This window comes from Leptodactylus fuscus, chromosome 7, assembly GCF_031893055.1.
Source record: "Leptodactylus fuscus isolate aLepFus1 chromosome 7, aLepFus1.hap2, whole genome shotgun sequence".
Lineage (NCBI taxonomy): Eukaryota > Metazoa > Chordata > Amphibia > Anura > Leptodactylidae > Leptodactylus > Leptodactylus fuscus.
In genome coordinates, this window is record NC_134271.1 from 135075015 (window position 1) to 135219193 (window position 144179).

A 144179-nucleotide genomic window follows, 5' to 3' on the forward strand; every position below is an offset into this window, starting at 1 on the left:
GTGCACTAGAACCCCTGTGCAAACTCAGTTCACGCTAATAGAATGCATTGGCCAGCGCTGATTGGCCAATGCATTCTATTAGCCCGATGAAGTAGAGCTGAATGTGTGTGCTAAGCACACACATTCAGCACTGCTTCATCACGCCAATACAATGCATTAGCCAGTGCTGATTGGCCAGAGTACGGAATTCGGCCAATCAGCGCTGGCTCTGCTGGAGGAGGCGGAGTCTAAGATCGCTCCACACCAGTCTCCATTCAGGTCCGACCTTAGACTCCGCCTCCTCCAGCAGAGCCAGCGCTGATTGGCCGAATTCCGTACTCTGGCCAATCAGCACTGGCTAATGCATTGTATTGGCGTGATGAAGCAGTGCTGAATGTGTGTGCTTAGCACACACATTCAGCTCTAATTCATCGGGCTAATAGAATGCATTGGCCAGCGCTGATTGGCCAGAGTACGGAATTCGGCCAATCAGCGCTGGCTCTGCTGGAGGAGGCGGAGTCTAAGATCGCTCCACACCAGTCTCCATTCAGGTCCGACCTTAGACTCCGCCTCCTCCAGCAGAGCCAGCGCTGATTGGCCGAATTCCGTACTCTGGCCAATCAGCACTGGCTAATGCATTGTATTGGCGTGATGAAGCAGTGCTGAATGTGTGTGCTTAACACACACATTCAGCTCTACTTCATCGGGCTAATAGAATGCATTGGCCAATCAGCGCTGGCCAATGCATTCTATTAGCGTGAACTGAGTTTGCACAGGGGTTCTAGTGCACCCTCGGCTCTGCTACATCAGATTGCTACATCTGATGTAGCAGTGCCGAGTGTGCATCAGATGTGTAGTTGAGCAAAACTGACTCAGCACTGCTAAGTCTCTGCATTTGCATAGGAATGCATTGGCCAGCCTTCGGCCAATCAGCGCTGGCTCTGCCGGAGGAGGCGGAGTCTAAGGTCGGACCTGAATGGAGACTGGTGTGGAGCGATCTTAGACTCCGCCTCCTCCAGCAGAGCCAGCGCTGATTGGTCGAGTTCCGTACTCTGGCCAATCAGCGCTGGCCAATGCATTCTATTAGCTTGATGAAGCAGAGTGTGCACAAGGGTTCAAGCGCACCCTCGGCTCTCCTACATCAGAGCCGAGGGTGCGCTTGAACCCTTGTGCAGACTCGGCTCTGCTACATCAGAGCCGAGGGTGCGCTTGAACCCTTGTGCACACTCTGCTTCATCAAGCTAATAGAATGCATTGGCCAGCACTGATTGGCCAGAGTATGGAATTCGGCCAATCAGCGCTGGCCAATGCATCCCTATGGGAAAAAGTTTATCTCACAAAAATCACAATTACACACCCGATAGAGCCCCAAAAAGTTATTTTTAATAACATTCCCCCCTAAATAAAGGTTATCCCTAGCTATCCCTGCCTGTACAGCTATCCCTGTCTCATAGTCACAAAGTTCACATTCTCATATGACCCGGATTTGAAATCCACTATTCGTCTAAAATGGAGGTCACCTGATTTCGGCAGCCAATGACTTTTTCCAATTTTTTTCAATGCCCCCGGTGTCGTAGTTCCTGTCCCACCTCCCCTGCACTGTTATTGGTGCAAAAAAGGCGCCAGGGAAGGTGGGAGGGGAATCGAATTTTGGCGCACTTTACCACGCGGTGTTCGATTCGATTCGAACATGGCGAACACCCTGATATCCGATCGAACATGTGTTCGATAGAACACTGTTCGCTCATCTCTAGTTAGCACTGCATTCTTGTAGCGCTGGAGTCCTGGGTTTGAATCCCACCAGGAACAAGTTCTGCAAGGAGTTTGTATGTTCTCCCAGGCTGGTCACACGATTTGAGTATTTGGGTTCGTTTTACAATAATATTGATCTAAGTGTTCACAGGCTCCATGGAAAACCCCCATATTATCACTGAGATCCTCAGAGGTGGAGTCTAAAAGCAGCACATTACATCCGTTGTAACAAGAATTGGGCCATAGATGCTGCATAGATGAGTTTTATGTACAGGATTAGACTACATAGTGTTTGTTTGTAGTCTGTTACCATAGTAATACATGGGTCTGTAAACAAATAACAGTAAGATACTTTCAGTAGAGAATATTTGCAAAGAAGACAAAACATTCATTGGAATATGTAAGATTTATTATGTACTGTGTATTATTATTCAGGGTAAGTCTCACTTCCAGTCCACTCCAATATCTTGAGTTTAGTAGCACGGGGTTCTTTAGGATTTACCTTCATGTATCTACAACCAGAAAGAGAGGAGTGTTACAATCATTATACTGAATATATTTTTTCTTTATATAATTCTTAATATGTATTACTTTACTGATGAATCCTTAGGTGTCCGACACCCAGGAACCCTGTGGATCAGTTAGTAGCATAAATTGGTAGCCAAGCCCTCTGAGCACGGCTTCAGCCCCTCAAGCCATGTGATGTCTCATGCATTGGTCATATGGCTTGATCGCAGCTTAGCCCTGCTCATGTGAATGCGCTGAGCTGCCATACCAAGCACAGCTGCTGTAGAAACGTATGGCGCTATGGTTATTTTATTTTTTTTGCAGAAGCTGCAACGTCTTTACACAGCCGATTGGCCTGGAGCCCTGTGGTTGCTGATGTATAACTGATTACTTATTCTCTCTACTGTTACAAATGAACTCTGCCAGTCCTAACCTTGGCTTACCCATTGACCACTTTTCTACCTGTCCTTCAATGCCAAGCAGTGAGGTCTCTTGACCTGCTTGGGACAGAAGTCATTGAATGGGGACGACTGTTAGAGGTTCTTTACATCGGAGTCTAAATCTTGGGGGTTGACGTGTGGAAACCAGGGGATCACTTACATGACTTAAGTGTACTCCTGAGGAAGTCAAGTCCCTTCATTGGCACAGTCAGTCCACACCAGAGTTTGTTGCTAGAAATTTCCAGAACAGTCCATGTGATCGTACTAAATAGTATTGCTCTACTATTAATAGGGTTTAGCAGAGTATCACGGCTCCTTCTCCAGAAGACTTGCCGACTTTGCGCTATAAATCTAATTTTCTATGGCAAAGGATGGCATTTGCTGTAGCTCAAGTTATTGTAAGTAAATATTATAGGAAACCATAGAATAAATATTTGCCCACCTACCATTTTGACTAGTTTGGGGTAGAAGGAATTCCAGAATTTACATTTTTCACTGTTCCACTTTTGCTTAACATCAATGCGGTCCACTTTGAGAACAGCGTAACGTTGTTTTTGCGCCAAATACTGTGGCCAAATAATTTCATCATCACTTGGATTTCTACATAGTATAAAAAAACCATGAAGAAATAAGACAGTCTTAGAAATGACTCAAAGCTGCAGACTGTTTCTGAAGCAAAGATCATGATTTAAAGGGAGTCTTTCAGATCAAAATTGAACATAAAGATACCTTGTAGGACTTGTGTAGCCCTAATGTAGCCAAGTAGAAGCTGAATCAGTCCCATGCCTTATCACTTACATTGGGACTTCCACGAGTGTCCACTTGTAAGCAAAGACCATTAGAAGGCCATTGGAGCACTAGTGCTTACTTGCAAAGGAAATTAGTGGGTAGTCTTTAGATTTGTATCTCACCACAACACTTCAATCATGTACGTAGATAATAGTTGCCTTCTACAACTCAGACCCCAGGTACATGTCCTTAGTCATGCACTGGTCCATGAAAATGAAGGGTCTATGAAACCATGTTTTCTACAGATCCTAGCAATATAATAGATGAACTGAGCCTCACTAAAAACAAGAATGGGAGCTGCTCCATAATTTGTGGCTCAGCCCTACACATGGAGCCATAGAAAGGAATTGGGTGTGTATGCTACTTGTTGGCATTGGACTGTGGGCTTGGGTTCACATGGTGCTGTTTTAATTAATATCTGCATCCTTTGTTAATTGCGTGTCAGTGGAGCAGTACATTTAGACTGAGTTCACATGGAGTTTTATGGTCAGGAATCTGCCTCCAATAGAACTCTACTAGGAGGCTTTTTTTTGGAGACTGATTTTGAGGCAGATTCCTGACCAAAAAACTCCATCTGAACTTAGGCTGAGTTCAGACGGGGTTTTTGACGCGGAGGCCGCTTCAGATTCCAGACCAAAAACCAGCAGCCGCAACTGGATGCCAGCACTCCGCTCCGGATTAGGCCCAAATGAATGGGCCTAATCGGGAGGGAGCGTCTTCAGGCGGACGTCCGAGGCTGAACCAGTCGCAGCATCCGCCTAAAGAATGAGCATGTCGCTTCAATGGGAGTCGTTTTATTGGTCAGGATTTTGAGACTGATTCCGTGTTAAGTATGTGAACTATGCCAAAGGATTTCAATGTAATGGCCATTAGCTTTCAGGTGAAATGCATAACAAAATTTAGGCATATACAACAAACGTTTTGAATATATACATCACCCAAATCTTGGTTCTGGCCTTATCTCTAACACCACCTTTGTTATGACTATAAGACACTCCTGCATTGTCAGCCTTACTTAGATATTGTTTATTGAGTGTCCCCGCCATCCAATATGATCAACAAGAGCGATAAATTAACCTGTGGTGTTATGCACATACCTCTCATAATTCTCATAAAACCAAAATATAGTCAAGAGCTTACCCTTTTCCTGCAAAATTGGCCCAAAATTTCATAAGTCTTCTACTAAATACTTGTTCTTGGCTTGAGAATTGTTGAGGTGAAATAAGTGGTTTTCCAAATAATATTGGCAATTCTGCACCATGGGCAACCCCCATCCACTCCGGAAGTCCTTCATCTGATGGACGGTGATCATATTCATAGACATAGAGGTTATTTTTAGCAATTGCAGCAAAGTTTGACACAAAAAAATTATTGTCTCTCAGTATCTGCTCCATGGCTTTACGATTCTTCTTTGTGTTTTTTTCGTCATCCCAGTCTACATAAAGTAACATCATAGATTCTACAGAGAGATCATCTCCTGGTGGGAGGTAATCTCTCAAACCTTCTATAAGTTCCTCGGTGGTGATTAGACTTTGGTTTTTAACACTAAATCCTGGTGCACCAAACACTGGAAATGGGTTTCCATCATCTTTAGTTAGTCCTATCAAAATATCAGTATTTTTGATTGAATGTTTTACTAGGTTGTGCGGGATATTGGTTAGAAAATCATTATCCAAAACTGGAGCAAAATTAACTAGAGGAGATTCTAATAGACTTTGCTTATCTACTATGTCTTTGCCATCTACTTTTTGTAAACAGGCTATAGTGGCATCTTCATCTTCTGTAGGACAGTTGAGGAGTTTGGCTAATTGTACGGACAACATCTTTGACCATTCTTGAGAATTGAATGCCCAGTTTGCTGGTGGTGCTCCACTTTGTAGAATGGCTCTTTTAAAATAAGAATGGCTTCCTGGGCTCATCACATGATACCCTACGGAGACAGCTCCGGCACTATGTCCAAAAATTGTAATGCTGTCCGGATTTCCACCAAAAGCTGCAATATTGTCATGAACCCATTGAAGAGCCAGCCTTTGGTCAAACAAACCAGCATTTCCTGGGGCTTTTGGATTTCCTGGAAGAGCTAAGAAACCAAATGCTCCAAGTCTGTAGTTCATTGACACTACGATGACTTCCTCAGAAGCTGCCAGCACACTTCCATCATACATGTCTGAAGCTGAGCTGCCAAAGAAAAAACCTCCTCCATGGATGAACACCATGACATGTGCTGGTTTAGATATGGTTTGTGGAACCCATACATTCAGATTCAGACAGTCCTCACTCATTTCATTTTTGACATTCCACTTATCTGAATCGGTGATTTTTGCATAGCTATTGTCTTTACTCTGGTAACAAGAGTTTCCATAGGTGGTGGCTTTGTAAACTCCATGCCATGGTGCCCGGGGTTCTGGTTTTTGGAACCGTCTTTCTCCTGTTGGTGCTTCTCCATATGGAATTCCTAGATAGGCTGTGACAGTACGAGACATCACAGACTGTTTTATTCCACTCACTTTCCCCTGCCTTGTTTCTACAATTGTGTCATCTTCGGCCGTAATATATACAGTAAGTATAGTTAGTATCATGAAACAGGTTTTGTTGGTACAGAACCTCATCTTTGTGCTCCACATCTGCAGTTTTGAAAAAAACAAAAACAAAAAAAACCAATACATTAATCTTTATTACATTTTATGAGCAATATTCCTTTTTGATACATATAAATAATTTCTTCCAACTTTACTTGGCTGCTTCAATTTTTATTAAATATAGGAGCCCAGGCAGGTGGTGAATCTTCTCATTGGAGAGGTGCTGCTGTTTCACGGAGATTTTTTGTTCCGGGGTATACAAGCAGGATACCCTGCAGTCAGTTTGCCAAGTGGGAATACTTTTAATAAAAAATGACTGTGCAAAGCAGATAATGCTGTGCAAAAATAAAATTATATATTATATAATCATAATTTGCGAAGATATATTTGCTCAATATGTTACTCACTAGAGATGAGCGAGAAGTACTCGATCGAGTAGGTGTTCGATCGAATACTACGGTATTCAAAATACTCATACTCGATCGAATACTACTAGCTGTAGTAATACTACTAACTGTAAAAGTTCGATGCAGAACCAGCATTGATTGGCTGAATGCTATACAGTTGGCCAATCAACGCTGGTTCTTCTCCTACCTTTGGAAGTCTTCTCCGTGCAGCTTCCCCGCGGCGTCTTCCGGCTCTGAATTCACTTGTAGTGCGGGCATGCGCAGTTGGCTCTGCCCAGTCCCGATGCCTGGCAGAGTGAATGAAGAGCCAGAAGATGCTGCGGGGATGCTGCACGGAGAAGACTTCTCGGAGGATCCAGCCCGACCCTCACTCGTGGACTTGATAAGTATAATTTGATTGAACGTTGCCTACCCCTGAAACGAGCATTTTCCCCCCATAGACTATAATAGGGTTCAATATTCAATTTGAGTAGTCGAATATTGAGGGGCTACTCGAATGGAATATCAAACCTTTTACTGTTCGCTCATCTCTATTACGCACCCTTTTCTTGCCGGTCTATGTTATGTCTTTGATTTGACATTTCCAGAAAATTTATAAAGACTTTTAGACTCCACCTTTACTGAGACAACAAAACTTATCAAGTGCTCAAGTAAACTGAGACTGACTTTTTGAGACTACAAATTGCCATGAAATGGATCAAATATCAACAAAAATCAGTGAAGGCATCCTGCAAGCAGTGGCGTCACTACCAGGGTAGCAGTTGCCACAGGGCCCGTGACATTAGGGGGCCTGGTGGGTTCAGGGAGCCACACATCTTAAGACTTTGGAGACAATGTGGAGGATTTAACAAGATTCATTCAGTCTTAACCCCTTAGAGACCCTGGACATAATACTACATCCTGAGTTGCTTGGGGATGTTTGGAGAGAGTTCAGGAGCTGAGCTCTCAGTACAGGGCGGATGCCGGCTGTGTAATACAGCTAACACCCGCCCCTAACAGAAGATGTCGGTGCCCGCACCGATAGCTGTTAACCCTTTAGATGCTGCGGTCAAACGGCACCGCCATTTTGCTCTGATCGCCGCCCTCCTGAATGTCACCAGGAGGGTGGCAATTGGTTGCCATGACAGCCGGGAACCTATTGAAGGTTCCCAGGCTTGTCATAGCATTGGTTCTATTGCATGATGCCATAGGCATGGTCTAATAGAGCTGCTGTCATTTTGCTACTCACTGCAATACAGTAGTATTGCAGTGAGTAGTGTGAGTGATCAGACCCCCTAGATTTCAAGGGGGGGAGGGGAGGGGGGTTGATCATAAATGTAAGATAAGGGAAAAAACATTGAATAAAGAGTGATCAAACCATCAGACCTTTCCCCAAATGGAATTAATAAAAACACCATCTTGTCCTTCATAAAAAGACGCCGCCCCCAGCTCCATACATCTAGATATGAAAAAGTTACAGGAGTCACAATTTTTTCATTTTTAAAAAGGTATCAAAACATTACAAATACGATATAAATTTGGTATGGCCGTGTTCGTACTGAGCCGCAGAATACAGGTAACGTCATTTTTACCACGCGGTGTTCGATGTAGCAATCTGATGTAGCAGAGCCGAGGGTGCACTAGAACCCCTGTGCAAACTCAGTTCACGCTAATAGAATGCATTGGCCAGCGCTGATTGGCCAATGCATTCTATTAGCCCGATGAAGTAGAGCTGAATGTGTGTGCTAAGCACACTCATTCAGCACTGCTTCATCACGCCAATACAATGCATTAGCCAGTGCTGATTGGCCAGAGTACGGAATTCGGCCAATCAGCGCTGGCTCTGCTGGAGGAGGCGGAGTCTAAGGTCGGACCTGAATGGAGACTGGTGTGGAGCGATCTTAGACTCCGCCTCCTCCAGCAGAGCCAGCGCTGATTGGCCGAATTCTGTACTCTGGCCAATGCCTGAATGTGTGTGCTTAGCACACACATTCAGCTCTACTTCATCGGGCTAATAGAATGCATTGGCCAATCAGCGCTGGCCAATGAATTCTATTAGCTTGATGAAGCAGAGTGTGCACAAGGGTTCAAGCGCACCCTCGGCTCTGATGTAGCAGAGCCGAGGCTGCACAAGGGTTCAAGTGCACCCTCGGCTCTCCTACATCAGAGCCGAGGGTGCGCTTGAACCCTTGTGCAGCCTCGGCTCTGCTACATCAGAGCCGAGGGTGCGCTTGAACCCTTGTGCACACTCTGCTTCATCAAGCTAATAGAATGCATTGGCCAGCACTGATTGGCCAGAGTACAGAATTCGGCCAATCAGCGCTGGCCAATGCATCCCTATGGGAAAAAGTTTATCTCACAAAAATCACAATTACACACCCGATAGAGCCCCAAAAAGTTATTTTTAATAACATTCCCCCCTAAATAAAGGTTATCCCTAGCTATCCCTGCCTGTACAGCTATCCCTGTCTCATAGTCACAAAGTTCACATTCTCATATGACCCGGATTTGAAATCCACTATTCGTCTAAAATGGAGGTCACCTGATTTCGGCAGCCAATGACTTTTTCCAATTTTTTTCAATGCCCCCGTTGTCGTAGTTCCTGTCCCACCTCCCCTGCGCTGTTATTGGTGCAAAAAAGGCGCCAGGGAAGGTGGGAGGGGAATCGAGTAATGGCGCACTTTACCACGCGGTGTTCGATTCGATTCGAACATGGCGAACACCCTGATATCCGATCGAACATGTGTTCGATAGAACACTGTTCGCTCATCTCTAGTTATTATACATGTAGATGAATGCTAGAATTCAACAGACATAGATATGAGCGGTTGGTAGTGACTGGAGTCTGTGCTGCTGCATACACAGTTAACTCTTTAATTGGCAATACATATTCTTTAAACACAAGACAATCCTAAGGAGTTTCTTGGGCAAGTATTAACATTTTTCCTCCATTAAATACATACTGCTATTTTAATAGCAAAGTGCTGCTGATTTTGCCTGCACAAATCTTAAAAACAAAAAACAACCATAATACACTTATGGAGAAAAGCAGACCTGAACCGCACATCCCAATCTAATACACTGAACTAATACTTTTCAGAAAAATCTACAATACTGAACATGAGGTTGTTAGTATAGATATTGATCAAGATGTATAAGCCCACTGGCCACTTCCTAGCAACCTCTATATGGTGTGTCCCTGCTCTACAGGGTGTGGTGCCGCACAATGACGACCACCACCACCATAATACATCACCCTTGCCACCAAACCAAGCCCCCAGGCTCTGGGCCACATCATCCATACAGACACAGCAATACACCACTTGAACAGATCTCCAAAAATTCACCTTACCATGTTGCCCCAGTCAGAGGACTAAGAGCTAGTAGGTGCGTCCATTTTTGCAGTCTCCTGCTAATTAAAAACACTTTGGCCAAATGGGAGGAGTGCTGGTCCCAAGGCAAAAACAAAAAAACAAGGGGACAGATTTACCATAGTACGCTTGTGGAGAAAAAAAAGACATGGACCGAACATCCAAATCTTATGCAATGAATTAATACTTTTCAGCAAAATCTCCAAAAATAAACATAGGGGTGTTGCTGGACCACTGGATCATTCTCCCTGTGGGTGTTGTATTGCATTGCTGGTGCACCCACTAGAGTAGGGACCCACTATAAAGAGGTCATGGTAAAGTGCCTAGTGGGCTTATACACCTTGATCAATATGTATACTAAGAACCTCATGTTTATTTTTGGAGATTTTGCTGAGAAGGACTAGATCAATGTATAAGATTGGGATGTGCGGTCCATGTCTTTTTTCTCCATTGTATCTTTTAAAAAAAACAACTTATATACAAGAGTTTCCTTCGGTGGTGCGCTAAGGGAGAGACACCTAGTTAGCATACTCGCTTTATAGTACACTGTCACGTCTGGGAGTGATATTCCACCTTTGTCTTTCTGTTTAGATAACAGTCTAGGTGGTTTGTTTTTCCAGACAAATCTATTGAACATTGATCTTAAGAAATTCAGAAAAGCCCTTGGAAGGAATATAGGCAGCGTTTGAAACCTATAGAGAACCTTAGGAACAACGTCTGTCTGTTACAGATTTCTGCGTCCAAACCAGGATAAGAAAGGGAGGTGACAAACCTTTCAAGAAGGGACATGGATAGGAGAAAACATAAAAATAAAATACAGTGAAAACAGAGAAGATGAACATTTATTAGAATATTTTGGTTTTATTATATAAATGAAGATACAGTGTTGGCCAAAAGTATTGGCCCCCCTGCAGTTCTGTCAGATAATACTCAGTTTCTTCCACAAAATGATTGCAAGCACAAACTCTTTGGTAATATCTTCATTTATTTTGTTTGCAGTGAAAAAACACAAAAGAGAATGAAAAAAAGTCAAATCATTGATCATTTTACACAAAACTCCAAAAATGGTCTGGACAGAAGTATTGGCCCCCTCAGCCTAATACTTGGTAGCACAACCTTTAGACACAATAACTGCGCACAACCTCTTCCGGTAACCATCAATGAGTTTCTTACAAGGCTCTGCTGGAATTTTAGACCATTCTTCTTTAGCAAACTGCTCCAGGTCCCCCCTGAGATGTGAAGGGGGCCTTCTCCAAACTGCCACCAAGAGATCTCTCCACAGGTGTTCTATGGGATTCAGGTCTGGACTCATTGCTGCCACTTTACAAGTCTCCAGTGCTTTCTGTCAAACCACTTTTTGAAGTGTGTTTTGGGTCATTGTCCTGCTGGAAGACCCATGACCTCTGAGGGAGACCCAGCTTTCTCACACTGGACCCTACATTATGCTGCAAAATTTGTTGGTCGTCTTCAGACTTCATAATGCCATGCACGCGGTCAAGCAGTCCAGTGCCAGAGGCAGCAAAGCAACCCCAAAACATCAGGGAACTTCTGCCATGTTTGACTGTAGGGACCGTGTTCTTTTTTTTGAAGGCCTCTTTTTTTTTTTTTCCTGTAAACTCTAGGTTTTTGGCTTTCTAAGGTAAGTTTTGGCAAACTCCAGCCTGGGTCTCCTACCATACAGTCCCTTTTCATTCAGACGCCAATGGATAGTAGGGGTTGACACTGTTGTACCCTCAGACTGCAGGGCAGCTTGAACTTGTTTGGATGTTAGTCGAGGTTCTTTATCCACCCTCCGCACAATCTTGCGTTGAAATCTCTCGTCAATGTTTCTTTTCCGTCCACATCTAGGGAGGTTAGCCACAGTGCCAATGGCTTTACACTTCTTGATGACACTGCACACAGTAGACACAGGAACATTCAGGTCTTTGGAGATGGACTTGTAGCCTTGAGATTGCTCATACTTCCTCACAATTTTGCTTCTCAAGTCCTCAGACAGTTCTTTGGTCTTCTTTCTTTTCTCCATGCTCAATGTGGTACACACAAGGACACAGGACAGAGGTTGAGTCACCTTTAATCCATTTCAACTGGCTGCAAGTGTGATTTAGTTATTGCCACCACCTGTTAGGTGCCTCAGGTAAATAACAGGTGCTGATAATTACACAAATTAGAGAAGTATCACATGATTTTTCAAACAGTGCCAATACTTTTGTCAACCCCCTTTTTATGTTTGGTGTGGAATTATATCCAAGTTGGCTTTTTGACAATTATTTTTGTGGTTTTCCATTGAAGACAAATTAAATGAAGATAATACCAAAGAATTTGTGATTGCAATCATTTTCTGGAAGAAAGTGACTATTATCTGACAGAATTGCAGGGGTGCCAATACTTTTGGCCAACATTGTATACTGGAATTATTTGGGCGCCTTCCACTTTGTCTCCTCTTCGATACCACTGCATATTTTAGGATTTTCCTTCATGTATCTGAAAGATAGAAGTGTTACAATGAAAAGACATTCAAAGCCGTAATAAGTGTATAGGAGTTTTTCATTTATACATTTTTCATGCATAGGTTATAGTGAATATTCTTATAAAACAAGCTATTTGGGATTATTACAAAACCCAAAATCAAAGATCAATTAAATTTAAAGAGAACCGTGTATATTAGAAGCAGCGAGGGACATAACTATATTTGGTATAGATATAGCAGTAGGACCCAGACCCGGGTGTGTAAGAGGGCCCAAAGACTGTGTGGTTACTGAAGACACCTGCATTATGGAATATCATAGATAAAGGTCTCTGTTAAAGATTTTGCATTAGAGCCCAGTAGCTTTAAGATAAACCTTGGGTGATGGTCAATTTAACAATTATGGGTGTCTTAGATGTTACCCTTAACTTCTTATAGAGGCCACACATTACACTCACTGTCCTATGTTAGTGGAGAAATGACAGTATAGATGACGTCAGCCTTAGATTCTTATTAAAAATATAAATAGTTGGTCGGCCACATTCAGACCAAAGTTATTGTTTGTATAATAAAAAGTTTTCCAATTTTCCAATATACTTTTTGAATCAATTCCTCATAGTTATCTAGATCTCTGCTTGCTGTCATTCCTTCTGCTTCCTCCCAGTGGATGAAAATCAGTCCATGGTCATGTGATATACAGTCCATGGTCATGTGATATACAGTCCATGGTCATGTGATATACAGTCTATGGTCGTGTCGTGTGATATACAGTCCATGGTCATGTGATATACAGTCCATGGTCATGTGATATACCGTTCATGGTCATGTGATATACAGTCCATGGTCATGTGATATACAGTCTATGGTTGTGTCGTGTTATATACAGTCCATGGTCGTGTGCTATACAGTCCATGGTCGTGTGATATACAGTCCATGGTCGTGTGATATACAGTCCATGGTTGTGTGATATAGAGTCCATGGTCATGTGATATACAGTCTATGGTTGTGTCGTGTTATATACAGTCCATGGTCGTGTGACATACAGTCCATGGTCGTGTGATATACAGTCCATGGTCGTGTGCTATACAGTCCATGGTCATGTGATATACAGTCCATGGTTGTGTGATATACAGTCCATGGTCGTGTGATATACAGTCCATGGTCGTGTGATATACAGTCTATGGTTGTGTGATATGCAGTCCATGGTCGTGTGATATACAGTCTATGGTCGTGTGATATACAGTCCATGGTCATGTGATATACAGTCCATGGTGATATGATGGTGTTCACCTCCTTATTGTCACAGCACAGTAATCAGACAGATGCCTGATAACAAGCTGTGCACCTGTGTGACCATTACATGACCATGGACTGTATATCACATGACCATGTACTTTCATTAATGGTCTAAAAGTGGCCAACACCTCTAAGTAAGTTCAGCTCTTTAGTAGCTTTACTCCACTATAACGCTGACAATGTTGATATAGACAAGTTAGGAGATGATACTGGTTGGGGTTGATGAGTCAAGCCTCCCCAGTGCTGTGTAATGACCCCAACACCGGGATGGAAGAGTCTGTCAAATAGTCATAATTTTGGGCATGATTCAAGGGAATGGGGGACTTATTACTTATTGGGGCTTTAAACAATAGCTGATCAAAGAAAGTGAGATTTATTTGTAGAGTCTGTAGACTCTACAAATAAATGGTTGTGTGTCCAGATAACCCTACTTGATAAGTGTTTATATGTTGACGAGATGGGGCGGTGGACAATGAGGATTAGGTATTATGGAATTGTAGAAATAAGAGGTGAACACAGGGACAATAAATCCAAAGGCTAGACTGCACTTTAGAGTCCAAGGGCAGATGTAAATCTTCTCCATCTTTTGTTCCAACACAATCCTTGTGGTCGAGAGTTTGGTGGAGGATCTCTCCAGCACAGAACATGGCACAGAAAAATACTGAGCTCTATCTATCAACTCTGTGACACAAGTCATGTCACAGTGTTTGCCTAGTCAAAAAAAGCAATGGAGGAGATTCAACTGAGGACTCAATGTCTAAGAGATAATGTCACCTTCTATACGATATGGCAGAACATGAAATTAGCAAAACATAGAATAATATAATAGATGTCAACCCACCATGTTTATTAGTTTGGGGTAGAAGGAATTCCAGAAATGACATTTTTGACTGTTCCATTTTTGCTCAACATCAATGCGATCCACTTTCAGAACGGCATAATATTGTTCTTCAGCCGAATACTGCGGCCAATGAAATTCATCACCACTTGGATTTCTACAACGTATGGAAAACATAAAACAAACAGTAGTTCTTGATATTTCATGACATAAAGGTTTTGTTATATACTTCATCAGATCAATGGTTCTCTAAAAAGTATTATTACTGTCACAAGTAATAGTTTAATCGTCAGCGATAACTAGATCTGTGGTGTTAGGAACATCCCGCACTCGTACTATACCACTAAGAGTCAATGACTTACCCTGTTTTTACAAAGTTGGCCCAGATTTTCATAAGTCTTCTGCTAAATACTTGTTCTTGGTTTGAGAATTGTTGAGGAGAAATAAGTGGTTTTCCAAATAATATTGACAATTCCGCACCATGGGCAACCCCCATCCACTCCGGAAGGTCTTCATCTGATGGACGGTGATTGTATTCATAGACATAGAGGTTATTTTTAGTCTTTGAAACAAAGTTTGTAAAATACTTTGAAGGACACATAAAATAATAGTCTCTCAGTATCTGCACCATGGCTTCACGATTCTTCTCACTGTTTTCTTCGTCATCCCAGTCTACATACAGTAACATCATAGATTCTACAGAGAGATCATCTCCTGGTGGGAAGAAATATCTCAAACCTTGTTTTAGTTCCTCGGTGGTGATTAGACTTTGGTTTTTTACACAAAATCCTGGTGCACCGAACACTGGCAATGGGTTACCATCATCTTTAGTTATTCCTATCAGTATATCAGTATTCACAATTGACTGTTTTACTAGGTTTTGCGGGATGTCTTTTAGAAAATCATTATCCAAAACTGGAACTGTCGCCCTTAGAATTTGCTTATCTACTAGGTCTTTGGCATCTACTTTTTGTAAACAGGCTATAGTGGCATCTTCATCTTCTGTAGGACAGTTGAGAAGCTTGGCAAATTGTATGGATAACTTTCTTGACATTTCATGAGAATCAAAAGCCCAGTTTGCTGTCGGTGCTCCACTTTGTAGAATGGCTCTTTTAAAATAAGAATGGCTTCCTGGACTGATCACATGAAACCCTACAGAAGCAGCTCCGGCACTATGTCCAAAAATTGTAATACTCTCTGGATTTCCACCAAAAGCTGCAATATTTTCATGAACCCATTGAAGAGCCAGCCTTTGGTCAAACAAACCAGCATTTCCTGGAGCTTTAGTATTTCCTCGAAGAGCTAAGAAACCAAATGCTCCAACTCTGTAGTTCATTGACACTACGATGACTTCCTCAGAAGCTGCCAGCACACTTCCATCATACATGTCTGAAGCTGAGCTGCCAAAATAGAACCCTCCTCCATGGATGAACACCATGACGTGTGCCGGTTTAGACATGGTTTGTGGAACCCATACATTCAGATTCAGACAGTCCTCACTCATTTCATTTTTGACATTCCACTTATCTGACTCACTGAACTTTGCATAGCCGTTGTCTTTACTCTGGTAACAAGAGTTTCCATAGGTGGTGGCTTTGTAAATTCCATGCCATGGTGCCCGGGGTTCTGGTTTTTGGAACCTTTTTTCTCCTGTTGGTGCTTCTCCATATGGAATTCCTAGATAGGCTGTGACAGTACGAGACATCACAGACTGTTTTATTCCACTCACTTTCCCCTGCCTTGTTTCTACAATTGTGTCATCTTCTGCCATAATATATACAGCAAGTATAATTAGTATCACGAAACAGGTTTTGTCGATGTAGAACCTCATATTTGTGCCCCACGTCTGTAAATTTGAAAACATATTATAGTGATATTATTACATTTCATGAAGGACATATGACTTTATTTAGCACACGCTTGACCTATTACATTTCTGGAACTGCAAGAGCTCAGGTAGTTACTTCTCCAAAAAAATTGCAAACGATCTCTTCCTCGAAAGAAAGTCTCCATATAGAAGCTTCATCTGTAGTGAGAAGCAGAACCCACTTGAGTTGCACTTAAGGCAGCTCATCCAGCGAACCATTACCCAACATATTGGTCCCTCTTTTCTCAATGGGGTTTATGGATTGGCTAATATGAGCCAGGGTTAATTTTTTTGAAACTAGAGCAATTGTGCCGAATTCAGATATATATAAAACATCTTTGGTAAAAAAATATCCAGAGTAATATGTAGAATATACAACTCACCCTTCTCTTGTCTGTCTGTGTCATGTCTGTTATGTAACATTACCAGTAACCTCATACAAAGTTTCAGACTCCTCCTTTACAGAAGGTGAGTGAATGTAGCGTAGAGTTCATGTAAACTCAGACTTTGACTTTTGACAAAAATCAATGAAGCCATCCTGTTTAATGTATAAGCTATATATATCAAACTCAAAATCTGTAGTAGCCTGCTCTATACAAATCCACAGTTCTCGCCCGATTGGGGTGAAATTTGGCACGCCCCCTCTCCATCCACCCACGTTTCATTTCGCTAGCGTCCCCCGTCATGAGATTTGGGCCCCCAAAGTTAGGCCCTATACATATAATGGGGAAAGTGAAGGTGAAAGTGCTGAGGGGAAAACAACAGTTGTGACAGGGATGGATTATAGCGACAGCGCCAAAGAGTCGCTGCTAAAGGGGCCGCACCACCACACACAACACACTAACATCTCACAAACACATATAAACATCACACAGACAGCACACATACACCAATCCACAAGCACAACACCACACAAATGCCACAACACACCACACAAACACCAGACCACTCTAGACACACACAACACACATCACCCCACAAGTGCCACATGCACACCACACACACACACACGCACACACACTCACCTGGATGCACACTATGCGCACAGATGAACAGAGCACATAGGTCACATGCGCACATACACGCATACATATACATGGACCACGTATGTGCATGCACACATGCATACATCCATATGGATCACACACGTGCACATACATGCACACACATACATCTATATGAACCATAAACGTGCATACACACACGCATACATACACATGGATCACACGTGCATGCACGCAGACACACACACACGTATGCACTGACAAAACACGTCTGGTATCCTTAGTGGCTGTTTACACGCTACTGTATTTTTCACAGGCCTCCAGGCTATAGATTTGGTGGTTCCATAGACCTCTTTAAAGCACAAAGTTGCCAATTTTGCAGCCGACATAGAAGTCTATTGAGCTGTAGAATCCACGGCCCGGAGACTGTAGTGTTACTCTATTGGACAAGCAGCCTTACTGAGCAGCAATATTGGTCAGGGTAAATCTGCCTCATAGTAAGATCACTGAGGCCCTACAATAGATAGTTGTGTAACTGGAAACCAATGAACTACTTATAGATTACACAGGAGGGAGGGGGGAAGGGCTGCACTCTGTTGTTAATTGGGTGTAAAGGTTTTATATGTTTGTGTAAGGGGCATACAGTTAAATTTTTGATAAAAAAAAAATAGTTCAAAAAATTGTTGTAATAGTTTATACTACATAATGTGTGCTGAATATGTAAAATCAATAAAAATGTTGAAATTAAAAAAAAGTTGTTCACATCAATATTACGACAAATTAATAAAATGCCAAAATAACAAAAATTATTGTTCATCCTCTTTCTCTCATCACAAGACCTGGATGAAGCATTTCCTTCCCACCCGCACTCTTTTAATCACTATTTTACAATTGGGTTTTTTCACATTTTCCTGTACACTGTATTATTGTATCATTGCGTTGTTACTGTAATTGTGTATCTGGTTCTATATATACAATTCTGAGATGACTTTGATGAGTTATTGTTGGGCATTATCCTTCTAAGCCCAAGGGAAAGGCCGTCCTCCAGCCATGGTTCCCTAGAGGTTTCCTCCACAGGGCGTTTTTCCACTCCTGCGTGCTGTAGGATGACTCTTTGTGAGTCAGGGGTTTGCCAAGTTTAGTCAGTCGTATGTAATAAAGTGTTACGTGTCACATGGTCCATTGATGAACTGTCATGGCTTTAGTTTTGCGGTTGAGGAGTCAGGTGGAAGTTACAGGCAAGTTATTGTGGACTTATTTTAACTAATAGAGGAGGTTAAACCTGATGGTGGTGAACAGGCTGAGCTTTGGAAATGGCCAGCCTGAAGGATGTCGTACTAGTAACATCATCCAGGAGCGGGCACAGGGGTTAAGCACAAAGTCGTTGGTGCCCTTAAAGTGTACTGGCTCTGCTAGAATTGCAATCCGGAGCGTGCCGCCACTTTATGGCTGTCTGGCCGGGTGCTGTATGTCAGACAGCCAGGGATCTCACAGTATTCATGCATCACAATGGTCTAGCACTAGGGTTGAGCGATCAGGGTTGGAAAAGATTGGATCCCGATCGGCGATCGAGTAAATTTTACGATTGGATTCCGATCCTGCCTAAAAAAGATCAGGAATGGAAATCCGGTCCTGATCACTCAACTTACCTGCACAGAAACGCTGCCGCTGACACTCTCCATTGTTCTCGCTCCTCTTCTCTCTACTTGACATGCCTGCAGAGCGCCGTGCGCGCCCCCGCCTCCTAGGCTAGTGTTACTGATGCTGAGAGTAGGCGGGGCTTGTTGTGGCTTAGGAGAGTGCGGGCGGGTAGTAGTAGGAGAGACATGAGTGATGCACTCACATCTCCCCGTCTTATGACAGTTGATCAGCCCTAGAAGTGATACCAGGTTCACTACCAACTCACTGATATGTGCAGGACATTTGGTGGCCACATGTGTTGAGTTTCATGACAAGGACTTCCAATTGACATTTTTAAGCAGGGTAATGCTTGCCAACAGACACCACAAGGTTTCCCAGAGATGTGTCCCCCATATTGTGATTACGCCAGATTTTGCATGTGGCCCTTTTAATCTATCATTACTGACTAGAAAGACAGAACACGTGTCCTTTTTGAAACCGCATATGTTTTTACAAGTGTTTTTGCACTTTTTTTGGGATGTGTGCCTCAATGGCAGCCACTAACTCCCCTACTTCACAACCCTCTGAGTTTTTTGAGTACATATGACAAATGTTTGTTGCCATTATTGTGTATTACATGGTAGATGGAGGTCTTCAATACAGATTTTGTATAGCAGCCCAGGGTCTTTAATGTACACCTCCTGTGGTGGCCAACTTAGCAATTGTCACTTAGTTTAGTGGCCACACATTAAATCCAACATCATATCAGTGGAGTACAGATAAAGTCAGCCTTAGGGTAGTAGCACATCACCCGTGAAACATGGTCCATGTGTTAGCCATATTTACTGGCTTGAACTTCATGCTGGGAGTGGGACTCCTAGCAGTATAATCATCTATGATGGTAAGAGTCCCTACCTCCCAGTGACATACTGTTCCAGATCTATTACAGTACAGGACAGTACGTCGCTGGGAGGCAGGGACTCCTAGCATCGTAGAGAACTATACCGCTTGGATTTTCATGAAGTTTATGCTGGAAAATCCGGCTAACACACGGGCCAAGTTTCATGGGTGAAAGGGTAGAATAAGATCATAAACAAGCCAAAGAGTCGGGATGGGCAGCTCAGATTCATAAGTTGGGGAACTGGATCGATAACAAAAGTCCATAAGCAGGCCAAAGTGAATGAACAAGAATCTGACAGCTAATAAGTAACACGGGAGATTCACAGAAAGTCCGCGGTTTTCCTTTCTAGACTTTCTACATCTATTATACCTATATGGAAACCGTCATTTTTTCCGTAGGACTAATTGACATTGAAATTGCAGCATTTCCGCAGCAGATTTTTTTCTGCTATGTATGTATGGGATTAACTAGAATCCACCGCAACCAAAAGGCTGCGTATTTGCAACGTGGGGCCCTGGCCTTCGAAAGAAAAAAGTAAACGGAGGAATTGAATGATAAATAGTAGCAACTAGTGTATTCGCCGAATACCTCGCCGGCATAGGAATGCATGTAATCGGCCTAACACCATGGGGTTAAACGCATTGAATCTTCGAAGCGTTTAACCCTTGGTGTTCGGCTGATTACACGCATTCCTATGCCGGCAAGGTATTCGAGGAATACTATTCGCTCAAAACTAGTAGCAACTAGTCTCCTATTGTTGCCTCCCGTTGACTAAATAGATAAACCAATATTAGCTGTGACCAATTGATGGTGGAATGTAGACAGAACCAAATTTACACCTACGAGCTCAGAAACATACAGGTAATGAAATTGAATTAAGCCACTAATTAGATTACGCTAGATTCACACTAGCATTTGGTTTTCTGTTTTTTGGGTCCACTTGGGGATCTGAAAACAGAAACCTATTAGAGATGAGTGAACACTAAAATGTCCGAGGTTCGAAATCTGATTCGAACAGCCGCACACTGTTCGACTGTTCGAACAGATTTCGAACCCCATTATAGTCTATGGGGGGGAAATGCTCGTTTCAGGGGTACGCAAAATTCGATAAAATTATACTTACCAAGTCCACGAGTGACAGTCGAGCTGGATTCCCCTTGAAGTCTTCTCCCGGCGCAGCACCCCCGCGGCGTCTTCCGGCTGGAATTCACTCTTCCAGGCATCAGGGCCTAGGCAGAGCCGACTGCGCATGTGCAGAAGACGCTGCGGGGATGCTGCACGTAGAAGACTTCTAAAGGTAAGAGAAGAACCAGCATTGATTGGCAGAATGTATAGCAATCTGCCAATCAACGGTGGTTCTGCATCGAACCTTAAACTTCGAACAGCTAGTAGTGTTTGATCGAGTACGAGTATTTCGAATACTGTAGCATTCGATCGAACACTACTCTCTCATCTCTAAAACCTATCCTTTTAAAAAGTGGTTACTAGAGATGAGCGAACAGTGTTCTATCGAACTCATGTTCGATCGGATATTAGGCTGTTCGGCATGTTCGAATCGAATCGAACACCGCGTGGTAAAGTGCGCCATTACTCGATTCCCCTCCCACCTTCCCTGGCGCCTTTTTTGCTCCAATAACAGCGCAGGGGAGGTGGGACAGGAACTACGACAACGGGGGCATTGAGAAAAGTAGGCAAAACCCATTGGCTGCCGAAAACATGTGACCTCTAATTTAAAAGAACAGCGCCGCCCAGGTTCGCGTCATTCTGAGCTTGCAATTCACCGAGAACGGAGGTTTCCGTCCAGTTAGCTAGGGCTTAGATTCTGGGTAGGCAGGGACAGGCTAGATAGGAAGGAGAAGACAACCAACAGCTCTTATAAGAGCTAAATTCCAGGGAGAAGCTTGTCAGTGTAACGTGGCACTGACGGGCTCAATCGCCGCAACCCAGCTTTCCCAGGATCCTGAATGGAATACACTGTCAGTGTATTCCCGTATACCCGATATATACCCCCGATACCCGTTCCAACGGTGTGCCCCCCCACCTTCACCCCAGAAATACCCTGCAAGTCCCCTAGCAATAGAATTGGGGCTATATACACCCACTATTTTTGCTACTGCCATATAGTGCCAGTTTCTGACTGGTAATTCAAAGAATATATTGTGGTTACGTGCACCCACAATTTTTACTACTGGTATACAGTGCCATTGTCTGACTGGGAATTCAAAGAATATATTGGGGTTACGTGCACCCACAATTTTTACTACTGGTATACAGTGCCATTGTCTGACTGGGAATTCAAAGAATATATTGGGGTTATAAATACCCTCATTTCTTGCTACTGCCATATAGTGCCAGTGTCTGACTGGGAATTCAAAGAATATATTGGGGTTACGTGCACCCACAATTTTTACTACTGGTATACAGTGCCATTGTCTGACTGGGAATTCAAAGAATATATTGGGAATACAAATACCCTCATTTCTTGCTACTGCCATATAGTGCCAGTGTCTGACTGGGAATTCAAAGAATATATTGGGGTTACGTGCACCCACAATTTTTACTACTGGTATACAGTGCCATTGTCTGACTGGGAATTCAAAGAATATATTGGGGTTATAAATACCCTCATTTCTTGCTACTGCCATATAGTGCCAGTTTCTGACTGGTAATTCAAAGAATATATTGGGGTTACGTGCACCCACAATTTTTACTACTGGTATACAGTGCCATTGTCTGACTGGGAATTCAAAGAATATATTGGGAATACAAATACCCTCATTTCTTGCTACTGCCATATAGTGCCAGTGTCTGACTGGGAATTCAAAGAATATATTGGGGTTACGTGCACCCACAATTTTTACTACTGGTATACAGTGCCATTGTCTGACTGGGAATTCAAAGAATATATTGGGAATACAAATACCCTCATTTCTTGCTACTGCCATATAGTGCCAGTGTCTGACTGGGAAATCAAAGAATATATTGGGGTTACGTGCACCCACAATTTTTACTACTGGTATACAGTGCCATTGTCTGACTGGGAATTCAAAGAATATATTGGGAATACAAATACCCTCATTTCTTGCTACTGCCATATAGTGCCAGTGTCTGACTGGTAATTCAAAGAATATATTGGGGTTACGTGCACCCACAATTTTTACTACTGGTATACAGTGCCATTGTCTGACTGGGAATTCAAAGAATATATTGGGGTTATAAATACCCTCATTTCTTGCTACTGCCATATAGTGCCAGTTTCTGACTGGTAATTCAAAGAATATATTGGGGTTACGTGCACCCACAATTTTTACTACTGGTATACAGTGCCAATTTCTAACTAGGAATTCAAAATGCGCAAGGCTCCCGGAAAGGGACGTGGACGAGGCCGTGGGCGAGGTCGGGGGAATGGTTCTGGGGAGCAAGGTAGCAGTGAAGCCACAGGGCGTCCCGTGCCTACTCCTGTGGGGCAGCAAGCATTGCGCCACTCCACAGTGCCAGGGTTGCTTGCCACATTAACTAAACTGCAGGGTACAAACCTTAGTAGGCCCGAGAACCAGGAACAGGTCTTGCAATGGCTGTCAGAGAACGCTTACAGCACATTGTCCAGCAGCCAGTCAGACTCTGCCTCCTCTCCTCCTATTACCCAACAGTCTTGTCTTCCTTCCTCCCAAAATTCCGAAGCTTTACAGAACAATAACCCAAACTGTCCCTGCTCCCCAGAGCTGTTCTCCGCTCCTTTCATTGTCCCTCAACCTGCCTCTCCACGTCACGATTCCACGAACCTAACAGAGGAGCATCTGTGTCCAGATGCTCAAACACTAGAGTCTCCTCCATCTCCGTTCGATTTGGTGGTGGATGACCAGCAACCCACCCTCATCGACGATGATGTGACGCAGTTGCCGTCAGGGCATCCAGTTGACCAGCGCATTGTGCGGGAGGAGGAGATGAGACAGGAGTTGGAAGAGGAAGTGGTGGATGATGAGGACACTGACCCGACCTGGACAGGGGGGATGTCAAGCGGGGAAAGTAGTGTGGATGTTGAGGCAGGTGCAGCACCAAAAAGGGTAGCTAGAGGCAGAGGCAGAGGTCAGCAGCTTAGGCGAAGCCAGGCCACACCCGGAATCTCCCAAGATGTTCCAGTTCGTACCCAGCCCCGAAAAACTCCCACCTCGAGGGCACGTTTCTCGAAGGTGTGGAGTTTTTTCAAGGAATGCGCCGAGGACAGATATAGTGTTGTCTGCACAATTTGCCTCTCGAAATTGATTAGGGGCTCTGAGAAGAGCAACCTGTCCACCACTTCAATGCGCCGTCATTTGGAATCCAAGCACTGGAATCAGTGGCAGGCAGCAACGGCAGGACAAAGGCCGCCTGCCGTTCACGCCACTGCCACTGCCTCTGCCACTGCCTCTGCCTCTGCCACTGCCACTGCTGACTGTGCTGGCGATGCACTCCAGAGGACGAGCCAGGACACCACTTCATCTGCCTCCGCCACTTTGTTGACTTCTACCTCATCCTCCCCTGGTCATGTCTTATCTCCTTCTCCTGCACCATCAAAGGCACCATCAGGCGTTTCTTTACAACAACCCACCATCTCTCAGACATTGGAGCGGCGGCAGAAATACACTGCTAACCACCCACACGCGCAAGCCTTGAACGCCAACATCGCTAAACTGCTGGCCCAGGAGATGTTGGCGTTCCGGCTTGTTGAAACTCCCGCCTTCCTGGACCTGATGGCAACTGCGGCACCTCGCTATGCCGTCCCTAGCCGTCACTACTTCTCCCGGTGTGCCGTCCCCGCCTTGCACCAGCACGTGTCACTCAACATCAGGCGGGCCCTTAGTTCCGCGCTTTGCACAAAGGTCCACTTGACCACCGACGCGTGGACAAGTGCATGCGGACAGGGACGCTACATTTCACTGACGGCACACTGGGTGAATGTAGTTGAGGCTGGGACTGCTTCCCAAACTGGCCCGGTGTACCTCGTCTCCCCGCCTAACATTCCTGGCAGGGACACGAGAAGAACACCCCCCTCCTCCTCCTCCTCTACCGCCTCCTCCTCCGCCACCGCCTCCTCCTCTGCCACCGCCTCCTCCTCCGCTGTTAGATTGACCCCAGCTACGAGTTGGAAACGTTGCAGCACTGGCGTTGGTAGACGTCAGCAGGCTGTGCTGAAGCTGATCAGCTTGGGGGACAGACAGCACACTGCCTCCGAGGTGAGGGATGCCCTCCTCGATGAGACGGCAATATGGTTTGAGCCGCTGCACCTGGGCCCAGGCATGGTCGTTTGTGATAACGGCCGGAACCTGGTAGCAGCTCTGGAGCTTGCCGGACTCCAACATGTTCCATGCCTGGCCCACGTCTTCAACCTAGTGGTGCAACGTTTCCTAAAGAGCTACCCCAATGTTCCAGAGCTACTGGTGAAAGTGCGGCGCATGTGCGCCCACTTTCGCAAGTCGACAGTAGCCGCTGCTAGCTTAAAATCTCTCCAGCAACGCCTGCATGTGCCACAACACCGGCTTTTGTGCGACGTCCCCACACGCTGGAACTCAACGTTTCAGATGTTGAATAGAGTGGTTGAGCAGCAGAGACCTTTGATGGAATACCAGCTACAAAACCCTAGGGTGCCACAAAGTCAGCTGCCTCAGTTTCACATCCATGAGTGGCCATGGATGAGAGACCTTTGTGACATCCTACGGGTCTTTGAGGAGTCCACAAGGAGGGTGAGCTCTGAGGATGCGATGGTGAGCCTTACAATCCCGCTCTTGTGTGTTCTGAGAGAATGCCTGATTGACATCAGGGATAACTCAGATCACACAGAGGAGTTAGGGATAGCATCCGATCCGTCACAGCTGGAGAGTAGGTCCACACATCTGTCCGCTTCACTGCGTTTAATGGAGGAGGAGGAGGAGGAGGAGGAGGAGGAAGAAGAGTTGTCCGATGATGTGATGGTGATACAGGAGGCTTCCGGGCAACTTCGAATCGTCCCATTGTTGCAGCGCGGATGGGTAGACATGGAGGATGAGGAGGAAATGGAGATTGAACTTTCCGGTGGGGCCAGAGGAGTCATGCCAACTAACACTGTGGCAGACATGGCTGAGTTCATGTTGGGGTGCTTTACAACCGACAAGCGTATTGTCAAAATCATGGAGGACAACCAGTACTGGATCTTTGCTATCCTTGACCCCCGGTATAAAAACAACATCTCGTCTTTTATTCCGGTAGAGGGGAGGGCCAATCGCATCAATGCTTGCCACAGGCAATTGGTGCAGAATATGATGGAGATGTTTCCAGCATGTGACGTTGGCGGCAGGGAGGGCAGTTCCTCCAGTAGGCAACCAAGTTCTCACCGGTCCACACAAACGAGGGGCACACTGTCTAAGGTCTGGGACACCTTGATGGCACCCCCTCGCCAAAGTGCCGCCACGGAGGGTCCTAGTGTCACCAGGCGTGAGAAGTATAGGCGCATGTTGCGGGAATACCTTTCCGACCACAGCCCTGTCCTCTCCGACCCCTCTGCGCCCTACACGTATTGGGTGTCGAAGTTGGACCTGTGGCTTGAACTTGCCCTATATGCCTTGGAGGTGCTGTCCTGTCCTGCCGCCAGCGTCCTATCTGAGAGGGTGTTCAGTGCAGCCGGTGGCATCATCACTGACAAGCGCACCCGTCTGTCAGCTGAGAGTGCCGACCGGCTCACTTTGATAAAAATGAACCACCACTGGATAGAGCCTTCATTTTTGTGCCCACCTGTGTAAAGCACCCCAACATGAAACTCCATGTCTGTACTCAACCTCTCCAATTCCTCCGCATCCTCATACTCATCCACCATAAGCGTTGCACAATTCTGCTAATACTAGGCTCCCTCCAACATGATTTCCCCCAACTCTGCTGGTTAGAGGCTCCCTCCACCCTGATTTCCACCAACTCTGCTGGTTAGAGGCTCCCTCCACCCTGCTTTCCCACAACTCTGCTGGTTAGAGGCTCCCTCCACCATGAATTTGCCCAAACTGGGCTGGTTAGAGGCTCCCTCCACCATGAATTGGTCCAAACTGGGTTTTTTAGAGGCTCCCTCCACCATGATTTGGTCCAAACTGGGCTGTTTAGAGGCTCCCTCCACCATGAATTGGTCCAAACTGGGCTGTTTAGCGGCTCCCTCCACCATTAATTGGTCCAAACTGGGCTGGTTAGAGGCTCCCTCCACCATGAATTTGCCCAAACTGGGCTGTTTAGAGGCTCCCTCCACCATGAATTTGCCCAAACTGGGCTGGTTAGAGGCTCCCTCCACCATGAATTGGTCCAAACTGGGCTGTTTAGAGGCTCCCTCCACCATTAATTGGTCCAAACTGGGCTGGTTAGAGGCTCCCTCCACCATGAATTTCCCAAAACTTGGCTGTTTAGAGGCTCCCTCCACCATTAATTGGTCCAAACTGGGCTGGTTAGAGGCTCCCTCCACCATGAATTTGCCCAAACTGGGCTGTTTAGAGGCTCCCTCCACCATGAATTGGTCCAAACTGGGTTTTTTAGAGGCTCCCTCCACCATGAATTGGTCCAAACTGGGCTGTTTAGAGGCTCCCTCCACCATGAATTTGCCCAAACTGGGCTGTTTAGCGGCTCCCTCCACCATTAATTGGTCCAAACTGGGCTGGTTAGAGGCTCCCTCCACCATGAATTTGCCCAAACTGGGCTGTTTAGAGGCTCCCTCCACCATGAATTTGCCCAAACTGGGCTGGTTAGAGGCTCCCTCCACCATGAATTGGTCCAAACTGGGTTTTTTAGAGGCTCCCTCCACCATGAATTTGCCCAAACTGGGCTGTTTAGAGGCTCCCTCCACCATGAATTTGCCCAAACTGGGCTGGTTAGAGGCTCCCTCCACCATGAATTGGTCCAAACTGGGGTTTTTAGAGGCTCCCTCCACCATGAATTGGTCCAAACTGGGGTGGTTAGAGGCTCCCTCCACCATTAATTGGTCCAAACTGGGCTGGTTAGAGGCTCCCTCCACCATTAATTGGTCCAAACTGGGCTGGTTAGAGGCTCCCTCCACCATTAATTGGTCCAAACTGGGCTGGTTAGAGGCTCCCTCCACCATGAATTTGCCCAAACTGGGCTGTTTAGAGGCTCCCTCCACCATGAATTGGTCCAAACTGGGTTTTTTAGAGGCTCCCTCCACCATGAATTGGTCCAAACTGGGCTGTTTAGAGGCTCCCTCCACCATGAATTTGCCCAAACTGGGCTGTTTAGCGGCTCCCTCCACCATTAATTGGTCCAAACTGGGCTGGTTAGAGGCTCCCTCCACCATGAATTTGCCCAAACTGGGCTGGTTAGAGGCTCCCTCCACCATGAATTTGCCCAAACTGGGCTGTTTAGAGGCTCCCTCCACCATGAATTGGTCCAAACTGGGTTTTTTAGAGGCTCCCTCCACCATGAATTGGTCCAAACTGGGCTGTTTAGAGGCTCCCTCCACCATGAATTTGCCCAAACTGGGCTGTTTAGCGGCTCCCTCCACCATTAATTGGTCCAAACTGGGCTGGTTAGAGGCTCCCTCCACCATGAATTTGCCCAAACTGGGCTGTTTAGAGGCTCCCTCCACCATGAATTTGCCCAAACTGGGCTGGTTAGAGGCTCCCTCCACCATGAATTGGTCCAAACTGGGTTTTTTAGAGGCTCCCTCCACCATGAATTTGCCCAAACTGGGCTGTTTAGAGGCTCCCTCCACCATGAATTTGCCCAAACTGGGCTGGTTAGAGGCTCCCTCCACCATGAATTGGTCCAAACTGGGGTTTTTAGAGGCTCCCTCCACCATGAATTGGTCCAAACTTGGCTGTTTAGAGGCTCCCTCCACCATGAATTGGTCCAAACTGGGGTGGTTAGAGGCTCCCTCCACCATTAATTGGTCCAAACTGGGCTGGTTAGAGGCTCCCTCCACCATTAATTGGTCCAAACTGGGCTGGTTAGAGGCTCCCTCCACCATTAATTGGTCCAAACTGGGCTGGTTAGAGGCTCCCTCCACCATGAATTTGCCCAAACTGGGCTGTTTAGAGGCTCCCTCCACCATGAATTGGTCCAAACTGGGTTTTTTAGAGGCTCCCTCCACCATGAATTGGTCCAAACTGGGCTGTTTAGAGGCTCCCTCCACCATGAATTTGCCCAAACTGGGCTGTTTAGCGGCTCCCTCCACCATTAATTGGTCCAAACTGGGCTGGTTAGAGGCTCCCTCCACCATGAATTTGCCCAAACTGGGCTGTTTAGAGGCTCCCTCCACCATGAATTTGCCCAAACTGGGCTGGTTAGAGGCTCCCTCCACCATGAATTGGTCCAAACTGGGGTTTTTAGAGGCTCCCTCCACCATGAATTGGTCCAAACTTGGCTGTTTAGAGGCTCCCTCCACCATGAATTGGTCCAAACTGGGGTGGTTAGAGGCTCCCTCCACCATTAATTGGTCCAAACTGGGCTGGTTAGAGGCTCCCTCCACCATTAATTGGTCCAAACTGGGCTGGTTAGAGGCTCCCTCCACCATTAATTGGTCCAAACTGGGCTGGTTAGAGGCTCCCTCCACCATTAATTGGTCCAAACTGGGCTGGTTAGAGGCTCCCTCCACCATGAATTTGCCCAAACTGGGCTGGTTAGAGGCTCCCTCCACCATGAATTGGTCCAAACTGGGTTTTTTAGAGGCTCCCTCCACCATGAATTTGCCCAAACTGGGCTGGTTAGAGGCTCCCTCCACCATGAATTTGCCCAAACTGGGCTGGTTAGAGGCTCCCTCCACCATGAATTGGTCCAAACTGGGTTTTTTAGAGGCTCCCTCCACCATGAATTTGCCCACACTGGGCTGGTTAGAGGCTCCCTCCACCATGAATTGGTCCAAACTGGGGTTTTTAGAGGCTCCCTCCACCATGAATTTGCCCAAACTGGGGTGTTTAGAGGCTCCCTCCACCATGAATTTGCCCAAACTCTGCTGGTTAGAGGCTCAATCCACCCTGATTTTCAAAACAAATGTTGGTGCCAACCTCAACTTACTACAAGGGCCAAATTCACTGCTGGTGACAAGCTCTCCTCACTGCAAGTGCCAAATACACATGTTTCAAGGTGTTTTCCTACTGTCAGAGAGGTGGTATTGAGTGTGTAAAGTGTGTAGTTGTTAGGCTGTGATGTTGGGGTAATAGAGGGTCTTTGGTGTGTTAGATGCCCCCAGACATGCTTCCCCTGCTGTCCCAGTGTCATTCCAGAGGTGTTGGCATCATTTCCTGGGGTGTCATAGTGGACTTGGTGACCCTCCAGACACGGATTTGGGTTTCCCCCTTAACGAGTATCTGTTCCCCATAGACTATAATGGGGTTCGAAACCCATTCGAACACACGAACATTGAGCGGCTGTTCGAATCGAATTTCGAACCTCGAACATTTTAGTGTTCGCTCATCTCTAGTGGTTACCCATTGACCCCATAGACTATAATGGGATCTGTCAGGTTTCCACCCAAAATTGGCAGAGAGAAGAGTCCCTGAAGGGTCACATAAGATCAATGAAATGGTAAATGGAAATGGTGAAGATACCGTACTTTCAGTAGAGAATAATTGCAAAGAAGACAAAATATTCATTGGAATATGTAAGATTTATTATGTCCTGGAATTATTCAGGGTAAGTCTCACTTCCAGTCCACTCCAATATCTTGAGTTTAGTAGCACGGGATACTTTAGGATTTACCTTCATGTATCTACAACCAGAAAGAGATGAGAGTGACAATCATTACAATGAATACATTTTCCTGACCTTCAATGCCAAGCAGTGAGGTCTCTTGACCTACCTGGGACTTCTATCCTTGAATGGAGACGACTACTTACAGTGTCTATTCCAAGTCTGGAAACCAGGGGATCACTTAGTTAATACCCTCAGGAATAGATCTAAGTCAGATCCCTTCATTGGAACAGCCCACACCAGATAGTTTGTTGCTGGAAACTTCCAGCACAGTACATGTGATATATCAATACTAATCCTTTGTATCCCATTCACTGAGTATCACAGACACTTAACCAGAGGACTTGCCGACTTACAGTCACAGGCTACTACCAATGTCATCATTCAGAGCCATAACTCACAGGCTATTTTTAATAAGTAATGAAATATCATAGGAAAACATAGAATAAAATACTTATCCACCTACCATTTTTACCAATTTGGGGTAGAAGGAATTCCAGAATTGACAATTTCTACTGTTCCATTTTTGCTTAGTATCGATGCGATCCACTTTCAAATCGGCATAATGTTGTTCCTCAGCCGAATACTGCGGCCAAATAAAGTTATCATCACTTGGATTTCTACATGGTACAAAAACATTAGTTAGCCTTAGAAATGGCTCATAAGGCTGAGTTCACACGTAGTTTTTTGGTCAGGATTTTGAGGCAAATTCGATGGCAGCCAATCAGTTTTTTTTTTTCCGGGAGCCGTTCTTTCCAGCTCCCAGAAAAAAGAAGTGACATGCTCATTCTTGAGGTGGATTTTCCTTGCAATATTGGGCTGAAGACACCTCCCTCCGGACTAGGCCCATTCATTTGGTCCTAATCCGGAGGAGTGCTGCACTGCACCAGCATCCAGTTGCAGCTGCCCGTTTTTTGGTCCAGAATCTGAGGCGGCCTCCGAGGTCCACCCACCACTGGATGAAGGACAGCTCTCTGTCTTTTTTCTTCTTTTCAAAAATGTTCGTCAAGTGCAGTACCCGATGTTGTCACACTACACCCAGAAGCTTTGTGTCATATGCTGATAGAGGACAGAGGGCCTTCATCCTGTGGTGGGCAGATATCAGATTTAGGTAATCTGCAGTGCTGACTAAAGCCAAGACTCCAGAGTACACACCCCTAAAGCTCCAAATATCTCCGCAATGGAGCAGTGGTATGAAATAAGAGAGACAGTTATGAAAAAATTATTATACAAGGTACTGTGTTTATATTTATATCCAATTCTGAGCTGACAGCTTTCTTTAAAGGTTTTGTTAGATAACTCATTTTATATACTGAGTAAACAAACTGGATATCCAATGAGCAGAATCTTCATCTCTTGACCAAAATTGAGATGACTCAAAGCAAATCTTGCTGGCTCTGAAGGACCTGTCCTGCAGTGCATTATTGGACAAGGCACAGATTTCAGTGGACACAGTGCAATACCTCATTTCTCCTGTAACAGCGCTGTAGGGAAATCAAACATTTACTGCCAGCTTTCTGCACAGACTACAAATGAACACAGAGGGATTGTTGGACCGTATCCTGTTTAATTGCTAATAATTACTTCTTTAGAGTCAGTCAACGATTTCTTACCTAACGAATACCTTGAGGGTTTTGCCCCATCTGGAGGACCCCTTCTTTATAGGGTGACCTATTGTTGACTAGCTTCTTTCTGTGAATCTGATGGCTGAAACCTCCTACAAATTACCTCTGCCTCCAATAAAGAGAGGGAATTATCCTCAATGATGTTCGTAGGTTACAATGGGATAAAACTTTGAAGGGGTTCTTCAGTTTAAAAAAAAAAAAAAAAAAATCAAATTTTACCGCGTCTGTCCCCAAAAAGTTAGTTCTTGTGGAATCAGTGGAATAGGTGAACTGAGCCTCAGAAAAACCTTTTCAACATATACATCAGCCAAATCTTGTTTCTGGCCCTTTGTTATAACTGCAAGACACTCCTTTGTGGTCAGCCTTACTTAGATATTGTTTACTGAAAAATTGAGTGTCCCTGACAACCAATATAACCATCAAGAGAACCCCAAAATGTGTCGGAGATAAATGAACCAGTGGTGTTATGCACATACCTCCCATAATGCTGATAATACCAAAATATAGTCGAGTGCTTACCCTGTTCTTGCAAAGTTGGCCCAGATTTTCATAAGTCTTCTGCTAAACACTTGTTCTTGGTTTGAGAATTGTTGAGGAGAAATAAGTGGTTTTCCAAATAACATTGACAATTCCGCACCATGTGCAACCCCCATCCACTCCGGAAGTCCTTCATCTGATGGACGGTGATCATATTCATAGACATAGAGGTTATTTATAGTCTTTGCGATAAAGTTTGCAAAATACTTTGCAGAACACACAAAATAATAGTCTCTCAGTATCTGCTCCATGGCTTCCCGATTCTTCTCAGTGTCTACTTCATCATCCCAGTCTTTATACATTAACATAATAGATTCTACAGAGAGATCATCTCCTGGTGGGAAGAAATATCTCAGACCTTCTCTAAGTTCCTCGGTGGTGATTAGACTTTGGTTTTTTACACTAAATCCTGGTGCACCAAACACTGTAAATGGGTTTCCATCTTTAGTTATTCCTATCAATATATCGATATTTTTGATTGAATGTTTTACTACAGTTTGGGGGACGTCGGTTATAAAATAATTTTCCAAAATTGGAACAAAATGAACTAGAGGAGATCCAGATACATTTTGAATTTGCTTATCAACAAATTCTTTGGTGTCTACTTTTTGTAAACAGGCTATAGAGGCATCTTCATCTTCTGTAGGACAGTTGAGGAGTTTGGCTAATTGTATGGACACCATCTTTGACCTGTCTTGAGAATTGAAAGCCCAGTTTGCTATCGGAGTTCCACTTTGTAGAATGGCTCTATTAAAATAAGAATGGCTTCCAGGACTTATCACATGATACCCTACAGAAGCAGCTCCTGCACTATGTCCAAAAATTGTAATACTGTCCGGATTTCCACCAAAAGCTGCAATATTTTCTTGAACCCATTGAAGAGCCAGCCTTTGGTCAAACAAACCAGCATTTCCTGGGGCTTTTGGATTTCCCGGAAAAGCTAAGAAACCAAATACTCCAAGTCTGTAGTTCATTGACACTACGATGACCTCCTCAGAAGCTGCCAGCACACTTCCAACATACATGTCTGAAGACGAGGTGCCAAAGAAAAAACCTCCTCCATGGATGAACACCATGACATGTGCTGGTTTAGACATGGTTTGTGGAACCCATACATTCAGATTCAGACAGTCTTCACTCATTTCATTTTTTACATTCCACTTATCTGAATCACTCATCTTTGCATAGCCGTTATCTTTACTCTGGTAACAAGACTTGCCATAGGTGGTGGCTTTGTAAACTCCATGCCATGGTGCCCGGGGTTCTGGTTTTTGGAACCTTCTTTCTCCTGTTGGTGCTTCTCCATATGGAATTCCTAGATAGGCTGTGACAGTACGAGACATCACAGACTGTTTTATTCCACTCACTTTCCCCTGCCTTGTTTGTACAATTGTGTCATCTTCTGCCATAATAGATACAGCAAGTATAGTTAGTATCACGAAACAGGTTTTGTTGGTACAGAACCCCATCTTTGTGCTCCACGTCTGCAGTTTTTAAAATAAACATAATATGTTAATATTTATTACATTTATGAGTGATACATTCCTTTTTATTACATATTAAGAATTTCTTCGAACATTACTTGGCTGTATAAATTTTTATTAAACACTAGCAGAAAGACCCAACTTCACATGGGTATATTTATTTTTTTGTTTGTGTGGTGACCTCATATGAATTGGCCAGTTTGGCACTGGTATATTTTGTTGGTGTTGTCTGTGACATGCCTTTTCACATTGGAGACAGGCTTGGGTCTGCTGAGAGCTTTCATTAGCTCAAGCAGCAGCCATGCGTTTTGCTGCAGGTGTCTTGCATTCAGCTGTAGTTTTCCTTTTTTGGAGGTACGAGTCGTTTAAATACATTCCAATTTATAAGAATGCTGACATCCAGTATGGCAGTCCAGTATAGGTGAGGTCTATTTATGGATGTGTTTTTATGGAAACGTGAAATGTGAACTTATATTGGCTGATACACATCATATGACTGAATATTTGAGGACCTGCGAACTGTTATTGACTAATACAGGTCATAAATAGCTTGGTTGCTATGGAAAAAAAACCTAGTGTAAGGGTCCATTCTCATGGAGGAAAAGGGCGCTTTATTGGACACTGAATTTTCAGTGCTGAAAAAAAAGCCTCCCATTGACTTCAATGGGTGCAGTGAGCTTTATTTTCTACTAGCAGAACTTTCTGGCAGAAAATTCCGCTAGTGGGAAAAAAAGCGAGCAGATCCCATTGAAATCAATGGGAGGCTTTTTTTCAGCATGGAAAATTCCAGTAGTGGAAAAACAAACTAGCAGAACCCATTGAAGTCAATAGGATGCTTTTTTTCAGCTCTGAAATTCAGCACCAAATTCAGCATCATTTTCCTCCATGTGAATAGACCCTAAAGGTGTGTGTATGTCAAGACTGAAGAACCTGTGAGTTTCCATTGGTCCATAAGCATCATGTATATCTCAGTCTGGATATGAGTGAAAAACCTGTGAATGGTTGTTTTGGAAACCTGTAGTAAAACTCTGTGTATGTGACCTTGTGTAACAGTTTCATCCACAGCGCCCTGCACCTTTAAAGCTGACCCACAGCAATGAAGACAAAATGGCTGGCTTGTCATGTACACCTGAAGTAAAGCTGTGTGCGTGTGAAGACTAAGCACCTACGAGCTTCTATTGGCTGATAAGGGACATGTGGCCATATGTATAACAGTTGAAATATGAGTGAAAGACTTGCAGACTTCTATTGGCTAATGCAGGTAATTTTTTGGGAATACTATATCTCAGGAATGGTATGTCCTAAAGAGCTAAGGCCCAGTCTAAAACCTTCCCAGACACCTGATGTACCTGTGTGTCTTATTTGGCTAACATTGGTCCAGTCGTTTGGTCGCGCATAAAGAACAGACAGACAGAAACTCACTTGTATAATATAGAGAGATAGGAGCTCAGGGAGGTAGTGCATCTTCTCATTGAAGAGGTGCTGCTGGTTCATGAAGATTTTTTGCTCCAGGGTGATAACAAGTATGCAAATTACTTCAACTACAGTAAGTCTCCATACTGCAGCTTCATCTCTAATGAGAAGCAGTACCCACCAGCAGTGCCCTGCAGATAGATGTCTCTTTTTGTGGAGACTTTATAAAAGATGTAAATATAGAGTGTGAGACTCCAGGGTTGGTAACAATTGCTACTTCTGCATACTCTATATCTATACCTATGAGACTGCATTTTCATTTTAATGGACGCCACGTAATTCTCTTTTACTCCTTTGGTGGCACTGTAGGACACTGAATCCCTAAAATCATGGTTTTCCTATAGATTAACCCCTTAAGGACCTGGGCATTTTGCATTTTTGCATTTTTGTTTTTCCCTCCCCACTTTTCAAGAGCCATAACTTTTTCATTTTTTGAGATCCCAGAGTCACATGATGGCTTATTGTTTGCGAAACAAATTGTACTTTGTAATGGCGCCATTCAATATGCCGTGCAATGTACTGGGAAGCGGGAAAAAAAGAATGAGGTGCTATTGGAGAAAAAATGCATTTGCGCCAATTTCATATAGGTTTAATTTTTACAGCGTTCACTGTGTGGTAAAAATGACATGTTACCTGTATTCTGCGTGTCAGTACGAACACGGCCATACCAAATTTATTGTATTTGTAATGTTTTGATGGCTTTTTTTTAAAAACAAATGAACCCCTTCCCGCCGATGGCATTTTTTGATTTTCGTTTTTCGTTTTTGACTCCCCTCCTTCTAAACCCCATAACAAATTTTTCTTCATGATGCTGTCATTAATTATTCTATATAATGTACTGGGAAGCTGGAAAAAAATTCAGAATGGGGTGGATTTGAAGAAAAAATGCATTTCTGTGACTTTCTTACGGGCTTTGGTTTTACGGCGTTCACTGTGCAACCAAAATGGAATGTCCCCGGTATTCTGTGTTTCATTAAGATTCTGGGGATACCAAATTTATATGGTTTTATTTATATTTTGACCCCTTAAAAAAAATCCAAAACTGTGTTAAAAATTTTTTTTTTCTAAAAGTCGCCATATTCCGACAGCCGTAATTTTTTTATACGTCAGTGTATGGGGATGCATAGGGCGTCTTTTTTTGCGGGGCCAGGTGTAATTTTTAGTTCTACCATTTTCGGGAAATGTTATTGCTTTAATCACTTTTTATTCAAATTTTTATCAGAATCAAAACAGTGAAAAAACGGCGGTTTGGCACTTTTGACTATTTTTCCTGTTCGGTAAACGCCGTAGCAGGAAAAATAGTCAAAAGTGCGTTTACCGAACAGGAAAAATATTTTTATAGATTTGTAGAGCGGGCGATTTCGGACACGGGGATACCTAACATGTATATGTTTCACAGTTTTTAACTACTTTTATATTTGTTCTAGGGAAAGGGGGGTGATTTGAACTTTTAATACTTTTTATATTTTTTTATATTTTTTTTTACTTTTTTTTTTTTTTTTGCATTTATTAGACCCCCTAGGGGTGTTGAACCCCAGGGGGTCTGATCACTAATGCAATGCATTACAATGCTAATGCATTGCAATGCATTGCAAAAAATCATCATCTCTTTTGCAGGCTGCATAGACCAGCCTGCAAAAGAGAGAATTTGCAGACCGGCTGGGAGCCTTTAACAAGGCTCCCGGCTGTCATGGCAACATGACGTCGGCCCTGGAGCATGCTCCAGGAGCCGGCGATCCCTGCCAAAATGGCGGCGCCCATGCGCCGCCGGGAAAATGGTGCCTCCGGCGCCTTTGACAGCAGCGCCGGAGGGGTTAATGCCTTCGATCGGTCCGGGGACCGATCGGAGGCATTAGAGCCGGTTGTCTACTGCTTAAAGCTCCCGGGCGGTCGCCATAGTTACAGACCCGACACGCGCCGTACTATTACGGCGCATGTCGGGAAGGGGTTAAAAAAACTTTGGAAAATAGAAAAAAAAAATGTGTTGCCATATTGTGACTCCTGTAACTTGTTCATATTTAGATGTATGGAGCTGGGGGCAGCGTCTTTTTATGCGGTACAAGATGGTGTTTTTATTGATTCCATTTGGGGAAAGATCAGATGGTTTGATCACTTTTTATTGAATTTTTTTATAGGGGGCAAAGTGTTGAAAAACACCATTTGGCTAGTTTGATTTTTATCGCTGCCATCACTTCTATTAGACGCTGCCTCTGGCTGTGTGTAATAGAAATAATGCAATGACAAGCCTGGGAACCTTCAATAGGCTCCCGGCTGTCATAGTAATGGATTGCTGCCCTCCGGTAACATTCTGGAGGGCAGCGGTTGTTGAAAAATTGCGGCCCCCGTGGTGTCTCTCTAATTTAGACCATATAACTGCTTTGTCTAATAAAGGGTTAACATCCACAATCAGTTTGGGCACAGATCGCTGCTGTTAGCAGCGGGTCCTGGTTGTATTATACAGCCGGCATCTGCCCTGCATGGAGAGAGCTCAGGTCCTGAGCCCTCTCCATACATCTCTATGCAACTCAGGACATACTATTACACCCTGGGTCACTAAGGGGTTAAAACTGATCAAGGCGTCTCAGCAGCAGGATACCCTGTGGGCGGGTTACTGGGAAAAATTGTAACAAAAAATTACTATGCAAAGAAGATAATGTTGTACCTAAAAGAAAAAAAATCTACCAATGTATATAAGATAATTTATAAAGATATAAATACAATAATATGTATTCAATATGTTACTCACCCTTTTCTTGCCGGTCTATGTTATGTCTTTAGTTTGAGATTTCCAGCTAATTTATAAAAAAGTTTTAGACTCCTCCTATACTAGAAGTCAACAAAAATTAACAAACAGTACCTGGGTGTAGATCTCAAGTAAACAGAGACTTTGAGCCCACAATTGGCCATGGTGGCAAAAATCAATGAAAACGTCTGGTAGGTTACTGGGAGTTTGGACTTACTATTAATAAAATATAAATAAGGACATAACTTTCAGGTTGTGTGAGAAGGTGACAGACAAAGTGCTGGAGTCAAGGTATATTTGCCCCAGGTTCCTGACTTATGTGTGGTCCAGGGCGGATCAGGAGTAGACCTCAGTCCAGGTGTAGATCCTGGGATCATTACTGACCCATAAAAGGCTGCTGATCCTGCAGACCGGGGCAGAACCTGGGAGTGAGAGGAGGCGATGGCTGCCCTGGCATTTTGAGTCTGGTGAGAACAAGTAGAGATGAGTGAACACATGATTAATTATGGTCAAGAGCATACATGGCTTTCATGGCCCACTGGATCCATATTTTAAGCAGCAGAAACCACAATCCAGAAATGCAGCAAGACCAGGTGTTAATTACAGCAAGATTGTGCATGACCAGTTCCAAAGCCATGCAGGGCCCATCCACCTTCTCTGGATCCTCCTCTGGACTGTTTCCTAGCACCATCTTCACTAGAGGCAGTCGTTGCTTCCACTCCTCCTCCACCCTGTTTCATGGGCTTAAAGTAAAGCACTGCCATGTGGTTTTGCAATTAATGAGCCTGTATTAGAGGAGCTGCTTCAATGTTACCTACAGCAAGTATCCTCCTCAGGAGATCCAACTGGGCAGCATTGCCAGTGACAATGGCACCAATATTGATGCTGTGCTGGAGTTAGAATGAATAACACATTGTCCCTGTTTGGTGCATGTTCTTAATCTGGTGGTTTGCCACTTTATTACCTGTATAGCTTTAAAGAGTTTCTCCTCATGGCCACAAAAAATCTTTATTATTTATTTAGCTTACTTATATAGCACCATCATATTCCGCAGCACTACATAGCCATTGTCAATCACTAGAGATGAGCGAGTAGTACTCGATCGAGTAGGTATTCGAAATACTCGTACTCAATCGAGTACTACTAGCTGTTCGAAGTTAAGATTCGATGCAGAACCAGCGTTGATTGGCAGAATGCTATACATTTCCAAACAACGCTGGTTCTTCTCCTACCTTTAGAAGTCTTCTCCCTGCGCAACGCTCCCGCGTCCTCTTCTGGCTCTGAATTGGGCCTGGGCAGAGCCGACTGCGCATGTCTGCCCGGGCCCAATGCCTAGCAGAGTGAATTCAAGGCTGGAAGAGGACGCGGGAAGAATCCAGCCCGACCCTCACTCATGGACTTAGTAAGTAGAATTTGATCAAATGTTGGGCATTGGCACAGTACGTTCCTCGAAGTCTTCGCCGAACAGAGCGTACTGTGCAGGCGTCCGACAACAAGCTGAAGAAGGAAGGGGAGGATACAGAAGAACATAGAGGCGGCGCTGCAGTTGGTTTTCGAACAGCAATGGGAACGCCCCCATCGCATCTCCTGCTCTGGGGAATGCCCACATCGCTGCAAGAGAACTAATTTAGCATACCGGTAGAAACTGGTATTTCGAACCAACGGCGCGGCGGAGAGCACTTCCAAAGGTAGGAGACGAATAGCCTTTCTAAAGGTTATTCCGACGTGTTACCTAGAAAAAATTGTTTTTTAATGGTAGAATCCCTTTAAGTTGAATTCTTTCATCAGGGCTGATATGTATGTTACACAATACTGCCTTCATTTACAATAGGAAAAACAGATCTAGAGAGAATATTTGTTCCTACAAATAAAATACTGTAAAAACAGAGAAGATGAAGAATATGAGAATATCTAGATTTTATTATGTGAATGAAGATACACTGGAATTAAACAGATGCCTCCCACTTTGTGTCCTCTTTGATATTCAAAGGCACGGTTTACTTTAGAATGTTCCTTTATGTATCTGAAAGATAGAAGATATATAATACATTCATTGCTGTAATAATTGTACTGGAATTTTTAACTTATTTTTCATGCATTTTTTTTTAGTGAATATCCTTATAAAACAATCTATTTGAGGATCTTATTACTAAACCCAAATCAAAGATCAATTTAAAGGGAACCGTGTGTATTAGTATTGTCCAGGGACATAACTATATGTGGTACAGATATAGCAGTAGGACCCAAGCCCTGGTGTCTACTGCTTTGTTACATATAGTACCTGTATTATTTTGGCATATCATACGTGAAGGTCTATGTTAAAGATTTTGCATTAGAGTTCAGTAGCTTTAACTTACACCTATGGGGGTGGTCAATTTAGCAATTATAGGAGCCTCAGATGTCACACTTAACTTCTTATAGAGGCCACACATTACACTCATTGTCCTATGTTAGTGGAGAAATGACAGTATAGATGACGTCAGCCTTATATTCTATTTTAGATATAAACAGCTGGTTAAGTAAATTCCGCTGTCTAGTGTCTTTAGTTCACTATAATAGAGCCAAGTTAGGAGAGGATACAGGTTGGAGATGATGTGTTACTGGTAGAGAAGTCAACCCCCTCCAGTTCTGTGTAATGACTCAACACAGGGCCAGATGAGTGTGTAGAATAGTCACAATTTTGGACACAACTCAAGGGCATGGGGTACTCATTACCTATTATTGCTTAAATAATAGCTGATTGAGATAAATGAGCTTTATGTATTATACAAGAGAGCCAATAGACCCCAAAAATACATGGTTTTGTGTCCACACAACCCCACTTGACAGATGCTAATATGTTGACTGGATGGGGCGGTGGACAATGAGGATTAGTTATAATAGATTAGAATTGTAGAGATAAGAGGTCTAGGGCTAGACTGAACTGTAGAGACCAAGGACAGATGTAAATCTCGTCTATCTTTTGTTACAACACAATCCTTGTAGTAGACAGTTTGTTCGCAGCACAGAACATTACTGAGTTCTATCAACTCTATGACACAAGTCATGTCAAAGTGTTTGCCTAGTCACAAAAAACATTGGAGCTGATTCATCTAAGGACTTGATGGCTCACAGACAATGTCACCTTCTATACGATATGGCAGAACATGAAATTAGCATAGCATATAAAATAATAGGTGTCAACCCACCATTTTTTATTAGTTTGGGGTAGAAGGAATTCCAGAATTGACAATTTTGACCTTTCCATTTTTGCTTAGTATCAATGCGATCCACTTTCAGAATGGCGTAGCATTGTTCTTCAGCCGAATACTGGGGCCATTGAAATTCATCATCACTTGGATTTCTACAATGTATGGAAAACATAAAACAGACAGATTTTATGCTTGGGTATGGTTAACCAATATCAGGTAGTTCTTCATATATCATGACTTTTTTGTTTACTTTAGAAAGCAAATTCTCATATATTTCATTAGGAAATTCTGAGTTTAAAGAGAGATAATTCTATGCACAGGAATTTCATAAGTTGGGCAAGTGGAAAGTGACCACAAAGACTGTTTCTCTATCTGGATGACCTGTGAGTTACATGCAAAACTCAATAATTTACGTGGACACAGTGCAATGCTTCATTTCTCCTCTGGTGGCGCTGCAGGGAACAATTACTGGCAACTTTTCCAACAGATTACAGCTTATCACGGGGGGTTCCAGTATCAGGATACATTAGCCTGTTGTTAAGATAGCCTTCTAAAAATAAGGGATTGTCCTTAACCTCTTCCGGACTGCCCATAGACTATATATGTAAGGGTTGTCCCCCGCTTGTTCTACAAGGACATACCGGTATGTCCTTGCAGTTTTCAGAAGCTGTACAAAATTGTGCAGATGCTGAAACGAGGAGCTGGCTGTGACTACTGCTGGAGCTCCCCTAGAGAAGGCAGGGATGGTTTATTACTGTCCCTGCCTTCTTGATCCCAATGAGTGCTGTATAAAAAGATATGGGCACCACCAAGATGCAGCTCCTTTCTGACCCCAGCGGTCATGTGATCCACCAGGGTCAGAGCCTGTTAGAGATGCTGAGTCCTACAGGACCTAGATCAGCTCTCTAGTAGAGTGCAGGAGGCTGTATTTTCCTGCAATTGGGGCTAAATGTACAAGCCTCAGTTACAGAGGAAATCAGCTCCCCCTTTCCAAAAAAAGTGATCACATGTCCCCAAAGGTCTATTATGACCTTATGGAGATACAATATTTATTTATTTATTTTAAAAAAGGAATAGAAAAGTAAAAATAAATAAAATAGTTTAAAAAAATAAAATAAAATAATTTGTCAATAAAACACCCTTATTACAGGTTCAATCCCCACCCTCAATGACGCCATACAAAAACACAAATTACCGTAATGGAGAGGAAAAACTGTTTTAAAAAGTTTTTTAGTATCCTTTTGTAATAGAATTTTTTTTTTTTTTTTTTTTAAAGTGAAAAACAGACACGTTTTGTTTATATTTTCCAAGATGTAAAAAAAAATTAAAACATATGCGAAAATAAAAACAGAATAAAAATAAAGCCCTATATGTCACCGAATAAAAGATGCAGAGATTAGTTGAATAACCCAAATAATAAAAATGTTAAAGCCCTCAAAACCACATATACAAAAAAACTGAAAATCAGTCTAGTCCTGAACCACAAATTGACCCGGTACAGAAGTGGAGTCTCCTGTTTCGTTCCTAATCATTTTTTTTCTCGGTGAGGTCAAAGTCGGGCATGATGTTGAAGGGAGTTTCCCCTAGAGGGCAGTATACAGAGGCACTGCTTCCCTATTTACATCTTCTGAAATAGATTTGCATATTCTTCCCATGATCCCCCACAGTGGAGCGAAAATGGCTTTGTAAGACTCCACACTCCTGACTAGGTGGTCTCTCCTCAAGGAGTGACAATATCCCTTTACCAAATAATAGAAATGAAAAAAATGTTCCTCTGCACAAGTAATAGTTTTGACAGAGATAAATAAATCTGCTGTGTTAGGATCATAAAAAAAAAAAAGCCAAAAAACAAAAGTGAACACTCAAGTACTTTATTTGAGGTACGTAACCTAACAAGTGCAAAAAATGTCTAAAACATAGCTGACCAGCTATGACAATAAAATGTTGCAAGGTTGTGCTGGGTAAAAAGAGGGGAGAGTATGGGGTAAAGGAGCCTTGAATGTCACCCAAAGGAGTTAATTAACCATCTGTATCTCCTCTGAATATCAACTCCAACCCACAACTATCCTCCTATAGCAAGACCAACACCACTGGACATGGACCTCTCTACACCATTAATATAAATGCTGAAGTATGTGTAGGTGCCCTAGAAGCACACCATTCATTTAAATATTGAGGTGTGTATGGGTGTCTAGAAAGCCAACTGCTCCCTTTAAAATCCACCCAATCAAGTGGTATCAGATTCAGTAACAGAGCGCCCACATTGTAACAAGAAAGCACAATGTGTCACCGAACAATAAAATCAGTCATCAGGGGATTGCTGAAATATCAAAACCATCGGTCTCAGGGTAACAAGAAATAGGAAGCCTTATGTCTTCAGAAGCATCAAGAGGACAAGTTAACTACACTCCATGACACCCCTATATACATCGGCTCCCCATTTCCAGCCTAACCCTGGTGCTGAACGCTAGTTCGTCCCGTAACTACATACTATAAGCTTTCCCTCCCTACGCGTTTCGCTAGACCAAAGGTCCGGCTCATCAGGGGCTACTTCGGGAATTAAGATAATGACATAACATATGCAGTCAGATCAGGAGGTGGCCACCGTCTGGTGTCACCTTCCTGCTGTCTGGTTCGGTAATGGGATGACCACAAGTCGCAGCCGCCGGTATCGTGCTTGAAATACCCAAGCACTGGAGGATTGCGCCTCCTATTTGGGGCGTGGTCACCAGGGGACAGACCAATGGACATTTAGCACTGCTATTCCACCTTGCTCCGTCATCGCGGCCGGCCCCGACATATTGATGAACATTACGGAAGAACACAGTGGTAAGTATGAAAGTTGACAGATAGCGACATAAGGTGTCAACTCCAAACGAAGCACCTATTGAGGGCTATGAAAGCTGAACGATAAAGCCTACTGCCTGGTCTTAAATCCTAGCAATTGAGATCAAAATTAAAACCACATCACAGTGCGAGGATTCCCTCCTACCGATGCGGTTCTTCTAGAGGGATGCTTTATGTGAACAATGGTATATAGGGAATACCCTGAAGGGTCAATATAGAGCCTAAGGACAAGATATATTGATATTGATTTAAAGCTATAATTATTATTAAATAACTTGATAGATGACATAAAGAACACCATTAAAGCGATTATATTATTGGTAATGCTCCTGGAGAACATCATCATCAGGTGAGACACCCCACCTAATACAGCTCTCTCCCATAAAGAAGCCCGATACCCAAAGTTACATAAAGGTATCACCATGTGTGCCCTAACCATCCTCTCTCTCTCAAAAAAAAAAACATATCGGAGCCCAGTTTTAACAATAAAGGGCAGGGGGATGTAACCAGAAAATAATGCAAAATTCACTGGGAGTCTCGCCATTCCGTACACGGAATGTATATCCATTACTACACGAGGAAAGAATGAAACAAAAGTTCCTCATTCAGCCCCTTTGGTTGCAAAGTATCCAAGGTATAGATCCACCGACACTCTGTTACTGATACCACTTGATTGGGTGGATTTTAAAGGGATCAGTTGGCTCTCTAGACACCCATACACACTTCAACATTTAAATTAATGGTGTAGAGAGGTCCATGTCCAGTGGTGTTGGTCTTGCTATAGGAGGATAGTTGTGAGTTGGAGTTGATATTCAGAGGAGATTCAGATTGTTAATTAACTCCTTTGGGTGACATTCAAGGCTCCTTTACCCCATACTCTCCCCTCTTTTTACCCAGCGCAACCTTGCAACATTTTATTGTCATAGCTGGTCAGCTATGTTTTAGACATTTTTTGCACTTGTTAGGTTTCGTACCTCAAATAAAGTACTTGAGTGTTTACTTTTGTTTTTTGGCGTTTAGTTTGGTGAACTTTTGTAGGGATTATTATTATCATTATTCCCTTTTTTTTTTGGGTGTTAGGAACATCCCTCACTCGCACTATACAACTCTGAGTCAATGACTTACCCTGTTCTTGCAAAGTTGGCCCAGATTTTCATAAGTCTTCTGCTAAATGCTTGTTCTTGGTTTGAGAATTGTTGAGGTGAAATAAGTGGTTTTCCAAATAACATTGACAATTCCGCACCATGGACGACCCCCATCCACTCCGGAAGGCCTTCATCTGATGGACGGTGATCATATTCATAGACAAAGAATTTATTTTTAGCCTCTGAAGCAAAGTTTGCAAAATACTTTGCAGGGCATGTAAAAATATAGTCTTTCTGTATCTGCACCATGGCTTCACGATTCTTCTCAGTGTTTACTTCATCATCCCAGTCTACATACATCAACATCATAGATTCTACAGAGAGATCATCTCCTGGTGGGAAGTAATATCTCAGAGCTTCCTTAAGTTCCTCCATAGTAACTAGACTTTGATTTTTAACACTAAATCCTGGTGCACCGAACACTGTTAATGGGTTACCATCATCTTTAGTTATTCCTATCATTATATCAGTATTCATGGCTGACTGTTTTACTAGGTTGTGCGGGATGTCGGTTATAAAATCATTATCCACAACTGGAACAAAAAAGGTCAAAGCATATCTAGATTCACTTTGAATTTCCTTATCAACTATGTCTTTAGCATCTACTTTTTGTAAACAGGCTATAGTGGCATCATCATCTTCTGTAGGACAGTTGAGGAGTTTGGCTAATTGTATGGTCAACCTCTTCGACCTCTCATGAGAATTGAATGCCCAGTTTGCTGGTGGTGCTCCACTTTGTAGAATGGCTCTATTAAAATAAGAATGGCTTCCTGGGCTCATCAAATGATACCCTACAGAAGCAGCTCCTGCACTATGTCCAAAAATCGTAATACTCTCTGGATTTCCACCAAAAGCTGCAATATTGTCATGAACCCATTGAAGAGCCAGCCTTTGGTCAAACAAACCAGCGTTTCCTGGGGCTTTTGCATTTCCTGGAAAAGCTAAGAAACCAAATACTCCAAGTCTGTAGTTCATTGACACTACGATCACATCCTCAGAAGCTGCCAGCACACTTCCATCATACATGTCTGAAGATGAGGTGCCAAAAATATACGCTCCACCATGGATGAACACCATGACGTGTGCCGGTTTAGACATGGTTTGTGGAACCCATACATTCAGATTCAGACAGTCTTCACTCATTTCATTTTTGACATTCCACTTATCTGAATCACTCAACGTTGCATAAGCATTTTCTTTACTCTGGTAACAAGAGTTTCCATAGGTGGTGGCTTTATAAACTCCATGCCATGGTGCTCGCGGTTCTGGTTTTTGGAACCTTTTTTCTCCTGTTGGTGCTTCGGCATATGGAATTCCTAGATAGGCTGTGACAGTATGAGACATCACAGATTGTTTTACTCCACGCACTTTTCCTTGCTTCGTTTTTACAATTGTGTCATCTCCTGCCATAACATATACAGCAAGTATAGATAGTATCACGAAACAGGTTTTGTTACTGTAGAACCTCATATTTTTGTGCTCCATGTCTGCAATTTTGAAAACATCATGAAATGTAATAAATATTATTATATTAAGGGCATATGATTTTATTGAGAACACACTTTGCATACAGTGGCTTGCAAAAGTATTCATCCCCCTTGAACTAGTTCACATTTTGTTATCTTATAATCCTAAACTTAAATTTTATTGAGATGTTAAGTGATAGACCAACACAAAGTAGCAGATAATTGTGAAGTGGGAGGAAAATGATACAAGGTTTCAAAATTTTAATCAAGTAAAAATCTGAGAAGTGTGATGTGCAAAAGTATTCAGCCCCCTGTATTCTGATACCCCTAAATAAAATCCAATGCACACAATTCCCTTGAGAAGTCACTTAATTTGTTATTAGAGTTCAGCTATGTGTAATGTGGTCTCAGTATACATACACCTGTTCTCTGAAGGCCTCAGTGGTTTGTTAGAGACCACTAGTGAACAAACAGCATCATGAAGACCAAGGAACTTACCAGAAAGGTCAGAGATAAATTTGTGGAGAAGTTTAAAGCAGGGTTAGGTTATAAAAACATATCCCAAGCTTTGAACATCCCAAGGAGCACTGTTCAATCCATCATCCAAAAATGGAAAAACTCCACCTTAGACATCACCTAAACTAACAGATCGAGCAAGGAGAGCACTGGTCAGAGAAGCAGCCAAGAGGCCAATGGTCACTCTGGAGGCGCTTCAGAAATCTACAGCGCAGGTGGGAGAATCTGTCCACAGGACAACTAAAGTTGCGCACTTCACAAATCTGGCCTTTATGGAAGAGTGGCAAGAAGAAAATCATTGTTGGAAGAAAGATATAAGAAGTGCCATTTGCCACAAGCCATATAGGGGACACAGAAAACATGTGGTAGGAGGTGCTTTGGTCAGATGAGACCAAAGGTGAACTCTTTGGTCTAAATGCAAAGTGTTATTTGTTGCAGAAAAGTAACGCCATCCCACTATGACACATAGGGGGCAGCATCATGCTATGGGAATGCTTTTCTTTAGCCGGGACAGGGAAGCTGGTCAGAGTTTATGGCAGAGGTTCCCAAACTTTTTTTTCTCGTAGACCACTTTCAAAATTTTACTGGTTTCGGTGGACCCCCTGCTGCTATATTTCTACCATATTCCCAAAACTCGTAAAAAAATGTGAAGATTAGATCTAATGTTAAGTCTCCCGTGGACCCCTGGGGGTCCACCTGGACCACTTTGGCGATCACTGGTTTATGGGAAGATGGCTGGAGCTAAATACAGGGCAATCCTGGAAGAAAACCTGTTGGAGGCTCCAAAAGCCTTGAGACTAAAAAAGAGATTCACCTTCCAGCAAGACAATGACCCTAAACATAGAGCCAGAGCTACAGAAGAATGGTTTAGATAAAAGAATATTCATTTATTAGAATAACCCAGTCAATGTCCAGACCTAAATCCCATTGAGCGTCTGTGGCAAGACATGAAAATTGCTGCTCACAGACGTTCTCCATCCAGTCTGGCTGAGCTCGAGCTATTTTGCAAAGAAGAATGGGCACAAATCTCAGTCTCTAGATGTGCAAAGCTGGTAGAGACAGACCCCAAAAGACTTATAGCTGTAATTGCAGCAAAAGGTGGCTCTACAAAGTATTGATATAGGAGGGGCTGAAGACTTTTACACATCACATTTTTCCGATTTTTATTTGATTACAATTTTGCAAACCTTGTATCATTTTCCTTCCACTTGTCAATTATCTGCTAGGATTCCCTGTTTCACAGACTCTCTGGTCCCTGTGTTGTCCACTGCATTGATTTCCATAGGCACAATGTAATACTCTCTATGCTGTGGCACAGATGACTACCCATCATTGGTGGTCCCAGCAGCAGAACACCCCAAGGTCAATTTAATGGGGAATTCTTTTAAGAAAAAATTACTGCTCAAAGCAGACATTGAAGCAAAAATAACCCACAAATCCAGAAACATAAACAACATCTTTTGTATGAATATACAGAGTAATATGTTCAATATACTACTCACTCCTTTCTTGTCCATCTGCGTTATGTCTGTTGTTTGGAATCAGTAACTTTATACAAAGTTTCAGACTCCTCCTTTACTGAAGTCAGCTAAAAGTTAACAAAACATCCCATGGTGCAGAGCTCATGTAAATTGAGACTTTGACTTTTTGAGTATAAAAATTGCCTTGAAATAGATCAAATATTAACAAAAGTCAATGAAGCCATCCTGTAAGTTGCATAAAACATATAACGTTCCAAGGGATACATTGTATTAAAGCTTCACCAAGAGGGGGAGTACAGACCAAAAGCTTATTCAATATGAAGCTAGATTGATGTTTATCCTGCAAACCATGACCCCCTCTTGGCCTTAATGAATCTGTATCTTATACGTGTTTCATTGAATAGTCTTAGTCAGATGATAATGTGTAGACTCGAATCCAGCTTGAATCTGGAAGATACAGTACCTGTCACCATATCTGAGGTTGTATATACACTAATTTATTAGATTTAACATGCGTTAGTGAAACCGGCCATGAGTGGCCAAAAGTCATGGGAAGGTACTGGATGCGCCATTAATAGCAGGTCGCCCCTCCATGAGCCCCGATTGGTCCTGTGTAGTTGGCCCTGGGTCCATGGAGCGGACATTGGTATCCACAGCATCCCATAAATGCTCTATGGGGTTGAAGTCAGGCGAGCGGACAGGCCAACCGAGGGTCGTGAGGTCACTGGTGTGTTCATTAAGCCAGTCCCGCGCCACCAATGAGCGATGACAAGTTGCATTGTCCTGTTGGTACACAGCATCCTCATCAGGGAACTCAAACACCAGAAAGGGGTGCAGATGGTCTGCCATAAGTTGCACATATCGTTCATTAATCCCTGCACCTATACAATGGGGTCCAATTGCGATCATGTGAATATGGTGCAGACCATGACGGGGCCACCTCCCACCTGGACATGTCCCTGTTGGCATGCAGGATACATGGCTTCATGGGGCATGGTCGCGGGCCCATGCCAGTCTTTGAGCTCTGTGTTGCGGTGTCAGCAAAGGAAAATGGATCAGGCATCGACTGTTTAAGCCTATATGGTGCAGTTCTTGGTGTACAGTCCTGGTGGAAATGGGGTCCTGGCGCCCCACATTCAAATTGGCGACGATTTGAGCCAAAGTAGAGCCCCGTATGACTCTGTGGAGGTGACGTGACGTCCGTTCATCGAACATTCGTGGTCGACCACAAATGCAGTGCTGAATACTTTACAGGCCATGGGCGAGGCCTTCTCTTCAGTATATAAGGCTGTTGTACATGCTATCTGATGCCGGTCTTAAACGTCTGTACCTGTGCTCTAGTATGGTCTGTCGGCTGAAGCTGTTACCATCTGCATCCAAGCCCCAGTTTCTAGTCAAACTGAGAATGGTGACTGAAGGGGAACATGAGGAGCTTTGTACTTTCTTGGTTTTACAGGGTCTCCAGAGTGAAGTTATTTTGGGGTACCCGTGGCTGAAAGCCCACAACCCAGTAATTGACTGGCAATCCCAGAAATTAACCAGTTGGAGGTGTAAATGTAGGGATTCAACTATTACTCTGTCTACGGTACTGACTGAAGATGATCAAGTTCCGGAATACTTGTCTGATGTTTCTTCTGTTTTCTCCAAATCCCAATCTGAAAAATTGCCTCCTCATAGGGAGTACAACTGCGCCATTAATAACAAGGCTTTGTTGAAGAAGTTTCCACCTCTGATTCCTTCTGTTTCTCCGTCCGAGCCAGTTCTGGTGGATGGTAATCTGGAATATGAAGTGGAGAATATCCTGGACTCTAGATGGCGTAGACGCAGGTTACAATTTCTGGTTAAGTGGAAAGGCTATAGACCAGAAGATAATTCTTGGATTTCGGCGTCTGAGGTGCATGCAGCTAGACTGGTGCGGAAATTTTACCGGAGATTCCCAGAGAAACCAGGTGCGGCCTTTGAGGGTTTGGTGACCCCTCATCAAGGGGGGGGGTCATGTCATGACCCAGTCTCAGCAGTCTCGGCCTGTTAGGTTTAGGCGCAGAGTGTCCGGACGGCATTCAGCACGTGAATCACCTGATGCACGGCAGGGGAATGTTCACACCAGACATGCTGTTTCTGCTCTGGCACTCGGGCGTGGTTCACGTGGTGAGTGGCCTGGTGGATCAGTGCCTGGTGTGTCTTGGCCTCTGAAAGGGTTAAGTTCTCTGCAGTGCTGAATACTTTACAGGCCATGGACGAGGCCTTCTCTTCAGTATATAAGGCTGTTGTACATGCTATCTGATGCCGGTCTTAAACGTCTGTACCTGTGCTCTAGTATGGTCTGTCGTCTGAAGCTGTTACCATCTGCATCCCGGCCCATCCAGTTTCTTGCTCCTGTTCACACAAGACTGGTTAGCTAAGTATTGAGCTCCTATCCAGACATAGTGTTCTGGGCGCAGTGAGCCCTAGGTATTTTTTCTGTTTGGAGGTTTGGAATTTTTTTGGTAGGGGTTTTTATAGTGTGTGATACTTAGTTCTGTTTTTTCCTATCCCTTGCTTAGTTCAGTTATTCTGTGTTTCACGTTTATTTTCTCCCTATGCCTTGCGTTACTCACGTTCACCGTTAGTCCAAGTCTGGACATCCGTGGGGGGCTTGTTCTGTATCTGCCTCTCCTTTGTAAACGTGAAGCTAGACAGGGGCTCTATTTCCCTTTGCAGGTTAGCTACTTCTCCGGCTGTGCTCGTGCCCCTTCAGGCAAGTTAGTCGGGCCCACGGCTACTTCTAGTTGTGCGAGGCAGGGTGTAGGAGGATCCACACTAGAAGTCCAAACTGCTCATACTTATTATTGTTTGTTTTTATATATGTTTTTCCTGTACCGTACTGAGAAGTTATCAGTCCGGGGCCAGTCCGTGGTCAGGGATCCCCAGACTATAACACACAGTGTATGTAGACTAGAGGGTCTGGATGACTTCAACCTCTCGGATCCCCCATTAAGATTTGCCCTCAATGCTGCTGGGGAGAGTGGTCTCTGTGACAGTCTCCCGCACATGAGGACATCCTGCAATATATAATATTGTGTGAGGTAGCCCGATACACCCCCACTATGCTCTTTGTTGGGTGGATGATTTGTATACATTATAATTGAGATTAATAAATCTGATTGTAATATTGTATATGTCAGGCAGTTCATGAGAGTATTCGAAACAAATATTTTTTCTATAACAATTTGAGTTTTCTTTGCAAGTTACTGTGAATTAATTTTTTATTTTAAAATGTTAAATAGGAATAACTCTTACACTGTGATTTTTTTAAATTATATTTTAAAATAAATTTTTAAGGTCTTGAGGGTCTACAGTTCATCTACTGTATAAGGAATTATTTGGTGAGGTCAGCATACTATAGCACTGCACTTTACTTACATGTATCATACAAGAAAACTTTACCAGTTTCCAGTACGGGGAACCCGCCATATAACTCCATGTATCTCAGCTTCCTATATTCTGTATTCCTGTAAGCTAATCTACAACATGGAGGACCAACCTATTAAACAGTTTTCCTTAAAATTCTCTGCATTACAGGTTTTGCCCATCTACTTATGACCAAGACACAGAAAAATGTTGGCAGACGTTATAAGGGAACCTGCTCGTAACGTATTTGGGATTTGATAGTGGTAAAGTTTTAGGACAGAGACCTCATGGTAAGTACATGAATCTAGTCTTTTCATGTTGTTCTGGAATGGAAATCACCTACTTATTTGAATCAATTTGATAAACAAACAAAAAATGGAGAACAAACGCTGTGGGCCCCTTCACACGGTGTAAGCACTCGGCTCATTCCGAGCCGTACACGCGAGCGCTTCTAAACACTTCCCATTCACTTCAATGGCAGCGCACGTAAAGACGGCTTTACGAGCACACTCATTGAAGTGAATGGGAAGTGTTTAGAAGCGCTCACGTGTACGGCTCGGAATGAGCCGAGTGCTTACACCGTGTGAAGGGGCCCTTAGGATTCTCGTATGTTTTCTCCTCACTGAAGCACTGCCCACTACTGCTGCTTTAAGGTAGCCCCTGCCAACATGTGAAGCTTTCTCTAACTTTGCAACTAGTTATAACTCAGGACGCAGGACCAATCAACACCTGAGGAGGGATATTTAAAGTCTGTCCAGAACTCCTCATGTGCCTTCTATGTATTCATTGTTACTAGCTTGGTTCCTGTGATCAGAACTTAGCTGTTGGTTTGCTGTACTTCTGACTTCTTTCTTCTTTGCTAGACATCCTGTTGCTTACTCTGTTGGCTTTGACTGATAACTCTTGGACTAGGTCTTGGCTTGAGCCATGGAGGCTCCTTGGACTTCACACATTGATCTGGCATGATGAAGGTCATTGGACCGAAACGTCCCTGCTTAACATTGGATCAATTTTTCATGTATACCTAAATACCGTTTTTTCCATGGCGCATCAAACTATGTTACCTTCCCAATAAATGTATTTTTTTATTCATCACTGAATCAAGAGTGTGCAGCAGATAATTTCTTTTTAGGTCTTGGCTTGGAGTTGTTTAGTCTTATATTTCTGATTTGGATTTTACGTTGCTCTTCTGGTTTGACCTGACTTGTGAGTTTGCTGTAATTCTCAATTTAGTCTGCAGTTTCATCTTTCATCTTTAAAGCTATGGTCAAGAACGTCACATGGCAGTATTATATTAGGTGTCAGTGAATGGGGCTACTTATATGACTGTTATTGTGATTTCTATTATAACAGACCATCAAAATATAGGTCATGTTCCATTTTTGTCCATTTTGACGCATCCCTTCATACACTGAAATGTATGGGGGATCCAATCCATGAAGACTAACTAGTGGTCTGATAACCAAGACCATCCGGCCTCGTGGCAAGTTCTGGTGAAGATGTCTAAGTAGCCTTAGACTCTAGAAGCCAGGCCAGTGTAAGATATACTTAGCTTGTTCTACTTTTCCCTGTTAACTACCATTTCTACATTTTTTGGGAATTGTTTTAGGGACAATTTCAGAACGTACTCCCTTGGCCAGCAAATTCACCGGACTTGAACCCAACCTAGAATTTGTGGGATCACGTTGATCGGGTTGTTCGCTCCATGGATGCTCAGCTGCGTAACCTAGCGCAGCTGGCCACGGCATTGGAGTTGGCATGGCTCAATATCCCAGTGACATCATCACAACATCCCACTCTAACGACAGAATGTTTGTTCTGAAGATGAACATTTATAAGATATCTAGGTTTTTATATGTAAATGAAGATACACTTGAATTATTTGGGCGCCTTCTATTTTGTCTCCTCTTCAATACCTCGCATTTAACAGCACAGTTTACTTTAGGATTTTCCTTTATGTATCTGAAAGATATAAGTGTTACAAATATTACAGCATTGAATGTCTTTTCATTGTATATGAGTTATTAATTTATACATTGGTTACAGTGAATATTCTTATAAAACAAGCAATTTGGGGATCTCATTGTCCCAGCATCTCAGCAGCTCGATGGGATGCCATATAATGAGCGTGTTGTTGGTGTTGATGATCCGCCTGCTCCGGCGTTTCGGCAGCCTTCAAGCTGGCCTGCTGTTGAACTCATTCCTCACACTGTGCCTGTGATTGTTCGTGCATCCCAGTAACTCACTGGGATGCCATATAATGATCATGTTGTTGTCACGGATGATCCCCCTCAGCTCCGCTTGAGGAGAACTCTGTGACTTCCGGCTACCTTCATAGCTCTCGCTGTTTTAGAATTTAGAATTAGATTTTCTTTTTCCTGGCAAGTTTAAAAGTAGCAAACTGACAATTTGGATTAAAGGTTTTTTCCCATCCAGTGTATCAGCACTGCCTGGAGCAGATCAAATAATATGCAAATGTGTGTACAGAATGGACTGAGGGTTAGCTGAGTGTTTACATAGAGAGATAATAGACCTGGCTTTATCAGAACCTGACATAAGCTGCTGCAAGAGCAGTGTAATATAGCACGTGAACATAAATTCATAACAGTCCTGAAGCCATGTTATTTACTGGGATAAAAAGTACCCTATGTATTAATCGAGATTACAATCTATCTATGTGCCAAATTTCATTTAAAACCATTCAGCCATTTTTGCGTGATGGTTGGAACAAACACACTAACTTACAAACTTTCACATTTATAATATTAGTAGGATAAAAGGGAGTCAGTAGACCCTACAAATACATGATTGTGTGTCCAAACAACCCAACTTGACAAGTATTTATGTTATTGCAGTGATTCTTAACCAGGGTTTGATTGAACCCTAGGTCCTATGCACGGTTCATTTTGTGTACCAGTAAAAAAAACATATACCTATGTCTTGAATTTGGAAAAAATCATATTTGATTTATCACTAAAGAAGGGTTCGGTGAATGTGCATATGAAACTGGTGGGTTCGGTATCTCAGACAAGGTTAAGAACCACTGTGTTAATGGGATAGGGTTGTGAACAATGAGGATTTGGTATTATAGATTAGAATTGTAGAGATAAGAGGTGAACACAGGGACAATAAATACAAGGGCTAGATTGAACTTTAGAGACCAAGGACAGATGTAAGTCTTGGCCATCTTTTGTTCCAATACAATCCTTGTGGTAGAGAGTTAGTTAGAGGATCTCTCCAGCACAGAACATGGCACAGAACATGGCACAGAACAATACTGAGCTCTATCTATCAACTCTAAGACACAGGTCATGTCACAGTGTTTGCCTAGTCAAAAAACACAATGGAGGAGATTCATCTGAGGACTTGATGTCTCACAGATGTCACCTTCTATACGATATGGCAGAACATGAAATTAGCATAACATAGAATAAAATAATAGATGTCAACCCACCATTTTTTAGTCGTTTGGGGTAGAAGGAATTCCAGAAGTGACATTTTTGACTGTTCCATTTTTGCTCAACAACAATGCGGTCCACTTTCAGAATGGCATAACGTTGTTCTTCAGCCGAATACTGCGGCCAATGAAATTCATCATCACTTGGATTTCTACAATGTATGGAAAACATAAAACAGGCAGATGTTATGGTTAGAAATGCTTAACCAGTATAAGGTAGTACTTCATATTTTATGACAGGTATTGTCTACTTTAGAAAGCCCATTCTCAGATATTTCATTAAGAAATTCTGAGTGTAAAGTGGGTGATCATATATACAGGAATTGCATCTAAAGGGTAGAGTGGAAAGTGGCCACAAAGAATCTCTCTCTCTCTCTCTCTCTCTCTCTACAGTGTAGTTCTTCATTTCTCCTCTGGTGGCGCTGCAGCTTATTACTGGCAGCTTTCCCCACAGGCTACAGCTCATCATGGGAGGTTCAAGCATTAGGATACATTAACTTGTTGTCAAGATGTCTTTCTAAAAATCAGGGATTGTCCCTTTAGTCTCCTGTTTCTTTCCTAACATGTATATTCTAGGTTAGGTCAATGGTTATTAAACAAATAATAGGAATAAAAAATATATATTCCTCTTTAGTTCCATAAGTAATAGTCGTAAGAGATAAATAAATCTGTAGTTAGGAACATCCCTCACTCGTACTATACCACTCCAAGTCAATGACTTACCCTGTTCTTGCAAAGTTGGCCCAGATTTTCATAAGTCTTCTACTAAATACTTGTTCTTGGTTTGAGAATTGATGAGGTAACAGAAGTGGTTTTCCAAATAACATTGACAATTCCGCACCATGTGCAACCCCCATCCACTCCGGAAGTCCTTCATCTGATGGACGCTGATTGTATTCATAAACATAGAGGTTATGTATAGTCTTTGAAACAAAGTTTGCAAAATACTTTGCAGGACACGTAAAAATATTGTCTCTCAGTATCTGCTCCATGGCTTTACGATTCTTCTCAGTGTTTTCTTCATCATCCCAGTCTTTATACAGTAACATCATAGATTCTACAGAGAGATCATCTCCTGGTGGAAAGAAATATCTCAGACCTTCTCTAAGTTCCTCAGTGGTGATTAGACTTTGGTTTCTCACACTAAATCCTGGTGCACCGAACACGGTAAATGGGTTTCCATCATCTTTAGTTATTCCTATCAATATATCGGTATTTCTAATTGAATGTTTCACTAGGTTTTGGGGGAGGTCGGTTAGAAAATCATTATCTATAAGTGGAACAAATACGGTGAGAGATGCCCTTAGATCTTGCTTATCAACTATGTCTTTGGCATCTACGTTTTGTAAACAGGCTATAGTGTCATCATCATCTTCTGTAGGACATTTGAAGAGTTTGGCTAATTGTATGGACAACATCCTCAAACTTTCTTGGGTACCGAATGCCAAGTTTGACATCGGTGTTCCACTTTGTAGAATGGCTCTATTAAAATAAGAATGGCTTCCTGGGCTCATCACATGAAACCCTACACAAGCAGCTCCTGCACTATGTCCAAAAATTGTGATACTGTCCAGATTTCCACCAAAAGCTGCAATATTTTCATGAACCCATTGAAGAGCCAGCCTTTGGTCAAACAAACCAGCATTTCCTGGGGCTTTTGTATTTCCTGATAAAGCTAAGAAACCAAATGCTCCAACTCTGTAGTTCATTGACACTACGATCACATCCTCAGAAGCTGCCAGCACACTTCCATCATACATGTCTGAAGCTGAGCTGCCAAAACTAAACGCTCCTCCATGGATGAACACCATGACATGTGCCGGTTTAGATATGGTTTGTGGAACCCATACATTCAGATTCAGACAGTCTTCACTCATTTCATTTTTGACATTCCACTTATCTGACTCACTGAACTTTACATAAGTATTTTCTTTACTCTGGTAACAAGAGTTTCCATAGGTGGTGGCTTCATAAATGCCTTGCCATGGTGCCCGGGGTTCTGGTTTTTGGAACCGTCTTTCTCCTGTTGGTGCTTCTCCATATGGAATTCCTAGATAGGCTGTGACAGTACGAGATATCACAGACTGTTTTACTCCACTCACTTTCCCCTGCCTTGTTTCTACAATTGTGTCATCTTCTACCATCATATATACTGCAAGCACAGTTAGTATTATAAAACAAATCTTGTTGGTGCAGGACCTCATATTGAAGACCTCCATGTCTTCAATCCTGAAAACATAATTTTAATATTGTGTCATCTTCTGCCATAACATATACAGCAAGTATAGTTAGTTTCGTGAAATAGGTTTTGTTGATGTAGAACCTCATATTTTTGTGGTCCAAGTCTGCAATTTTGTAGACATAATATATTAATATTTATTGCATTTCATGAATTACATATGACTTTATTTAGCCCACACTTTACATATAAAGTATTTGGTTTTCCAAAATAATCCATAACATTTCTTGACCTATTCAATTTCTGGAACTGTAAGAGCTCAGGTAAGTACTTGCTTTTATTGAAGAGATGCAGAGACTTATATTAAGGCAGTGTTCCAAAAATATGTAAATTAGCTATTCCTCAAAAGAAAGTCACAATATAGAAGCTTCATCTGTAGTGAGAAGCAGAACCCACACGAGATGTATCCTAGTCAACTCATCCAGGAAACCTGTACATATGAGCATCTCTACTTTCTTAATGGGTAAGTATAATACTGTGTGTGTGTGTGTGGGAGGGGGGGGGGGGTGCTGAGGAGCATCTAATACAGTATTGGGGATGTACTGAGGAGCATATAATATAGTGTGGAGGGGTGTAAGGAGCATATAATACAGTGTGTGGAGGGCATACCGAGGAGCATATAATAATGTGTGGGGGAGCGTACTGAGGAGCATATAATACTGTGTGTGGGGGGCATACTGAGGAGCATATAATACTGTGTGTGGGGGGGCGTACTGAGGAGCATATAATACAATGTGGGTGGGTATACTGAGGAGCATATAATATTGTGTGGGGGGCATACTGAGGAGCATATAATACAATGTGGGTGGGTGTACTGAGGAGCATATAATACAGTGTGGGAGGTGTACTGAGGAGCATATAATACTGTGTGTGGGAGCGTACTGAGGAGCATATAAAACTGTGTGTGAAGGGTGTACTGAGGAGCATATAATACAATGCGGGTGGGTGTACTGAGGAACATATAATACTGTATGTGGGGGGGCATACTGTGGAGCATATAAAACTGTGGTGGCCTGCTGTCGAGCATATAATACTGTGGAGGGAGCTACTGTGGAGCATATAATCTTAATATTTTTTTAAACTATATTTTGGCCCTCCAGTGGTCTGAGGGACAGTGAACTGGTCCCCTGTTTAAAAAGTCTGAGGACCCCTGGTCTATGGATTGACTGGTATGAGTTTTAATTTATAAGATGTGAATTTAACATATTATTCTCTGTCTCTCTTATTCTCGCCCGACCTACTGCTGTATGTGGAACAGGGGCTTTGGGCCTCCTGAAGTTTAAGGCTTAGTAGCAACTGCACTTTCTAGACCTGCACCTCTAAACCCTATCCGGTTTCTAACATTGATGGCCTAAACTCATGACAGACACAGATCTAATATTGATAATCTATCCTAATATTTTCAATATGCTACTCGCCCTTTTCTTGCCACTAAAATACAAAAAATTATACATATTGCAAGTCCTAAATAAATATATATATATATATATATATATATATATATATATATATATTAATAAGATGAAATAAAAAGTGGAGCTGGAGTCTGTATATAGATCATTCTAGAATGCTCAGACAATAAAAGACCCCAATAGATGTAACAATACCATCAAACATAGTCATGCTAAACCTGGGCATACACATGCAGCAAGAAAACCCCCATATAAGAAACACATAATATCATAGGAACAATAAAGGAGAAAGACTTACAGACCACAGTACTGCACCCCAAGATGTGTTTGACCCTCTTCTTAGTCAGTGAGATGTATATCATAAGGATCGGTAAAACATTTATACATGGCGTTCCATAAACTTAGCCAATAACACTCAACAGCCAGTTGAAAATGACATACCCCTCTAATAAACTAAGACTATGCATGGAAAAACAATAGATATTGTAACCAGTGCAGGTTAACAGGAGAGAGGAGGGAGAGGTGGGGGATTATGAACAATTCGTGACCTGAGTAACACCAATAAATTCATGACATACAAAAAAAACACCAGTACACAAATACCAAAGACAAAGCACTAAACTTGTGAACTCAAGGTGACCGAGGAGAGAAGTGACAATGTGAACTGTGTGTTTGTACCTATATGAGACAATATATAATATATGATAACATCAATGACTCATAATTATATAAGTGTAATAAAAATACTTAGGTGTACCCCGGCAGTCTCTCATGTTCTCTCCAGTCCTATCTACTAGCTGGGAGAGTTGAGCCCTGAACCCCTGGCTACCCTGCTCTGGGTCCTCCTCCTGAGTACTGGCATCACGTAGATCCACACACACAACCCTAGGTCCTTAAGGTACTGGTTCAGAGACCCCATCCTGGCAGTCTCTTGGGGTGGCTCCTGCATTAGCCGCTAGCTGGGAGAGTCCTATTGCATTCCCTACCTCCCCTTTAGCTTCCTTATGTGAGGGCACCTCTGGTTCTGGTACAGGTTTAACCGCCTCCTGTCCTCCCTTCCAGACACACTCTAACCTCGGGCCTATGCCCATTACCTCATGTACTTGTGAGGGTGACAGTTTTGGAAATCGCAGCATGTCAATTATATCTACGGAAACGCCGTCGGCTTCCCCGTAGATATAATGATAACAGAAAATCCGCGAAGAACCGCGATGCCTTCCTGCTGCAAATCGTTCCATGGGGCCTTAGCGTAATTTTTTTTTTTTTTGTATACTATACTATGTCTGGGTGGCCTTGTGGTGCAGGCGTCAACCCTGACTTTTGCTATGTGGAGAGGCACACTGTCCCAACCGTCGGTGTAATAATCTGGGTAGACATTGCATGTGACAGTCGGTCACCCCTGGACGTGGTACCAGGGTTACTACCAGCTCACTGATATGTGCAGGACATCCTGTAGCCACATGTGTTGCCTCTCATGACAAGGGCCTCGAACTGACATTTTTTAGTCTAAGACCCCATGTAGAGAGCCACAGTAAAAAAAACAGTGGAAAAGACTGCAATAGAAGCGTTTCGTATTTTGTAGAGATTTCCTCTGTGGACTTTCTGCCTCTATTATACCTATAAGGAAAATTCCAGTGTTTCTGTAGATATAATGAAGGAAATATTCAATCCCTTAATGGGGCAACACGGTGGCTCAGTGGTTACCACTGCAGCCTTGTAGCGCTGGAGTCCTGGTTTCAAATCCCACCAGGAATGACATCTGCCAGGAGCTTGTATGTTCTACCTGTGTTTGCATGGATTTCCTCCCATTCTTCAAAGACCTACTGATAGGAAAAAAAAAAATATATATATCTATTGTGATCCCTATATGGGGCTCACAATCTACCTTAAAATAAAAGTATTTGATCCCTTGCTGATTTTGTAAGTTTGCCCACTGACAAAGACATGAACAGTCTATAATTTTAAGGGTAGGTTAATTTTAACAGTGAGAGATAGAATATCAAAAATAAAATCCAGAAATTCACATTGTATAAATTTTATAAATGTATTTGCATGTTGCATAGAGAAATAAGTATTTGATCCCTCGGGCAAACAAGACTTAATACTTGGTGGCAAAACCCTTGTTGGTGCGCACAGCAGTCAGACGGTTTTTGTAGTTGATGATGAGGTTTGCACACATGTCAGGAGGAATTTTGGTCTGCTCCTCTTTGCAGATCTTCTCTAAATCATTAAGATTTTGAGGATGTCACTTGGCAACTCGGACCTTTAGCGCCCTCCATAATTTTTCTATGGAGACTGAGTAGGCCACTGCATGACCTTAATGTGCTTCTTTTTGAACCACTCCTTTGTTACCTTGGCTGTATGTTTTGGGTCATTGTCCTGCTGGAAGACCCAGCCACGACCCATTTTTAATGTCCTGGCAGAGGAGAAGGAGGTTTTCACTCAGGATTTTACAGTACATGGCTCCATCCATTTTCCCATTGATGCGGTGAAATAGTCCTGTGCCCTTAGCAGAGAAATACCCCCAAAACATAATGTTTCCACCTCCATGCTCGACAATGGGGACAGTGTTCTTTTGATCATAGGCAGCATTTCACTTCCTCCATACATGGCGAGTTGAGTTAATGCCAAAGAGCTTAATTTTTGTCTCATCTGACCACAGCACCTTCTCAGAATCATCCAGATTGGTCACTTGAGACAAAACTTGAGCTCTTTGGCATTAACTCAGTTCACTGTTTTTGGAGGAAGAGAAATGCTGCCCATGACCTATGACCTTCTCACCCTTACTAATGCCATGCGAAGTTGTTCTTCAATAAAATGACTTACCTGCGGTGCAGCTGATGAAATATACAGTGCTAATTTTACCCTCTCTGTATGGCCGCTCCATCCCAGCCTGTCTCACATTCTCCAAATTCTGAGCAGCCATTAGTCGCTAAAGACATTAGCCACTCCACAGCCCACAGTAAATGCCACGTCTCTTCACAGCCTTCCCAGCCAAGGTGAAAGTTGTAAAACGGTAAGCATGGTGCTGTACCGTAGACTAATCTGCCCCATGGCTATTGTTGTACCTCCCATTGATTTCAATGTGTTCCACGTGGAAAACGGAACCCATTGAAGTCAATGGGAGTCTTTTTATCAGTGCTGAGTTATTGTGCCAGAATCAGCGCCACTTTGGACCCTAACAATAGGAAAAGCAGCTCTAAAGCCAATATATCCATTCAAAGAAGTAAAATAATGTGAAAACAGAGAAGACAAACCTTTATTAGGATATGTTTTATTATATGAGCGAAACTACATTGGAATCATTCCGGAACTTCCTTTGATACTTCAATACTTTGAATTCAATAGCACAGGTTACTTTAGGAAGTTTCTTCACGTATCTACAACCAGAAAGAAATGAGTGTCAAACTTATTACGAGATTGGATGTAATTTTATGGTATGAAGTTTATATTATAAAGCTCCTTATAGAACAAAAGATATTTGTGTATTTCACATGGTAGATGGAGGTCTTTGGTGCAGATATTATATTGGAACCCAAGGGCTTCAAGTTACTCCTCAGGGGTGGTCAACTTAGCAATTGCCGCTACATCTAGAGTCCACACGTTAAATCCATCTTCCATATAAGTGGAGAAATGACAGTACAGATGACGTCAGCCTTAGAGCTTATTAATGATATAAAGACTCCATTGACCATGTTCCCCTGTTTTGGTATGTCCTACCCACCGTGTCAGTAATGGCAGAACCCCTTTAAGTATATTCAGCTGATTGTATCTTTCTAGTCCATAACAGAGCCAATGTTGCTAATATAGACAGGTTAGGAAATGATATTGATTGGGGTTGATGATCTAGTAGAAGAACAGTCAGAACCGTCCAGCTCTGTCTGATGTCCCCAACACAAGTCTGGATGAGGAGTTCATAGAATAGTCATAATTTTGGGCACTATAATATTGTTCAATAAGGACATGTTTGAGGAAAGGAAACTTTGAACGGAGTACGTATTATATAAGAGAGTCAGTAGATCCTACAAATATATAATAGTGTGACCAAGCAGCCCAAATTTAGCGACTTTATATACATGGAGGGGATGGAGTAGTGGACAATGAGGAAAAGATATTATAAATGAGAATTCTAAAGAAAAGAGGTGAACAGAGGGATAATAAATCCAACACTTAGGCTGAACTTTTTGGGACCGAGGGCAGAGATAAATCTTATCTCTCCTTTGTTCCAAGACAATGTTGGAGATAGAGTTTGTTGGTGGATTGTACAACACGTAATATATGTGCTAAGTCCTATCTATATATGACTGAAGTCATCTCAATATGTTTGCCTGTTGGATATAAGGACTTGATGTCTCAAGGACCACCACTACCAATGTCATCTTCTACACGATATGAAAATTAGGCATAGCCTACAAGTCACTTTCTATTACGCTTTATAAGATAAAATATTTTCTACCCACCAATTTTTGCTCCAGTTTGGGGTAGAAGGAATTCCAGAACTGACATTTTTGACTGTTCCATTTTTGCTTAACATCAATGCGATCCACTTTCAGAACGGCGTAACGTTGTTCTTCAGCCGAATACTGGGGCCAATGAAATTCATCATCACTTGGATTTCTACAAAGTACGGAAAACATAAAAGAAAGAGATCTTTATTTAATCCTAGAAATGGTTAATAAAGCTCCAGGTTGTTCCTGATACTTCCTGACATAACATTTTTGCGTAATGCATAAAACCCATTCTTATCTACTCTTTTAGTGTGTTAAAACAGGGGGGTATTATAATGTGAAAGGGTCACTATCAGGGGTCATTAAAGCCCAGGGATTTCGAGGGGGCATTATACAGTGTCAGGGCCACTAAAGGCATTCTACAGTTTAAAGATGCAAAGAGACAGATTCTAGGTGTTGAAAACTGTCATGCTACATGAGAAAACTAATGCTACTATCTCGGATATTAACCAACTTTTTGATAACATTTGGGCTACTTTGGTTACTAGGCCTGGTATCCCAGATCCGCCACACGGTCTCCATCTCCGATTGGGTGGTCAGATTGAATATACCTTTAGATACCCCCCTCATAAGCAGGGCCCCCCTCTCCATTCTTCATTATCCCTTTACACCCTAGCGCTACACACTCTCCCATTGTTCCGTCCTATGTTAGTTTACGATTTTGGTAATTTTTTTTATTCTTCCTCTTTCCACTATGTCCATGCAGCTTAAAGAGGACCTTTCATCGATTGGGGCACAGGAAGTTCCATATACTGCTGGAAAGCTGACAGTACGCTGAATTCAGTGCACTGTCGGCTTTCCCGATCTGTGCCCTGGGTAAAGTGCCATTGGTCCCGGTACAGTAGTGCTTTATAGTCAGAAGGGCGTTTCTGACAGTTAGCCAGGGATGCCCTTCTTCCCAGCAGCACCTATCGCGCTGTACAGTGTGAGTGGGGAGGAACGCCCCCTCCTGATAATACTCGTCTATGGACGAGCTGTGTAAGCAGAGGGAGGGGGCGTTCCTCCCCGCTCACACAGTACAGTGCGATAGGTGCTGCTGGGAAGAAGGGCATCCCTGGCTAACTGTCAGAAACGCCCTTCTGACACTAAAGCGCTACGGTACCGGGACCGATAGCGCTTTACCCAGGGTACAGATCGGGAAAGCCGACAGTGCGCTGAACTCAGCGCACTGTCAGCTTTCCAGCAGTATATAAAACTGCCTGTGCCCGATCTGATGAAAGGTCCTCTTTAAGTGTGCAGGTTTCTAATTTTATATCTCCTATGTCTTCCTTTTTTTGACCTGTATTTTACTTTTGTCTTGATGTATATTTTACTGTTTTGAAACATTTCAAAAATTCTTTTGAAACTAAAAAGTCTCAGTTAAAAGATTGGGGGGATCCTATGCAAAAGAACATAATTTTTTGGCAGATTGGGTAACCTAGTTGATAAGGTTGGCTAAAGACATAAACTCCATCAAGTCAAAGCTATAAAACTACGAAGTTGATCCAGAAAAAGGCAAAAAAAAAAAAAAAACAACCCAAAAATGTGAATGGCAATCACCCAATCAGTATTAAAAAAAAATCACAAAAATTTCTAGTTCCCAGAGCATTATTTTAACATTAACATGATATTTTTTCTTGTGAGAAATCCAGGCCCATCTTTAACTTGTTCTTATCAGCAATCACCACATCTTCGGGCAATGACTTCCAAAAATTTCACCGGTCTTACAATAAAGACCAAATGAATGGTCAATGTGTTATTCAGGTTTTTCCCAGATAGCACATGGATCCATTCATTTCTATGGGCCTGTAAACAAGACTGTGAATTACACAGTCCTGTGTGCGGGGCAACAGTCCGGGCCACAAATAATGGAACAGGTCCTATTCCTGTCCGATTTTGCGGTCCAGCTTCCATGACTCCTATTCATTGACTGAAAGGGGCCTCGCAAGCATGGCCAGTGAACAGACAACACTCAAATGGCATCATTCATGGCAGCCGGTTAGCATACGGTCGTGACCAACCTTAAGAGACAGTTTTGCTCATTGTATATTGCTCATTATCTTTTGTTTGTATCCAATTCATTGCTTGTCATTGTAACCAACTAACTAGTGATATTGGTTTTAAATTGTATGTCCTGCCTTAATATAACAATGTATAATAAAACATTATATAACATGGGTGGCTGGCGCTTTGCCCTATCATATTCCCAGCAACAACAAACTACCATGTAGGAGTCTGAGTCATGGAAACATAGAAGTCCCAGAAAATATTTGAAATGTATGTGAAATCGGAACCTCCATTTAGCCTGACCCAGCCTGACCCCTGGTTGTAATGTGAAGACAATCCTGGGATCCCGGAGCAAGTGAAACAGATAAGATTAGTTGTCTTCTGCTGCTCTGTTAACTGTTTCTTATGTAGTGTTTATTGGTGAATGGGTTGACCCTGACAACCAATAAAATCAACATTACAGCCGAAAGCTAAATAAATCTACGGATAGGAACATCCCTCACTTGCACTATACCATTACAGTATGACTTACCCTGTTCTTGCAAAGTTGGCCCAGATTTTCATAAGTCTTCTACTAAACACTTGTTCTTGGTTTGAAAATTGTTGAGATAAAATAAGTGGTTTTCCAAATAACATTGCCACTTCTGCACCATGGGCGACCCCCATCCACTCTGGAAGTCCTTCATTTGATGGACGATGATCATATTCGTAAACGTATAGGTTATTTTTAGCCTTTGCAACAAAATGTGCAAAATATTTTGAAGGACACATAAAATTATTGTCTCTCAGTATCTGCTCCATGGCTTTACGATTCTTCTCAGTGTTTTTTTCATCATCCCAGTCTACATATAGTAACATCATAGATTCTACAGAGAGATCATCTCCTGGTGGGAAGAAATATCTCAGACCTTCTTTAAGTTCCTCCATAGTAATTAGACTTTCATTTTTTACACTAAATCCTGGTGCACCGAACACTGGCAATGGGTTACTGTCATCTTTAGTTACACCTATCAAAATATCAGTATTCATGGCTGACTGTTTTACTAGGTTGTGGGGGATGTCAGTTATAAAATCATTATCCAAAGCTGGAACAAAATTGGACAGGGTTTGCTTATCAACTATGTCTTTGGCATCTACTTTTTGTAAGCAGGCTATAGAGGCATCATCCTCTTCTGTAGGACAGTTGAGGAGTTTGGCTAATTGTATGGAAGACCTCCTCGACCTTTCATGAGAATTGAATGCCCAGTTTGCTGGTGGTGCTCCACTTTGAGGAATTGCTCTTTTAAAATAAGAATGGCTTCCTGGGCTCATCACATGATACCCTACAGAAGCAGCTCCGGCACTATGTCCAAAAATTGTGATACTGTCCGGATTTCCACCAAAAGCTGCAATATTGTCATGAACCCATTGAAGAGCCAGCCTTTGGTCAAACAAACCAGCATTTCCTGGAGCTTTAGTATTTCCTGATAAAGCTAAGAAACCAAATGCTCCAACTCTGTAGTTCATTGACACTACGATGACTTCCTCAGAAGCTGCCAGCACACTTCCATCATATGCATCTAAAGAGGAACTACCAGAATTAAACCCTCCTCCATGGATGAACACCATGACGTGTGCTGGTTTAGACATGGGTTGTGGAACCCATACATTCAGATTCAGACAGTCCTCACTCATTTCAATTTTGCCAATTCCCATATCTGTCCCAGTTATCTCACCATAGGAATCATCTTTACTCTGAAAGCAAGATTTTCCATACATGGTGGCTTTGTAAACTCCATGCCATGGTGCCCGGGGTTCTGGTTTTTTGAACCTTTTTTCTCCTGTTGGTGCTTCTCCATATGGAATTCCTAGATAGGCTGTGACAGTACGAGACATCACAGACTGCTTTATTCCACTCACTTTCCCCTGCCTTGTTTCTAACATAGTGTCATCTTCTGCCGTAATATATACAGCAAGTATAGTTAGTATTACGAAACAGGTTTTGTTGATGTAGAACCTCATATTTTTGTGCTCCAAGTCTGCACTTATGAAAACATAATATATTAATATTTATTAAATTTTTCACGCACATATAAATTATTTCTTCCAAAATACTTTAACTTAACCCCTTAAGGACACAGCCCAAAAGTGCCTTAAGGACCAGGCCTCTTTTTTCAAAACTGACATGTGTCACTTTAAATGCTAATAACTTCGAGACGGTTTAACTTACACAAGTGATTTTGAGATTGTTTTCTCATAACACATTATACTTCATGTAATGTTCATTTTTATATTTACTTATAAAAAATAGTAAATTTGTTGGAAATTTGGAAAAAATTGCAATTTTCAAAATGTGAAATTCTCTGCTTTTCAGGCAGATAGTCATACCACCCACATACATGAATAAATATTATCTCCCATATCTCTGCTTTATATTGGCATCATCTTTTGATTGTCTTTTAATTTATTTTGGACATTACAAGGCTTACAAGTGTAACAGCGATTTTCCAGATTTACAAGAAAATTCTCCAAACGACTTTAGTTCTGAAAGGAATTATAAAGGCCTGCATAATAGAACTCCCCCCAAATCACCCCATTTTCAAAACTACACCCCTAAAATAATTCAAAACAAAACAGCATTTGGGATGTTTGTTAACCCTTTAAGCATTTCATAAGAATAAAAATAATATGGAGGTGAAATCTAGACATTTCATTTTTTTTTCACTAATACATTCATTTAGACCTAAAATTATCACATTCACAAAGTGTTAAAGTAGACAATGCATCTGATAGTTTGTTAAGAAATTTCTCCCGTGCACAGAAATACCTCACATGTGGGTGTAAACTGATTTTTGGGCACACGGCAGTGCATGGAAGGGAAGGAGCAACACAGGGGATATGAAAAGCAGATTGTGCTGGAATAGTTTTCAGGCGCCATGTCTCATTTGCAGAGCCCTTAGAGGACCAAAACAATGGAAACCTCCCAAAAATGACCCCATTTTGGAAACTACACCCCTCACAGAACTCGTCAAGGGATAGAGTGAGCATTTTGACACTATAGCCGTTTCACAGATTTTACTAACCTTGGGATGTGTAAGCGAAAAATTACTGAAATGTCCCTTTATCCCCAAAGTTTTCATTTTCACAAGGGGTTAAAGGAGAAAAAGCCCCCCACAGTTTGTTAAACAATTTCTCCTGAACATGGCAATACCCCATATGTGGTTGTGATCTGCTGTATGGGGACATGGCGGGGCTTGGAATGGAAAGGGCGCTATTTGGCTTTTGGAGATTTAGATGTTTGGAATCTGAACGCCATGTCAGTTTGTAGAGCCTGTAAGGTACCAGAAAAGTGGAATTGCCAAAGAGTGACCCCATTTTGTAAACTGCACCCCTGAAAGAATTTACCAGGTGTGTAGTGAGTATTAGTATAGCAGGCGGGAATGTACAGCGGACAGTGAAAAGTGAATATATAAGCTGTGCGGAGAACATTGCCAACACCAAATTCCCTACTATGTCCCAGTAGCTCCTATGATTGGAGGGGTCACTCTGGGGTCACTTCTGGTGTCTTTTCCCCTGTAAGCAGTAAATTTGGGGTGTCCCCTGATATTCGCTTGCACAGCTTATACATTCCCTTCCTGCTGCAGCCAGTTGTATTCTAATGATTTGGTGATTTGTTTTTTTTTTTTTGTCCTCACATTATTAGATGCTATATTTTTCTTTATTTTGACGGGTGACTTGGCTGCAGAGTGAACGCTGTAAAAACAAAGCCCATAAGAAAGTCACACAAATGCAGTTTTTCTCTAATTCTCTTTTTTTTTTTTTTTTTTTTTCTAGCTTCCCAGAACATTATACAGAATAATAAATGGTACCATTATGAAGAACAATTTGTCCCTCAAAGATTAAGCCTTCAAGTTATGGACACCATGTAATGCTCTCTTTTTCCTGCGGTGGCACTGTAGGACACTGAACACCTGAGTCAAGGTTTCCTTACAGAGTACAAATGGTCATTGGTGGTCCTGACATCTGGACACCCTGTGGTCAGTTTATTTTTTAGGAATCCTTTTAAGAAAGTTACTTCTCTCAGCTCATAATGTAGAGCCTCAAAAATATCCAGAAATGTATATAACACCACCTAGTATATATACAGTAATGTAAGTCTGCCACTCACCCATTCCTTGACGGCCTGTGTTATGGCTTTTATTTGACAGTATCAGTAACTTTACTTTGACTTTGATGTTTTGAGGGTAAGAATTGCTATGAAATAGATCAAATATTAACAGAAATCAATAAAACCATCCTGTAGATTACCGTGAATTTCCCTTTACTTTAAAATGTTAAATAAGGACATGACTTTTGGTCTGTGATATCTATTTCATAATACTTCAGATATAGTATTGATATATTGGGTTTTAGGAAGATGTAGGCACCTTGTCACTATATGAGGGGTTGATTGGTAAGGTCTTCGCACTCTACAACTACACGGTGCCTACATATAGCACAGAAGGAAACGTTTGACCATTGTCTAGTGTGAGGATCCACCACACAACTCCATATATCTCAGATTCCTGTATCCAGTATTCCTAGTGTTATATCCTCACCCATTCATACTCCTGCGCTGTCCTCTGGCTTCATTGTATGGTGCAACATGCATGTCTGCTCATGGTTACCTGCTTCCGGACTCTTGTCATTTTGTGTTGGCACTATTAGGGTTAACTATTGTGTGCTTATGATTGACAGCTTATCTGCCAATCAATCCTGGGACTGGTTCTGGACTTCCTTAACCCCTTAAGGACCAGGCCATTTTTTGGTTTCGCATTTTCGTTTTTCCCTCCTCACATTTCAAGAGCCATAACTTTTTCATTTTTCAGTTCACAGAGTCACATGATGGCTTATTGTTTGCGGGACAAATTGTACTTTGTAATGGCACCATTCAATATGCTGTGCAATGTACTGGGAAGCTGGAACAAAATTCAGAATGAGGTGCAATTGGAGAAAAAATGCATTTGCGCCATTTTCTTATGGGTTTAATTTTTACAGCGTTCACTGTTTGGTACAAATGACATGTTACCTGTGTTCTACGTGTCAGTACGAACGCGGTGATACCAAATTTATATAGTATTTGAAATGTTTTGATACTTTAAAAAAAATGATAAACTTTGCAAAATAGAAAAAAAAATTTGTGTCATCATGTTCTAACACCTGTAACTTTTTCATATTTCCATATATGGAGCTGGTTGTGGTGTCTTTTTATGCGGGACAAGATGACGTTTCTATTGATACCATTTGGGGAAAGATCTGATGGTTTGATCACTTTTTATTAAATTTTTTATAGGAGGCAAAGTGTTGAAAAAAACGCTTTTTGGCTGTTTTTATTTTTTTTGCCGCTACGCCGTTCGCAGTACGGGATAAATGTTTTAATATTCTAATAGTTCGGGCATTTTGGAGCGCGGGGATACCTAATATGTTTATGTTTAATGTTCTTTAAGTACTTTTATAGCTAATCTAGGGAAAGGGGGGTGATTTGAACTTTTATATTTTTTTTATTTTTTTAATACTTTTAAAAACTTTTTTTTTCTTCTGTTACATTTATGATCAGACCCCTTAGGTACCTTGAAACCTAGGGGGTCTGATCGCTCATACTATTCACTGCAATACTACAGTACTGCAGTGAATAGCAGAATCGCAGCACTTCTATTAGACGCTGCCTCTGGCATCGTCTAATAGATCTAGTGCAGAGACAAGCCTGGAAGCCTTCAATAGGCTTCCGGCTGTCATAGCAACCGATCACCGCCCTCATGTGACGTTCAGGAGGGCGGCGATCGGAGAAACATGGCGGCGCCCATGCCGCCTGCGCTGTTTACACGCTGCGGTCGCGTTTGACCGCAGTGTGTAAAGGGTTAACAGCAGCGATCGGCTCGGGCACCGACCGCTGCTGTTAGTGGCAGGTCCTGGCTGTATTATACAGCCGGCATCTGCCGTGTATGGAGCGAGCTCAGCGTGTGAGCTCGCTCTATACATCCCCATGCAACCCATGACGTACAGTTACGTCAAGGGTCGCTAAGGGGTTAAACTGGCCATCAGTCCATACATGGTTGCTGGCTATTGTGTCTCTCACCTTGCTAAGCGTTTTTTCTTGCTCTTGTATTGTATTTACCGAGCTCTGAATTTTGGCTTTTTTGACTACTCTTTTGGATTGCGATTTGGTACTGTTTTTCTCTCTAGTTTGACCTTTGGCTTGCTGACTCCTCTTCTTTGTAGTGTTGTCTTGTCCTGTTCTGTGTATCACTTATCTAGAGTAGGGTTTGTCCTCCAGTTTTCCCTGTCATTAGGACAGTTGTGGCAAATAGTTAGGGACACGGGTTGGCCTAGGTTTAGGACTCACTGTCTCTATCTTCCCTTACCCTAGCATCTGTTATTTGGAATTGCCTTCGGGCATTTCTAATACCTGGATTCTTACTTTTCATAAACTTTGAATATTACTATAATCATATTGCATGTTACTATAGATAAATAAACCAGTTGCATCCAGTGTTCTTTCTCGGTCCTCTTCTGGCCTCCTGTGGGACATCATGTGCACCGGTCCTGTGATTGGTCCTCAGTGGTGAATCTAGGTACATTACACCAGCCAGGAGGCCAGAAGAGGTCAGAACAGGAGTGGGAGAGTGTTGGACACAGCCAGAAGACCCAGAAGAGGTGAGATAAGGTGAATATAACTGTTATTTTATCACACCTCCCCTGAGACCCCACCTATTATAACCTGGGTCTAAAGAGACAACAGAGTATAACCATTTCGCTTCCAGTTCTTTCTGAACAAGTTTGGAGTGAAACAAACCAGAAGGTCTACTCATCTGAAGAGAAATGAATCTTTGGAGATAAATACTACAAGTGTTGCCTATGTACAATCAAGAGATATTAAGCAAATGTCTTTTTTTGAAAGATTTGCTGGTACGAGGAGGTGACCTAAGGACAGTTTGTGTATCGTCCACCATTAATTTCTCTCATAAACTCATTGACAAGAAGAAAAATGACACACTCCATCCCTGATAGAAATGTCAGATTGATGGAAAGCTCAGCAGATATGTACAGGATTACAGGTGTGTTCTCATTAGACACTGGTTCTTGTGTAAAAGTGCTACCCCTGATGCTCTAAAAAATTCTCTCAGAGGCTACTTCTGTGTAGAGATGAGCGAACAGTAAAATGTTCTAGGTTCGATATTCGTTTCGAGTAGCCCTTCAATATTCGACTACTTGAATCGAATATCAAACCCTATTATAGTCTATGGGGGGGAAAATGCTTGTTTCAGAGGTAGGCAACGTTCGATCAAATTATACTTACCAAGTCCACGAGTGAGGGTCGGGCTGGATCCTCCGAGAAGTCTTTTCCATGCAGCGTCCCCGCGGCGTCTTCCGGCTCTTCATTCACTCTGCCAGGCACCAGGCCTGGGCAGAGCCGACTGCGCATGCCCGCACTACAAGCAGACATGCGCAGTCGGCTCTGCCCAGGCCTGATGCCTGGCAGAGTGAATGAAGAGCTGGAAGACGCCGCGGGGAAGCTGCACGGAGAAGACTTCTAAAGGTAGGAGAAGAAGCAGCGTTGATTGGCCGACTGTATAGCATTCGGCCAATCAATGCTGGATCTGCGAACTTTTACATTCGAATAGCGAGTGGTACTCGATTGAGTATGAGTATTTCGAATACCGTAGTATTCGATCGAATACCTACTCGATCGAGTACTACTCGCTCATCTCTACTTCTGTGTAGTGGAGATAAGCAAACCAGCTCGTAATGAATAAGGTTTGATGTGAATTTTTAAGTTTTCCTCTGTGAACTTTCTGCTGCCATTATGCCTTTATGGAATATGCGAGCGTGTCCATAAGTATAACTGAAATTTACAATATCACAGCTTTTCTGATTTTTTTTCTTTTTCACAATGTGGAGCTCCGACCATTAAGCAGGATACTGCTTCCCCACACACAGCAAGGTTTCCTAGAGATGTGTCCACCAGATTATAAAAGTTCTTTGACCTGTCCAGATGGAATACAACACATCTGGGATATTCTCTTTAAGATAAACTAGGGCAGCCATTATATTGAAAAATATTTCCCACCGCTTCTATGTTTCATTGTATTGTATTGTAAGATTTTGTAGCACCAGGGCAGCTCTTGAGCTGGTACCATGACCATGCCATATATACAAGGTGCTGTGTAGGAACTTAGGACCAACCAGCTGTTCAGTGCACTAAGAGATTGAGATTGGGTGCCCTTGCACGATGCGCTTTTCAGGTACATGTGGCCCCTATAATCTGTCGTTACTGATTATTGTCTCCTTTTAGAATCCGCATATATTTTTACAAACACAATCTACACTCACCGGCCACTTTATTAGGTACACCTGTCCAACTGCTCGTTAACACTTAATTTCTAATCAGCCAATCACATGGCAGCAACTCAGTGCATTTAGGCATGTAGACATGGTCAAGACAATCTCCTGCAGTTCAAACCGAGCATCAGTATGGGGAAGAAAGGTGATTTGAGTGCCTTTGAACGTGGCATGGTTGTTGGTGCCAGAAGGGCTGGTCTGAGTATTTCAGAAACTGCTGATCTACTGGGATTTTCACGCACAACCATCTCTAGGGTTTACAGAGAATGGTCCGAAAAAGAAAAAACATCCAGTGAGCGGCAGTTCTGTGGGCGGAAATGCGTTGTTGATGCCAGAGGTCAGAGGAGAATGGCCAGACTGGTTCGAGCTGATAGAAAGGCAACAGTGACTCAAATAGCCACCCGTTACAACCAAGGTAGCCAGAAGAGCATCTCTGAACGCACAGTACGTCGAACTTTGAGGCAGATGGGCTACAGCAGCAGAAGACCACACCGGGTGCCACTCCTTTCAGCTAAGAACAGGAAACTGAGGCTACAATTTGCACAAGCTCATCGAAATTGGACAATTAAAGACTGGAAAAACGTTGCCTGGTCTGATGAGTCTCGATTTCTGCTGCGACATTCGGATGGTAGGGTCAGAATTTGGCGTCAACAACATGAAAGCATGGATCCATCCTGCCTTGTATCGGTAACGGTTCAGGCTGGTGGTGGTGGTGTCATGGTGTGGGGAATATTTTCTTGGCACTCTTTGGGCCCCTTGGTACCAATTGAGCATCGTTGCAACGCCAAAGCCTACCTGAGTATTGTTGCTGACCATGTCCATCCCTTTATGACCACAATGTACCCAACATCTGATGGCTACTTTCAGCAGGATAATGCGCCATGTCATAAAGCTGGAATCATCTCAGACTGGTTTCTTGAACATGACAATGAGTTCACTGTACTCCAATGGCCTCCACAGTCACCAGATCTCAATCCAATAGAGCATCTTTGGGATGTGGTGGAACGGGAGATTCGCATCATGGATGTGCAGCCGACAAATCTGCGGCAACTGTGTGATGCCATCATGTCAATATGGACCAAAATCTCTGAGGAATGCTTCCAGCACCTTGTTGAATCTATGCCACGAAGAATTGAAGCAGTTCTGAAGGCAAAAGGGGATCCAACCCGTTACTAGCATGGTGTACCTAATAAAGTGGCCGGTGAGTGTACATCGTCATGTAAGGGAACCCTAAAAAACTTCTTTCACATTTATTTTCACTTAGGGTTGAGCCGACCTTGAGATTTCAGGATCGTTTTTAAAATCCGATTTCCGAACATTTTCCATCCAAACCCGATCCCAATTCCGATCTTAATGCAAGTCAATAGGATTTTTTAATGATCGAAAATCAGATTCTAAAAACAATCCTATTCACTACACAGTGCGGAGTCCAAAAATTGAAGGCTATACCTGTTATTTCAACAGGTATACATGTTATTATTAGCACATATATCTATTGAAGTCACATTATCCATACCCGCTGAATAGAGATGAGCGAGTAGTACTCGATCGAGTAGGTATTCGATCAAATACTATGGTATTCGAAATACTCGTACTGGATCAAGTACCACTCGCTGTTCGAATGCAAAAGTTAAATGCAGAACCAGCATTGATTGGCCGAATGCTATACAGTCGGCCAATCAATGCTGGTTCTTCTCCTACCTTTAGAAGTCTTCTCCGTGCAGCTTCCCCGCAGCGTCTTCCGGCTCTGAATTCACTCTGCCAGGCATCGGGCCTGGTCAGAGCCGACTGCGCATGTCCGCTTGTACTGCGAGCATGCGCAGTTGGCTCTGCCCAGGCCCAATGCCTGGCAGAGTGAATTCAGAGCCGGAAGATGACGTGGGGACGCTGCACGGAAAAGACTTGTCGGAGGATCCAGCCCGACCCTCAATCTTGGACTTGGTAAGAATAAATTGATCGAACGTTGCCTACCCCTGAAACGAGCATCCCCCCCCCCCCCCCCCTAGACTATAATAGTGTTCGATATTCGATTCGAATAGTCGAATATTGAGGGGCTACTCGAAACAAATATCGAACCTCGAACATTTTACTGTTCGCTCATCTCTACCGCTGAATTATGCAAAGATGGACAAACTGGAGAACTGAACCGAGAAGAGACTGCACATACAGTCCTATGAAAAAGTTTGGGCACCCCTATTAATCTTAATCATTTTTAGTTCTAAATATTTTGGTGTTTGCAGCAGCCATTTCAGTTTGATATATCTAATAACTGATGGACACAGTAATATTTCAGGATTGAAATGAGGGTTATTGTACTAACAGAAAATGTGCAATATGCATTAAACCAAAATTTGACCGGTGCAAAAGTATGGGCACCTCAACAGAAAAGTGACATTAATATTTAGTAGATCCTCCTTTTGCAAAGATAACAGCCTCTAGTTGCTTCCTGTAGCTTTTAATCAGTTCCTGGATCCTGGATAAAGGTATTTTGGACAAACAATTCAAGTTCAGTTAAGTTAGATGGTCGCCGAGCATGGACAGCCCGCTTCAAATCATCCCACAGATGTTCAATGATATTCAGGTCTGGGGACTGGGATGGCCATTCCAGAACATTGTAATTGTTCCTCTGCATGAATGCCTGAGTTGATTTGGAGCAGTGTTTTGGATCATTGCTTGCTGAAATATCCATCCCCGGCGTAACTTCAACTTCGTCACTGATTCTTGAACATTATTCTCAAGAATCTGCTGATACTGAGTGGAATCCATGCGACCCTCAACTTTAACAAGATTCCCGGTGCCGGCATTGGCCACACAGCCCCAAAGCATGATGGAACCTCCACCAAATTTTACAGTGGGTAGCATGTGTTTTTCTTGGAATGCTGTTTCTTTTTGGACGCCATGCATAACGCCTTTTTTTTATAACCAAACAACTCAATCTTTGTTTCCAAAATGAAGTTGGCTTCTCCAAATGTGCTTTTGCATACCTCAGGCAACTCTATTTGTGGCGCACGTGCAAAAACGGCTTCTTTCTTATCACTCTCCCATACAGCTTCTATTTGTGCAAAGTGCGCTGTATAGTTGACCGATGCACAGTGACACCATCTGCAGCAAGATGATGCTGCAGCTCTTTGGAGGTGGTCTGTGGATTGTCCTTGACTGTTCTCACCATTCTTCTTCTCTGCCTTTCTGATATTTTTCTTGGCCTGCCACTTCTGGGCTTAACAAGAACTGTCCCTGTGCTCTTCCATTTCCTTACTATGTTCCTCACAGTGGAAACTGACAGGTTAAATCTCTGAGACAACGTTTTGTATCCTTCCCCTGAACAACTATGTGGAACAATCTTTGTTTTCAGATCATTTGAGAGCAGGCTGTCCATGTTCGGCGACCATCAAACTTAACTGAACTTGAATTGTTTTGTAGAAAGAAATGGTCCAAAATACCTTCATCCAGGATCCAGGAACTGATTAAAAGCTACAGGAAGCGACTAGAGGCTGTTATCTTTGCAAAAGGAGGATGTACTAAATATTAATGTCACTTTTCTGTTAAGGTGCCCATACTTTTGCACCGGTCAAATTTTGGTTTAATGCATATTGCACATTTTCTGTTAGTACAATAAACCTCATTTCAATCCTGAAATATTACTGTGTCCATCAGTTATTAGATATATCAAACTGAAATGGCTGCTGCAAACACCAAAATATTTAGAACTAAAAATGATTAAGATTAATAGGGGTGCCCAAACTTTTTCATAGGACTGTAGCTGTATGTAATGTTATCAATAGACAGACTCATCTCCATTATTGCCAGCTGGATTACTGATGGTGCACAATTGTCTTCTCTTACCATAAGAAAAACAGCTCTGAAGCCAAAATATCCATTCAAAGAAGTAAAATAATGTGAAAACACAGAAGACAAACCTTTTTTAGAATATGTTTTATTATATGAGCGAAACTACATTGGAATAATTCCGGAGCTTCCTCTATCACTTCAATACGTGGAATGGAATTCAATAGCTCAGTTTACTTTAGGACTTTTCTTCATGTATCTAAAATCAGAAAGAAATGAGTGTTAAACTTATTACGAGATTGGATGTAATTTTATGGTATGAAGTTTATATTATAAAGCTCCTTATAAAACAAAACTTATTTGTGTATCTCACCTGTAGGATGGAAGGGGCTTCAAGTTACTCCTCGGGGTGGTCAACTTAGCAATTGCCACTACATCTAGAGGCCACACGTTAAATCCACCACCTTATCCGTGGAGAAATGACAGTACAGATGAAGTCAGCCTTATATCTTATTAAAGATATAAAGACTCCATTGACCATGTTCCGCTGTTTTGGTATGTCCTACCCACCGTGTTACTAATGGCAGAACCCATTTAAGCATATTCAGCTGATTTTATATCTCTGGTCCATAACAGAGCCAATGTTGCTAATATAGACAGGTTAGGAGATGCTATTGGTTGGGGTTGATGAGCTAGAAGAAGAACAGTTAACCCTTCCCCCAACTCTGATGTCCCCAATACAAGTCTGGATGGGGAACTCATAGAATAGTCATCATTTTGGACTCTATATTATTGTTTAAAAGAGACATGTTTGAGGAAGGGTAATACTTTGAATGGTCTATGTATTATCTAAGGAAGTCAGTAGATCCTACAAATATATAGTAGTGTGACCAAGCAGTCCAAATTTGGCAAATTTATATGTATATATATATATGGAGGGGATGGAGTAGAGGACCATGAGGAATCGATATTATAAATGAGAATTCTAGAGAAAAGAGCTTTTGGATCCAAGGGCAGAGATTAGTGTTGAGCCGATCTTGAGATTTCAAGATCGATTTTAAAATCCGATTTCCGATCATTTTCCAGCCGATCTCGATCCTGATCTCGATCGTGAAATTTGCTCGATCGCCGATTGGAATCCGATCTTTTCCGATCCCGATCCTCAACCCTAGTCAATGCTTCTCTATGGGAAAAGTCACTTTTGGTGTTGAGCCGATCTTGAGATAACCTCCGATCTCAATCCCGCTGGAAAAGATCGGGTCGGAATTCCAATCGCGATCGTGAAATTTACTCGATCGCTGATCGGAATCCGATCTTTTCCTATCCCGATCGTTCAACCCTAGCAGAGATACATCTTATCTCTTCTTAGTTCCAACACAGTGCTTGAGATAGAGTTTGTTGGTGGATTGTAGAACACGTAATAAATATGCTAAGTCCTATCTATATATGACTGACGTCATCTCAATATGTTTGCCTGCTGGAGATAAGGACTTGATGTCTGACGGACCACCACTCCCAATGTCATCTTCTACACGATATGAAAATTCGGTATAGCCAACAAGTCACTTTCTATTATGTATTATAAGATAAAATATTTTCTACCCACCAATTTTTGCTCCAGTTTAGGATAGAAGGAATTCCAGAACTGACATTTTTGACTGTTCCATTTTTGCTTAACATCAATGCGGTCCATTTTCAAAACAGCATAACGTTGTTCTTCAGCCAAATATGGTGGCCAATGAAATTCATCATCACTTGGATTTCTACAAAGTACGGAAAACATAAAAGAAATAGATTTCTAATCCTAGAAATGGTTAATAAAGCTCCTGACAAGGTTTTATGTAATATATAGAGATGAGCGAACACTAAAATGTTCGAGGTTCGAAATTCGATTCGAACAGCCGCACACTGTTCGAGTGTTCGAATGGGTTTCGAACCCCATTATAGTCTATGGGGAACATAAACTCGTTAAGGGGGAAACCCAAATTCGTGTCTGGAGGGTCACCAAGTCCACTATGACACCCCAGGAAATGATACCAACACCCTGGAATGACACTGGGACAGCAGGGGAAGCATGTCTGGGGGCATAAAAGTCACTTTATTTCATGGAAATCCCTGTCAGTTTGCGATTTTCGCAAGCTAACTTTTCCCCATAGAAATGCATTGGCCAGTGCTGATTGGCCAGAGTACGGAACTCGACCAATCAGCGCTGGCTCTGCTGGAGGAGGCGGAGTCTAAGATAGCTCCACACCAGTCTCCATTCAGGTCCGACCTTAGACTCCGCCTCCTCCGGCAGAGCCAGCGCTGATTGGCCGAAGGCTGGCCAATGCATTCCTATGCGAATGCAGACTTAGCAGTGCTGAGTCAGTTTTGCTCAACTACACATCTGATGCACACTCGGCACTGCTACATCAGATGTAGCAATCTGATGTAGCAGAGCCGAGGGTGCACTAGAACCCCTGTGCAAACTCAGTTCACGCTAATAGAATGCATTGGCCAGCGCTGATTGGCCAATGCATTCTATTAGCCCGATGAAGTAGAGCTGAATGTGTGTGCTAAGCACACACATTCAGCACTGCTTCATCAAGCCAATACAATGCATTAGCCAGTGCTGATTGGCCAGAGTACGGAATTCGGCCAATCAGCGCTGGCCAATGCATTCTATTAGCCCGATGAAGTAGAGCTGAATGTGTGTGCTAAGCACACACATTCAGCACTGCTTCATCAAGCCAATACAATGCATTAGCCAGTGCTGATTGGCCAGAGTACGGAATTCGGCCAATCAGCGCTGGCTCTGCCGGAGGAGGCGGAGTCTAAGGTCGGACCTGAATGGAGACTGGTGTGGAGCGATCTTAGACTCCGCCTCCTCCAGCAGAGCCAGCGCTGATTGGTCGAGTTCCGTACTCTGGCCAATCAGCGCTGGCCAATGCATTCTATTAGCCCGATGAAGTAGAGCTGAATGTGTGTGCTTAGCACACACATTCAGCTCTACTTCATCAGGCTAATAGAATACATTGGCCAATCAGCGCTGGCCAATGCATTCTATTAGCTTGATGAAGCAGAGTGTGCACAAGGGTTCAAGCGCACCCTCGGCTCTGATGTAGCAGAGCCGAGGGTGCACAAGGGTTCAAGTGCACCCTCGGCTCTCCTACATCAGAGCCGAGGGTGCGCTTGAACCCTTGTGCAGCCTCAGCTCTGCTACATCAGAGCCGAGGGTGCGCTTGAACCCTTGTGCACACTCTGCTTCATCAAGCTAATAGAATGCATTGGCCAGCACTGATTGGCCAGAGTACGGAATTCGGCCAATCAGCGCTGGCCAATGCATCCCTATGGGAAAAAGTTTATCTCACAAAAATCACAATTACACACCCGATAGAGCCCCAAAAAGTTATTTTTAATAACATTCCCCCCTAAATAAAGGTTATCCCTAGCTATCCCTGCCTGTACAGCTATCCCTGTCTCATAGTCACAAAGTTCACATTCTCATATGACCCGGATTTGAAATCCACTATTCGTCTAAAATGGAGGTCACCTGATTTCGGCAGCCAATGACTTTTTCCAATTTTTTTCAATGCCCCCAGTGTCGTAGTTCCTGTCCCACCTCCCCTGCGCTGTTATTGGTGCAAAAAAGGCGCCAGGGAAGGTGGGAGGGGAATCGAATTTTGGCGCACTTTACCACGTGGTGTTCGATTCGATTCGAACATGGCGAACACCCTGATATCCGATCGAACATGTGTTCGATAGAACACTGTTCGCTCATCTCTAGTAATATATAAAACCTATTCCCAAACCCATTCTACTCTTTTAGGAAAATCTGATTTAAAACAGAGGGTATTATAATGTGAAGGGGTCACTCTCAGGGGTCATTAAAGCAGAGGGATTTCGAGGGGGCATTATACTGTGTCAGGGCCACTAAAGGCATTCTATAGTTTAAAGATGCAAAGAGACAGATTCTAGGTGTTGAAAACTGCCATGCTACATGAGAAAACTAATACTTCTATCTCCGATATTTGCCCACTTTTTGATAAGATTTGGGTTCCTTTGATTAATAGGTCTGGTATCCCAGGTCTGCCATATGGTCTCCATCTCTGATTGTGTGGTCAGATTGAATATACCTTTAGATACGCCCCTCTTAGGCCTATGACTGGTAAAAACTTTTTCTCTCTAGGTCTGTAGGATACCCACTTGTCACAGTTACATACAGATACCACTTATCATATCACAACAGATAAGATAGTTGTCTCCTACTGCTTTGTCAACTGTTTCTTATGTAGTGTTTATTGGTGAATGGGTTGATCCTGACAACCAATAAAATCAACATTACAGCCCAAAGCTTTGTCAGTGACAAATGAATCTGTGGTCTTAGGAACATCCCTCACTCCCACTACATCACTCCAAGTAAATGACTTACCCTGTTCTTGCAAAGTTGGCCCAGATTTTCATAAGTCTTCTGCTAAATATTTGTTCTTGGTTTGAGAATTGTTGAGGAGAAATAAGTGGTTTTCCAAATAACATTGACAATTCCGCACCATGTGCGACCCCCATCCACTCCGGAAGGCCTTCATCTGATGGACGATGAGCATATTCATAGACATAGAGGTTATTTTTAGTCTTTGAAGCAAAGTTTGCAAAATACTTTGAAGGACACATAAAATAATAGTCTCTCAGTATCTGCTCCATGGCTTTACGATTCTTCTCCATGTTTTCTTCATCATCCCAGTCTTTGTACATTAACATCATAGATTCTACAGAGAGATCATCTCCTGGTGGAAAGAAATATCTCAGACCTTCTTTAAGTTCCTCAGTGGTGATTAGACTTTCATTTTTTACACTAAATCCTGGTGCACCGAACACTGGAAATGGGTTACCATCATCTTTAGTTATTCCTATCAATATATCAGTATTTATGATCGATTCTTTTACTAGGTTGTGGGGGATGTCGGTTATAAAATCATTATCCAAAATTGGAACAAAAATGGTCAGGGCAAATCCAGGTTCGTTAAGCGTTTGCTTATCAACTATGTCTTTGGCATCTACGTTTTGTAAACAGGCTATAGTGGCATCATCATCTTCTGTAGGACAGTCGAGGAGTTTGGCTAATTGTATGGAAAACCTCCTCGACTTTTTATGAGAATTGAATGCCCAGTTTGCTATCGGTGTTCCACTTTGAGGAATTGCTCTTTTAAAATAAGAATGGCTTCCAGGACTGATCACATGATACCCTACGGAAGCACCTCCTGCACTTTCCCCAAAAATTGTGATACTGTCCGGATTTCCACCAAAAGATGCAATATTTTCTTGAACCCATTGAAGAGCCAGCCTTTGGTCAAACAAACCAGCATTTCCTGGAGCTTTTGTATTTCCTGGAAAAGCTAAGAAACCCAGTGCTCCAAGTCTGTAGTTCATTGACACTACGATCACTTCCTCAGAAGCTGCCAGCACACTTCCATCATATGCATCTAAAGAGGAACTACCAGAATTAAACGCTCCTCCATAGATGAACACCATGACATGAGCAGGCTTAGACGTGGTTTGTGGAACCCATACATTCAGATTCAGACAGTCCTCACTCATTTCAATTTTGTCAATTCCCATATCTGTTCCAGTTATCTCACCATAGGAATCATCAGTACTCTGATAACAAGATTTTCCATACATGGTGGCTTTGTAAACTCCATCCCATGGTGCCCGGGGTTCTGGTTTTTTGAACCTTTTTTCTCCTGTTGGTGCTTCTCCATATGGAATTCCTAGATAGGCTGTGACAGAACGAGATATCACAGACTGTTTTATTCCACTCACTTTCCCCTGTGTTGTTTCTACAACTGTGTCATCTTCTGCCATAATAGATACAGCAAGTATAGATAGTATCACGAAACAGGTTTTGTTGATGTAGAACCTCATGTTTTTGTGCTCCATGTCTGCAGTTATGGAAACATAATATAGTAATATTTATTACATTTTTTAAAGGACACAACTTTTCTATGTCACACATATGAATTATTTCTTCCAAAATACTTTAACTTAAGATTGGAAATTTCAGGGAATATGCAGAATTTATTAAGTTTCTGTATCACCCCGAAGCCCATTCATCTCCTTCAGCATCCCAAAAAGTTTAAACATATGTTCTGACTAGTTCCAACTGGCCAACCATCCACCCAATCAGCCAGCCACTGGCACATGGGTCTTTTTTTTTTGGATTGGATTATAGATGGGTCTTTTTTCTCGGATTGGATTATAAAATGTATTGGGGGCTTGTAAACACCAACGCAAATCTGTACTATGGCCTTCTAACCATCAATTTTCGATCAAGCTATGGGTTTCTTTATATGTTACTAAGGGATCTTTATTTTGGAGCTTCATATTGGTATCTATCTTTGGATCAGAGGTTGGATCGCCATCATTCTTAAATTGGTTGTATATCCTTTATGGTACCACTTTTTAGAAGAGGCCAACACCCTTAGTGAATACCCATTAATATCTATTTTTCTCTACCAATTGCTATCTTGCATGTGGTACAGTGACTTTTTGGCCTCCTGAATCTCCAGGGGAACAACTGCAGCCTATGTACTTTCTATACCCACACCTGTGAGACTTCCCTCTGGTACATCATTCATAGTATAGATGGTGGTCTCAGAGGTTACACCCGCATCAGTCATAAAGTGGTACAATATCCTAGCCATATGCCATCACTTTTTATTAGATATGAATACCCATTTAACCTTCCCGACATCCGCCATAATAGTATGGCAGATGATGGGTATTTAGTAGAGATGAGCGAACAGTAAAATGTTCTAGGTTCGATATTCGTTTCGAGTAGCCCCTCAATATTCTACTACTCAAATCGATTATCAAACCCTATTATAGTCTATGGGGGGGAAATTTTGTTTCAGGGGTAGGCAACGTTCGATCAAATTATACTTACCAAGTCCACGAGAGAGGGTCGGGCTGGATCCTCCGAGCAGTCTTCTCCGTGCAGCGTCACCGCAGCATCTTCCGGCTCTGAATTCACTCTGCCAGTCATCGGGCATGGGCAGAGCCGACTGTGCATGCCCGCACTACAAGCAGACATGCGCAGTCGGCTCTGCCCAGGCCCGATGCCTGGCAGAGTGAATTCAGAGCCGGAATACGCCGCGGGGAAGCTGCAAGGAGAAGACTTCTAAAGGTAGGAGAAGAACCAGCGTTGAGTGGCCGACTGTATAGCATTCGGCCAATCAATGCTGGTTCTGCATTGAACTTTTCCATTCAAATAGCGAGTGGTACTCGATCCAGTACGAGTATTTCGAATACCGTAGTATTCGATCGAATACCTACTCGATCGAATACTACTCGCTCATCTCTAGTATTTAGATATGGCAGCCACTCAGGAGCTAAGCAGCCGTCATAGCCGCCAAGTCTCTGATGTATTATTCAGCAGAGATCCAGTACTAATGCCCATGATCAGTGCCCCCACCAAGGCACCATTTTGCTGGGGATCTCCGGCCCAGAAAGCGAGCTCCGAGGCCAGTTTATCATTACCATGAAAGCCAGGAGCCTTTTGAAGGCTTCCAGGTATGTTGTCATTACGTTCTATTGCAGGGTTTGTCTATAGCACTATAATGCATTGAATTATTGATCAGACCAACTGGAGTTCAAGACCCCCAGGGGATCTAATGAGTACATAAAAAAAAAACTTTTTTTTTTTTTTTAAACCCTTTTCCTAGAATAAAAGTACTTCAGTACTGTGAAATATATACACCTTAGGTATCCCTGTGTCTGAGGATGCCTGATCTACAAATCTATAAAAATAGTTTTCCTGTACAGTGAACGCTGTAGGGAGGAAAAAAAAAAACTAAATTCCCAAAACACATTTTTTTGCTCTTTTGCTGCTGATAAACATTTGAAAAAAAGTTCTCAAAGCAATAGAAATTCTCCAAAATGACATAAATAAAAGGTACACTGGCCAACAAAAAAAGACACCCTATGCATCTCCGTACACAGAAATATAAAACAGTTATGGATGTCAGAATATGTCGACTTTTAGAAAAAAAAATTACAAAGATTTAGGTTTCCTTAAGAAATTAAAATGTAAAAAAGTATAGAAATTTGGTCTCCCTGGAAAAATACCAAAACATAGAATACAGGTGACATGTCATTTCGGCAGCAGAGTGAATGCTGTAAAAACAAAGCCCGTAAGAAAGTCGCACAAATGCATTTTTTCTCCAATTCCACCCCATTCTGATTTTTTTTCCAGCTTCCCAGTACATTGTAAAAAATAATAAATGATACCAATATGAAGAACAACTTTTCTCTCAAAGATTGAGCCCTATAGGGCTCTGTAAGTGAAAAAAAAAATGAAAAGGTTATGGGGTTTGGAAGGCAGGGAAAAGGAGGGGGGTGGTCAAAGACGAAAATTGAAAAATGTCACCGTCGGGAAGGGGTTAATACCTTTCTCTCTCTCTTTCTCTCTCTCTCTCTCTCTCTCTCTCTCTCTCTCTCTTTCTCTTTCTCTCTGTACCAGCTACTCCTGCACTTTCTATAGCACCTCTGAGACTTTTCCTTAATTTTTATTTATTTTCAATTTAATGGACACCATGTAATTCTCTCTTTCTCCTGCAGTGGCATTATAGGACACCTGAGTCAAGGTTACCTTGCATACAAATGGTCATTGGTGGTCCACGTAGCTGGACACCCTGTGGTGAGTTTATTATCTAGAAAGAAAGTTACTTCTTTCAGCTCGTAATGTAATGCCTCAAAAATATCCAGAAATGTCTATAACACCACCTAGACTATATACAGTAATGTAAGTCTGCCACTCACCCCTTCCTCGACGGGCTGCGTTATGGCTTTTATTTGATATTGTCAGTAGCTTTATACATTTTTAGACTCCACCTTTACAAAGGGTAAACTTAATTAATTTGATGGTATAAAGCTCAAGTAGACTTTGATTTCTTGAGGGTAAGAATTGCTATGAAATAGATCAAATATTAACAGAAATCAATAAAACCATGCTGTAGATTACCGTGAATTTCCCGTTACTTTAAAATGTTAAATAAGGACATGACTTTTGGTCTGTGATATCTATTTCATAATACTTCAGATAATATATCGATATATTGGGTTTGAAGAAGATGTAGGCACCTTGGTACCTGCTATATGAGGGGTTGATTGGTGAGGTCTTCACACTACAACTATACGGTGCCTACATATAGCACAGAAGAAAATGTTTGACCATTGTGTATTGTGCGAGGGTCCATCACACAAGTCCATAAATCTCAGCTTCCTGTATCCAGTATTCTTGGTGTCATGTCCTCACCCATTTTTACTCCTGCGCCGTCCTCTGGCTTCATTGTATGGTGCAGGAGATGTGTCCACTCATGGTTACCTGCTTCCGGAATTTTGTCATTCTGTGTTGGCACTGTTATTGTTAACTTTTGTGTGCATGTGATTGACAACTTATCTGCCAGTCAAGCCTGGGGTGGTTCTGGACTTACTTAAACTGGCTATTAGTCCATACATTGTTCCTGGCTATTGTGTCCCTGACCTTGACTTTGTTCTTGTATTGTATTGACTGACCCCTGCTTTTTGGCTTTTTTGACTACTCTTTTGGATTGCGATTTGGAACTGTTTTTCTCTCTGGTTTGACCCTTGGCTTACTGACTCCTCTTCTGTGTTGTCTTATCCTGTTCTGTGTATCATTTATCCAGAGTAGGGTTACTCATCCAGTTCTCCCTGTCATTAGGACAGCTGTGGCAAATAGGTAGGGACACGGGGTGGACTTAGATTTAGGGTTCACTGCCACTCTCTTCCCTTCCCCTAGTAGCTGTTATTTGGAATTGACTTCAGACATTTCTAATACCTGGATTCTTACTTTTCATAAACTTCTTTGAATATTATTATAATCATATTGCAGGTTACTATAGATGAGTAAACTGGTTGTGTCCGGTGTTCTCTCTCGGTCCTCTCCTGGCCTTCTGAGGGATGTCATGTGCACCGGTCCTGTGATTGGTCCTCAGTGGTTAACCCGGGTGCATATCACTAGCCAGGAGGCCAGAAGAGGCCAGAGCAGGACTAAGAGAGTGCCGGAAGCTGCCAGAAGGCCCAGAACATGTAAGAGAAGGTGAATATAACTGTTATTTTATCACACCTCCCCTGGGCCCCCACCTGTTATGACCTGGGTCTAAAGAGACCCCAAAGTATAATCATTTCACTTCCAGTTCTTTCTGAACAAGTTTGGAGTGAAACAAACCAGAAGGTCAACTCATCTGAAGATAAATTAATCTTCGGAGATTCACCCACCTTCACATATTTCAGGTTTTGTCTATGTATAATCAAGAGATATTAAGCAAGTGTCTTTTTTTCAAATATTTGCTGGTAAGAGGAGGTGACCTAAGGACAATTTGTGTATCGTCCACCATTAATTTCTCTCATAAACTCATTGACAAGAAGAAAAAGGACACCCTCCATCCCAGATAGAAATGTCAGATTGCTGGAAAGCTCAGCAGATATGTACAGGATTACAGGTGTCTTCTCATTAGACACTGGATCTTGGTGTAAAAGTGCTACCCCTGATGCTCTAAACAATTCTCTCAGAGGCTACTTCTGTGTAGTGGAGATAAGCAAACGGGCTCATAATGAATAAGGTTTGTCAGGTTTCCTCTGACTGCGGCAAAAATATGGCTGCAAAGATGGACAAACCAAAATGAAGCAAATCCAATCATAACTCTCCAATCCTTATAGCACTCTATCTACTGTATACATGTATAGAAGGTAAATGGATAGAGGAAGTAGAGAAGAGACTGCACATACGTGTATGTAATCTGTTATCAATTGACTATAATACTCATCTCCAGAGATGAGCGAGTAGTACTCGATCGAGTAGGTATTCGATCGAATACTACGGTAATCGAAATACTCGTACTCGATCGAGTACCACTTGCTGTTCGAATGTAAAAGTTCGATGCAGAACCAGCATTGATTGGCCGAATGCTATACAGTCGGCCAATCAACGCTGGTTCTTCTCCTACCTTTAGAAGTCTTCTCCGTGCAGCTTCCCCGTGGCGTCTTCCGGCTCTGAATTCACTGTGCCAGGCATAGGGCCTCGGCAGAGCTGACTGCACATGTCCGCTTGTAGTGTGGGCATGCGCAGTCGGCTCTGCCCAGGCCCAATGCCTGGCAGAGTGAATGAAGAGCCAGAAGAAGACGCGGGGACGCTGCAAGGAAAAGACTGCTCGGAGGATCCAGCCCGACCCTCACTCGTGGACTTGGTAAGTATAATTAGATTGAACGTTGCCTACCCCTGAAACGAGCATTTTCCCCCCATAGACTATAATAGGGTTCAATATTCGATTCAAGTAGTCGAATATTGAGGGGCTACTCGAAACGAATATCGAACCTCAAACATTTTACTGTTCACTCATCTCTAATCATCTCCATTATTTCCAGCTGGATTACTAAAGATGCACAATTGTCTTTTGTTTACAATAGGAAAAACAGCTCTGAAGCCAAAATATCTGTTCAAGGAAGTAAAATAATGTGAAAACAGAGAAGACAAATATTTCTTAGAATATGTTTTATTATATGAGTGAAAGTACATTGGATTATACGGGAGCTTCCACTGTCACTCCATTTCAGAATCTTGAATACCATGGCACAGTTCACTTTAGGCCTTATCTTCATGTATCTACAACCAGAAAGAAATATGTTAAAATGATTACGAGATTGGATGTAATTTTATAGTATGAGGTTTATATTATAAAGTTCCTTATAGAACAAAAGATATTTGTGTATTTCACATGGTAGATGGAGGTCTCTGGTGCAGATTTTATATTGGAACCCAGGGACTTCAATTTACATTTACATTGTTCCATCACCTATGTCAGTGGAGAAATGACAGTACAGATGAAGTCGCCCTTAGAGATTATTAACCACTTCTGGACCTCCCATAGACTTTATATGTCCAGGCGGTGTGTTGCTGCAGAAGTAGGGAGCTGGCTCCCCTAGAGAGGACAGACATGGTTTATTACTGTCCCTGCCTTCCCGAACACTGTATACACAGCTACCGCAGCTGCCATGATGCATCTCCCCTCTGACCTGGTGATCATGTGATCCACCAGGGATCAGAGACTGCTAGAGATGCTGGGTCCTAGAGGATACAGATCATCTCTGTAGGTATGGGTAGGGGGCTGTATTTCTCCTGCAATTTGGTTGCAATTTGAGTTCAGATGCCCCCAAAGGTCTATTATGACCTTGTGGGGACGCAATGCAAAATTAATTAATTAATTTTAATTTAATGAATTAAATAATTAGAAAAGTTAAAAAAAGAAAGTAAAATAATTTTAAAAATAAAATAATATGCTAATAACACGCCCACATCACAGGTTCTAGCCCCACCCCTGATGACACAATACAAAATAAAAATTACCGTAACGGAGAGGGAGAACTATTTCAAAATTCTTTTAGTAGCTCTTTGTGCTATTAAATTTTTTTAAAAAAGTAGATAACAGCATAAAAATAAAAAATGAAAAACATACAAAAATAAAAACATAAAAATTCGGTATAGCCTTCAATTCATTATCTATTATGCATCATAAGATAAAATAATTATTTTCACCCACCAATTTTTGCTCTAGTTTGGGGTAGAAGGAATTCCAGAATTGACATTTTTGACTGTTCCATTTCTGCTTAGTATCAATGCGATCCACTTTCAGAATGGCGTAACGTTGTTCTTCAGCCGAATACTGGGGCCAATGAAATTCATCATCACTTGGATTTCTACAACATATGAAAAACATTATGAAATGCATAATTAATGAATGGTTAATAAAGCTCCAGGTAGTTCCTGATACATCATGACAAAGGTTTTGTCTAATGTATAAAACTCATTGTCATATACTCCATTACCAAAGTCTGAGTTAAAAGAGGGGGATCTAATGCAAAGGAGCTTCATTTTTTGGGGGAAGATCAGGTAACATGGTAACATAGTTAATAAAGTTGGATAAAGACAAAAGTCCATCAAGTCAAACCTATAAACCTACAAAGTTGATCAAGAGAAAGGCAAAAGAAAAAATAAATAAATTATGTGAATACTATCAAAAATAAAAAATCCCAAAAACGTATATTTCCCAGAACATGTGATATTCTTTCTTCTAAGAAATTTATCGACGCCCATCAGGGTTGAGCTAATCTTGAAATTTCAGGTTCATTTTTAAAATCCAATTTCCAATTATTTTCCATTCGAACCCGATCCCAATTCCGATCCCAATGCAAGTCAATGGGATTTTTTTTTAATTATCAGATTGCATTTTAAAAACAATCCTATTCATTAAATTGTTCAAATTTTTGTACTCCACGCTGTGTAGTGATTAAAAAGAAAAAAAAAAAACCCGGCTACTTAACCCCCGCATATGTGCACAGATCCACTGTCGCTCCCCGTTCTTCTCAGGCCTGTCCTCTCTCATTGACATGCCTTCAGAGCGCAGTGTGTGCCCCCACCTCCCTAGGCTATTGTTAGAGATGATGGGAGTAGGCGGGGCATGTTGTGGCTTAGGAGAGTGTGGGCGGGGAGACGTGAGTGCATCACTCACGTCTCCCCTCCCAGTACCCACCCACACTATCCTAAGCCACAATCCCTGCCTTCTCCCAGCATTTCTAACACTAGTCTAGGGAGGTGGGGGCATGCAGGGCGCTCTGAAGGCATGTGAAGGAGTAAGAAGAGGAGCGAGAAGAACGGGAAGTGGCAGCGGCAGCACTTCTGTGCAGGTAAGTTGAGTGATCGGGATCGGAATTCCGCTACCAATCTTTTTTAGGTGGGATCAGAACCCGATCGCGATCATGAAATTTACTCGATCGCCGATCTGGATCCGATCTTATCCGATCCCAATCTCTCAACCCTAACGCCCATCTTTAACTTGTACTTATCAGCCATCACCACATCTTGGGGCATTGAGTATCAAAATTTCACCGGTTTAACAATAAAGAAACTTCGCCCATGACTATGCTAAAACCTTTCTTTTCTAGATATATAGGATGCCCGCTTGTCACAGTTACAGATCATGGTATAAAAAAGATCATTACAAGTATATCTGTGTCCATTTATGTTTGCACATTATAATTACGTCACTCCTATAAGATATGAAAGTACTTTTGGGGTTTTAAACCCATGGGAAAGCATTGGTTAATGCTCTCACTTCTGTGAATGGGAAACAATAAGTTCTTAATTCGGGTATGGGGCACTACGCGTTTCAGGAAATATCTCTTTTTCAAGTGCATGAGATAACTAGTATCACTACTGGGATCAGGAGCCAGATCAATATCAAATAGTTTTGCTTTTGGCATATTGCTCATGGTCTTTTGTTTGTATCCAATTCATTGCTTGCTATTGCAACCTACTAACTAGTCATATTGGTTTTAAACTGTCCTAACAAAATGGTGTTTAAGAATAAAGGGTTATAGAACATGGGTGGCTGATACTTTGGCCTTTCATAGTCACAGGACATCAACCTGCTATGTAGGAGTCTGAGGACAATCCTGGGCTCTTAGAGATAGTGGAACAAACTGATAGTTGACTTCTTCTGCTCTGATAACTGTTTCTTATGTAGTGTTTATTGGTGAATGGGTTGACCCTGACAACCAATAAAATTAACATTATAGCCCAAAACTTTGTCAATGATAAATCTGCGGTGTTATGAACATCCCTCACTCGCACTATGACATTTAGAGTAATTGACTTACCCTGTTTTTGCAAAGTTGGCCCAGATTTTCATAAGTCTTCTGCTAAACACTTGTTCTTGGTTTGAGAATTGTTGAGGTGAAATAAGTGGTTTTCCAAATAATATTGGCAATTCCGCACCATGTGCGACCCCCATCCACTCCGGAAGTCCTTCGTCTGATGGACGATGATTGTATTCATAGACATAGAGGTTATTTTCAGCCTCCGCTACAAAGTTTGCGAAATACTTTGAAGGACACAAAAAAATACTGTCTCTCAGTATCTGCTCCATGGCTTTACGGTTCTTCTCAGTGTTTTTTTCGTCATCCCAGTCTACATACAGTAACATCATAGATTCTACAGAGAGATCATCTCCGGGTGGGAAGTAATATCTCATACCTTCTTTAAGTTCCTCGGTGGTGATTAGACTTTCAGTTTTTACACTAAATCCTGGTGCACCAAACACTGGCAATGGGTTACCATCATCTTTAGTTATTCCTATTAATATATCGGTATTCATGATTGACTGTTTTACTAGATTTCGGGGAATGTCGGTTATAAAGTCATTATCCAAAACTGGAACAAAAAAGGTCAAAATAAAACCACTTAGAATTTGCTTATCAACTATGTCTTTGGCATCTGCTCTTTGTAAACAGGCTATAGAGGCATCTTCATCTTCTGTAGGACAGTTGAGGAGTTTGGCTAATTGTATGGACATCTTCCTCGACCTCTCAGGAGAATTGAATGCCCAGTTTGCCGTCGGTGCTCCACTTTGTAGAATGGCTCTATTAAAGTAAGAATGGCTTCCTGGGCTCATCACATGATACCCAAGAGAAGCAGCTCCTGCACTATGTCCAAAAATTGTAATACTGTCTGGATTTCCACCAAAAGCTGCAATATTTTCATGAACCCATTGAAGAGCCAGCCTTTGGTCAAACAAACCAGCATTTCCTGGGGCTTTTGTATTTCCTGGAAAAGCTAAGAAACCCAGTGCTCCAACTCTGTAGTTCATTGACACTACGATCACTTCCTCAGAAGCTGCCAGCACACTTCCATCATATGTATATAAACAGGAGCTACCAGAAATGAACCCTCCTCCATGGATGAACACCATGACATGTGCTGGTTTAGACATGGGTTGTGGAACCCATACATTCAGATTCAGACAGTCCTCACTCTTTTCATTTTTGACAAGAAACATATCTGTCCCAGATATCTCACTGAAGGCATCTTCTTCACTCTGGTAACAAGAGTTTCCATAGGTGGTGGCTTTGTAAACTCCATGCCATGGTGCCCGGGGTTCTGGTTTTTGGAACCTTCTTTCTCCTGTTGGTGCTTCTCCATATGGAATTCCTAGATAGGCTGTGACAGTACGAGACATCACCGACTGTTTTATTCCACTCACTTTCCCCTGCCGTGTTTCTACAATTGTGTCATCTTCTCCCATAACATTTACAGCAAGTATAGTTAGTATCACGAAACAGGTTTTGTTGATGTAGAACCACATTTTTTGGTGTTCCATGTCTGCGGTTTTGAAAACATAATATATTAATTTTTATTACATTTTATCACACAACTTTTTTAGCACACACTCATTACATATAAAATATTTCTTCTAAAATAATCTGTAACATTACTTGACTAGTTAAATTTTTTAAATATAGGTGCTCAGGGAGGTGGTGAAACTACTGGTGATGTACGGAGACTTTTTGCTTCCCTCGTATATACTCAAGTATAAGCCAAATTTTTCAGCACAGTTTTTGTGCTTAAAAAGCCCCCCTCGGCTTATACTCGAGTCAGCAAAAAAAAAAAAAAAAAAAAAAATAAAAAAAAAAAATATATATATATATATATATATATATATATATATATATATATATATATATTATTATTATTATTATTTTTTATTTTTTTTTTTAGGAGCGAAGGGGGTCTATGACCAGCCACAATATTAATGTATAGCGTCTCCCACAAAATAGTGCAAGAAAAAAAAATATTTAAAAAAAAATAAAAAAATAAGTTGTAAATCCCTCCTTTCCCTAGAATACATAAAAAAGTAGAAAATTACCATGAAACACAAACACATTAGGTATCCCTGTGTCTGACAGTGCCCGGTCTACTGAATATAGAGGATCTGCAGTGCTCCTGTTCCGTCAGAAAGGGGTTAATAGGAGCACTGCAGATACCCTATAGTCAGCCAGGCTGAATTCCAAGTGGGGGAAGAAAAAACAGTCCTCAAGCTCAGAGCAGGGGCAGACAGACAACCAAAACACCCCTCCCCTTCCCCAGCACCCAGCATCTACTGCACCCAAAAACTCCGACCATTTTAATTTTTGAAATTTTCCAGTAGCTGCTGCATTTCCCCCCTAGGCTTATACTCGAGTCAATAAGTTTTCCCAGTTTTTGTGGTAAAATTAGGGGCCTTGGCTTATATTTGGGTTGGCTTATACTCGATTATATACAGTATACAAATGATCTGTTCCTAAATTATAGTCTCCATATTGCTGCTTCATCTCTAATTAGAAATGAGCGAGTAGTATTTGATCGTATACCTCGCTCCCACAGGAAGGCGTGTAAGTGGCTGAACACCAAGGGGTTAAGCGCATCAAATATTCACTGCACTTAACCCCTTGGTGTTCGGCCGCTTACACGCATTCCTATGGGAGCGAGGTATTCGATCGAATACTACTCGCTAATCTCTATCTCTAATGAGAGCAGCCAACCAACCATGTAGCCAACCAACACCAGGCAGATGGGTCTCTTTTTGGTCATTGTCATTCTCAGGATCAGAGGTTGGATCCCCATCAATCTTAAATTGGTTGTATATCCTAGTGAGAGGTGAATACCATTTGTTGATACCCATTCATATTTATCTTCTCTCTACCATTTTTGAAGAGAACTTTTTGGCCTCCAGAGTTCCCAGGCTTGGGTGTATCTGCTGCCTATCCACTTTCTATAGAATGCCCTTTGGCAAATCCTTCTTAGTATAAATGGAAGTCTGAAAGGTTAGACCCCCACTAGTCATATCATGGTAGAATATCCTAATCATATGCCATCACTTTTTATTAGACCTGAATACCAGCACTACAAGGTTGGCAGTGCTAACCACTGAGCCATGGACATCAGATATACTCTCTTTCTCCTGTGGTGGAACTGTAGGACACTGAACACCTGACTTAAGGTTCCCTTGGATCATTGGAAGTCCCAGGAGCTGGACACCCTGAGGTCACTTTATTAACTGAGATACATTTTAAGAAAGTTACTTCTCACAGCAGACAATGTTGTGGCTCAAAAATATGCAAAAATGTATGTAACATCATATGCAGTAATATTTTACGTATGCTACTCACCCTTTCCTCGACAGTCTGGCTTTTGACAGTACCAGTAACTTTAAAAAAGTTTTAATCTCCACTGAGGTCAACTTCATTGATTTCATGGCTTAGAGTTCAAGTAGACTTTGACTTTTTGAGGGTAAGAATTTCTATGAATTAGGTCAAATATTAACAGAAATCTATAAAACCATCCTATAGGTTACCGTGAATTTCCCTTTAAAATGTTAGATATGGAGATAACTTTTAGGTTTTGATATCTTTTTTATATTGTTAATATATTGGGTTTTAGGAAGATTATCTATTATATGAGGGGTTGATGGGTGAGGTCTTTACATTTACAGTGGCACAGAAGAAAACTTTTGACCAATGTCTAGCATGAAGACTCCACCATACAACTCCATATACATCAGCTTCCAGTATCAAGTATCGCTGGGTTCCTATTTTTCCACAAACTTATTTTCATATTACTACAGAGGAGTAAGCTGGTTGTATCCAGTGCTATCCCTCGATCCTCTTCTGACCTCCTGAGGAATGTCATGTGCACAGGGTCCCGTGCTTGGACCTCAGAGGTGAACCCACGTGAATAACAACACCCTGGAGGCCAGAAGAGGTCAGACCAGGACAGAGAGTGTCGACAGCTGCCAAAAGGCCCAGAAGAGGTGAGGTAAGGTGAATATAACAGTTTACTTTTATACACCTCCCCTGCAAAATTGGCATATTACCTGCATAGGCTGAATACCCATCTTGCTGCAGCTTTTTGGGAAACCTCTGCAAGTGCTAGTTGCATGTATACCCGAGTGGCCTCTGTCTGGTCCCTGCCTAGACCCAGTCCAGTCTCTTTCAGTCAGTGCTCCATCTACTGGTACAAGCAGCAGGAGGGAACGCAGCAACATCAGCCACCAGTACAGTTTCTGAAAACAGAAATTTTTTCACCTTGTAGTGCCAACCACAGCCACATCCGACACCTATGGGCAGCCACAGCAGGTACAGTTGTACTTAGGGAGCTCCTATAATACAGCATATAACTTAGAAGAACCTTCCCCCCAAAAAAAGGTTACTTTTGGAGTGTTTTAAAGTGAGTTGACCCTTCTACCAGCAGAGTATTAAGCCCTTGAGGTGAGTTGAGCCTTGCACCAGCAGAGTTTTTGGCCCTTGGGGAGAGTTGAGCCTTGCACCGGCAGAGATTTAGGCTCTTAGTGAGTTGAGCCTTGGTGGAGCGGTCATATAGTGTTTGTATCATCAAAAAAGTGAGTTGAGCCTTACACCAGCAATGGGACTGTTAGAATGAGTGAGTTCACAAACTGATGTATACAAATGAATTTTTTTTTTGTATACACAAGGGTAGATATATTGAGCGTATCTACTGCTGTAGATACCGGATGACTGTATACAGCGTGCTTCTCACCCAGTGGAACAGTTAGAATGAGTGAGTGCACAAACTGATGTATACAAGTGTTTTTGATTGAACTATACACAAAGGGTAGATATCTTGAGCGTATCTACCATCCTATATACCGGATGACAGTATACAGTGTGCTTCTCACCCAATGGGACAGGTACAATAAGTGAGTGAATAAAAATACTTGTATTCATCAGTTTTTGTAAAGTATACACGGAGGGTAGATAAATATGGTGTTTATCTATTACCGTACATACCGGATGCAAGGACAAGTGCTAGCTTCTCACCCCTATGGGACACATATGTGTTGTATACCAGTGGTAGGGAAATTTAGCCCTAAAAAGGGCTTTTTTTGATATTCGCTGCAGGATGAGTGTATATACTAGTGGTGTATATACTAGTGGTGTATATACACTCATCAAACAGTGTAGCTCTGATAATGTTTCCTGCCTGCCGAACAGAAGCTATTCCCTCTCTAGCCCTCAGCATGTCTCTCCCTGTCTAACTCCAAGCCGCAAATGATACGAACATGACTGACACTATTCTTATAAATCCGAGGTCACCTGATTTCGCCAGCCAATGACTTTTTCCTATTTTTTTTGGATGCCTACATTTTCCTGCTTCCTATCCCACCTTCCCTGCACAGTTATTGGTGCAAAAAAAGCGCCAGGGAAGGTGGGAGGGGATACAAATTTTTACTGCGCTTACCATGTGGTATTGGATCAAAATTGAATATGTCGAATACCTTAATATTCGATCGACTACCTACTTGATCGAATGGTACTCGCTCATCTCTAATTATCTTTAATGTCTTCTTTAGCACCCAGTGGTGCTGTCCTTAAAGAAAAGATGGAGCCCCATGGGAGAGGGGCGGTGAAGACAGGAATGAGGAGGAAAGAGTTGAAAACAGACTCAGAAGGATGGCGCCAGTGTCGGAGATAACATCATCTTGTTGTCCTAAGATGATGAGTAAACCATCCAGTCCACATGTCATCCACTTACCCCCTGCAATACTATGCCTCTTACCGGGCCAGGTTTGACCAAAATATTTTGAAAAGTTGGGTTTTTAACAAAACCGAACAATTTTGAATTTGTCTCTGATTAACTAAAATTCCAGAGATTGTGGCAATAATATTTAGCAGAGATGGGCAAAACTTTTACGAAGACACGAGGATAGGAGAAAATATAGAAGAGACAACACAGACCAGAGAGACGGCCCAGTATTGTACAATATTGTCTACATTCACAATAGGAAAAATAGCTCGAGAGTCAGAATATTTGTTCTAACAAATAACATACAGGGAAAACAATGAAGATTCAGATGTATTAGAATATCTAGGTTTTATTACACAAGTGAAGATACATTGGTGTTTCCCACGTTGTCACCTCTTCGATTCATAGAATTCAATAGCACAGTTTACGTTAGGACTTTTGTTCATGCATCTACAAGGAGATAGAGATGAGATTATTATTATAGGACTTTTTTTTTATTGTCTGTAGTTTTTATTTATTCATTTTTCATGTATTTGTTACAGTGAAATCCCCTACGATGTGTGTAATTCATCATTAAAACCAACATCAAAGATTTGAAAAGAGAATTTTCTTTAATTTTGGTCCAGTTCACATCTGTGTTCGGATCATTCCGTTCCCCTAGTCCTCTGTTATGTCCACTATAAGGGCTAGCTCACACGGGGCAAGAGGGGGTGAATTTTGGCTCGGAATCTCCTCAAAATCTGCCCTCTAACAATAGATGCTTAAGTAAACCGCTAGCGTTCTTTTTTCTGCTGGTGGTTTGTTCCCGCTAGTGGAAAAAAGAAACGAGCTGCCCTTTCTTCAGGCGGATTCTGCGGCTGATTCTGGCTCACGACAGCACCCTCCGGACTAGGCCCATTCATTTGGGAATGGGCCTAGTCCGGACTGTGCACACACAGAGTCCCTGTGTTAACTAGCCCTAACAGAGCTAATTTCGTTAATATCGACAAGTTAGGGGATATCAGTTGGGGTTAGATGATCCTTCCAGTACTGTCTGATATCCCCAACACAGGACCAGATGAGGGAGTCCTAGAATAGTTATCATTTTGGGCACTATTCGAGGCAGGGGCACTTATTATTGTAAAGAAGAAGCAGATTGAGGAAAGTGAGCTTGGAATGGTAAATGTAAGATAAGGAAACCAGTAGACCCTACAAATATATGGTTGTTATTATGTCCAAGCAGCTCAACTTTTACATGTACAGATGTAACAGAGTTAACCTGAACTTCTACAATGGGTTAAGAGTTGCAGTGACCTTTCATTGGTTTTTGTTGTCATCTGTGATAATATATCAAACTGTGATAGTTTACCCCATTGCAGAAGTTTTGGTTAACTCTGCTACATCTGTATTCAGAGGGGATGTAGTGGAGGACAATGAGGAGTAAGAATTTCAGATAATTCAGGCTGAACTTTAGGGGCCATGTGCAGAGGTAAATCTTGCCCCTCCATTGTTCGAACATAATGCGTAGAGCTTATTGGTGAATATCTCCAACACAGTACATGTTATTGAATAATATGGATCTCTACCTGTGATATCAAGGTGTTTGCCTAGTCAAAAAAGTATCACAAGTGTTTCTTGCACGGACTGGATGACTCATGGACCACTACCGATATGATTGTTTATGTGATACAGAAGTAGGTAAAATTAGGCATAACCTACTTGTATCTTTCTATTAGATAATATAAAATAACATAAAATAATAATTTTCACCCACCAAAGTTTTCACTAGTTTGGGGTAGAAGGAATTCCAGAATTGACATTTTTGACTGTTCCATTTCTGCTCAACATCAATGTGATCCACTTTCAGAATGGCGTAAAGTTGTTCTTCAACCGAATACTGCGGCCAATGAAATTCATCATCACTTGGATTTCTACAGCATATGAAAAACATTAAAGAAAAACATTTTTGGTAGTTCCTGATACATCATGACAAAGGTTTTGTCTAATGTGTAAAACCCATTATCATATACTCCATTACCAAAGTGTGAGTTAGAAGAGTGGGATCTTATGCGAAGAAATGGCATTCATTGGACAGACTGGGTAACACAGTAATATAGTTGATATAGTTGGATGAAGATAAAAGCCCATCAAGCCAATCCTATAAACATACCAAGTGATCCAGAAAAAAGGTAAAAAAAAAAAAATACAAACAACAACAAAAAAACCAAAACACATCACCCTAACAGAGGATAGAAATATTCTGAATTAAAATAGGGTGGATCCTGTGCAAAGGATCTTCATTTTTTGGGCAGTCTGGGTAATATATTATATAATAAAAGTAATAAAATTTGCGTAACTACTAACTCACAAAAAAAATTTAGAGCTAATGGCCTCATTGAAACCTACTGGTGACATAGTAGTTAAAAAAATAATCCACTGGGTTTCTTCCTCAATATAGTGCTGTGGAAATCTCCCCCTCTCCCCCTCAAATGGATCCTATCAATACCTCAAGCTTGAAAACACAAAGGCTGAGTTCACATGGGGTATTTTGGTCAGCATTTTGAGGCAGAATCGACCTCAAAATGCTGACCAAAAAATGGCTCCCGTTGAAATGGGAGCCATTCAGTTCTTTTTTACGGGAGCAGTGTGTTCCGGCTCCCGAAAAAAAAAAAGTGACATGCTCATTCTTCAGACAGATTCGCTTCGCGACATCCGCATGAAGACAGTCCCTCCTCCCAACTAGACCCATTCATTTGGGCCTAATCCGGAGCGGAGTGCCGCTTCTGAATGCTGTTGCACTGCATCGGCATCCGGTCGCAGCTACCGTTTTTTTGGTCTGGAATCTGAAGCGGCCTCCGCCTCAAATTCTGGACCAAAAAACTCTGTGTGAACCTAGTCAAAGGGTTCCAAAAAATGGAAATCGGGGAAATGGCACAGTATTAGCTGTAACTTATACACCTTTCTAACATTCACCACGGCCACAATCTCTTTTTAATATGTTCCAAAACCCAGACTTTCAGGGGTCATGTCCTCACAACATGAATTGTAAAGGCTTTAGTCTTTACAATTCATGTTTTCAGAATATTAGTAAAGTAAAGTAAAGACAAACCCCCTATCATTTCCATGCTTTCCTATTGTTCATGCCTACATATATAAAGCCACATGAGCAAGTAGCAAAAAAAGAGCTTCCAAGCTGAGTTCCAGAATGCATCATGTTCAATATACTTACAAGCACAGCAATTCCCACTATTAAAAGAATCCCAAATGAGACTGCAATTTCCGAAAGGTGATTTCCATTCTTGCAAACCCCCTCCATTATCTGTGGAACTCTGTGCAAACTGCAGTAGTCAAGCTCACAGTACAGTGCAGAAATTCTCCCTCCCTCCACTCCCTAACTACTACCAGGTCATTAATAATAATATTGCAAAGAATCACAAGGAATCACTAGTTTGGCAACTCCATAGTGCTACTGCTGGAACAATGGAAGAAGGGAAAGACAGTGAGACAGTGAGCCCTAAACTTGACCCAGCCCCTGTTCCTACCTAATTACCACACTGTCTTAATGACAGGAGCAACTTGGCGACAGTTCCTTCTCTCAATAAGTGTCACACAGAACAAGAAAAGACAAACAACACAGAAGGCAAGGCAAGGGTCAAAGCCTGAGAGACAAAGCAGTACCAAATCGTAATCTGAAGAGTAGTCACAAGGGAAGCCAAAGATCAGAGATCGGTAATACAATAGTAGCAGAAAGAGGAGCTAAGCAGGGACAAAGTCTAAGGACAGAGTCACATTAGCCAACAAACCTGTGTGAGCTGATGACCTGTATATAGGAAGCCTAAGACCCGCCCTAGACTTGATTGGTAGACAGGCTTTCAATCACACAGGCAAGGCTAAGATTTACTATTTCAAGAACAGAGGAAAACAAGGTGCCTGTCGAGGGTGGCGAAGAGACACGAAAAGGCATATACGTTACAGAATGTCTGTCAAGTATCAGGAAACATCATCTTACTATCAATTTACTGTAGGCTATTAGCAAGTGTACGACTTTATGCTAAAAAGATACAAATAAAATAGATGATATTTTGAAAATTGTTGAAAGATTATTGCGCTTTTGGGCATGAAGAGGACTCACACTTCAAAGGTTTTGACTTATCTTTAGAAAAAACCCTCCTCTATACGAGGACCCATCAATGATGAGATGATTTCTCGCTTTCGGTCCCAATCAAAGATAGCAGACAGCGATCCCCCTCAGTAATATTTAAAGGCTCTAATGGAATTATCATTTTTGCATGGCATTCCTATGTTATCTTGTATAGGCAAATATATAATTAGATATCAAAAGTTATTTTTGTAGAGTGTATATAGTTATACTGTATAACGTACACAGCTGTACTCTTTGTAGATTGCTTAGGACCTTCTGAATGTGTCTAATCCATAGGGGTTTTAAACTGTATATCCATCCTTGATAATAAGTATAAAACATTACATAGCATGGGTGACTGAGGAATTGTCTCTTGAAACCCACAACAATAGCAACCTGATATGTAGCTGTAGAAGGCCTACAGGCCAAAGCTTAGAGATATATAAATCTGTGGTTAGGAACATCCCTCACTCGCACTATACCACTCAGAGTCAATGACTTACCCTGTTCTTGCAAAGTTGGCCCAGATTCTCATAAGTCTTCTGCTAAATACTTGTTCTTGGTTTGAGAATTGTTGAGGAGAAATAAGTGGTTTTCCAAATAATATTGGCAATTCCGCACCATGTATAACCCCCATCCACTCCGGAAAACATTCATCTGATGGACGGTGATCATATTCATAGACATAGAGGTTATTTTTAGTCTTTGAAGCAAAGTTTGCAAAATACTTTGCAGGACACATAAAATAATAGTCTTTCAGTATCTGCTCCATGGCTTTACGATTCTTCTCAGTGTTTTTTTCATCATCCCAATCTACATACAGTAACATCATAGATTCTACAGAGAGATCATCTCCTGGTGGGAAGAAATATCTCAGACCTTCTTTAAGTTCCTCAGTGGTGATTAGACTATGGTTTTTTACACTAAATCCTGGTGCACCAAACACTGGAAATGGGTTACCATCATCTTTATCTACACCTATCAAAATATCAGTATTCATGATTGACTCTTTTACTAGGTTTTGGGGGAGGTCAGTTATAAAATCATTATCCAAAATTGGAACAAAAATGGTCAGGGCATATCCAGCTACATTTATAAATTGCCTATAAACTATGTCTTTGGCATCTACTTTTTTTAAGCAGGCTATAGAGGCATCATCATCTTCTGTAGGACAGTCGAGGAGTTTGGCTAATTGTATGGATAACATCCTTGACCTTTCATGAGAATTGAATGCCCAGTTTGCCGTCGGTGTTCCACTTTGTAGAATGGCTCTTTTAAAATAAGAATGGCTTCCTGGACTTATAACTTGATACCCAACAGAAGTACCTCCTGCACTGAGCCCAAAAATTGTGATACTGTCTGCATTTCCACCAAAAGCTGCAATATTTTCATGGATCCATTGAAGAGCCAGCCTTTGGTCAAACAAACCAGCATTTCCTGGAGCTTTTGTATTTCCTGGAAATGCTAAGAAACCAAATGCTCCAACTCTGTAGTTCATTGACACTACGATCACATCCTCAGAAGCTGCCAGCACACTTCCATCATACATGTCTAAAGATGAGGTGCCAGAAAGAAAACCTCCTCCATAGATGAACACCATGACGTGTGCCGGTTTAGACATGGTTTGTGGAACCCATACATTGAGATTCAGACAGTCCTCACTCATTTCATTTTTGGCAATCCACTTTTCCATCGCAGGTATCTCACTGAAGAAATTTTCATTAATCTGGTAACAAGAGTTTCCATAGGTGGTGGCTTTGTAAATTCCATGCCATGGTGCCCGGGGTTCTGGTTTTTGGAACCTTCTTTCTCCTGTTGGTGCTTCTCCATATGGAATTCCTAGATAGGCTGTGACAGTACGAGATATCACAGACTGTTTTATTCCACTCACTTTCCCCTGCTTTGTTTCTACAATTGTGTCATCTTCTACCATAATATATACTGCAAGCACAGTTAGTATTATAAAACAAATCTTGTTGGTGTTGAACCTCATATTGAAGACCTCCATGTCTTCAATCCTGAAAACATAATTTTAATATTTAATACCATTCATGTTTGGTATATGATTTTTACACACACTTTACATATAAAGTATTTATTTTAATATATATCCTATGTATTATTAAATTGGTTCCATCTCTTGTAACTCATCTGTTTGCAGAAGGTCACCCCACCATCACCACCAAAAAGATTCTACGGATTGGCTTCTATAAGACTGTTTACATTCTTTGGGATGAGAGCAACAGTCCAATAAGGACTCCAACAAAAATTGTATTCTGTGTCCCATTGAAAGGGTACATGATGTAAACTGTAATGAAGGTAATATTTTTAGTGGTGCTTGTGTATGCAAGATATAAACTCCATTCTGACCCTCAACTGTGTCATGTGATCCTAGAACATGTAAGCAACTACTAACACAGGATATTATTTGGACAGACACGTTTCTCTATTCATTCCTGTGACACTGACATAAAGGACTGAATACAGAAAATTATCCTTTGTGCACACATAGCATGCTGTGCCAGTGATCGAGCCCCATTACTGGTCACATGACACATCTAAGGACCAGAATGGGATGGATAACTCACAAATACATCAAATAGTAAGATTGCCTTCACTACAATTTATATCATGTATCCTTTCTAATTTACAGAGATTACATTATTTTGTAGGAGTTCTACTTTAACCCTGTCCCAACATCTGCCATACTGTTATGGCGGATAACAGATATGGCTGCTCAGAAGTTGTGTGGGTATCATAGCTTCTGGGTCTTTGCTGTAATCTACAGCAGAGTTACGTCGCTAATGCCAGAGATCAGTCCTCAGTATATCAGTCAAAGCTGACTAAGGCATCATTTTCCCAGCAATACTTGGGTGCTACCATTTTGGTGAGCTGATATCTGGGGCTGGCAATCTGTTGCCCTGACAGCTCGGAACTAGGCTCTCAGGCTTGTTTCAGCATTTCTTCTATTAGAGTCTGTTCTATGCAACCTGTAATAGAAGTGCCGGTATTTTACAATATATTACATTTGTGATTAGATCCCCTAGGAAGTCTATTAAATGATGAATTAAAAAAAAAATCTAAAAAAATGGAAAAAAAATTTAATCACTCCTCTTTCCCTAGAACATAGATAAAAGTTAAAAAAAATACTGTGTAACACATACACATTAGATATCCCTGTGTCTGAAAATGCCCTGTCTTTATACCTATTCTCCAAATGGTACAACTAGAAACTACAAATGACCCCACAAAAAAATTGCCCTATGCATCCCAGTTCATGGAAATATAAAAAAGTTATGAGCGTCAGAATATGGCAACTCTGAGAGAAAAAAAATTGCGAAGTTTTGGATTTTTTAAAAGGGGTAAAACGTAAATAAGACTATATATATTTGGTATCCCTAGAATCATACTGATCCATAAGATACAGGTGATATGTAGAGATGAGCGAACAGTAAAATGTTCGATATTCGATATTCGTTTCGAGTAGCCCCGCAATATTTGATTACTCAAATCGAATATCGAATCCTATTATACTCTATGGGGGAAAATGCTCGTTTCAGGGGTAGGCAACATTCGATCAAATAGAACTTACCAAGTGCACGAGTGAGGGTCGGGCTAGATCCTCCGAGAAGTCTTCGTGCAGTGTCCCCGCGGCGTCTTCCGGCTCTGAATTCACTCTGCCAGGCATTGGTCAAAGTCTTATAGTCAAAGCGGCCGTTTTCTTGTAGCGCGGGCATGTGCAGTCGGCTCTGCCCAGGCCCGATGCCTAGCAGAGTGAATTCAGAGCCGGAAGATGCCGCGGGGAAGCTGCACGGAGAAGACTTCTAAAGGTAGGAGAAGAACCAGCGTTGATTGGCCGACTGTATAGCATTCGGCCAATCAATGCTGGTTCTGCATCAAATTTTTCCATTCGAATAGCAAGTAGTATTCGATTGAGTACGAGTATTTCGAATACCGTAGTATTCTATCGAATACCTACTTGATCGAATACTACTCGCTCATTTCTAGTAATATGTCATTTTGGCTGCACGATTCCATTTTTCTCCAATTCTATCCCATTCTGTATTATTTTCCAGCGTCCCAGTAGATCCTACAGTAATCTGAATTATTATGAAGAATATTTTGTCACACATTTTTATGAAATATCTTGTGGATATGCCATAAATGTCTTTCATGGTAAAACCCCTTTAAATAAACAGTTAGTTCAAAGTATTTTACGATACATCTACAATTGAAGTAAATGACTGATATAAGGGTCCGAGAGGCTCCAGCAACTGCTGTCTCTGTATAGCTTTGCACCGAGAGGGATCATTGATTTCATTGGACATCATGTATTGCTCTGTTTCTCCTATGGTGGAACTCCAGGACACTCTTTGGTCAGAATTAGTCAAGATCTTTTTTACCCACGGGGTTTGTCCACAGTGGATAATTCTGTACTTTTAGCAAAATCCAGAAATGGATATGACGTAATTTATAAGGATATATATAGTAATATTATAGCTATGTTACTTACCTCTTTCTTCTCAGTCTGTGTTATGTCTTTTAATCTGACATCTGTAACTTTATACAAGGTTTTAGATTGCGCCTTTACTGAGGGTAAACAAATGTTTAGGTTCAGAGCCAAGTAAATGGAGACTTTGACCATTCAAGCCTTAAATTGCTGTTTGATTTCTCTGTTAATATTTAATCTATTATAATAATATATTTCATATTCGTTTCCAGTATTATTAGCAGAGCATGCATAGTCTAATACACAGGTGTCAAACTCACGGTCTGTGACCACTTTAATGGTGCAGCTGTATCAGGCTTCCTTAAAGTTGTTGTCCCATGAAAAGCATCCTCTCTATACTGCTAGTTTATGTGAATATAAGACTTTTCCTAAATACATTGCTTTATTGAAACTGCTCTGTTTGGCCGCTATCTTAATTTATTCACTTCATTGTTGACACTGCGTTTCTATGGCCACTGGGCTTATCTGCTCATTTCCCAAGTGATGTAGCTGCCTGCTCTTAAGTGGAGGGGGGGAGTGAGGGAGGGGCTGACAAGCAATGGAGCTCCTCAGATAGGGGAGGGGGGAGGTGAGAGCTCCGGGATTACTGTGCTGTCTATCTTCAGGTTTTCCAATTATCAGCCGGTTTAATTGAATTTGGCTGATAAGGGCTGAGATAAGGAGTCCGTTACCTCTGTATGTAATGTAAGCTGACTCAAATCCAGCTCTGCTACATCAGTTTCCACATCAGCTTTATACTGACTCATTACTGACTGCAAATATAGCAGTGAAACCCACCCACCAATGTGCCGAGAAATCCAGGAAGTGAAGAGAGCACAGAGCCTGGAGGCTGCAGAACAAGAGTTGTGGCAATACCCCTTTAAGCTGTGTCATTCAGTTTGTATTTGGTCAGAAGGTCCACGGCATTCTATAGATAGGAGGTGCTATGTAATGTGGACAAAGATAGAGCAAACAGCTATAGGGAGTCACATTGGGCACACTTGCGACTGGGGAACCCTCATATGCCCTCCTTGTCACACTACTGTCTTAAGGTGTAGGGAATGTCATACTTACCTCTTCTTCCTGCAAAGTTCTGATGGGATGTTGGGCTGTGCATCTCTTTTAATGTTTTGCTGACCATCCCATCTCCTTCTATATGTTACTGCTTGTGGTACCATAGTGCAGGTGACAGGGTATCCAGGAGAACAATAGAAGGGGTGCACAGCCCAGCGCTACATCAATGCTTAGGAGGAAGAAGGACACATATGAAATTAAGTATGTAATTTGATGTGGGGGTGGGGAGCACTATTATCTGTGGGGATCACCAATATTTATGCATGGGAGGGGTTATTACCTATGGAGAGACAATAAGGGCACTATTACCTATGTGTGTGTAGGAGGGAAATGACCTAAGAGGGAACTATTACCTGTAAGGGGGTATAGTTAGGACACTATTACCTATGCGTGGAGGGCAGTATTACCTATGAGGAGACTATTTTCTGTCTCAGAATTACTATTGGTCCTTTGAGGACGTCCATGGCCCTCGTCAAAAAATAATTTGACACCGCTGGTGTAATTAGTGTAAGGGGATGTCTCCTTAATACACATAGTATCTCATTTGACCCATGCCTATGACCTCTCCCCCAGTCAGCCAGCAGACTTCTTTACAATAACCTCAAACAGTTATCGGTGGATGGGAACCCCTTCCTTCATTTGACCCATGCCTTTGACCTCTCCCCATACAAACCAGCTCCCTACGTCACATTGAAGACAGACAATAACCTCAAACTGCTGTTTGTGGATGAGAACCCGTCCCATTTGTATGAGGTATTCTAGCTTGGTTACTAATTTTCCGAAAACCAGGCATTGATCTATAGGGAGCTCGCTTTCTACGAAGGAGGTTTTATTTGCATATTCCTTGCCTAGAATTCTTAGCAGGGCATACATGGTTTACTAAGTCCCTGTACACTGTAAGGATAGGTTCACATGGTGGAATTTTTCCTAAAAATTTTGCACCAGTAATTTGAAGCCGAACTTTTTTCCATGTCCAATTCTGCCTCCATTTCCACACCAGTCAGGCAGAATTTTCTGCCTGCCACACACTTGGGAGTTTTCAGACCATTGAAAGATCGCCCATAATGCTTATTTTTTTTCTGTAACCTGAAAAAAATCAGCATCTGCCTCCCATTGAAATCAATGAAAACTGGATTATGGCAGTCATTGGAGCTGATTTTGAGGTGAATACAATAACTTGTTTCAAGATAGGCAGAAACTTATTTTAGATTCATCCTCAAATTCAGTACCAAATTCTACCGTGTGGACATAGCCTTACCTCGAAACCCTATCTGACTCATGAATCGATGAAGCCATAAACTATTGTGAATTTACCTTCACCCTCAAAAGTCGAATTAGAACAGAGAATTTTAGGTTGTACTTTAACCCCTTCTTTTTTATTTTCAGTTTTGACTCCCAGCTTCCAAACCCCATAAGCTCCAGGTAGTTCCTGATAAATCATGACAAAGGTTTTGTCCCATTCTCATGTACTCCATTAAGAAAGTCTGAGGGGGCATCCTGTACAAAGGAACTTCATTTTTGGGCAGTCTTGGTAATACAGTAACACAGTTGATAAGGTTGGACAAAGACATCAAGTTCAACCTGTGACCCTACTTATTTGATCCAGAAGGTGGCAGAAAAAAACCTTGAAGGCTGATGCTAATTGCAACATCAGGAAAAAAAAATTTCCCAACTCCTAATATAGCAATTTGACTTAGTCCCTGGATCAACATTGTATCCCAAAAAATTCTGATCACCTTCTATAGCAAAATCATCTTCATACATGACAGTGCACTTTCTCATACAGCAAAGAATACCTCTAAAGGTAAGTTCAGGACAGAGTTTTTTGGTCCGGGTTCTGAAGTCGCGGCATTCCGCTCCGCTTCCGCTCCCAAAATGAATGGGTCTAGTCCGGAGGGTGCAGTCACGAGGAAGATGGCGCGGCTGAATCAGCCGCAGAATCCGCCTTAAGAAAGGGCAGGTCGCTTCTTTTTTACGTGAGTGGGAAAAACCTACTTGCGGAAAAAGGAAATGACCAGGTCTCATTGATTTCAATGGGAGGCGTTTTTTGGTCAGGATTTTGACACAAATTCCGTGTCAAAATCCTAACCAAAAAACCCCCATGTGAACTTGCTCTGAGTCATTGGATGCTATGGGAATAAAATAAGAGAAACTCATGATGTGGCCACTATGCTCCCTGACCTTAGTTCTTTGCACAATATTTAGAAACTTTGTTGTGGAGAATCATTTGGAACAGTGGAGTTTGATTTTCAATTTGTAAAAAAAAAAATTGATATCATTGGGATATTTGCCCTGTAAAATTTACATTTACATTTACTTTGAACATTTAAGGAAAATCAGTGAAAAAATATCATTTGCACAATAATTTGGAATGAAGAGTAAATATATTCTGTATATTTAAAGCGAAGGGCATAATTATTTGATCTCTTGCTGAATTTGTAAGTTTTGTAAGTTAATCTCATAGGTAAACAAGACTCAAAACTTGTCGCGCACAGCAGTCAAACGTTTTTTGTAGTTGATGATGAGGTTTGCGCATGTTAGGAGGAATTTTTGGTCCACTTCTCTTGGCAGATCATTCTCTTCCTCCAAACATGGGGAGTTGAGTAATGCCACAGAGCTCAATTTTTGTCTCATCTGACCACAGCACTTTCTCCGAATTACTCACAGAATCATCCATATTGGTAAGATTGGAACATTGTATCTAGGAAAAATAGACAGACTCTTCTCCATGAGGAAAAACAGCGGGAGAAAAAGGCTGGGGTATTTTTTACCACCAGTTTTAGTGATAATTATGGTGAAATAGTCAACATTGTTCGCAGAAATCTTCCCCTTTTGAGCCAAGACGACAAATTACATGCCATCATGTCCCAGGGCTGTAATTTTGTCGCCAAACGGGGGCAGACAGTAGGCAATTATTTGTCACCAAGCCTTTACATCAATAAAAGTAATAAAGGAACAGACACTTGGCTACACTTAACCGGCTTTTTTAGATGCGGACTTAGTCGTTGCCAAGTATGTAGATTTGCAAAAAAGAGTTCCAATTTCACTGATGCCAATAAATCATGTACGTACAAAATCAGGGAGTTCAGCAATTGCACCACAGAACATGTGGTGTACATGATCACATGTAAGAGTTGCAATCTCAATTACGTGGGAAGCACAGTGAGATCTGTCAAAATCAGGATCTCGGAACATCTTCAAGGTGTCCGGAATCCCAATTCTGTCAAACAGACAGGAGCTTCGAAACATTTTATTGAGATACACCATAGTGACTTGTCTTCATTTGAATTTAAGGTCATCGAAAGGGTTAATAGACCACCGAGGGGTGGCAACTGGGATCATAAACTTAGGTTGCGGGAAGCATTTTGGATCCTGAAGTTAAAAGCTCGTTACCCTACAGGACTCAATCGTAGGAATGATATCTCATACATTTATTAAGTCATCGTATTCGGTATACTCTTTATAAAAGCTTGTATTGATCCAGCAACTTTTTACACTAGTTTTCTGATTATTCAGTATTCCATCTTTTTCGCGCGTCTAGTTTGTGTTTGGTATGTCAGGATAATGCACCGAAGGTTAAACTATATTGCATTTTTTTTTTTTTTTTTTTTTTTTTTATTTGAGGGATCAACATCGTTTGTATTATACAATAATATTCTTATTCCATATACATACTTACCTCGTATCAATTATTGGAGTTATATCGTTGGTCACGGGACCTCTGTTTCGTCTCCCCTCGTTGTATCTCGGATACGGTCTTCGGCGCATGCGCGGAGTAGTCATGGTTATCGTTACTCCGTAGGTGGTTCATCATCGCGGTGCGGCCGAGTCGGGTGATCCGTGCCGTAGTGAGTGTTATCTTTCGGGTTGGTGTCTTTTAGGTGGGTGCAATAATCGCACGTATTCTTTATATTCAGATCGTGTCCGGTAAAAACTTTTTATGCGATCTTACCCTCTTTTTTGTATATACATGGTTTATTTTGTTTTCTCATTAGATATTAACGGGTTATTACCCATGTTTTGGTTCCTTTGTACTCTTAAGTTGCCATGTATTCTTTAGAGCAATGTGTGACATCTATGTTTATACGTTATTCATATTTGTATTCACATGGGTATTTGGTTCAATTGTACAAAAGTGTATTTAGGAGGATTTGGATACACATTATTTCCTGGGTCTCTCGTCCTGCATGTGTTTATATGTGTTGAACTTTACAGCATAATGTTTTATGTGAACAATTTTCAAATGTTTACTTATAACTATATGTTTCGTATATATGTCCATTAAATTTGCATGTTTTTATTTCTTTTTTTCTTTTATCATTGTATAGTTGTCGTGTCAGTTGTTGTTGATTTTTGTTGTGGGTTTGGCTGCATTCACACATGGTCACAATTGGTGAGTGCATCAGGTGTTTGCAATTAGACCCTTTATATATATGGTTGTCATAAGCAAGGGAATCAGGCTACGACTAAGAGGTCCATTTTTCTACCTCGAAACGCGTCAGCTCTTTCCTTTTATCGTTATGGACCTACTGTGACATCAATCACTGTTTGCTTCCTTTATGGATCTTTTTAAGTTGATGCAATAAAAGTTACATATTATGGAATTGGAGTGGAGCTGGATTCCTTTATCTTCACATCTTATGTAATCGTCCCACGGTCGGTGGGCAGTAACCACGTGCTTCACTCCTTCCTGGAGATAATACCTATTTTCAACCCGGTGGAGGAATGTATAATCACCTTTTGTGGAATTACAAGTAAGTGGGCTGTTCAATCTCCTTCCCCTTTCCCTTTTCGCAGTTATATTGGTAAGATGAGACAAAAATTGAGCTCTTTAGGATTAACTCTACTCGCCTTGTTTGGAGGAAGAGAAATGCCTAAGACCCAAAGAACACCGTCCCCACTGTCGAGCATGGAGGGGGAAACATTATGTTTTGGGGGTGTTTTTCTGCTAAGGGCACAGAACTACTTCACCGCATCAATGGGAGAATGGATGGAGCCATGTACTGTAAAATCCTGAGTGACAACCTCCTTCCCACCACCATGACATTAAAAATGGGGCATGGCTGGGTCTTACAGCAGGACTATGACCCAAAACATACAGCCAAGGCAACATAGGAGTGGCTCAAAAAGAAGCACATTAAGATCACGGAGTGGCCTAGCCAGTGTCCAGACCTTAATACCATAGAAAACTTATGGAGGGAGCTGAAGGTCCGGGTTGCCAAGTGAAAGCCCCAAAGTCTTAATGATTTAGAGATGATCCGCAAAGAGGAGCAGAACAAAATTCCTCCTGACTAGAGATGAGCGAACAGTGTTCTATCGAACACATGTTCGATCGGATATCAGGGTGTTCGCCATGTTCGAATCGAATCGAACACCGCGTGGTAAAGTGCGCCAAAATTCGATTCCCCTCCCACCTTCCCTGGCGCCTTTTTTGCACCAATAACAGCGCAGGGGAGGTGGGACAGGAACTACGACACCGGGGGCATTGAAAAAAATTGGAAAAAGTCATTGGCTGCCGAAATCAGGTGACCTCCATTTTAGACGAATAGTGGATTTCAAATCCGGGTCATATGAGAATGTGAACTTTGTGACTATGAGACAGGGATAGCTGTACAGGCAGGGATAGCTAGGGATAACCTTTATTTAGGGGGGAATGTTATTAAAAATAACTTTTTGGGGCTCTATCGTGTGTGTAATTGTGATTTTTGTGAGATAAACTTTTTCCCATAGGGATGCATTGGCCAGCGCTGATTGGCCAGAGTACGGAACTCGACCAATCAGCGCTGGCTCTGCTGGAGGAGGCGGAGTCTAAGAGCGCTCCACACCAGTCTCCATTCAGGTCCGACCTTAGACTCCGCCTCCTCCATCAGAGCCAGCGCTGATTGGCCGAATTCCGTACTCTGGCCAATCAGCACTGGCTAATGCATTGTATTGGCGTGATGAAGCAGTGCTGAATGTGTGTGCTTAGCACACACATTCAGCTCTACTTCATCGGGCTAATAGAATGCATTGGCCAATCAGCGCTGGCCAATGCATTCTATTAGCTTGATGAAGCAGAGTGTGCACAAGGGTTCAAGCGCACCCTCGGCTCTGATGTAGCAGAGCCGAGGGTGCGCTTGAACCCTTGTGCAGCCTCGGCTCTGCTACATCAGAGCCGAGGGTGCGCTTGAACCCTTGTGCACACTCTGCTTCATCAAGCTAATAGAATGCATTGGCCAGCGCTGATTGGCCAATGCATTCTATTAGCCCGATGAAGTAGAGCTGAATGTGTGTGCTAAGCACACACATTCAGCTCTACTTCATCGGGCTAATAGAATGCATTGGCCAGCGCTGATTGGCCAGAGTACGGAACTCGACCAATCAGCGCTGGCTCTGCTGGAGGAGGCGGAGTCTAAGATCGCTCCACACCAGTCTCCATTCAGGTCCGACCTTAGACTCCGCCTCCTCCAGCAGAGCCAGCGCTGATTGGCCGAAGGCTGGCCAATGCATTCCTATACGAATGCAGACTTAGCAGTGCTGAATCAGTTTTGCTCAACTACACATCTGATGCACACTCGGCACTGCTACATCAGATGTAGCAATCTGATGTAGCAGAGCCGAGGGTGCACTAGAACCCCTGTGCAAACTCAGTTCACGCTAATAGAATGCATTGGCCAGCGCTGATTGGCCAATGCATTCTATTAGCCCGATGAAGTAGAGCTGAATGTGTGTGCTAAGCACACACATTCAGCACTGCTTCATCACGACAATACAATGCATTAGCCAGTGCTGATTGGCCAGAGTACGGAATTCGGCCAATCAGCGCTGGCTCTGCTGGAGGAGGCGGAGTCTAAGGTCGGACCTGAATGGAGACTGGTGTGGAGCGATCTTAGACTCCGCCTCCTCCAGCAGAGCCAGCGCTGATTGGCCGAATTCCGTACTCTGGCCAATCAGCACTGGCTAATGCATTGTATTGTCGTGATGAAGCAGTGCTGAATGTGTGTGCTTAGCACACACATTCAGCTCTACTTCATCGGGCTAATAGAATGCATTGGCCAATCAGCGCTGGCCAATGCATTCTATTAGCTTGATGAAGCAGAGTGTGCACAAGGGTTCAAGCGCACCCTCGGCTCTGATGTAGCAGAGCCGAGGGTGCGCTTGAACCCTTGTGCAGCCTCGGCTCTGCTACATCAGAGCCGAGGGTGCGCTTGAACCCTTGTGCACACTCTGCTTCATCAAGCTAATAGAATGCATTGGCCAGCGCTGATTGGCCAATGCATTCTATTAGCCCGATGAAGTAGAGCTGAATGTGTGTGCTAAGCACACACATTCAGCTCTACTTCATCGGGCTAATAGAATGCATTAGCCAGCGCTGATTGGCCAGAGTACGGAACTCGACCAATCAGCGCTGGCTCTGCTGGAGGAGGCGGAGTCTAAGATCGCTCCACACCAGTCTCCATTCAGGTCCGACCTTAGACTCCGCCTCCTCCAGCAGAGCCAGCGCTGATTGGTCGAGTTCCGTACTCTGGCCAATCAGCGCTGGCCAATGCATTCTATTAGCCCGATGAAGTAGAGCTGAATGTGTGTGCTTAGCACACACATTCAGCTCTACTTCATCGGGCTAATAGAATGCATTGGCCAATCAGCGCTGGCCAATGCATTCTATTAGCGTGAACTGAGTTTGCACAGGGGTTCTAGTGCACCCTCGGCTCTGCTACATCAGATTGCTACATCTGATGTAGCAGTGCCGAGTGTGCATCAGATGTGTAGTTGAGCAAAACTGACTCAGCACTGCTAAGTCTCTGCATTCGTATAGGAATGCATTGGCCAGCCTTCGGCCAATCAGCGCTGGCTCTGCCGGAGGAGGCGGAGTCTAAGGTCGGACCTGAATGGAGACTGGTGTGGAGCGATCTTAGACTCCGCCTCCTCCAGCAGAGCCAGCGCTGATTGGTCGAGTTCCGTACTCTGGCCAATCAGCGCTGGCCAATGCATTTCTATGGGGAAAAGTTAGCTTGCGAAAATCGCAAACTGACAGGGATTTCCATGAAATAAAGTGACTTTTATGCCCCCAGACATGCTTCCCCTGCTGTCCCAGTGTCATTCCAGGGTGTTGGTATCATTTCCTGGGGTGTCATAGTGGACTTGGTGACCCTCCAGACACGAATTTGGGTTTCCCCCTTAACGAGTTTATGTTCCCCATAGACTATAATGGGGTTTGAAACCCATTCGAACACTCGAACAGTGAGCGGCTGTTCGAATCGAATTTCGAACCTCGAACATTTTAGTGTTCGCTCATCTCTACTCCTGACATGTGCGCAAACCTCATCAACTACAAAAAACGTCTGACTGCTGTGTGCGCCAACAAGGGTTTTGCCACCAAATATTAAGTCTTGTTTGTCAGAGGGGTTCAAATACTTATTTCTTGTTGAAAAATGCAAATACATTTATAAAATTTATATAATGTGATTTTATGGAATTTATTTTTGAGATTCGACCTCTTACTGTTAAAATTAACCTGCCTTTAATATTATAGACTGTTCATGTCTTTGTCAGTGGGCAAACTTACAAAGTCAGCAAGGGATCAAAAAAGGTTTAAAGTTAAAATCTGCTGGTGACATAGTAACAAAACAATCCCCTGGGTTTCTTTCCTCAATAGAGCTCTGCGGAAATCCCTCCCTCTCACCCTCAAAATTGAAAGCACAAAGGGTTACAAGAATGGAAATCACGGAAATGGCATAATATCAGCTGCAACTTATACACCATTCTAACATTTGCAGCAGCCACAATCTTGTTAGCATGTTCAAAGACTCAGGGTAAGTTCACACAAGGCTCTTTGGTCCGGAACCTGATGCGGAGGCCGCTTCAGGTTCCGGACCAAAAAACAGGTAGCCGCAACTGAATGCTGGTGCACTGCAATGGCAATCAATCGCACACAGCACTCCGGATTAGGCCCAAATGAATGGGCCTAGTTGGGAGGCAGTATCTTCAGACGGATGTCGTGAGGCGAATCCACCTGAAAGAATGAGCACCTCGCTTCTTTTTCCGGGAGCCGGAACAAAACAGCTCCTAGGAAAAAGAACTGACCGGCTGCCATTGATTTCAATAGGAGCCGTCTTTTTGGTCAGGATTTTGAGGCTGATACGGCCTAAAAATCCTGACCAAAAATCTATGTGTGAACTTATCCTCAGACTTTCAGGAGCATATTGGTCCAGCCCACATATATGAAGCCACACAAACAAGTAACCAAATACTGTAAGTAAGAGCATCTCTGCTTCATGGGATATGAGGAAAAATCCTCTGATGTTTATTAATTCCAGAATGTACCACATTCAATATACTTGAAAGCACTGCAATTCCCACTAATAAAAGAATCCTAAATGGAACCACAATTTCCAAAAGGTGATATCTATTAATGTAATCCTCCTCCAGAATATGTGGAACTCTTTGCAAACTGCAGAAGTCAAGCTCACAGTACAGTGCAGAAATTCTCCCTCCCTCCACTGTCCACCTTTTACCAGGTCATTAGTAAAAATATTACAAAGACTCACAAACAATGTCTGTCAAGTATCAGGATACATCAGCGTATTATCAAGGTAATGTAAGCTTCTAACAAGTGGATGACTTTATAGAAAAAGATACAAATAAAGTAAAATAAACCATATTTTGAAAATTGTTGAAAGATTTCGGGCATGAAGAGGACTCTAGCTTGATAGGCTTTGACTTATCTGTAGAAAATCTCCTTCTCTACACAAGGACCCATTAGTGATAAGTAGAGATGAGCGAACAGTGTTCTATCGAACACATGTTCGATCGGATATCAGGGTGTTCGCCATGTTCGAATCGAATCGAACACCACGTGGTAAAGTGCGCCAAAATTCGATTCCCCTCCCACCTTCCCTGGCGCCTTTTTTGCACCAATAACAGCGCAGGGGAGGTGGGACAGGAACTACGACACCGGGGGCATTGAAAAAAATTGGAAAAAGTCATTGGCTGCCGAAATCAGGTGACCTCCATTTTAGACGAATAGTGGATTTCAAATCCGGGTCATATGAGAATGTGAACTTTGTGACTATGAGACAGGGATAGCTGTACAGGCAGGGATAGCTAGGGAGAACCTTTATTTAGGGGGGAATGTTATTAAAAATAACTTTTTGGGGCTCTATCGGGTGTGTAATTGTGATTTTTGTGAGATAAACTTTTTCCCATAGGGATGCATTGGCCAGCGCTGATTGGCCGAATTCCGTACTCTGGCCAATCAGTGCTGGCCAATGCATTCTATTAGCTTGATGAAGCAGAGTGTGCACAAGGGTTCAAGCGCACCCTCGGCTCTGATGTAGCAGAGCCGAGGCTGCACAAGGGTTCAAGCGCACCCTCGGCTCTGATGTAGCAGAGCCGAGGCTGCACAAGGGTTCAAGCGCACCCTCGGCTCTGATGTAGGAGAGCCGAGGGTGCACTTGAACCCTTGTGCACACTCTGCTTCATCAAGCTAATAGAATGCATTGGCCAGCGCTGATTGGCCAATGTATTCTATTAGCCTGATGAAGTAGAGCTGAATGTGTGTGCTAAGCACACACATTCAGCTCTACTTCATCGGGCTAATAGAATGCATTGGCCAGCGCTGATTGGCCAGAGTACGGAACTCGACCAATCAGCGCTGGCTCTGCTGGAGGAGGCGGAGTCTAAGATCGCTCCACACCAGTCTCCATTCAGGTCCGACCTTAGACTCCGCCTCCTCCGGCAGAGCCAGCGCTGATTGGCCGAAGGCTGGCCAATGCATTCCTATGCGAATGCAGACTTAGCAGTGCTGAGTCAGTTTTGCTCAACTACACATCTGATGCACACTCGGCACTGCTACATCAGATGTAGCAATCTGATGTAGCAGAGCCGAGGGTGCACTAGAACCCCTGTGCAAACTCAGTTCACGCTAATAGAATGCATTGGCCAGCGCTGATTGGCCAATGCATTCTATTAGCCCGATGAAGTAGAGCTGAATGTGTGTGCTAAGCACACACATTCAGCACTGCTTCATCACGCCAATACAATGCATTAGCCAGTGCTGATTGGCCAGAGTACGGAATTCGGCCAATCAGCGCTGGCTCTGCTGGAGGAGGCGGAGTCTAATGTCGGACCTGAATGGAGACTGGTGTGGAGCGATCTTAGACTCCGCCTCCTCCAGCAGAGCCAGCGCTGATTGGTCGAGTTCCGTACTCTGGCCAATCAGCGCTGGCCAATGCATTCTATTAGCCCGATGAAGTAGAGCTGAATGTGTGTGCTTAGCACACACATTCAGCTCTACTTCATCAGGCTAATAGAATACATTGGCCAATCAGCGCTGGCCAATGCATTCTATTAGCTTGATGAAGCAGAGTGTGCACAAGGGTTCAAGCGCACCCTCGGCTCTGATGTAGCAGAGCTGAGGGTGCACAAGGGTTCAAGTGCACCCTCGGCTCTCCTACATCAGAGCCGAGGGTGCGCTTGAACCCTTGTGCAGCCTCAGCTCTGCTACATCAGAGCCGAGGGTGCGCTTGAACCCTTGTGCACACTCTGCTTCATCAAGCTAATAGAATGCATTGGCCAGCGCTGATTGGCCAATGTATTCTATTAGCCTGATGAAGTAGAGCTGAATGTGTGTGCTAAGCACACACATTCAGCTCTACTTCATCGGGCTAATAGAATGCATTGGCCAATCAGCGCTGGCCAATGCATTCTATTAGCGTGAACTGAGTTTGCACAGGGGTTCTAGTGCACCCTCGGCTCTGCTACATCAGATTGCTACATCTGATGTAGCAGTGCCGAGTGTGCATCAGATGTGTAGTTGAGCAAAACTGATTCAGCACTGCTAAGTCTGCATTCGCATAGGAATGCATTGGCCAGCCTTCGGCCAATCAGCGCTGGCTCTGCCGGAGGAGGCGGAGTCTAAGGTCGGACCTGAATGGAGACTGGTGTGGAGCTATCTTAGACTCCGCCTCCTCCAGCAGAGCCAGCGCTGATTGGTCGAGTTCCGTACTCTGGCCAATCAGCACTGGCCAATGCATTTCTATGGGGAAAAGTTAGCTTGCGAAAATCGCAAACTGACAGGGATTTCCATGAAATAAAGTGACTTTTATGCCCCCAGACATGCTTCCCCTGCTGTCCCAGTGTCATTCCAGGGTGTTGGTATCATTTCCTGGGGTGTCATAGTGGACTTGGTGACCCTCCAGACACGAATTTGGGTTTCCCCCTTAACGAGTTTATGTTCCCCATAGACTATAATGGGGTTCGAAACCCATTCGAACACTCGAACAGTGAGCGGCTGTTCGAATCGAATTTCGAACCTCGAACATTTTAGTGTTCGCTCATCTCTAGTGATAAGATGATTTGTCGCTTTTGGTCCAAAACAAAGACAGCTATTGCTAAGCAGACTCCTCCTGCAGTACCGTAGTACATAGCAGTTCAAATGGGTCCAAAGTGGGCAGGAATTCCCCTCAGTGACATTTAAATGATCAAATAGGGTTATCATTTTTGCATGGTATTCCAATGTTATGCTGTATAGGCAATTATATCGTTAGATATCAAAACTTATTTTATAGACTGTATATAATTATAGTGTATAAAGTACACAATTAAACTCTTTGTAGATTGCTCATGACTAGGGATGCCCCAGTGATGTCACAGCCCTATAAAAATCAATGGCCATCTTAGGTACAGTCATTTCGCTCTTACTGCAGGAACAGACATCAGCATGGGCTAGAGACAGTGTTAGAAAATGGATAGAAGTTCAAGGAAAGAAGATTGCTAGTGTATGGAAAGTATAGGAAGGAGCTCAAAGAAGAATTTTGTCAAGGTTTCAGCGTTGTTAGCAGAAAGAAACTTAGTTACACATTGCAGCACTCACTGGCGCTATACTGCTGCTCATTACCCATAACTGTGTGTTCAAGGTGGAACGCAACAAGCCTCTTACAGCAAAAACAGTGAATTATCATCCACTAATATCTGCACTCAGCTGTTTTCATGTCTTTTTAAAGGCGTTGAATAGTGGGGAAAGAAATTAGGGGCTCACTAGTCATTGTGTTCAGAGTATACTGCTGCTCATTACTCATACCTGTGTGTTCAAGGTGGAACACAGCAAGCTGTTTACAGTGCATTACAGCAAAAAACAGTGAATTATCATCCACACATACCTGCACTCATCTGTTCTCACACCTTTAGGTGTTTAATAGTGGAGAAAGAAATTAGGGGCTTGTTAGCCATTATGTGAAGAGTATACAATTACAGACCATTTCTCAATACAGTTGTGGCAAAAATCAAGAATTCTTAGACACCAATTCTACAGTTACCAGTTATTCCCATGCTTAGATTGAAGGTGTTTATTAGTGGGAAACAAATAAGGGACATATTTGCCATTTTGTTCCCAATATAAAATTACAGGACATTTCTCAATATGTCAGACAGCGAGGCAACAGGCTATGAACAGGGGAGGGCCACAGGCCTAAATGTTTCTGGTGCAGGCACAGTTCACAGCAGAGTAAGGGGGAATGGCAGCAGGGGTCACTTTCAGAGGCCTGAGCTCCCAGTGTCGAGCTGCAGTCGTGTCTTGACCAGCGACTCAATGGTTGAAGACTGGTTGACTCAGTCATCCACTTCATCCCAAGTCACATCAGACACCCCCAGCCAAGAGTCAGTGGGTTCATCAGACACAACCCTTAGTTGATATGGCCTGGGAGCGAGCCCTGTGCTCTCAGGTGTCCTGAACCTCTCTGTCCTTTTATGTTTCCTCAGCTAGAGAATTACTCTATGCTGTGGGCTAAGATCCACTATACTGTGAGGATGAGGTACTACTGGACAGTCAGTAGCTAGTATCTAGCCAAGATCTAGAGGAGTCATCTGCCGCTTAGTAGTGATGAGGATATTGGTGTGGGAACTGGTTTTGGGAGTGGTCAGGCTCCTGGCTTAGAGACCTTTCAAAAGGACATCAGTGATGTGCAGACAGTACTTGATGATGAAGTAGCCCATCACAAGTAAGATGACTACTGTCTAAATAAGTGAGGAGTGCAGGAGTTCTAAGAGCTAAGCCTGTCGTGATCGTGTCATACTCACTGTATTGTTTGACTACCACAGCAGACTCTGCATGTGGGTTACTGCAAAGCCCTATGTTCTACACCACTATACAGGCTCTCTGCAGCCAGGAAATAACTGTTTTTTAACATTGTTCACCGCAAATCAATTCAGAAAGTATTAAATCTTTTGGAAAATCCAGAGAAGCCGCCAAATGGAATTTTCCAACACTTTGCTAATCTCTACTTATGATCTTCTGAATGTATCTAATTCATATTGGTTTTAAACTGTATATCCATCCTTGATAATATAAGTATAAAACATTACATAGCATGGGTGATTGGAGAATTGTCTCTTGAAACCCACAACAATAGCAATGTGACATGTAGGTGTATAAGTCCTACAGCCCAAAGCTTAGTCAGAGATAAATAAATGTGCGGTGAGAACATCCCTCACTCACACTATACCACTCAAAGTAAAAGACTTACCCTGTTCTTGCAAAGTTGCCCCAGATGTTCATAAGTCTTCTGCTAAATATTTGCTCTCGGTTTGAGAATTGTTGAGGTGAAATAAGTGGTTTTCCAAATACCATTGACAATTCCGCACCATGTATAGCCCCCATCCACTCCGGAAAAACTTCATCTGATGGACGGTGATCATATTCATAGACATAGAAGTTATTTATAGTCTTTGAAGCAAAGTTTGCAAAATACTTTGAAGGACACATAAAATAATAGTCTTTCAGTATCTGCTCCATGGCTTTACGATTCTTCTCAGTGTTTTTTTCATCATCCCAGTCTACATACATCAACATCATAGATTCTACAGAGAGATCATCTCCTGGTGGGAAGAAATATCTCAGACCTTCTTTAAGTTCCTCAGTGGTGATTAGACTTTGGTTTTTTACACTAAATCCTGGTGCACCAAACACTGGAAATGGGTTTCCATCATCTTTAGCTACGCCTATCAAAATATCAGTATTCATGATTGATTGTTTTACTAGGTTGTGGGGAACAACAGTTATAAAATCATTATCCAAAATTGGAACAAAAATGGTTAGGGCATATCCAGATACATTTAGAAATTGCTTATCAACTATGTCTTTGGCATCTACATTTTGTAAACAGGCTATAGAGGTATCTTCATTTTCTGTAGGACAGTTGAGGAGTTTGGCTAATTGTGTGGAAAACCTCCTTGACGTCTCATGAGAATTGAATGCCCAGTTTGCTGTCGGTGCTCCACTTTGTAGAATGGCTCTATTAAAATAAGAATGGCTTCCTGGACTTATCACATGATAACCTACGGAGACAGCTCCTGCACTGAGCCCAAAAAGTGTAATATTTTCCGGATTTCCACCAAAAGCTGCAATATTTTTATAAACCCATTGAAGAGCCAGCCTTTGGTCAAACAAACCAGCATTTCCTGGAGCTTTTGTATTTCCTGGAAAACCTAAGAAACCAAATGCTCCAAGTCTGTAGTTCATTGACACTACGATCACATCCTCAGAAGCTGCCAGTACACTTCCATCATGCCTGTCTGAAGCTGAGCTGCCAGAAATAAATGATCCTCCATGGATGAACACCATGACATGAGCTGGTTTAGATATGGTTTGTGGAACCCATACATTGAGGTTCAGACAGTCCTCACTCATTTCATTTTTGACAATCCACTTTTCCATTGCAGGTATCTCACAGTAGAAATTTTCTTTACTCTGGTAACAAGACTTGCCATAGGTGGTGGCTTTGTAAACTCCATCCCATGGTGCCCGTGGTTCTGGTTTTTGGAACCGTCTTTCTCCTGTTGGTGCTTCGGCATATGGAATTCCTAGATAGGCTGTGACAGTACGAGATATCACAGACTGTTTTATTCCACTCACTTTCCCTTGCCTTGTTTCTACAATTGTGTCATTGTCTGCTATAACATATACAGCAAGCACAGTTAGTATTAGAAAACAAATGTTGTTGCCGCAGAACCTCATATTTTTGTGTTCCATGTCTGTAATTATGAAAAAATAATGTTAATATTGAATGCCATTTCGTCTTGGGTGTATGACTTTATTACATACACTTTACATATAAAGTATTTATTTTAATCAATAATGCAAGTGACGGCTTCTACAGCTTCAGTTACCCAACTTTTCCTATTAAAAGATGGCTGGACTATTGTAGCAGAGAAGCTTTGTGACTTCTTGTGTCCCCCTGTCTCCTCATAGATTGTAAGCTCTTATGAGCAGGTCCCTCACCCCTATTGTTTGATATGTGTATTTGTTTGTCACATTATAATGTCTCATATTGTCTGTGTCCTCTGATTTGTAAAGTGCTTCAGAATATGTTGGCGCTAAATAAATAAAGATTATTATTATTATTATTATTATTATTATTATTATTATTATTATTACAGCCTGCTCTATGCAGCCAGTAATAGAAGTGCCAGTATTGTATTGCGTTATTGATTAGATCCCCTAAGGGATCTATTAAATACTGAAATAAAATAATAAAAATCTGAATCCCTCTGCTTTCCCTAGAACATGTATAAATGTTAAAAAATACAGTGTAATACATACACATTACACCTTGTACCCATGTCTAGTTCTTGTTTCTGAAAACACTGTAGAGTTAATATTAGAATGGACCTTCCAGGACCTTAGTCTGTCAGGATGATATGGAGAGGTAGATGAGATGTAACTGCCATTCACATCTGTGGGAAATCCGTAAAGTCCAACCATCAAGGACAGTCAGAGAGGTTACGGCAAGGTACAAACTGGTGGATGGAACCTAGAGGAGGGAGGTTATTTTAGAGATAGGTGTAGGTCCCAGATGTGATACCCATATCTATCAGACATTTATAGTATATCTTGTGGATATGCCATAAATGTCTTTCATGGGAAACCCCTTTAAGTAAACAATCAGTTCAAAGTATTTACCGATACGTCTACAACATCTACATTGCTGTCTCTGTACTCTGTATAGCTTTACCCCAAGAGAGATTGTTTCATTGGACATCATGTATGGCTCTGTTTCTCCTATAGTAGCTCTCCAGGACACACTTTGTTCAGATTAAGCCGAGATCTTTTTTACCCAAGGGGCTTGTCCAGAGTGGATAATTCTGTACTTTTAGCGAAATCCAGAAATGGATATGACATCATTTATAAGACTATACATAGTAATATTATAGCTATGCTACTTACCTCTTTCTTCTCAGTCTGTGTTATGTCTTTTAATCTGACACTTGTAACTTTATACAAGGTTTTCGATTCCGCCTTTACTGAGGATGAACAAGGCTTAACAGATAGTTTCAACTAAACTTTCAGGTTCAGAGCCAAGTGAATGGAGACTTTGACCATTCAAGCCTAAAATTTCTGTTTGATGTCTCTGTTAATATTTAATCTATTATTATAATACATTGTATACTATTTTCCCAGAATTCTTAGCAGGACATGCATAGTGTATTACACAGGGGTCAAACACAAGGCCACCCATGACCACTTTAATGGTGCAGCTGTATCAGGTTTCCTTAAAGGGATTCCAACATTAGAATCCCATTCTAAGCTAAACCTACGTTGGAATAGCCTTAAGAAAAGCTATTTTTTCCTACCTTTAGATGTCTTCTCCATGACGTTGTTCCTTAGATATCCTGGTTTTCGTCCATTTGCTAATTAGTTTTCTCACAGCACCGGAGGTGTTCCCAGTGCCTCGAGAAAACTATCCAGCGCTGCCTTCTTCTTGTTCACCGCCTCTTCTTTCCTGTTCGGCCACAGAAAAATGGTGATGGACATGCTCTGTCGGCACTTTAGGAAGAAGACATGATGGGACAAGGAAGAAGAGGAGGCATATAAGAAAAAGGCGGCGTTGGAAAGTTTTCTCGCAGCACTGGTGATGCCCCCAGTGCTGTTTGAGTGCTGGGGACCACCCCCAGTGCTGGGAGAAAACTAATTAGCATATGGACGAAAACCAGGATATCTAAGGAATGGTGGTGTGGAGAAGACATCTAAAGCTAGGGGAAGCATAGTCTTTTTTAAGGCTATTCCAACTTGGGTTTTGCTTAAAATGGGATACTAATGATAGAATCCCTTTAAGCTGTGTCATTCAATTTGTTCTATATTCAGTCAGAAGGTCCACTGCACACCATAGTTATGAAGTGCTATGTAATGTGGACATTCTGGTCAAAGATAGAGTAAACAGCTATAGGAGGTCACATTGGGCACACTTGCGACTGGGGCTCCCTCATAGGCCACACACTGCTGTCTTAAGGTGTAAGGAATTTCATACTTACCTCTTCTTCCTGCAAAGTGCTGATGTGGTGCTGGCCGTGCATCTCTAATCTTCTAATGTCCTGCTGACCATCCCATCTCCTTCTCTATGATCCTGCTTGTGGAACCATAGTGCAGGTGAAAGGGTAGCCGGTAGGACAATAATAGAGGTGCGCAGCCCAGTGCTACATCAACACTTTGGAGGAAGAAGAGGCAGATATGAAACTAAGTATGTCATTTGTTGTGTGGGGTGGGAAGAACTATTATCTGTGGGGAACATCAATATATATGCATGGGGGGCTATTACCTATGGGGAGAGATAATAAGGACACTTGTACCTATGTGTGTGTGGAGGGCAGTATTACCTATGGGGGGACTATTTCTATCAGTCGTTTGAATATGTCCGTAAGGCTGATGAGGCCTTTGTTGAAAATTAAATTAACACCACTGGTCTAATTAGTGTAAGGGGATGTCTATGACCTCTCCCCCAGCCAGCCAAGACCCTGCTTTACATTAATGAACGGAAATAACTTCAAAATAGCCATCTGTGGATGGGAACCCGTCCCTTTTGTAGATGGTATTCTAGATTGGTTATCTTCACAGATTATGCTAGGGTTGAGGAGATATCGTCACTCCATAAGGAGAGAACCACCATTAAGGTGTGTGGAGTCTTATTAAGCGATGAACGCTCCACTGCGAAGGAACATGGGAAGAATATGCAAATCTGACTTCCATGATGTAATTAGGATGCCAGTGCCTCAAGTATGCACACCACTAGAGGGCGCTGACTGAGAATGTGCAAGTCTATCTTCCATGATGTAATTAGGAAGACAGAGTCTCAGTCAAGCAAAACCTATAGAGGGCACTCCCTTTAACATCATGCCGACCTTCTCAGAGGCCTTTGTTTGCAATGATGTTGGGATTTTACCAGATACAGTCTCTCAGCCAAGGACAGCTGTTTCAATGTACTTGCATTTCATTAGCTTGGCGCAGAGGCACTGGCATCCTAATTACATCATGGAAGTCAGATTTGCATGAATCTGAATTTTCCGCCTGCCATACACTTGGGAGTTTTCAGACCACCGGAAGATCGCCCATGACTGGGATATTCCTATGTCATTTAGTATTAACCACAACTACAACCACTAACAACCCCATCCCACACCCAAACCCACACCCAACCCATTCTCATGAATGTGAATATGGCTGCTATACCCAAGAATTAAGACACATACAACAAGTACGATGTAATAGGAGCGGCCACAACAGCCAATTTATTGAAATATAAACAAACTAAACAGTCAATAACATTGCATTCTTTAAATGTAAGATCAGACAGGGCCCACGTAAGCAAAAGGCAGCCCAAACAACCTCCCAGCCGCAACACGCCGACACAGGAGAAGACAAAACGTCCTGGTACTGCCGTGAACTCCCGCTTCACCTTGATAACTTTACTAATACTATAATCAACATCAGCAGAGGTACCCTTCCATGGGTCCCCTGTGTTTGACCGGAACTCCCCTTTCAAGCGTGCCCTGTAAGATTTTCCAACCACTGGCTGTCATGACAGAGAGGATGGTAAAGCACCTGCAAAGAAAGAACAGAAAAACACAAGGGACAAAGCAGAGGAGAAGGGGACAAAAGAACCAGAGAGGGAGGGAGGGAAAGTCCCAGGTAAGGGCTCGTTCACATCTGCGTCGTCGGTCCTTATTGCAGGTTTCCGTTTCCTGCATAAAACAGATGCAGGAGACGGAAGCCTGCAGGAGACTTTCTCACCCATTCATTTGAATGGGTGAGAAAGCTGTCCGGCCGTGCGCGGCAGTGAGCGTTTTGCGCTCTCCGCCGCGAAACCGGGTTTTATAATCCGGACACAGAGTCGGACATGCACTACTCTGTGTCCGGATAAAAAAAATCCGGTTTCGCGACGGAGAGCCTAAAACGCTCACCGCCGCGCACGGCCGGACCCGATCTATGGTTTCCGTCTTCTGCCATGCAGAAGACGGAAACCATAGTACGGAGACCCCAGACGCAGGTGTGAACTCAGCGTAAGAGTGACCAGCATCAGGGAGGACAAAAGGGGGGGGTTAAATAGCCCTAAATTCAAAACAACCCTCCCATTGCCCTGACGATAAACCTAAATAGAAAACAGTCAAACAGAGGCCATTAACCCTGACAGCGCTGCAGACTTTGCAAAGGCATGACAAGAAAAATCCCTGTCATGGCGGGCCTCTGCAAAGTTCCTATGCTCCCGGCCCTAACTTAATGCTTATTTTTTCTGCTACATGAAAAAAATTCAGTGTCTGCCTCTGATTAAAATCAATAAAGACTGGATTCAGGCAGTTGTTGGAGCTGATTTTGAAGTGGAATACAATAATTTGTTTTAATTGTTTACACAGGCAGAAACTTATTTTAGAGCCACCTCAAATTCAGTACTAGGGTTGAGCGATCGTGTTCGGAAAAGATCGGAAAAGATCGGATTCCGAAATTTCATGATCGCGATCGGAATTCTGAACAAAATCTTTTTAGGTGGGATCGAGATCGGTACTATTTCCCACAATGCTTTGCTTAGCCTTCACACTGAGTATACGCTCCACTCATTCTGAGCAGAGTGTATACTCAGTGTAAAGGCTCGCTGCGGTTCCATAGGAATGAATGGAAGCAGCTGACACACAGCCTTAACCCCCTGTGCGCCGGCTGCCTCCATTCATTCTAATGGGAGACTAAACTAACATCTCTAGTAGCTACTTACCTCCAGAGATGGCTGCTCCGGTGCCCAGTGTTCTTCTTCGCTTCACTGCCGCTCCATGCTATTCTTCTCGCCTCGCTGCCGCCTCCTCCCTGGTTAGTGTTTAAAGAGCTAGGAAGGAGGCGCTTGTGGCTTAGGAGAGTGGGGGCGGGTACAGAGTGGGGAGATGTGATGTCTCCCCTCCCAGTACCCGCCCACATTCTCCAAACCCGCCCACACTCTCCTAACCTGGGAGGCAGGGGGCAGCGAGAAGAGCAGTGTGGAGCGGCAGCGAGGCGAAGAAGAACACCAGGCACCGGAGCAGCCATCTCTGCAGGTAAGTGGACACCAGGGGGGACTAAGTAGCCAGAGGATTAAAAAAAAAATCCTCTGGCTACATAGTGATTCACTACACAGCGTGGATTCTAACAATTAAAGCGTTCAATTGTTAGATTCCATGCAGCGCCGCACCTCTAATGAGGCGACGTGAGGCGGAGGCGTGAGGCGCACGGGAGGGGGGCAGCACACAGGCGACTTTTTTTTTTTCTTTTATTACTTTTTTTTTTTTTTTTTACTTTGAACCAGCACAGGAGAGCTGCTTCTCTCTGCGCTGGTTCAGACGTCTACGTATCTGCGTAGGCGGCGTCACTAGGCCGCCTACGCACGCTGATACGTACTCAGACGTCTAGGTATCAGCATGGGCGGCGTCATCACGTGATGACGCTCACTGATACCTAGACGTCTGAGTACGTATGAGCGTGCGTAGGCGGCCTAGTGACGCCGCCTATGCAGACGTCATCCTGCAGGAGAAGAGGATCGCGGAGGCGGCAGGAGCAACAACAAGATCGGTAAGTATAAAACTTCTTTTTTTGTTTTATAATAGGCCGCTACCTGCTGGAGTATCTCTAGCAGGTAACTAAGTAAACATATACCATAAATAGGTACAATCTCTGGTGTAGTTAAGTGAAAAATACAAAAAAACACCAGGTAAACAAGTTTAAGCAAAAATAGAAAAAGGTTTTATTACATAAAATCCACATATAACAATACAACATATAACATACAAAATATATAGAAAAAATGGAGGGGGCAACTGAGTTACCCAATAAATAGGAGTGAGAATGGGAAAGGTGGAAAGTATGCCCATAAAAGACGAATGGATATATCTAGCAGGATCATAGGCCCAGAAATATATATAGAGCAGTGGATATATAGCAAATGTAGCATAACAAAACTAAATATGTTGCTATAATAGCAAAAATGACATGCCACAATTGTAACCCTCCTACAGAGATATAGTAAACATATAGGCCCATGAGTGATGCAAAAGATACATTACTGCAATAGTATTAGCATACAGACCGTGTAGGCCGTAAGGCCAAATGTCCCAGACCACTCCACACCCGATGCACGTTTCGCCCACTAGGGCTTTGTCAAGGGATACTGAAGCCAGGTATCATGGGATATATATAGTTTATAGAATAACATTCAGCTGTGTTCTAAAAAGTTGTTGTATGGTCCGTGCATACAGCCACATACCTAATTAGTAGCGTCCTCATGAGACGGCCGCGTCGCTAGCAAATGCGCATGCGCAAATAGGTAGTATAATCCACAAGAGGAAAAAATGTCCATATAAAGACTCAGGCAAAATGGCCGCCAAATACGCGCATGCGCACAGTCCAAAAATCAATGCGCGACCAGCCGAAACTCTAGCGATTAAGGCGTATGTATAAAGCTGAGTATAAAGGCCACATTGGAATACCACCACTGCGCTCATATGCACATAAAATTACAATAGGTATGTTAAATGGAGAGATGTATATAACCTAAGTGTCAGCAGACACTTTAATCCCCAAGAGGCCAAAATGTTATGAGTGGAGACTCAAACAAAATGGCCACTAAGTATACACTTGTACACAGACTGAACAGCCAACTCAATATAAATGATAAATGCGTGTATGTAGATCTTAGTACAAGATATACACTGAAGTAACACTACTCAGTTTACATGTATATAGAATCTTAGTGCATATGCCTAATAGTAAAACAAATAGGGTATACATAGCCAAAGTGTGATGTATATTCTTAAAAATATATATAAGTATAAATATACAAAGTGCATGTGATAATAAGGGCACATTTGTGCCAGAAATAAGTAAATAGAATAAAATAAATTAAAATAATAATAATAATAAATGAAAAAGTGAAAGTGACAAACGTGCGCAGTGCGAGTGATAAAGTGATAAATAAAAAGGCATAATGCACAGTTTAATATAAAACATATAGACTGCTAATAAAAAGAATAAAGAGGAATTCTTCTGCAGACAGATGGATGACTTGTCTCGTATATGATGGACCAACGGGAGAACACGAATCTGAAAAAAACAGAACTGAAGACAGTAAACTAATAACAACAACACACGATAACCAACATAAAAACATAAAAAAATAAAAATAAAATGATTAAAATAACGCTACCAAAAAGACAACCGATACAAGAAGGAGTAGTAGACACAGAATCAAAGCAATACTCACAAAAATGGAGAAAAGCTAATATTTTCATTGAGGCCTCTGGGGTGAATAGTTTTTAAAGTATAAATCCACCGGCTCTCTTTCTGTGCTAAGAGCCTTTTCCAATTCCCCATCCGTGGACCTGGAGTGACTTGGTCAATTGCCCTGAACCGAAAAAGTGCAGGGTCAGAATTGTGAAATAATTTAAAATGTTTAGGAATTGTAGTAAGGGTATCGATGTTCTCCAAATCCCTAGCATTAGATATTCCCAATACATGTTCCCTTACTCGTCGTCGAAACTCACGTGAAGTCATGCCTATATAAATAAGTTTACAAGGGCAAGTTGCGGCGTAGATTACTCCCACTGAGATACAGTTAAGAGGAACTCGTATATCATAATTACGAGTTCCTGATGAATCCATAAAGGTATTGACCGACTCCACATTAGTGCAAGCCACGCAATGGCCACAGGGCCTACATCCAGGCCTAGGGCCATGTGTGCTAATAGTTCTCTGGATTGAATGTTCCTCAAAATGGCTCCTAACTAAGGAGTCCCTCAGGTTTCTAGCACGTCTGTATGTGATAGTGGGGACTCGATTAAGGTATTGACGTAAGATTGGGTCAAGTTGTAAAATGTCCCAATGTTTTTGTAAAATCGCTCGTACTCTACCCCAGTGTGAATTAAACGTGGTGATAAACCTAACCTGAGAGGAAGTATCCATTCCATCTGAGGTTTTTTTCTTTTGATATTTAAGAAGAGTCGATCGGTCCATTGATTTGGCACAATAGTAACCTCGTTTGATGGTATGTGCATCATATCCACGTGCCTGAAAACGCCGCTGTAGGTCGCTTGCAGCCGACTCAAAGGATTCATCTGTGGAACAGATGCGACGAGCCCTCAAGAATTGTCCAGTAGGAATATTTCGAAGAAGTGGTCGGGGATGTGCAGAACTGTAATGAAGAAGAGAATTTGTGGCAGTAGGCTTTCGGTATAAGTTTGTATTAATGTAACCGTCATCATTGACAGTAATTTTAATATCCAAAAATTCCACTTGATACCGGCTGTATGACCACGTAATATAGATGTTCCTATCATTTTGGTTCAACAATGTCATGAATTCATTCAATTCTTGGATGGAACCCTGCCAGATAAATAGAATATCATCTATATATCTCCACCAATTTTGTACATGGTCAACGAGAGGAACAGGATCAGTAGAAAAAATAATCCTCTCCCACAGCCCCAGGGAAAGATTGGCATATGAGGGCGCACAGGACGCCCCCATAGCTGTCCCCTGGAGCTGCAGGTAGACCAAACCTTCAAAGAGGAAGAAATTGTGCGTAAGTACAAATCTGAGGAGACGTAAAAGGAACTCACCAAAAGGTCTGCCGATGCTTGACATTTCCAGAAAAGTTTTAACTGCAGACAGACCATCATCATGGCGAATCGATGTGTACAATGCCTCCACATCACATGTAACAAGATACATGTTGTCATCTAGGTGTATTCCATCTACCTTTAAAAGGATATCCGAAGAGTCCCTAATGTAAGAGGGAAGAGTTTCCACTAAGTTCTTAAGATGAAAATCTATGAATTTGCACGCAGGGTCACATAAACCCCCCACCCCTGACACAATGGGCCTACCTGGTGGACAATCACGATTTTTGTGTAATTTAGGCAGCATATAAAAGGTGGGACAGGTTGGAAATTCCGGCAGCAGGTAAGTAGATTGAGTTTGAGATAGAACCCCTTGATCAACCGCATCCTGTAAAATAAGGGATAATTCGGAGGAGAATTGTTTCATAGGGTTATAAGTCAACCTTTTATAACACGATGTATTCCTCAGTTGCCTAAGGGCCTCCTTCTTGTACATACTTCTAGGCCATAATACCACATTTCCTCCCTTATCGGATGGTTTGATAAGGACCTCCTTTAAGGAGGACAACTCACCTATCGCTCGCCTTTGGTCCCTAGTGATATTATGGTCAATGATAGTCTGTGGAATTCTTTCCAAATCCCTGGTCACCATCTGTACAAATGTATCGATATGATGTATGGTATTGAAAGCAGGAAACCTAGTGGACCTAGGGACAATCGATTCTGGAAAGAGTTTGGGATTTGGAGGTTCTTGTTCCTCAAGTAAAGATTGAAGTGTATGAACTGCTTGTCGGTCCTCGAAGGTTGTGAGGACCCCTTGAGACTCGTCTTTATGGAATATCCTTTTAAAGAATAATTTGCGTGCGAATAAATGGAGGTCCTTCACAGCTGTGAAACAATCAAATTTGTTAGAGGGTACAAAATTAAGACCCATTTTAAGCACCTCTAATTGTGGTTCAGATAGACAATGTTGTGTCAATATCACAACTTACCTCAGGGCCAAAAATTTGGTGGAACAAGGCGTCACTTGGCAATTACATTTCAAAAAAACTTATCCCTAGGGGATTAAGGGTACAGGTGTTCCCCTCATTCGGGAATGACAACCAAGAGTTCCTTAAGAAATGGGAGGAGATTTGTACACGTTGTAGCTGTGAGTTAATGCAGCTTATTATTGAACAAAATAGTAAAACACTTGAAGATTTGGCAATAGATATCAAACGACTGGAGGCGGACTTACAAAAAAAGTTAAATACTAATGAATTTGATGCATTCAAGAAGGAATTAGATGACGCTGCCGCCTTATGGGAAAAACAGGTTCAACAATTAAAAAGCAAAAAGTATCAGAGGGATTTAAATGATTTGAGAAATAATCGTATGTACAAATGGCAGATGAAGGACAGAAATACCAGAGCACGTTCATCTTCCGTCTCCTCTATTGGTTCAATGAATAGTGAATCCAGTTCTTATAGACGTGAAAAACACTTTACACGCCAAAATAAACGTAAACAGGATGGAAATGAAGGCAATTCTAAGAAGAAAACAACGCTCTATTCAACTGGCCCTGAGGTAAGTTGTGATATTGACACATTACAGGTGGTTAATCTGTCTAACATTTGTCTATCTGAACCACAATTAGAGGTGCTTAAAATGGGTCTTAATTTTGTACCCTCTAACAAATTTGATTGTTTCACAGCTGTGAAGGACCTCCATTTATTCGCACGCAAATTATTCTTTAAAAGGATATTCCATAAAGACGAGTCTCAAGGGGTCCTCACAACCTTCGAGGACCGACAAGCAGTTCATACACTTCAATCTTTACTTGAGGAACAAGAACCTCCAAATCCCAAACTCTTTCCAGAATCGATTGTCCCTAGGTCCACTAGGTTTCCTGCTTTCAATACCATACATCATATCGATACATTTGTACAGATGGTGACCAGGGATTTGGAAAGAATTCCACAGACTATCATTGACCATAATATCACTAGGGACCAAAGGCGAGCGATAGGTGAGTTGTCCTCCTTAAAGGAGGTCCTTATCAAACCATCCGATAAGGGAGGAAATGTGGTATTATGGCCTAGAAGTATGTACAAGAAGGAGGCCCTTAGGCAACTGAGGAATACATCGTGTTATAAAAGGTTGACTTATAACCCTATGAAACAATTCTCCTCCGAATTATCCCTTATTTTACAGGATGCGGTTGATCAAGGGGTTCTATCTCAAACTCAATCTACTTACCTGCTGCCGGAATTTCCAACCTGTCCCACCTTTTATATGCTGCCTAAATTACACAAAAATCGTGATTGTCCACCAGGTAGGCCCATTGTGTCAGGGGTGGGGGGTTTATGTGACCCTGCGTGCAAATTCATAGATTTTCATCTTAAGAACTTAGTGGAAACTCTTCCCTTTTACATTAGGGACTCTTCGGATATCCTTTTAAAGGTAGATGGAATACACCTAGATGACAACATGTATCTTGTTACATGTGATGTGGAGGCATTGTACACATCGATTCGCCATGATGATGGTCTGTCTGCAGTTAAAACTTTTCTGGAAATGTCAAGCATCGGCAGACCTTTTGGTGAGTTCCTTTTACGTCTCCTCAGATTTGTACTTACGCACAATTTCTTCCTCTTTGAAGGTTTGGTCTACCTGCAGCTCCAGGGGACAGCTATGGGGGCGTCCTGTGCGCCCTCATATGCCAATCTTTCCCTGGGGCTGTGGGAGAGGATTATTTTTTCTACTGATCCTGTTCCTCTCGTTGACCATGTACAAAATTGGTGGAGATATATAGATGATATTCTATTTATCTGGCAGGGTTCCATCCAAGAATTGAATGAATTCATGACATTGTTGAACCAAAATGATAGGAACATCTATATTACGTGGTCATACAGCCGGTATCAAGTGGAATTTTTGGATATTAAAATTACTGTCAATGATGACGGTTACATTAATACAAACTTATACCGAAAGCCTACTGCCACAAATTCTCTTCTTCATTACAGTTCTGCACATCCCCGACCACTTCTTCGAAATATTCCTACTGGACAATTCTTGAGGGCTCGTCACATCTGTTCCACAGATGAATCCTTTGAGTCGGCTGCAAGCGACCTACAGCGGCGTTTTCAGGCACGTGGATATGATGCACATACCATCAAACGAGGTTACTATTGTGCCAAATCAATGGACCGATCGACTCTTCTTAAATATCAAAAGAAAAAAACCTCAGATGGAATGGATACTTCCTCTCAGGTTAGGTTTATCACCACGTTTAATTCACACTGGGGTAGAGTACGAGCGATTTTACAAAAACATTGGGGCATTTTACAACTTGACCCAATCTTACGTCAATACCTTAATCGAGTCCCCACTATCACATACAGACGTGCTAGAAACCTGAGGGACTCCTTAGTTAGGAGCCATTTTGAGGAACATTCAATCCAGAGAACTATTAGCACACATGGCCCTAGGCCTGGATGTAGGCCCTGTGGCCATTGCGTGGCTTGCACTAATGTGGAGTCGGTCGATACCTTTATGGATTCATCAGGAACTCGTAATTATGATATACGAGTTCCTCTTAACTGTATCTCAGTGGGAGTAATCTATGCCGCAACTTGCCCTTGTAAACTTATTTATATAGGCATGACTTCACGTGAGTTTCGACGACGAGTAAGGGAACATGTATTGGGAATATCTAATGCTAGGGATTTGGAGAACATCGATACCCTTACTACAATTCCTAAACATTTTAAATTATTTCACAATTCTGACCCTGCACTTTTTCGGTTCAGGGCAATTGACCAAGTCACTCCAGGTCCACGGATGGGGAATTGGAAAAGGCTCTTAGCACAGAAAGAGAGCCGGTGGATTTATACTTTAAAAACTATTCACCCCAGAGGCCTCAATGAAAATATTAGCTTTTCTCCATTTTTGTGAGTATTGCTTTGATTCTGTGTCTACTACTCCTTCTTTTATCGGTTGTCTTTTTGGTAGCGTTATTTTAATCATTTTATTTTTATTTTTTTATGTTTTTATGTTGGTTATCGTGTGTTGTTGTTATTAGTTTACTGTCTTCAGTTCTGTTTTTTTCAGATTCGTGTTCTCCCGTTGGTCCATCATATACGAGACAAGTCATCCATCTGTCTGCAGAAGAATTCCTCTTTATTCTTTTTATTAGCAGTCTATATGTTTTATATTAAACTGTGCATTATGCCTTTTTATTTATCACTTTATCACTCGCACTGCGCACGTTTGTCACTTTCACTTTTTCATTTATTATTATTATTATTTTAATTTATTTTATTCTATTTACTTATTTCTGGCACAAATGTGCCCTTATTATCACATGCACTTTGTATATTTATACTTATATATATTTTTAAGAATATACATCACACTTTGGCTATGTATACCCTATTTGTTTTACTATTAGGCATATGCACTAAGATTCTATATACATGTAAACTGAGTAGTGTTACTTCAGTGTATATCTTGTACTAAGATCTACATACACGCATTTATCATTTATATTGAGTTGGCTGTTCAGTCTGTGTACAAGTGTATACTTAGTGGCCATTTTGTTTGAGTCTCCACTCATAACATTTTGGCCTCTTGGGGATTAAAGTGTCTGCTGACACTTAGGTTATATACATCTCTCCATTTAACATACCTATTGTAATTTTATGTGCATATGAGCGCAGTGGTGGTATTCCAATGTGGCCTTTATACTCAGCTTTATACATACGCCTTAATCGCTAGAGTTTCGGCTGGTCGCGCATTGATTTTTGGACTGTGCGCATGCGCGTATTTGGCGGCCATTTTGCCTGAGTCTTTATATGGACATTTTTTCCTCTTGTGGATTATACTACCTATTTGCGCATGCGCATTTGCTAGCGACGCGGCCGTCTCATGAGGACGCTACTAATTAGGTATGTGGCTGTATGCACGGACCATACAACAACTTTTTAGAACACAGCTGAATGTTATTCTATAAACTATATATATCCCATGATACCTGGCTTCAGTATCCCTTGACAAAGCCCTAGTGGGCGAAACGCGCGTCGGGTGTGGAGTGGTCTGGGACATTTGGCCTTACGGCCTACACGGTCTGTATGCTAATACTATTGCAGTAATGTATCTTTTGCATCACTCATGGGCCTATATGTTTATTATATCTCTGTAGGAGGGTTACAATTGTGGCATGTCATTTTTGCTATTATAGCAACATATTTAGTTTTGTTATGCTACATTTGCTATATATCCACTGCTCTATATATATTTCTGGGCCTATGATCCTGCTAGATATATCCATTCGTCTTTTATGGGCATACTTTCCACCTTTCCCATTCTCACTCCTATTTATTGGGTAACTCAGTTGCCCCCTCCATTTTTTTCTATATATTTTGTATGTTATATGTTGTATTGTTATATGTGGATTTTATGTAATAAAACCTTTTTCTATTTTTGCTTAAACTTGTTTACCTGGTGGTTTTTTGTATTTATCTCTAGCAGGTAGCGGCATATTTACCTACCTCCCCAGACCTGCTCACTGCCGCCCCCACTTCCCCTTGTACTATAGACCGCGGAGGCCGGCAGTGAGTAGGCCCGGGCAGGCCGCGATACCACTACCGCCATTATTATACCCGGGGGTCTTTTCAGACCTCCGAGTATAATAATCGGAGCCCCAGGGGAGGTGAGGGAACATAATAAACAATGTTACTTACCTCTCCGGGATCCGATGTTACTCCTAGCAGGCTTCAGGCCTATATGGTAATGCCCAGACGTCACGTGGTCTGGAATATTACCATATAGGCCCAAAGCCTGCCCTAGCAGTACCATATAGGCCCAAAGCCTGTGCTAGTAGTAATAGCCTGTTACTGCTAACACAGGCTTTGACCTGTATGGTACTGCTAGGGCAGGCTTCGGGCCTATATGGTAATATCCCAGACCACGTGATGTCTGGGCATTACCATATAAGCCCGAAGCCTGCCAGCATTAAAGAGGACCTTTCATCAGATTGGGCACAGGCAGTTTTATATACCGCTGGAAAGCTGACAGTGCATTGAATTCAGCGCACTGTTGCCTTTCCAGATCTGTACCCCAGTGAAGAGCTATTGGTGCCGGTACCGTAACTCTTCACAGTCAGAAGGGCATTCCTGACAGTCTGTCAGGAATGTCCTTCTTCCCAGCAGCGCCTATATCGCTGTACTGTGTGAGCGGGGAGGAATGCTCCCTCCCCTCCTGATAGTGCTCTTCTATGGACGAGTACTGTGAGCAGAGGGAGGGGGCTCACACAGCACAGCACTATAGGCGCTGCTGGGAAGAAGGACGTTCCTGACAGACTGTCAGGAACACCCTTCTGACTGTGAAGAGTTATGGTACTGGCACCAATAGCTCTTCACCCGGGGCACAGATTGGGAAAGCCGACAGTGCGCTGAATTCAGTACACTGTCAGCTTTCCAGCAGTATATGGAACTGTGGGGCATAATATAGGCTGCAGGGGCCGCTGTGGGATATATAATATATATATATATATATATATATATATATATATATATATATATATATATATATAGGGGTTGGGTGTGTGGAGAATTGAGGAGTCAAAGATGTCTATGTTTCAGACTTTACCGAGTCAAGTCACAGCTGAAAGAAGTGGTCATGGCGGTCCAAAGGGAAGAGACTGGAAATGTGGGGAGACGTCTCCTGTGAGTATTACTGCATTGTATTTATTGTAATGTCCCCCCCCCCTGCTGTCTTTGGCTGACGATCAAAAGATGAACATCACCCCCCCCCCGCGGGGGGGTGCGTCTTTCGATCGTCCGCCTCAGGCAGCTGAGAGGCTAGGTTCACCACTGATTTCCATGCTGTGTAGTGAATAGGATTGCTTTTAAAGTCTGATCTCCAATTAATAAAAAAATCCCATTGACTTGCATTGGGATCGGAATTGGGATCGAGATCGGGTTCGAATGAAAAATGATCGGAAATCGGATTTTAAAATCGATCCTGAAAAGTCAAGATCGACTCAACCCTATTCAGTACCAATTTCTGCCATGTGAACATAGCCTTACCTCGACACCCCATCTGACCCAGAATTCGATGAAGTCATAAACTATTGTGAATTTACCTTCACCTTCAAATGTCAAATTAGAGCAGATCATTTTAGGATGTGATTGATTTTTTTTAGTTAAACCTCTTTCTACCACGGGCATTTTTGATTTTTGTTTTTGACTCCCAGCTTCCAAACCCCATAACTTTATTATTTTTCTGTTCACAGAGTCATATGGAAAAAAAAATCAGAATGGTGTAGAATTGGAGAAAAACGGCATTTATGCAACTCTTACGGGTCTTGTTTTAATGTCGTTCTCTGCAGCCAAAATGACATGTCACTTATATTCTATGGGTCAGTATGATTTTGGGGGATACAGAATTTATATTGCTTTACATTTTAATCCCTTAAAAAAATTTGCAAAAAAATAATTTTCTTGGAGTCGCCATATACTGACACCATTTACTTTCTTATATTTCTGTGTATGGGGATACATAAGGCGTATTTTTTTTTTTTTTTTTTTTGTTATACCAATTTGGGGAATGTCTGATGTTTTTATCACTTTATTCAAATTTTTATGGGGAACATTTACAATAGGAAAAACAGCTCTAGAGTCAGAATATTTGTTCTAACAAATAACATACAGTGAAAACAGGGAAGATTGATATGTATTAGAATATCTAGGTTTTATTACACAAGTGAAGATACATTGGTGTTTCCCACTTTGTCACCTCTTCAATTCCTTGAATTCAATAGCACAGTTTACTTTAGGACTTTTCTTCATGTATCTACAAGGAGATAGAGATGAGATGATTATTATTAATTATTATTATTATTACTAGCATCTGTCCGCGACTTCGTCTGCGGGTTGGCGTTGGCACTGAGCCGCTTCTATTTAGCCAAGTTATGTTGATTACGATCCGCCGTGCGCCCTACCTCCCTTGGCCCTCGCCAGGCCTTTCTACCTACCACCTGCTCCTGCCTTCCCCCCTGTCACCCACCCCCTCCCATCCCCTCTCCTATGGCCCTGCTTCCATTGGTGCTCCAACCTCCCATCCCAGAGCCCCCCCCTTCACAGGTGCCATTTCCCTCAGTGGCCCCCCACTCGTATCTCACAGCTCCCCGGGCCCCCTGCCCGCGTGCCAACCCCCAACCTCCCCTCTCATGGCCTCCGCACCCTCCTCCCCTCCCGTGGGCCCCTGGCCCTCCCTTACTGCCCCCCCTCTCAAGGCACCCACCAGAACCTCTTCCCCCCAGGGCCCCCCGCCCCATCCACCCTGTCTGGCGTGTGCACACCATTGACAGCCGATGAACTCCTCGCGGCTCCACACCACGGCGACTCTGTCAGGATGCTCCGAAGGTTTGTGCACTGCAGCCGGCTCTCGGCTGCCGGCACGCACAACGCCATTTTTTCCCTGGGGCTATGCGGTCGGCTTGTGGCTGTGTAGCTCCGCCCTCTCTGTTGCCTGGTCCAATAGGAGCGCCGCACCTGACGTTGTGACGTCAGCGCAGGTCCTTCAGCCAACACCGACCGGGAATTCGGTCGTCGCAGTGGCCCAACCGGGGACTTCACGTAGATGGTGAGGTGCCTACGGTATGTACTATTCCTGGTGCCACTCTAGGTATGTGCAAAATTTCAGGGAAATCCGTGCGCCCGTTGCGGCGTGATTGCGGAACAAACATCCAAACTCACAAACATTCAAACATCCAAACATCCAAACACACAAACTTCCACATTTATAATATTAGTAGGATTCTATTTTTTCATAGATGTAGTTTTTATTTATTCATTTTTCTTGTAGTTAGAGTGATTTAAACCTAGCAACCCTCATATATAACATACATGATACCTACAAAGAGAAAATATTCGACCTATTTGGTATGTGTATGTGTTACAGTGAAATTCCCTATGACACCAACATTATGTTTGTATTTCATTATTAAAACCAACATCAAAGAGTTAAGAAGAGAAGAATTTTTTTCAATTTCGAAGGAATAAGTGCAAATCAGAAATAGCCAGGGCGCAGTTATATGTGGTGTATAGGTAGCACTAGCGCTCGGGTCCTGGTGTCTGAAAGAGCACAAAGGCCCCTAAAGAAGACATCAGTATTATCAATGGCTCAAGGGAGATGGACGACCATGTTACAGACTTTGCATTAAAGTCCGAGGGCTGCAGGTTAAACCTCAGTCGGTGGTCAAGTTAACAATTATCACTTCATTTCGTTACATTACAGTTATTATCCTATGCCAGTGGATAAATGACAGTACAGTCCACCATAACCGAGCTAATGTTGCTAATATAGACAAGTTAGGAGATGATAATGGTTGGGGTTAGTTGAGCCCTCCCGCACTGTCTAATGTCCCCAACACAGGACCACATGAGGGGTTCCTTGAAGAGTTATCATTTTGGGCACTATTTGATGGAGGGGCACATATTGTTAAAAAGTAGCAGGATGAGGAACGTGAGCTTGGAATGGTAAATGCATGATATAAGCCAGCCAGTAGACCCTATAAATATATGGTAGTTATGTCTAGGCAGCCCAGCTTTGACAAGTGTACGTATGTAATAGAGTTAACCTGAACTTCTGAAATGGGTTAAACTTTGCATTGACCTTTCATTGGTTTTCATTGTCTTCTGTGATAATATATCAAACTGCGACAGTTTAACCCTCTTCAGGGTAATTCTGCTACATCTTTATTCAGAAGGGATGGGGTAAAGGACAATGAGGAATAGGAACATAAGAATTTTATAGATTAATGATAAACAGAGGGACATTAAAATCACCGGTTAGGCTGAACTTTAGGGACCATGTGCAGAGGTAAATCTAATCTCTCCGTTATTCGAACACAATGCTTATGGTAGAGTTGGTTGGTGGATAGCTCCAACACAGTACGTGTTATTGAATAATACTGATTTCTATCTGTCTATGATAGAAGTGATATCAAGGTGTTTGCCTAGTCAAAAAATTTGTAACGTGTCTTCAGAGGACTGGATGGCTCACAGACCACTACAGATATCATTGTCTATGGGATATGGCAGAAGGTAAAATTAGGCATAACCTACTTGTATTTCTCTATTAGATATTATGAGATGACATAAAATAACTTTCCACTCACCAAATATTTCACTAGTTTGGGGTAGAAGGAATTCCAGAATTGACATTTTTGATTATTCCATTTTTGCTTAACATCAATGGGGTCCTTCAGAATGGCATAACGTTGTTCTTCAGCCGAATACTGCGGCCAATTAAATTCATCATCACTTGGATTTCTACAGAACATGAAAAACATTAAATACATTTTTAATGAATGGTTAATAACGTTACATCATGACAAAGTTTTGTCTAACGTGTAAAACCCATTCTCATATACTCTATTTCGAAAATCTTAATTAAATGAGGGGAATCCTATGCAATAAATGCATTTTTTGGGGTAGACTGGGTAACATAGTAACATAGTTGATAGGGTTGGATAAAGACATCAAGTTCAACCTGTAAACCTACCAAAATGATCCAGAAGAAGGCAGAAAAAAACCTTACAAGGCTGATGCAAATTGACCCATCAATGGGAAACATTTCTCCCCAACTTCTAATACAGCCATTGGACTAAATCCCTGGACCAACGTTGTATCCCAAAAAATTCAGACCACCTTCCATAGCAAAATCGTCTCCATTAGAGATGAGCGAGTAGTTAAATACTCGATATTCGATATTCGTTTCGAGTAGCCCCTCAATATTCGACTACTCGAATCGAATATCGAATCCTATTATACTCTATGGGGGAAAATGCTTGTTTCAGGGGTAGGCAACATTCAATCAAATTGAACTTACCAAGTCCACGAGTGAGGGTCGGGCTGGATTCTATGAGAAGTCTTCTCCGTGCAGCGTCCCCACGGCGTCTTCCGGCTCTGAATTCACTCTGCCAGGCATCGGGCCTGGGCAGAGCCGACTGCCCGACATGCCTTACAGTCAAAGCGGCCATTTTCTTGTAGCGCGGGCATGCGCAGTCGGCTCTGCCCAGGCCTGGCAGAGTGAAT

The 144179-nt window shown here is 42.3% G+C and overlaps 11 protein-coding genes across 11 annotated transcripts in view; all 11 read right to left on the minus strand.

Annotated features, from left to right (window-relative positions):
• Positions 1–2222: 2222 nt before the first annotated feature.
• LOC142213367 (cholinesterase-like) lies at positions 2223–6046 on the minus strand. The gene is made up of 3 exons (XM_075281685.1): positions 4608–6046; positions 3125–3278; positions 2223–2243 (listed from the first exon to the last, which is right to left on the minus strand). The coding sequence occupies exons 1-3, from the start codon at positions 6044–6046 to the stop codon at positions 2223–2225; spliced, it is 1614 nt and encodes a 537-aa protein (XP_075137786.1).
• Positions 6047–12263: 6217 nt separating this feature from the next.
• Positions 12264–16232, minus strand: LOC142213368 (cholinesterase-like). Its single transcript, XM_075281686.1, has 3 exons — positions 14764–16232; positions 14405–14558; positions 12264–12284 (listed from the first exon to the last, which is right to left on the minus strand). The coding sequence occupies exons 1-3, from the start codon at positions 16230–16232 to the stop codon at positions 12264–12266; spliced, it is 1644 nt and encodes a 547-aa protein (XP_075137787.1).
• Positions 16233–30413: 14181 nt separating this feature from the next.
• On the minus strand, positions 30414–34110 carry LOC142213369 (cholinesterase-like). The gene is made up of 4 exons (XM_075281687.1): positions 32624–34110; positions 30946–31099; positions 30589–30602; positions 30414–30498 (listed from the first exon to the last, which is right to left on the minus strand). The coding sequence occupies exons 1-4, from the start codon at positions 34108–34110 to the stop codon at positions 30414–30416; spliced, it is 1740 nt and encodes a 579-aa protein (XP_075137788.1).
• Positions 34111–40299: 6189 nt separating this feature from the next.
• LOC142212977 (cholinesterase-like) lies at positions 40300–47009 on the minus strand. Its single transcript, XM_075281113.1, has 3 exons — positions 45505–47009; positions 41530–41684; positions 40300–40364 (listed from the first exon to the last, which is right to left on the minus strand). Exons 1-3 carry the CDS (start codon positions 47007–47009, stop codon positions 40357–40359), a joined length of 1668 nt encoding a protein of 555 aa, XP_075137214.1. The 3' UTR covers positions 40300–40356.
• Positions 47010–54331: 7322 nt separating this feature from the next.
• On the minus strand, positions 54332–58053 carry LOC142213370 (cholinesterase-like). The gene is made up of 3 exons (XM_075281688.1): positions 56558–58053; positions 55832–55986; positions 54332–54339 (listed from the first exon to the last, which is right to left on the minus strand). The coding sequence occupies exons 1-3, from the start codon at positions 58051–58053 to the stop codon at positions 54332–54334; spliced, it is 1659 nt and encodes a 552-aa protein (XP_075137789.1).
• A 4791-nt stretch (positions 58054–62844) lies between these two features.
• Positions 62845–67902, minus strand: LOC142213371 (cholinesterase-like). The gene is made up of 3 exons (XM_075281689.1): positions 66512–67902; positions 63946–64102; positions 62845–62865 (listed from the first exon to the last, which is right to left on the minus strand). The coding sequence occupies exons 1-3, from the start codon at positions 67900–67902 to the stop codon at positions 62845–62847; spliced, it is 1569 nt and encodes a 522-aa protein (XP_075137790.1).
• A 10351-nt stretch (positions 67903–78253) lies between these two features.
• LOC142212978 (cholinesterase-like) lies at positions 78254–84039 on the minus strand. Its single transcript, XM_075281115.1, has 3 exons — positions 82535–84039; positions 79730–79886; positions 78254–78382 (listed from the first exon to the last, which is right to left on the minus strand). The coding sequence occupies exons 1-3, from the start codon at positions 84037–84039 to the stop codon at positions 78362–78364; spliced, it is 1683 nt and encodes a 560-aa protein (XP_075137216.1). The 3' UTR covers positions 78254–78361.
• Positions 84040–90686: 6647 nt separating this feature from the next.
• LOC142213372 (cholinesterase-like) lies at positions 90687–98949 on the minus strand. Its single transcript, XM_075281690.1, has 3 exons — positions 98890–98949; positions 92833–94333; positions 90687–90873 (listed from the first exon to the last, which is right to left on the minus strand). Exons 1-3 carry the CDS (start codon positions 98903–98905, stop codon positions 90687–90689), a joined length of 1704 nt encoding a protein of 567 aa, XP_075137791.1. The 5' UTR covers positions 98906–98949.
• On the minus strand, positions 98913–107210 carry LOC142212979 (cholinesterase-like). The gene is made up of 4 exons (XM_075281116.1): positions 107167–107210; positions 103157–104671; positions 100287–100443; positions 98913–98983 (listed from the first exon to the last, which is right to left on the minus strand). The coding sequence occupies exons 2-4, from the start codon at positions 104659–104661 to the stop codon at positions 98963–98965; spliced, it is 1683 nt and encodes a 560-aa protein (XP_075137217.1). The 5' UTR covers positions 104662–104671; positions 107167–107210; the 3' UTR covers positions 98913–98962.
• A 1169-nt stretch (positions 107211–108379) lies between these two features.
• LOC142213373 (cholinesterase-like) lies at positions 108380–124222 on the minus strand. The gene is made up of 4 exons (XM_075281691.1): positions 122718–124222; positions 117280–117372; positions 109531–109645; positions 108380–108385 (listed from the first exon to the last, which is right to left on the minus strand). Exons 1-4 carry the CDS (start codon positions 124220–124222, stop codon positions 108380–108382), a joined length of 1719 nt encoding a protein of 572 aa, XP_075137792.1.
• A 16639-nt stretch (positions 124223–140861) lies between these two features.
• LOC142212980 (cholinesterase-like) overlaps positions 140862–144179 on the minus strand; it is an 8271-nt gene continuing 4953 nt past the window's right edge. Inside the window, exons 3-4 of the mRNA XM_075281117.1 lie at positions 143261–143414; positions 140862–140931 (exon numbers count right to left, since the gene is read on the minus strand). Coding sequence (XP_075137218.1) covers positions 140911–140931; positions 143261–143414 — 175 coding nt within the window. The 3' untranslated portion in view covers positions 140862–140910. The remainder of the gene's footprint in view (positions 140932–143260; positions 143415–144179) is intronic.

Coding starts and splice junctions, on each gene's coding strand:
- LOC142213367 (XM_075281685.1), bottom strand. CDS start 6,046: ATGATACTAACTATACTTACTGTATATATTACGGCCGAAGATGACACA. Junction 3,279..4,607: donor GCCAATTTTGCAGGAAAAGG/GTAAGCTCTTGA, acceptor TATACTATGTAG/AAATCCAAGTGATGATGAAA. Junction 2,244..3,124: donor ACCCCAAACTAGTCAAAATG/GTAGGTGGGCAA, acceptor TTCTGGTTGTAG/ATACATGAAGGTAAATCCTA.
- LOC142213368 (XM_075281686.1), bottom strand. CDS start 16,232: ATGAGGTTCTACATCGACAAAACCTGTTTCGTGATACTAATTATACTT. Junction 14,559..14,763: donor GCCAACTTTGTAAAAACAGG/GTAAGTCATTGA, acceptor CATACGTTGTAG/AAATCCAAGTGGTGATGAAT. Junction 12,285..14,404: donor ACCCCAAACTAATAAACATG/GTGGGTTGACAT, acceptor TCTATCTTTCAG/ATACATGAAGGAAAATCCTA.
- LOC142213369 (XM_075281687.1), bottom strand. CDS start 34,110: ATGGGGTTCTGTACCAACAAAACCTGTTTCGTGATACTAACTATACTT. Junction 31,100..32,623: donor GCCAACTTTGCAAGAACAGG/GTAAGCACTCGA, acceptor TGTACCATGTAG/AAATCCAAGTGATGATAACT.
- LOC142212977 (XM_075281113.1), bottom strand. CDS start 47,009: ATGGAGCACAAAAATATGAGGTTCTACAGTAACAAAACCTGTTTCGTG. Junction 41,685..45,504: donor GCCAACTTTGCAAGAACAGG/GTAAGTCATTGA, acceptor CATACATTGTAG/AAATCCAAGTGATGATGAAT.
- LOC142213370 (XM_075281688.1), bottom strand. CDS start 58,053: ATGGAGGTCTTCAATATGAGGTCCTGCACCAACAAGATTTGTTTTATA. Junction 55,987..56,557: donor GCCAACTTTGCAAGAACAGG/GTAAGTCATTGA, acceptor CATACATTGTAG/AAATCCAAGTGATGATGAAT.
- LOC142213371 (XM_075281689.1), bottom strand. CDS start 67,902: ATGTTAGAAACAAGGCAGGGGAAAGTGAGTGGAATAAAGCAGTCTGTG. Junction 64,103..66,511: donor GCCAACTTTGCAAGAACAGG/GTAAGTCATACT, acceptor CGTACTTTGTAG/AAATCCAAGTGATGATGAAT. Junction 62,866..63,945: donor CCAAACTGGAGCAAAAATTG/GTGGGTAGAAAA, acceptor TTCTGGTTGTAG/ATACGTGAAGAAACTTCCTA.
- LOC142212978 (XM_075281115.1), bottom strand. CDS start 84,039: ATGGAGCACAAAAACATGAGGTTCTACATCAACAAAACCTGTTTCGTG. Junction 79,887..82,534: donor GCCAACTTTGCAAGAACAGG/GTAAGTCATTTA, acceptor CGTACTTTGTAG/AAATCCAAGTGATGATGAAT. Junction 78,383..79,729: donor CTAAACTGGAGCAAAAATTG/GTGGGTAGAAAA, acceptor TTCTGATTTTAG/ATACATGAAGAAAAGTCCTA.
- LOC142213372 (XM_075281690.1), bottom strand. Junction 90,874..92,832: donor GCCAACTTTGCAAAAACAGG/GTAAGTCAATTA, acceptor CATATGTTGTAG/AAATCCAAGTGATGATGAAT.
- LOC142212979 (XM_075281116.1), bottom strand. CDS start 104,661: ATGGAGGTCTTCAATATGAGGTTCAACACCAACAAGATTTGTTTTATA. Junction 100,444..103,156: donor GCCAACTTTGCAAGAACAGG/GTAAGTCATTGA, acceptor CATATGCTGTAG/AAATCCAAGTGATGATGAAT. Junction 98,984..100,286: donor CCAAACTAGTGAAAACTTTG/GTGGGTGAAAAT, acceptor ATCTCCTTGTAG/ATGCATGAACAAAAGTCCTA.
- LOC142213373 (XM_075281691.1), bottom strand. CDS start 124,222: ATGGAACACAAAAATATGAGGTTCTGCGGCAACAACATTTGTTTTCTA. Junction 117,373..122,717: donor GGCAACTTTGCAAGAACAGG/GTAAGTCTTTTA, acceptor TCTGAGGATAAG/TTCACACATAGATTTTTGGT. Junction 109,646..117,279: donor ATTGAAATCAATGGCAGCCG/GTCAGTTCTTTT, acceptor ATGATTTATCAG/GAACTACCTGGAGCTTATGG.